The 109,907-nt window shown below is 34.0% G+C and overlaps 1 protein-coding gene across 1 annotated transcript; it reads right to left on the bottom strand.

Annotated features, from left to right (window-relative positions):
• Positions 1-42,807: 42,807 nt before the first annotated feature.
• LOC129225811 (aldehyde dehydrogenase family 16 member A1-like) lies at positions 42,808-93,175 on the bottom strand. The gene is made up of 13 exons (XM_054860327.1): positions 93,045-93,175; positions 89,050-89,294; positions 86,995-87,164; positions 76,179-76,338; positions 71,063-71,312; positions 60,183-60,377; positions 60,007-60,105; positions 57,567-57,809; positions 55,901-56,028; positions 53,714-53,824; positions 51,914-52,127; positions 48,723-48,902; positions 42,808-43,200 (listed from the first exon to the last, which is right to left on the bottom strand). The coding sequence occupies exons 1-13, from the start codon at positions 93,147-93,149 to the stop codon at positions 42,913-42,915; spliced, it is 2,388 nt and encodes a 795-aa protein (XP_054716302.1). The 5' UTR covers positions 93,150-93,175; the 3' UTR covers positions 42,808-42,912.
• Positions 93,176-109,907: the final 16,732 nt, after the last annotated feature.

Here is a 109,907-nt window from a genome sequence, read left to right as displayed (position 1 = left end):
TCACTGAAATTAATAGAATAAGCAAAAAAAAAAAAAAAATTATAAATAACATGGAGTGAGGAAAACCATTAATTTTCCCAACGCTTAGTTTTTAATTAATTTTTTAAAATGTCCGAGTTTGAAAATAAGGCGTGGTCTTTATGACGTCACAAATGATGTACTTTGGCGCATCTGTCTACCGCGTTTCCCCGTTATGATAAAGCGAATTAAATATTGCTCCCTGCGCTTGCTATCAACCCTGTCGTTGCCAGTACATGTGAGTGAAGAAGAGAATCAAATACTGGTTCTCTGTAAATAGCAACAGTGAATTCGCATTTCATCATTTGTGATGTCATCGACAGAAGCGTTAACAGTGAAAGCGCGCCGATTAAAATAATTTTTTTTAGTATTAAACTTAGTCAAATTACTTACAAAATGGTCAGATCCTTTGTTTTTAAGCAGCTCTTTCAGAAAGAAATTCTTTTAAAATTTTGGAAACGAACCCGTTATAAATCTTAAAAATGATTAAGAAAAAAAAAATGTATAAATACTAACATTGATCACTGAATAATTATTTCTTTTGAACAAAGTCTTAAAAAACGGAATAAAAAGCTTCTGCTGAAAAAAAAGCGTTTCGTTGAGGCAGTTCATTCTAATGCTATGAATGAATAGTTACTAATGATGAACATAAAACAAGGAATAATAAATGACACAAGCAGATAAAATTAGACATTTTGCTTCTTACATAGTTTTTTACAAGTTATTTTACTAAGAAGAAACACTTTGAATGAGGAATAAAAAATTGAGCAATAATAACATATAGTTCTCATTGGCTAGGATTTGTTTAGAAAGTTTTTTTTTAACCTTGTTGTAAAAATGCTCACAAGTTATTCCGATATTAATGAAAGAAATCAATGTTACAAATGACAAAGTAGTTATCCTAAATAATCCTCCACGGTTAATCATTTTTGACATTTTTGGTGATCTGTAATTAAATGTCATCTGTAACAAATGTCAAAAATCTTGAATCGGGACGTGAAATGAACCGGCAGCGGCCGGAACACCGGGATTTTATCTGAATACCGGGATTTTCCCGGTCCGGTCAAACCGAGACGTCTGCAAGACCGTCGGGTTTCACATTTCCATTAGGACATCGGAATTTCAGGTGAAGGATATGGTCTTACTAGTGGTGCCCGGGGGGGGGGGGGGCACGGCTCTGCTGGTGGTAGAAAATTTAAAAGTCCACCTGTATATTACAGTTAACTTCTATTATGCGTAAAGTAATTTCTTTTTTCGAGGTCCTTACATATTTTTCGTATATTTTAAAATTTATCAATACAACAACCAGTTGATTAGCTTCTATAAAATCAGCAACTGTATTTTTTGGGTGGGGGGATGTAAAATAAAACAAAAATATGGCAGCATGTGCTCATGCACGCTAGTCACTGAATTTGGCACATCATTTTTGGCTTCAAAGTTTCCAGATATCTCGAAGTTGTCGTCAAATGCTTGCCCCGCATAGCGTCACTTCCGTCCCATTACTTACGGGATTTTACTTAATACTAAAAAAAAACCTACTCATACTCTGGCCAAAAGTAAAACTGTAACTTAAAGATTTGTGAACTACAAAAACGTTTGTTTTGTTTAATAAACTAAAATTTGTTAGAACAGTTCAGTTAAATAAAAAAAAGTAACATTTCATTCAATTACATACAATCTCTTTTTTTGTAATCTCTAAAAGAAAGAAATAGTAAATATTTCTTCCTGAAATTAGCTAAATGTAAAAATCTTATATCTTTAAACGAGCAATTCTTGTGGGTATGTGTGCATATATATTTATGTTTCATATCTCGAAAACGGCTCTAACGATTTGGATGAAATTTTGGATTGAATTATAGTTTTGCATTCTAAGTTCATCTACATCAGTGTTTTTTCTGTAAAAACGCGATTTTTTACAAAAAACATTTTTTTAATATAAAGTCTAATTAAGTTAAACCTTGAAAAAAAAAAAAAAACTGTGAATTGACACATAAGGCAGAGGATTTGCAACCATAACAATGAAAATTTGTCTCTTCTCATTTTAAAATTTTTAGGGTTGCCAGCCTAGGCTGATATTAGTCACTTTGTCTAATTTCAATCACACTTGGCTAAAAACAAATTCAAAAACATTATGTCAAGTAAGGTTTTTTTTTTTTTTTTTTTTAAAGCGAAACTGTTGCTTGATCGTCCTATTTTATCTAGTTATTATTATTTATTTTTTTTACATTTCAAATAGTTTCATGTGTTTTTTAAATCACGCATCTAAATTTCATTTCGAAAAAACATATGTCTTGAGAATTTATATTTTGTATAAACAGTTGTTGCTATAATTTACTGGAGTAGTTTGTGGATCATCAGTTTTTATGCATAGCATACGGTATGTAGCATTTCCTGGCGTAAAGTGACCAACGACACTAAAATTACTTATTCCAAATGAAAATCTCGATTGGGATAAAATCGTGAATTGCAATATAGTATGGAAGGAAGTATTGGGTTAAACACCGATTTCACCATAGTAAAATTGGCTCCAAGTTCAAAATCATTTCATTGATGACAGGAAAATTGTATAGTGGAAACAAAAATGTAACAGATACTATCTAACCACGGATTGCATGGAAAGGCAAACATCCGGTTTACACGCGGAAATGGAAGCATCTATTAGTTTTCAGGGATGTCAGCTTTTGCAGATGTATGTTAGCCTCTAAATTAAGCAGAATCTCATTCAAATGAGCGGAATACGTGGATAAAATTTTTATTTCCCCCCTTATTTAGATGGAGTCGCCTTAACTGGATGTTTGCCAATTCCATACAATCCGTGGTCAAACAGTAGTCCCTGAAAACTAATGGAAGCATCTATTAGTTTTCAGGGATGTCAGCTTTTGCAGATGTATGTTAGCCTCTAAATTAAGCAGAATCTCATTCAAATGAGCGGAATACGTGGATAAAATTTTTATTTCCCCCCTTATTTAGATGGAGTCGCCTTAACTGGATGTTTGCCAATTCCATACAATCCGTGGTCAAACAGTAGTCCCTGAAAACTAATGGAAGCATCTATTAGTTTTCAGGGATGTCAGCTTTTGCAGATGTATGTTAGCCTCTAAATTAAGCAGAATCTCATTCAAATGAGCGGAATACGTGGATAAAATTTTTATTTCCCCCCTTATTTAGATGGAGTCGCTTTAACTGGATGTTTGCCAATTCCATACAATCCGTGGTCAAACAGTAGTCCCTGAAAACTAATGGAAGCATCTATTAGTTTTCAGGGATGTCAGCTTTTGCAGATGTATGTTAGCCTCTAAATTAAGCAGAATCTCATTCAAATGAGCGGAATACGTGGATAAAATTTTTATTTCCCCCCTTATTTAGATGGAGTCGCTTTAACTGGATGTTTGCCAATTCCATACAATCCGTGGTCAAACAGTAGTCCCTGAAAACTAATGGAAGCATCTATTAGTTTTCAGGGATGTCAGCTTTTTCAGATGTATGTTAGCCTCTAAATTAAGCAGAATCTCATTCAAATGAGCGGAATACGTGGATAAAATTTTTATTTCCCCCCTTATTTAGATGGAGTCGCCTTAACTGGATGTTTGCCAATTCCATACAATCCGTGGTCAAACAGTAGTCCCTGAAAGCTAATGGAAGCATCTATTAGTTTTCAGGGATGTCAGCTTTTGCAGATGTATGTTAGCCTCTAAATTAAGCAGAATCTCATTCAAATGAGCGGAATACGTGGATAAAATTTTTATTTCCCCCCTTATTTAGATGGAGTCGCCTTAACTGGATGTTTGCCAATTCCATACAATCCGTGGTCAAACAGTAGTCCCTGAAAACTAATGGAAGCATCTATTAGTTTTCAGGGATGTCAGCTTTTGCAGATGTATGTTAGCCTCTAAATTAAGCAGAATCTCATTCAAATGAGCGGAATACGTGGATAAAATTTTTATTTCCCCCCTTATTTAGATGGAGTCGCCTTAACTGGATGTTTGCCAATTCCATACAATCCGTGGTCAAACAGTAGTCCCTGAAAACTAATGGAAGCATCTATTAGTTTTCAGGGATGTCAGCTTTTGCAGATGTATGTTAGCCTCTAAATTAAGCAGAATCTCATTCAAATGAGCGGAATACGTGGATAAAATTTTTATTTCCCCCCTTATTTAGATGGAGTCGCCTTAACTGGATGTTTGCCAATTCCATACAATCCGTGGTCAAACAGTAGTCCCTGAAAGCTAATGGAAGCATCTATTAGTTTTCAGGGATGTCAGCTTTTGCAGATGTATGTTAGCCTCTAAATTAAGCAGAATCTCATTCAAATGAGCGGAATACGTGGATAAAATTTTTATTTCCCCCCTTATTTAGATGGAGTCGCCTTAACTGGATGTTTGCCAATTCCATACAATCCGTGGTCAAACAGTAGTCCCTGAAAACTCATGGAAGCATCTATTAGTTTTCAGGGATGTCAGCTTTTGCAGATGTATGTTAGCCTCTAAATTAAGCAGAATCTCATTCAAATGAGCGGAATACGTGGATAAAATTTTTATTTCCCCCCTTATTTAGATGGAGTCGCCTTAACTGGATGTTTGCCAATTCCATACAATCCGTGGTCAAACAGTAGTCCCTGAAAACTAATGGAAGCATCTATTAGTTTTCAGGGATGTCAGCTTTTGCAGATGTATGTTAGCCTCTAAATTAAGCAGAATCTCATTCAAATGAGCGGAATACGTGGATAAAATTTTTATTTCCCCCCTTATTTAGATGGAGTTGCCTTAACTGGATGTTTGCCAATTCCATACAATCCGTGGTCAAACAGTAGTTTAAAGTAAAATGTTGATTTAGTTGCATTCAGAATCTTCTTTGTTTGGTACTTTAGAGTTATAAGAAGGTTGCGGCGCATTTTCAATCCTAGCAATTTTTTCATATTTATTGTAGCCATGTTTGGTCCTAGAAACAACTTTTCTGGAAATACCTAGCATTAAATATTTATACGCAACCAGATCTACCCAAGGTGGGGAAGAGGAGGCCTATATTCAGTAGTAGGCTTCTGATAGCTGAAATGATTATAATGCTGATGAAGTGTTTACATCTAGATTTTCGTTTCTCGAAATCATTCCAACGAATGGCAAGAGCCTTAATATTTGGTTAACGTGATGCTTTTCAAGTACATTTGAAAAAGTATCGAACCTTAGAAAAACACGAGTTGACAAAAAAAAATAATTCTTTTAAAGCCGAGCGAGGCTCGGTCGTCCAGGTACTGCTTTATTATCTGAGAACAAATGATAACATTTTAAATCATAATCATAATCAGAAGTAATTAATCGATATCGTAGCAATTAAATATTTCCGAAAATAAGCATTTATGAAAAAAAGTTGAAATAGCGTCTATTACAAGATAATTTAATTATTTACTGAATATAATTCCGTAAAAACTGAGAAAATAAAAGCAGTCGACTTTTTTTAAACAGTAAAAAAATTTCAATTTAATGTATTTTAATAACCTGAATCATTTAGATTTGTTTTGGTTGGTTAAGGTAAGCCTTGAATTCTGGTTTTCTAAAAGCAATTCCTACAACTATGTTAATGCAAGTAGAAACTTCCTACGAATTTCATCCTATGCAGAAAATTCTAAGCTTTTGAAAGATCTAAAATTTAAAAATGCGCGAGAAATATTTCTCCCTTAATTATCAAAATTATCAAAAATCTTTTCAGTTCATTTGCTTTTTTGTTTATTATTATTATTATTATTATTATTATTAATAATCACGGACGCGGGTCGTTCGCACCCCACTCCGCTTTGCATTTACTATTGTCATGAAGGCATTTGATATTAATAAAAGCAAAAGACAAAACGTACATTTTGTGCTATCATTTTAAGCGATGTCTTGCTCTTTTACTATGACACTATAATTATGATTTATCGCTAAGATAAACAATGTAAGTGGAAAACAACCCGCTTTCTACCTAGCGTTTTTGAACAATTCTAAACTGTAAAAAATATGCTTAGATGCTACTCTGTCTTAAAATTCAAGGTGGTTTACCAAGTACCTTGTCATGTTTCAATGACATTTTATAGAATAAATGTTTTTGAATGCAAAGTGCAAATAGGGAGAAAAAACGTTTGTAACCAGAAAGTGACATTTGAAAGGGTTAAAGTGAAAGATGGTTTCATCCAGAACAACTATGAGTATGAGATGTCTCTATTTTCAGACAATAAGCAGAAAAACAGTTAGAAAGTACAATGGTTTTAAACTGAAACTGCGAGAGAAAAATATAAATTTTGTACAAAAACACTTAAATTTATCTCAAAGTTACATTACATCTAAGAAACTATTAATTAAGCAAACACATCTAAGTAAAAGTTATTCCTCTTTTAAGCATTGTTGTAGCTGCGCAAGATTTTCAGTTTCATAATTTATTACTTAATTTGTAGAAACAAAACTTCTTTTTTTTTTTCAATTTTAGTGAAAGCTTTACATGTGTTTTAGTTTATTTGTAACGGATTCGGTGAGACTTCCAACTTTCTTGAAAGGATGACACAGTTCTTGATAAAAACACTTGAAATTTATTTACACTATGTACAGGAAATATCGTCAACAACTGCTAAATTATTCATCAGCAATTAAGCAATTATCACACAACACCGTAAACTCAACGTTTACACACGTATTTACTTCCAAATACGAAAACAGCACAGCGAAATGCCTCGCAATAAACAGAGCTAATCCACTCACAGCACAAATTCTCAATCGAAACTAAACTGTTTATCCATCGCTAACGGCTTATATACACCGAAAAGAAATCTCTCAAATATTCCAGAAAATGCTACAACGTTCTACAACTACACTTTCATTGATAAAATCAGTGAATGAAATAAGAAAAAAAAGAATAGGGGGTTGTATACTTTAGCCATATGTTAAGGGGTTGTATATTCATTACGGGAAACTATTTACAGGTTACGTTACTACAATAATTACTATTTACAGAATTTGTAACATTGCCCCCTTCCCAAGGACTGCACGTCCCGGGCAGTACAATCCCCAGAAAGGGTGCCAAACTTCTATCACAAGTTCACAAATACACACATTAAATAATAACCAATAGTGCATAGGAAACACAATAATAACAAGAAATATTACTAAACATTAAAAGCAAAAAAATTATCTACAACTTTTATGTTATCAACCATGGTTTTTTACGTAATACTCATGAACTATGGCCATAGTATGGGGCTAACCGATCATAATGTACAACCCTAGGTTTTGCATTAGGTGATTTTTGGATCCTCACTACGACGTCATTTAGTCGGTTAAGGACTTTGTAGGGTCCATCCCAATGCGACTGCAATTTGGGTGACAGACCTTTCCGTCGGATGGGATTCCATAACCAAACCTTGTCGCCTTCGTTGAATTCATGTCCAGTAGAGTCTCTGCTACGGTGGTAGCTTCTTGATCTGGAATGGGATACGCTTCGGGCCATTTCGTGAAATAGTCGATGGAAACAAGAACGTATTTGTTCCCATCAGCAGTTCTTGGTAGAGGACCCAGGATGTCGATCCCAATTCGTTCGAAAGGAGCTCCGACGTTGTACAGATGTAGCTTCCCTCTGCTTCTCTTCTTCGGTCCTTTACGAGCAGCAAAGGCGTCACAAGAATGGCACCACTTCTCCACGTCATCCTTCGCCTTGCTCCAGAAGAAGCGCTCTCGAACTTTATTAAGGGTTTTCAAGACACCAAAATGTCCTCCAGTCGCACTACTATGTATTTCTTTCAGAACATCTGAAATCCTTGATCGGGGAAGTAGTAACTGCCACCTAGATGTTTTGCCGTCATCAGATTCCCATTTTCGGTACAGCACGCCGTTCCGTAAATGGAGCGAGTTCCATAAAGCCCAGTATCTTTTTGTTGCAGGACTAAAGATGGAAACGTCCTGCCAGCTAGGTCGCCGACTGTCACTTTCCATGAACTCCAAAATTGGTTTTATGTCGGGGTCTTCAAGTTGATCTTTTCGAACTTGGTCGTCACTCCATGGATCAGGTTCTGATGATATTGGAGTCACTGTCACCTGATAGGCGGTAGGGCTAGTCGTTCCATACTGTTTCTCAATTCGGGAACAATAGTGGCAGTTCTCAGGACATGGTCTCCTTGATAAAGCGTCAGCATTACCGTGAGATAACCCTTTTCGATGCTTGATCTCCATGTCATATTCCTAGAGCCGCTGTATCCATCTGGTTATCTGACCTTCCGGATTTTTGAAGTTCAAAAGCCAAGTTAATGAGGCATGATCTGTCCGAAGCAGAAATTTTTGGCCGTAGAGGTAATGATGGAAGTGTTCTACAGCTTTCACTATGGCCAGTAACTCCTTTCTGGTGACGCAGTAATTTCGCTCCGACTTTGATAAGCATTTGCTCCAGTAAGCGATGACATGTTCATTTCCGTCAATTTCTTGGGATAAAACAGCTCCGATGCCCTCGTTGCTCGCATCAGTGTCCAGGATGAAGGATTTTTCAGGCTGAGGATAGGCGAGGATAGGCGTTGATGTTAAAGCCTCCTTCAGTCGTAGAAATGCATCTTCGCATTCTTTGGACCATTCAAACTTTTGCTTGCTCTCCGTCAGCTTATGCAAAGGTCGTGCAATGTTGGAAAAACCCTTCACAAACTTCCTGTAGTACGTGCAGAGCCCCAGGAAACTTCGCAGCTGATGAATGTTTTCGGGACGACTCCAACTCTTAACCGCAGATACCTTTTCTGGATCGGTTTGTACATCTTCAGAAGAGATGATGTGACCAAGGTAGTTCACTTCCCGGCGGAACAAATTACATTTGGACGGGCTTAACTTCAGATTGGCTTCCTTAAGCTTTTGCAGCACCTTCCTAAGATTTGCCAGATGTTCTTCGAAACTGCGTCCCACGATGATGATATCGTCTAAGTAGACCAGACAGGATTCGTAGGAAAGTCCTCTTAACACTGTCTCCATTAGACGCTCGAACGTAGCTGGTGCATTGCAGAGGCCGAAGGGCATCACTTTAAACTGCCATAAGCCTTGTCCAGTTGTAAACGCTGTCTTCTCTCGGTCATCAGGGTGTATCTCAACCTGCCAGTAGCCGCTCTTCAAGTCCAGGGTCGAAAACCACTTGTGTCCGGAAAGAGTGTCCAAGGTGTCGTCTATCCGTGGAAGAGGGTAACTGTCTTTCTTGGTGATTTCATTCAGCCGCCGGTAATCGACACAAAATCTGGTGGAGCCATCTTTCTTTCGAACCAAGACGATGGGAGAGGCCCAAGGATTGGACGAGGGTTCGATGACATCATTCTCCTGCATCTCTTTCAGGAGGGTCTCAACCTCTTCCTTCTTGGCGAACGGTAGTCGTCTTGGATGCTGTTTAATAGGGGGGTGTTCTCCAGTGTAGATCCTATGCTGCGTTAAATTCGTACGGCCAACATCCTCCGATGTAGATGAAAACAGATGCTTGAAGTCCTCCACCAATTGCTCCGCAGCAGTTCTTTGATCTTTCGATAATGGCGCACTCCCAATTAACTTCGATGTCAAGGACTCAGAAGACACAGTCTCGGGGGAATTGATTCTTCTAATGATGCAGTTTACTGGAGTACAAATTGCTAACACTTCACCTTTCCGGATATTCCTTGGCCTTTCACTCACGTTGGCGACTCTCACAGGAATTACATCCTTAGAAAGGTCCACAAGCGTAGATGCTACCAGCATTCCTTTTGGGCTATTGCTTAAGTTGGGGTATTCAATGAGTCCAAATCGAAAACTATTGCTTTCTTCAATGGAGCCAGGTATTAATGATTCTGACCTTGAGGGAATCGATAAATCTGTTTGGGCTATTATTTGATGAGCGGATTTTACATCACTTTCTGCGGGGAAAACGGCTATGTCTTCTCTCATCGAGGGCAGCTCATTAGTCTTGAAGTCGAGGTTGAAGTCATACTTCTTTAAAAAGTCCAATCCGAGAATGAAGGGGTCTGTGATAGCAGCAACGAATGGCCGTATGATGGTAAGTGGCATTTCCAAACACAATTTCTAAGTTCACTTTACCTTCAATCTCAATCTTGTCACCTGTCACAGTTTGGAGGGTAACGCAGGGCGGCGTCCATAGAATGTTGAGTCCAAATTGACGAGCCACATCTGTTCTAATAATTGTAACATTGGCTCCAGTGTCAATAATCAGTTCGCAGGGAAACCCGTTTACATATGCGTAAACAAACAGTCCATTACTGCCGCCACTCGTCGATGAAATCTGGAAAACTTTAAGATGGGGCTCATTCCAATTTGGCGACCTCCGCCCCGCGAGATTGCCATGGCTTAGTTTTCCTGGACCTGAGAGGGAGAGGTGCTCCTCCCTCTGGTTTCTTGGCGAGCTTCACAGTTTCTTCGTAAGTGACCCTCGCCGCCGCATTTCCAGCACTTAAGTGGTTGTCGATTTTGGTCCTTGGGAGCCGAAATCCTTTTGAGGGTTCCTGCAATTTCTTTCATTTGCTTTTCAAGTTCATCAAAACGTGACGAAACCGGATCAAGCTCATCAGTTTTCACGCCGCGGATTGAATGGCGATCCTTGCGGGTTGCTTGCTGGGCGACCTCCAACTTCATCGCATACACAACAGCAGAATTCAGGTCTTTGACATCCGCCATCCGTAGCGCTTTCTGGATTTCCGGATCTCGAACACCGTCGATGTAGTAGTTGAGTGCCAGGTTGTCTCGAACATCCGCAGGACAGTCGCAAAAGGCAAGATGAGACAGTCTCTCGACGTCCGCCGCTAGCTCTTGCAGGGTTTCCCCGGTTTTCTGGAAACGGGACTTCAACTGGAGTCGGCTGAAATCTTTCTGGCACTTCTCACCGAAGCGAAGCTCCAACGCGGATGTGAGGGCGGCGAAATCCAGGCGCTGGCTGTCCGGAAGGGTCTGGAGAATGTCCGCTGCGTCAGCTCTCAGGGATGCTGCAAGATGACAGGCCTTGGTAGCAGAGTCCCATCTGTTCGCTTCCGCCACTATCATGAATTGAGTTTTGTAAACCTGCCACGAAGTTTTCCCATCAAATGTGGCAAGTTTAATGGACGGTAGAGCAACCGATGTGGGAGCGCCAAACTGTACAGAGCTGCTTTCCGCGGTCGCCAATCTCCTTTCCACGTCCTTAAAGATTTCTTCTTTAAGTAGATGAAATCTTCTATCTTCTTCTTCAAATTTATTTTCTACAGCATTGAATCGGCTTTCAACGGTATCAAATTTTTCTTCAATAGCATCAACTCGATGCTCTATGTCATTAAATTTATTTTCCATCACAGTCTTTACCGAAATAAGGTCGTTTTAAATTTCTTCTTGGTTAGATGTTAAGTCCTTTTTCAGCACCGTTAAATCGCTTTTTAACTGGTCTTGATTTGCCAACATACTTGCAGTCAGATCACTTTTTAATTGTTCTTGATTTGCCGCCATATCATTTTTTAATTGTTCTTGATTAGCCGCCATACTTTCGGTCAAGTCACTTTTCACAGCATTAATTGCTGCCAGAAGTTGTTTTAATTGGTCATCCATTGCGCGAGTAACCACCATAAAAACAAAGTCTATAAATTCAAACAGTCTTTATGAAAAAAATGTCCACAGTCACACTTACTCCAAGAAAGTCCAGAAGAAGCCCCATGTTGGGCGCCAATTGTAACGGATTCGGTGAGACTTCCAACTTTCTTGAAAGGATGACACAGTTCTTGATAAAAACACGGGAAATTTATTTACACTATGTACAGGAAATATCGTCAACAACTGCTAAATTATTCATCAGCAATTAAGCAATTATCACACAACACCGTAAACTCAACGTTTACACACGTATTTACTTCCATATACGAAAACAGCACAGCGAAATGCCTCGCAATAAACAGAGCTAATCCACACACAGCACAAATTCTCAATCGAAACTAAACTGTTTATCCATCGCTAACGGCTTATATACACCGAAAAGAAATCTCTCAAATATTCCAGAAAATGCTACAACGTTCTACAACTACACTTTCATTGATAAAATCAGTGAATGAAATAAGAAAAAAAAGAATAGGGGGTTGTATACTTTAGCCATATATTAAGGGGTTGTATATTCATTACGGGAAACTATTTACAGGTTACGTTACTACAATAATTACTACTTACAGAATTTGTAACATTATTGAATAAAAATTAAACCGTGTGAGTTTTAAAGTTTTAAATTCATTTTAAAATTATTACTGACAGTACCTAAGTTAGATTTTTGGATTCAAAGCAAAAACTAATATAAAAAACTACTTTTTTAATTAAATACTTTTACGACAATTAATTTTAATATTTTAATGATTTTAACCTAAAGTTGGGGCAAGTCCAACCCAGAAGCACCACAATACTGTGATTAGGATCTGCGTAGCCTTCGCAATACTGCCAGGTTAGGTTGACCCCGACCATTGTTAATCTAATCAAACACAAGCACACAGATAGTTTGACTAGTTTATACGTTTTAAATTCCCTTAAAGCTACATTTGGTTTTTGCAGTTTCATTTAACGCTAATTTAGAATCAGATGAAGATATTTTGCTTTTACAGGAATGATTTTGAAATAGTTCACTAATTTTATAACAAATTTAGCTATTTACTAATCTAGGGTATTGTTCTAGTTTTGAAATTCAAGAGTATTTTAAATCTACGTAGGGAATTATTAGTGACGACGTCAAATTCAAGCAAACTGGTCTGAGGAAGGATAAGAAATCCATCAAATTGAGCTACGAGTGATCCCTCATTGTTTTGCTCATTTAAATTAGCTGATACACAGTAGGAAAAATCATACATGTATATACTGAATCGTAATGAAACATGCATTGTTTACAAGCTGTCATCTGTCAGTCGTCGCCAAGTGCAATTAAAATGATGCCAAAGCATGTCATTCGGATGAATTCAAGCAATGGAAGGCCAGCCAAGCAATTCGAAATGAAAAGAATGGATGAAATTTGCACTTGGATTCTGTAGGTCAGTGAAGGAAGTGGCGACGGAAATGTGAAATAAGTGTTCGAAATGAACATGTGTAGAAAGGAGAACAATAGAAATGGAATGATTTGGTCTGATTCGGAGAGAAATAAATAAGGCGTAAACGATACACATTACACATAGGGCTGCTTAAACTTTCCAAAAAACATATTTAGAACACGGATTGCTTTTCCGGAGAACACAATTGCCTGGCGTGGGGTTACTTTTTGTACATCAGCGGTGCCGAGGCTTTTTTCACCCACTATATTAAGATGAATCTCACAGGCCAGAATGAAACAAAAATTATTACATTGTTTAATTTTTTTCTCGACAACACGAGGAAACAAGGAGAAGGAAAGACAATTACAAAACAAAAATTCCTGTCATCATCTATATGCTTATTTAATTGGTACGAACTTTGCATCTGTTTTTGTAGAAACTAACTTATGGCTACTTGGCTTCAAACTTGCAACAATCATTCACAACACCGAATTAAGATGGGGCCTCCGTGGCTCTATGGTAGAAGCTTCATTCATCCGGCAGAAGGTCATCTGCCGGAGGTTGCGCGTTCGATTCCCGCCGGTGCCCTGGGTGTTATTTCCTCTGTACGTGCTGCAAATCTTCCCTGTGTTGTCTTATCTGTTTATAAAGAAGTGCAACCTTTCGAGGCAATGGCACTAATCTTTCCGTAGTAACACCGAATCAGTAATTTTGAAAGGTTTCAGACAATAATTTTCGTTTCGAAACCTTTAACACCAGGACGGGCCACACAGATCAGCTTTGCGGATGACATATGGCCCATAGGCCGTAGGTTGAGACAACGCTGTCATAAATCATGCACATAAGATTATCAGATTTCGAATTTTTCAATTTCGTTTCTATAATTTCATTATCGTTTCGATTTCAGTTATATGCTTCGATCTAGTATTAGTTAAGCTTGTTTAACTTTCAGTATTATGCTGAAGAACAATTTGTAACACAGTTTCTGTAACAGTTCAATTTTTTAGCTGTGTTAGAATATAATGCTGATTCAAAACCGTAGTTAGTTTTCTTCAAGCGCGTTAGGTTTTTCTCTACGCCGAAGTGAATGTGACCAATTTCTGGGGAAGAAAGCATGTCGTAAGAAGCCTCAATGCTCCCCTCTTCACTGACATTAACTTTTTGAAACACAAACCAAGTTTTTATTTCCCAATTTATTGTATTTATTATTTGCAACGATTTAAAGCCACTTTACCGTCACCGCAAAAACTTAAAGAATCAATAAGGAATGTATGTAGTCCGTGCTCCTCAGTAACACAAAGTTTTTTTTTTTTTCTTCTTTTTTCTTTTGGTAGTATTGCGTATACAAAATTCACTAATTTTTGCTTACAAAAAAGACTTTTTTTTTCCTCTCTTTTTTCAAAAATATCGAACATCATGATCCCTTCGCTACTTAAAAATTTGATGTGATAGACTAAAACTAAGATCATTTTCGAACTCAGAGGCCATTAGTTAGTTAAAAACAATTCACAGATCGAATTCGACCAAATCGTTTTTTTGAGCAATCACGATTGCTTATTGCTTTCATTTGACTGCTTTTGATGTCCTATCATTTTTCCCACCGCCACCCTCTGCACCATCACCGTGGACAGGCGGGCTCCTCACGATGCTGCTCCTATAGCGAAAGCCGTCTCCAGGTTGCATCCATGTCCTACACACACGCGCATACATACAGAACTACACACACACATACACACAAACACACACACACACATACACCTACACACATACACCTACACACATACACCTACACACACAAACACATACACACACAAACACATACACACACAAACACACACGCATACATACACACACATACACACAACTACTCACACATTCATGCCTGCACACAGACACAAACACATATGCTGACATACACATACGCATACATACTCACAGATACACACAATAACCCATACATTCCTGCCTGCACACAGACACAAACACATATGCCTACACACACATGCACATTAGGGTGGGCCGAAATAAGCCGAAAATTTTTTTTTTTCGAAATCAAATTTTGGATAGCGCGCAAAAGTTGCGTAGTGAGCTAGTTAGCACTCACAAAAAATTTCTTGGTTATTAAAAAATATCTAGCCGGCGCTATTTGACACTGAAAAACCGAAAAAAAAGAGAAAAATGAATTTTTGTCGAAATTTTTTTTTAAACTAAATTCCAAATATTTTGCTGGAATGCACCGAAAATGTTATATAATGAGCCAGTTCGAGCCCATAAAATGTTTCATTGATTTTAATGTGCATTTAATCGCTTCCTTCCGACATCAAAAATTGAAGAAAAATGAAAAAATATTGAATTTCTTTAAAAACGAATGTGAAAATTATTTTTCAAAATTAAATCATAGACTAATTAATTAAATAGCACTATTAATCATAGTAATTATAATCACGCAATAGTATCATAAATTTTCTAGAATTACATATAGAGATCATAAAATTTTGAAAAAGAAATCTTCAAATTTGATTTAATAATACCTCATGCATAATGAATATTATTTTTTGGAATAATATTGTCCCTTGTTATCAAATGCTGGAAGTTCTTTCCTAGCTTGAAGTTTGGCACGAATGTATCCATCTCGTGCAGTTTCACCACGAACTTTTATTGCAGCTTCGGTTATTAGTTTCACACAACGTTGCACAGCTTGCGTGTGACAGGGAAAAAGTGAACTGTGTAGGCTGTTCTTTGCACATTTCTTTCAATTGTTGGTCTTTTAGATGCATTGTAAGAGGTGGTTCTGTTACAACACAGTTTGCCCAATCAACTAAATCAACATAATCAACGGCTTCAAAATTGAGTTTAGGACGCTTAAAAAGACGTACACCATCCGAGCTCTTCGTCTTCTTATTTCTAGAGTTCAGAATGCACCTAACAGCTAACTCCCGAATGTATTTTCTTGATTCAAACAACATTGTCAACAGTAGCTGTTCAAGATGAGTGAAATATGCATTATTTGAGAGTACTTTGAAAATTATCTCCTTAACGTTATCTGGAAACTGCCTTGCAAGAGAAATCATTTTCCAAAAATGTTGGGCACCATACTGGCAGTTCAGTTTCATTTTTATTTCAAACCACGTTTGGAGCATAAACTAACAATACATACTTTACAAGCATTGTAAGATTTTCTGATGGAGTTGGAGTGCCTATATACAAGCATAACAAACGGTTTGCAGTTGTCAGCCATCGCGCATGACTAAGTTTGCCTGAGCTACTGTCAGCCACGCTAGAAGGACAACTACCATCTTTTACTGAAAGACAGATTCTATACAAATATTGTTGCTCAGTACTTTAATTTTTATATCTTCCATGTCCAAAACCAGAAGTTGCAGTCAATTTTATCAAATTTGACCACCGAATTTTTTTTTACGATCTCTAAGAAGTTGTGCGATAGCTCCTGAATATGAATGTGGCCCCTTTGTGCAACCGTCCTATTCCGTAATAAGATGTCTCAGTGGCAACTCATTAGTATGCAGCAGACATATGTTCCAATGTAAAGGTTTTTTGAGATATGTCTCAAGTAAACGAATTACTCCACCTTTCCATCCCGTATTTACATTTGTTCCGTCGCATCCAATAACCGATAGTTAAGCCTTGCGAAATTTCTTTTGCACTTTCACCAACTGTTAGTAATAAATGACCGATGTACTTGCTACCTGGTTCTTCTATCACTGCTACATGTGCTTCAGATGCTAATTTTTGGTGGCCAGATGTCTTTTGAAAGGTGTCATCTTTGAGGCAGTCAAAATACAAACTCTTTATAGCTGCCCCTTTAACTGCTCTTAAATCCCTTTCTCTTAGCTCGCTCCTTTTTTTTATCAACTTCCCTCCTTACTTTGTTTTTATCGACTAATTTATTTATCGACTTTTTTTTTTTTTTTGTTTAGGAGAAACTAAGTCGAAATCAATGAGAACTGCTGTAGCATTTTTAGCCACTGTTCTATTTGAAGCGGCAGTTAGATCTGCTGCTAAAGCTGTATGAGGCATAAAAAGTCTCATTTGACTTGTCGTTGTTGATGGCGCATCAGTTCGCTTGCGTTTTCTTGAAAGCGGATAATTCAATTTAAAATCGTCATCTGTATTTTCTGTGCTTTCTCCTGATTCAAGCTCTGTTTCAGGTTCATTCAATGTAATATGACTTTCCTTAACCCTCAATCCACTTGTGCTGGGTAATGATATGTCTTTCTCATCCAAAGCAACACTTGTTTCACTTTTCTGGCATCTTTTTTCTCTTTTCGTAAAATAGTTATAAAATAATCTTAGGAGTAATAGAAGCAGTTGAGCTCTGTTTATTTTCCAGGAGAAACAATTGGAACCGAAGATTTAAAAATTAGCATTTTATGTAACTATTTTTTATTTGAGTGTGTGAATTTTTCAAAATTGGCGTACAAATGTCGCATAAAATTGATTGAATTTTCACTGTTTTTTCTAAGTAACGTACTGCGTAACATTTCAGTATTTACTTATTTCGAAACTACTTTTTTTTTTTTTTTCATTTTTCCCATGTTTCAGTCTTAAAGGAGCGTTGCTAAATATTCTACGAAATGTATAAAAGTCTTTGAGGATTTTAACTAATACACTGACAGATATTTCTGTTTGCTGAAACTAGCTTCAAACTTTTATTTTTGCCCCCCCCCCCCCCCCTTCCCCATCTTTTTTTATTTTTTTTTTTGAAAAAAGTGCATTTTTGCCCTTTTTTTCAGTTTTTCAAGGTCAAATAGCGCCGGCTAAATATTAAACAACTTTAGCGAAATTTTTTATGGGTAATAACGGGCCCATATAGCAACTTTTCCGCACTATCCAAAAACAGATTTCCAAAAAAAGTTTTTTCGGCCCACCCTAATGCACATACCCCCCCACACACACACACATATACCCCCCACACTTATGCCAGCACACAGACACAAACACACATACCCCGTACACACAAACTCCCCCCCCCCCACACACAAATACACATGCCTACATACACACACTCGTGATTGCGAAAAACAATTTGAATTCAAGATGTCAAAATTCAAATTAATTTTTTTTTCTTCAGTTTAATAAAAACATAGTTTTATTCAATTTAACCCATTAGGGTAATAGCACCAGTAACCGACGGGGGTCCAGTTTCAGACAGTCATAAGTTTAGATTTTCAGTGCTGGTAAAAAAAATTGCATCACCCTCGCATTTTCACAACAATGGGATTATGTGAGAAGCTTTGGTCAACCGATTAACGATGAATGTATGTAAAATTCTGCAAAACTTATGAAATAAACATTAAACAGCAGGAAACCGATAATTGTTTACGTAGATCGGGGCTGTTTCCGGGCCAAGGCAAACTGTTGACCCCATGCTCATTTTTCCATTTCTGAACCTGCGTTTGAGTTTAGAGGGGAAAAAAATTACTTAACCCCATGTCAATTTAAGTCTAATGGTAGGACAAAGGTTCTTAAATTGTTACTTACCAGTTTTGCCCTATTGCACGGAGCAGAATCATTCTGGAAAAGGACGTTTCGAAGTGAAGTAAAGTGATCCCGAATAGTAAGAAGCAATTTCTCCTCCGAAATGCCAATATATACCAAAGCGTTTACTGTTCCTTGCACAAAGTGAAGCCCACAAACTCCTTGATCAGAAATACATCCTCAAATCATCTGGGATACGGGATGCTTGACTGCGTGTTGAATGCAGTCGGGATGATATTCCTCTCCTTTGCGGGGCGGGTGATGCAATTTTTTTTTTTTTTTTAACCAACACTGTAAATAATAAGAATTTTAGGCGGGTAAAACGGATGTTACTGCGACCCTCGAATACGGTGCAACTATCTAATGCTATCAAAATGAATTCGATGTCTGTTACTGGGGGCTGGAACTTTTTCCGAAATTGAGCAAATAAAAATAGAATTAACTATATTCAGTAAATTACCGCCCATTAGTCAGGGCTAAAAGCAGAAGTACGTGAAATACACCGCCAGCTGAGTCATTTCCAGCCGAGGACTGCAGTTTTGTGCTTACTGCAGTCGAAGTTTCGTGCTTACTGCAGTCCTCGGCTGGAAATTACTGAGCTGGCGGTGTATTTCACGTAGAATTAACTAGTTCAGAGGATCCAGAAGAAGCCAAACGTTAGATGAGGTGTAGTTGCATGAGAGAAAATGGTTCGAAAATTCTAAATACAGTAAAAGGCTCAGAAAATTGAGTTAACCTGAGAGAATTGTCTACAGCATGTTTGTTACTAGTGCCGCTACCCTATATCTCAATGCAAGGATCTAGCACATGTTTACATTACAATTTAACAATAAATTTTCCAGCTAAGCAAACGGCAACATGAACAAAACTACTCTATTTTCCATAGACTAATAATAAGAGTAGACCGAGCTATGGCAACCCTTTTGCTGCTCATAAACCAAACCATGTGACTGGTGGATATCCTAGCAACAGCGGGCGTTGAGCGTAGCAGACGATCAACGCGAGCGAAAAATAAAATAAATAGAATTGATGAAACACGGAAGAAAAGTAAATTTGTTATTCTAAGTTGTAAATATTTTGTGAATATAGTGAGTTTTTCGTTTAGATAGTATTGTGTATTTTCTTTATTCAATTTTAATAACTCTCTAAGCAATTAAAGATGCAAGCGCCCAAAAAGAATAGGCAAACGGTAAGATTTTTACCTACAATTTCAATTTAAGATACCGATTAGTACATTTTTGTGTTAACGCAAAACGTTTACGCCATCACGTTTACGCCAACGCTGATGTGGTAGTTCCGAATGAAATTAAAGTTACTGAAAACTGCGATCAAAAACTAATTACTAATGTCAAAATAATGCATAACTAAAAGAAAAACAGTTCAATCATCTCTGCACCTGGGAAAAAAAATTATAATAAAAACACATTACGTCTTAAAATACATGCCGAGTGCCAAACTATAGATAATCCTGCCAGCTGGCAACCATGCCGCCAAAGTTTTCGCCGAGCCTTCCACCAGTCACATGATGTATCCATGAACTAATTTTTTCATCAGCAAGTCTGGGGAAGCTCGGTTTACTCTTATTATTAGTCTATGCTATTTTCCCAATAGGTACCAAAAAAGCTACATCAAATGTTGCTTCATAACCACCCCATCGGTGTGCCACAGCCGCAGTTATACTAATTGAACATATTTAATGCATTTTTTAAACTGTACATGACAGGCTTTTTAAAAAACATGAAAGCTTACATTCCCTTTAACGTTATTCGTGATTCAATACATACAACATATAGCCTGGAGCAAAGGAGAGTCAGAGGGGACATGATTCAGTTATTTAAATTTATCAAAATGAAAGATGTAAATGGATTAAATTTTTGCGGGGAAAGCAGGACAAGGGGTCATTGTTTTAAGCTATTTAAATCTCAGGCTAACTTGGAAATCAGGAAAAACTACTACTTTAGCAGGGTCGTGGGCACTTGGAATAGCTTACCAGAAGAGGTGGTAATGAGCAAGGGAGTGGATAGCTTTAAGAGGGCCATTGATCTTCATTGGGGACTAATTAATTGACTAGGACCAGTCTAGCTGGGCCCAGTGCCTGTTGCTGGTCGTCACATTTGTATTTGTATTTGTATTTGTAATAACATGTCCAGTGCTCACTGTTGCTTAACTGGAAATTCAACCACATCATTTATGAATGATGCTACAGTAAAACAAGTATTAGAAATACATTTTTTTTTTTTTTTTTTTTTTTGCGAACACTTCCAATAAAAGTCCACGATGATTAAATTCCACGCCCTTGAAAATCACGATGTGTAATAGATAGTAGACTAAAAACCTCAAAGTGGGAGAAAATTTCAAAATTATTTTATTTCTAACTTATACTGGTAGAAACGGAGAAATAACCTTTGAGAGGAGGGAGAGATAGATTAATCAGAGAGGTAAACGGCACTGTACAAAGTATAACGTAAATGTACCATTACCACTCATTGTTCAAAGATTTTTTTTTTTTTTTCAAATAAACACATAGACGAATGCTCCACACTGACCGTGTTTAATTATGTCTTTTAAGTATTGGGAAGCAAGTTAACGGCTAATGGCTCAGTGTCCAAAGCCTGGCATTTCATACTCTGAATATTCTACACAAAAACAATTTTCTTCAAAACAACTTTGAGAATTTATTTCAACAAATCTGTGACAAATTAATTATTATATTAATGCCGATATTTGGCAAAATTGTGTTTTTTTTTTTTTTTTTTTTTTTTTTTATAGCAATTCATGTTTTTACCGACAAGAATGTAATAATAATATTTAAAAAAATTATGCAACGATTTTTCCGACCCTTTTTTTAAAAAATCTTGTCTTTGTATAGTTTTTACTGTAATTCAACTTCACACCCTTTACGAATCATTAATTTATGTAAAGCAACTCTGGAAATCTTTTAAGAGCGGTATAATAATTCGGAAATGGTCTTTACTTCACGTTGGACCATTTTATTTCTCCACATGGACATTTTTTTTGAACAATAAACTCCAAAACCTACAGCTCTATCCGTCGAATAAAATAAGCATAATCAGGTCAAAGCGAAAATAAAATTGCATATTCGTGCCTTATTACAATGGATTTACGAACAGTGAAGATTGTTTACGTAGTTGCTAAAATAAAATAAAAAGAAGACATTCTTTACGCATTTTAATGCAGAAAACTACGGAAAATTTGACGTTGCGGTCTTATTTTCGGCCATCATAAACTTTTATGATCTTTTCCAGAATGAACTTTTTTCTTTTTCATAACTTCGGGTTATTCTCACTAAAATTAAATCATTCAAATTTTTGTAATGAATGAAATTACAGTAGAACCTCCATTAAGGGACATCTCCGAGTAAGGGACATTTTTTCTGGTCCCAGTCCCTTTGAATAGGGACTTCCATGTATTTACCTCTAATTAAGGGACACTCTGTTTAAGGGACAGTCGCAAAACAAAACAAAAAAAAAGAAAATGCAAGAAGTAATGTATAAGCGCATAAGAAATAGTGAATTTACTGGAATTCAAGTTTCACTTTTCCTCTAAAAATTAATTGAGGTAAGTTTGACTTAAACCTATGTGAAGGAAACAAGTAATGTATTGTAAAAAAAAAAAAAAAAAAAAAACTTGCTGAAATTCACATGCATAATTTGCCCTCTCAACCATTTATTCAAGTATGTTCATGGCCGACGAAGAGTGCACAGCAACTAATTAGCTTTGCTTATAAAACTTTAAAAGTTTGAACATAAATTGTAATTCACATAATATTAAATTGTAAATTACATAAAATAAAGCAAATACATGTAATGAATTACTTCAAAATTATTTCTGTATGATACAAAACTTTGCCACTGCAATTTTTTTTATTAAATTATAATTAATAAAATAATATAAACTTAGAAATTTGAATAATTATGAATTTTATTTAACATAATGAGACACTTTCAATATTTAATCTTCAGTGTTAATAATTAATGTTTATTGTGATATTATTCTACTAAGTACACAGTATGCATCAATTCATCCACCTCCGAATAAGGGACACCTCTATTTAAGGGACAAAATATCTGGTCCCCTTAGTGTCCCGTATTGAGAGGTCCTACTGTATTTTATTGACATAAAATCTCTTGTGTCATAATGAATCTTCAAATTTTTTTCTGCTTTATTTATCCCGCAGAAAATAAACAAATTCCATTTTTAAACTCTTTTTGCGATTTGACACGTTTCCATTTTTGTTCAAAAATGATCTTTTTTGCGCAATACGGAAACAAAGAATTCCACTGCATAGCTTGCTAATGTTAACGTTGGTCATCATTTCTCAATGAGTACTGAGATGAGAAAAAATAGGAAACTTTTCGGAAAGTCTTTCAGAAAACGGAGTAATTTCGGGGATTGCAAACTTGGATATAAATTTACTTTATGCGTATGCTCTGTTTTTTTTTTCTTACATAATGGGGTTGTTTCCTTCGGTTAAAAGTACTACTTTTTGTCACTACTGAAATTGATAGATTAAGCAAAAAAAAAAAAACATGGACCCAGAAAATACTTTTATTTTCCCAGCAGTTATTTTTCAATTAATCCTTTAAAATGTCCGATTTTTGAAACAAGGCGTGGTCTTGATGACGTCTCAAACGACGCACTTTGCCGCATCTTTCTACCGCGATTCCACGTTATGATAATCAAGAAGCGAATTAAAATTGCGCTCTAAGCTTGCTATCAACCATATCGTTGCCAATACACGTGAGTAAAGATGCGAATTAAATATTTTGCTCTGTGAATGGCAACACAGAATGGCATTTCTTTATTTGTGATGTCATTGGACAGAAGCATAAACATTGAAAGCGCGCTGATTTAAGTAATTTTTTCAAAATATTAAACTTAAACAAATTATTTAAAAAATGGTCAGATCCTATGTTTTTAAGCATGCTCTTTTCAGAAAAAAATACTTTTAAAGTTTTTGAAACGACCCCATTCTTATTACAAAAAAAAAACTGTTTAAAAAATCAACACGGCGTCATGTACAAATCTATAGAATATAATTTTACTACTCGTAAATACAGTTTAAGTAACTTTAAATTTCTTCAAATATCATAAATGCAGGCAAAAAAAAAAGAAAAAACTGTAAATGTTACCAGACTTATGTTTAAAAAGAATAGCCTCCACAAAAAAAAAAAAAAAAAAAAAAAACTAAATAAGTTGATATATTTTTGCCGTTTGTACCAGGGGAAATTAAAAGGTTTTTATTACTATCTTAACTTTACAAAATAAACGAAACGGAATAGTTTATTGGGGCAAAACTTCATGACTACGCATCAAAAATACAAATATGCTCACAGAAAAAAAAACCATTCATAGAAAATTCTATATTAACTGTCATTTTTATTTACAGAAAGTTCTGTCATGAAAGGAATAATAAAATTATTTTCATGTTTCTATACAAGTAAAAATTACATTCGACTTTGACAGAAGGTTACGTACCTGTTTCGAGGTGAGGGAAATATACGTTTTGTCGGTTTTGCGTGTCTGCCCCCTCCCCTCCTCCTCCTCTCCCAAGTAACTTTTGAAAGCGATCAATGGAATGGTTGAAGCCTTATTTTAACACCATTAAATTTGAACCTTTGTAGCGCTGTAAAATATTATCGAGCTAATAAAGGAAGACAATGAGTGATTTGCGGGTTTGGGAGAGGAGCCTAATGTTGAAAAAAAAGGAAGAAGAGCAATAATGCGACATATGTCTTACAATTTATTGTTTTTTTTTCTTTGTGCATCATATATTTTAACGTAGTATGTAACTTAACTTCAAAAAAATTGAGTTTTAAGTAATTCATGTGCATCGGTTACGACTGCTTGAGTCCAGACTGTTTAGAGAAATACAATGTATCTGAGAAAATCTTTATTGGTCTAAAAATTAATAACAAAAATTCTAACTGGTAAGATGAAATGCAGTTTTCTGTGAAAAAAAAAATTGAAGAAATTAAAGAGGGTTTCCTTTCTATTACAGTGTATATATATTTTTTATAGATCTATGAAAGTTCTATTAGTAGCACACAAAGAATGTCGAGTCTGCACTCGATTTCCCTCCAAGCAGTGGCGGATTTACTGGTTTAGAGGCCCGTCGCATTGCATTTTTTAGGGCCCCTTTGTCCATCTCTTTTTTTTTATAAAGAGTTTGAGAAACGGGTATTATGATCCCACTGTGGGTGCCCCTCGCAACTGCGAGACTATCAATTCGCCGCTATTTTTCAACTTTTACAGTGTAGCAGTGAAAATTGCTTAATTATATCCTTTCCTTTAAAACGAATATATCAGGAAAGAAAACCCTTAGATTTCTTCGTTTTTTGAGCAATCACGATTGCTTATTGTTCTCATTTGACCGATTTTGGTGTCCGTGCCTTTTTCAACTTGGAACAGAAGCCTATGCAGCACCACCGCCCACCGTCCTCTGCTGGCGGCGCGGCGCGGCTGCTCCGGTTTTGAGCTATCCACTTCTCCTGGTCGGAGGCGTCCATGTCCTACACACACGCACGTTCACACACATACACACACACGACTTCACACACATACCCTCACACACGCCTACGTGCATACACACAAATCTACGCACACACACAACTATGCACACGTAACCGCCCAGGAGGAGAGGCAGACTTGGGGGGGGGAGCCGTTTCTAGAAACAATAACTCCAATAAGTAGGGTCCTGTCTCAGTTCGTGATTGCAAAAAACATAATTTGAATTCAAAATTTCAGAATTCAAATCAAATTTTTTTTTCTTTTTCTTTCTTTTTTTTTTTTTTTTTTGAAACCACCAGCATTTTCTTTCACTTGGTAGTATTTTCGTAATTAATGTTTAAAATGATGAAGTCTGGGACATGCTAAAAATATGAGCACACTGTTAATGCCACCATAGCCAGACTAAAATGATGGAACTGGTGAGCGAACGCAGTGATTCGACGGCAACTGAATCGCAGTTTGTTAAAAGGATACCAGTCACTTTTCTTTTTTCTTTTTTTTTTCATTTTAATTTTTTTCTAGACTTTTGATGACAAGGATTAGACTTTCCTCAAAGACAAAAACTAGAGATTCCACCGGTGATTCCCGGAAATATTCGGTCTTTCGCCGATGTATTTGGTATGTGAATTTTGATATTCCTCGGCTAATGCCGACATTAACCAGATTCGGAATTTCACAGAAACATCTATTAAGCATACTGATGGATACGAAAAAGAAATTGCAGTTTTTTAAAGAGCAGGAATCGCTGACTAATGCAAAAACAACATACGGTATAGAACTAATTAAATAATAGAAACTGTTTTTTTTTTTTTTTTTTTTTTTTTTTTTTTTTTTGAGTTAATTGTCTGAAAAACATTTTGAAAAATGTCTAATGGATCAAATTCCGTCTTTTACAACAGACGATTTCCGTTTCATAAACGATCTCCTATATCTGATGTCATTAAAAATATGCCGATAAATTAATTTTAGTGTCAGCAAATACATTTGTCTAGGCAGACCAACCAGTGAATGAATTTACCCTAAACAGTTAAAAATGTGTTTCGATATTTTTTTTTTTATTTCCTTGCATGAAATAACAACAGCATCTTTCTTCAATACAATTTCATAAAGGAAACGGCTGTGTGTGTGTGTGTGTCTGTGTGTGTTTCATTTATAAACCTAAGCCTCCAAAAACTTCTGAAGGTAAGCCATAAAAGTTCTACCAGTGTTTTCTTAATAATTACACATATCGATAAAAATGCTTTTAACGTTATTTACCAAATGCTACATTTTTTAGGATGTAATGAATTTCTGAGAATGAAATGATCTTTGAGTGTTCAAATTGAAATGGTCAGACTAACCTATATATAGTACATATTAGACAAATGAAAGGTTACATTCAAGCTTTTTCTACAATCCATTGTTTGAGTAACAATAGCTTTTTCATTAAAAAAAATAAGAAAGAACCTGTATTTTTTTCTGAAAGTTGCGCAAACACACATGGTAAAATATTAATAAAGAGAAGAATAGTTTAAGATTCAGTCGACCTCAATTACAGCGACAGCGGAGGGCCGGCAGTATTTAAGATGTGAAAACCAAGGTGAAAAGTTATAAACGAAGTTTATAATAGAAATTGCAAATCAAACTGCCTACTATAGCCCAGCAAAAATACCGTATCTGACGACGAACCCAACAAGATTTTCTCGCATAAACTTCATGAAACATGATTTATAATAGTAGGGAGGAAAATATTTTCTCTTTTTTTTTTCTTGTAAAGTTGAGTACACTAATAAATTAATAGTTACAGTGGACACCGATTAACTGAATCAGTGGTTAATTGAATCAACCGCTTTCATGAATCAAATCGCCAAAAACAGAACCAAATCCAGCTTTATTGAATTAGCCGCTTTGTTGAATAAGCCACTTTATGGAATTAAAACTGTTTAGAACAAACGTGATTTATGAGCGGATGACACTGCGTAAGAAATTTTCCCCAAAATCTATTTTTTTTTTTTTTTAAGAATTTCGCTTGAATGAGATTAATTTTTATTAAAGTGTTAAACGCTTCCGCCCCAGGGCAGACTGGGTTCCAATATAGGGTACCAACCTTGTTTTTCTGTAGGGCGTACTTGAGGGATTTAGGGCTATGCTCCCGCCCCCTCCCCTTCTCCCACCCAAAATAGTAATAAAGGGTAGGGGGATCATCTCCGAAAATTTTCCAAAATTGAAGTTAAAAAAAAAAATACATTTATGTGGTTCTAAGACAAGAGGGTCAAGGCGACGGGGGAATTAACCTTGACAAATGATCAAAATTGACGTCTTAAATCAGACAACTTTCAGGTAGATCATGGGGAAAAAGAGGGAGGTTCCCTCTCGATTTTTTTTTTTTTTTTTCAAAATTCCAATTAATTTTTGGCTGTATTTGGTAACATTACTAGATCGGGAACGCCTAACGAAAATTTTCGAAAATTGAAGTTTTAAAATCACTTTTAAGCAATCTTTGGTGACATTGAAGGAATGGGGAAAGTTCTACGGCTCTCTACGGAAATTGAACTCTGAAAAATTTAATCGTATGCTATGTGTGAAGTTTATAAGGAGGAAAGGGGATTTGGTACTCTACTTTGGAAAATTTTCAAAATTAAAGTCCTTAAGATGAAATGTTTTACTATCTTTGGTGATGTCAGGGAATCCGGCAGTTTTCCTCCGGAAATGTTTTAGCTATTTTAAGCTTTGTTTAGTACCGATTGAGGAAACGGGATGAGGTTCCCTCCCGAAATTTCTTTCAACACTGAAGTCAATTCTAGTCCATCTTTGGGAAGGAAAAATTTGTGGGCTCTCTCCATTTAATTTTTAAAAACGAACTTTTAAACTTTTATTGCTGACGTTAGAGGAATGGGGAAGGTTCGGGGACTATCTCTAGAAATCTTTCTGAAATGCACAGTTGTAGGCTACCTTTGGTCAGTTCGTGCTCTACGAAAATTTTTTGCAATTGACGTTCTAAAATCGTGGAATTAGGCAGTTTTGTACCAATAAGAGGAAGAGAGCAGAGGGTTGGGTATTCTTTCTCAAATATGTTTTTGAAACTGAAATCGGTTTTAAGCCACCTTTGGGATAGAATGGTTCGTAGGCTCTACCGCGGAAATTTCTAAAAACAAAACTAAATTATGTTGATGTTTTTTCCCCCTTAATCGTACTTGGTGAGTTTCTAGTTTGATTCAAATAAAACCTCCTTAGTAAAATTTTTAAGAAGTTTAAAAAAAGGAGTACAACTATCAAACGTATCTTTCAAGTGTTTTTTTTTCTTCCAGACGTTAACTACCCGTAATCCTCTTTTGTAGTGCAAAGTAATTTGTTTTAAATGCTCTACAAAAATTTTAAAGAATGATTTAACTTTAATAAAAAAACTATCTTCTGTCTCATCTACATCCTGCCAATGAATTAGTATTGTATTCCTGTTTGCACGTATAATATATCAAAACTAAAATAAAACGCACAATTCTTATAATTCGAAAAGAAAAGTTCCAGAAGACAGGAATAAAAGATTTTCGCTTTGTGATAAACTCATAAATTTTATGACGCAGAACACATCTAACTTCTCTGGTCGACAAAATGCTTATGAACCCGAAGCTATTATTACAGCTCAACGCCTGAAAACGAAATAGTAACTAAAAAATGGGTCAGTTTTTATGAATAAACGCATGAGGTATTTTAAAAGGGAAGATCTAGCAAATGTTACTACTCTTCTCCCAAAATAAGATAAATTATATATAACTACTTTAAAACGGTTTACGAAATGCCAGTTTTCGCGGAATTAAATCAATTTATAAACATGCATTCAATTTTTAATGTAGTTATTTAATAAGATGCAAGCATTGAGGCGGATTAACGCATAGGGACTAGGTAAGACTGAGGGGCAAAGTGAAATAGTTAGGATAACTTATATTTTTCAAAAGGGAAAAATCGGGCAATAATGGCTCAAAAAACAGTGTAAAAAGAAGTAGCAATATATTTTTAAATAATAATACTTGCATTGGAATGTCATTTTTCCTTTTTCTCTGTTAATTTATACTTTCAAATTAAAGTGGAAAACAATCGTTTTGCCTTATATATGGGGCAAACAATGTATTAATTAAAATATTTTACAAGTGAAATTTTCTAATTGATATTTAAAAGTAGTTTTAATGAATAATGATAAATGAATTGATACAAATGATTAAATGAATAAATAAACAACAAACTATTTCACTTCCCCTTCATGCACTTGATAAATTGTACTTAACTATTAAAAGCAAAACATTCCTAACATGAAATAGAATGTAAAAACTGTTTTTTAATTCTAAAGACTATTTCCATAAGCTTGGTTCGCTTTAAAAAGTATGAAATAATATAGGTTAATCATTACAACGCTCAAAATGTTCAGTTGATCTTACTGTCGTAATAAATTAAACCTAAACACTAGAAATCTTTTTTGAGATAAACTCAAATGTGATTGTCCCAACGTAAGTTATTTGGGGGTAAATCTTCAAAATAACTTACGTTGGGATAATCACATTGAATTTATCTCAAAGAAGATTTCTCGTAATTTAGGTTTAATTAATTTTGTGTCTAATTTCCTTCCTGCTGATATTTTGTTTATTTTATACTTTTCATTGATATATTCAGTTCCTTAATTATAGTGTTCTTGCTTGGGGTCAAACAACTAAAAATAAGTTAAATAGAATAAATATTTTATTAAAAGGAGAAGAAATTTCTAAGAATCTTTTTATTTAATAGAGATAATATAGTTGGCAACAGCAACAGAAGCTTTTTAAAGACCGTTGAACGAATTTATAAATATAATGTTGGTATTTTTATGCATGATTTAGTAACAAATGGTTTGAATTTGGAAATAGTAACAATCCGAGAAGTGTTACACATACACACACGCCGACACATACACACTCGTGATTGCGAAAAACATAATTTGAATTCAAAATGTCAAAATTCAAATATTTTTTTTTCTTTTTACTATTACATTAAAGTAGTTTCTTGCTCTTGCAAAAAAAAAAAAAAAAAAACAATCACTAGCCGTTCATGCGTTTGCTATATTTTTTACATTGAGTAATGTATATTCCTGCTTTATCAAGACACTAGTGGCACCCACACGGCTTTGCCCGTAGTAGAAAATGAAAAGGTCTTTTGGTCGCCTGTATATTTACAAATAATGTATGATGGATTTCTCGCCAATTGGCTTGCCCATGTTACAGTTCCATGTTATGATAACTTGGTAATTACTCGTCCATCTTATGATAATTTTGGTCGAGAAAATGTTCTTAAAATTGAAATAGAAAAAGAACAAAATCGAATTTTCAAAAAATCGCTTCGAGGTGCACACCCCATGCTACAAACTAATTCTGTGCCAAATTTCATGAAAATCGGTCGAACGGTCTAACGCTATGCGCGTCACAGAGATCCTGACAGACAGAAAGCGATCCGGACAGAGAGACTTTCAGCTTTATTATTAGTTAAGATTCTAATTCTGCCAATTCTAATTATTGCTCTCTTTTTTTTTATAAGTTCATGAAACAAACACTTTAGACTTTGTCATGTGCAAATGATGGCGACTGAAACGTCACTTTTTAACACACGAAAACAAATCACGAATTTCTATAACTGTGCATTCATTATGTTTGCTATTTAAATTCTGCGGACGACAGGGAATTCCGGTACATCAGTTTAGGATGGCATGGTGGCCTTCAAGATACAAGGAATAAACAGTGCGGAAATGTCATGTTCTCGTATAACACTTAACTGCTCGTTTTGTCTCTTTCTCCCCAAGCGTCGTGTGAAGTTCTTTTGTGCTGGCTTCGAAAAGGTATCCAAGAGAAGAGTCACGCCCTTTGCTTTCCAATGAAAATGGTAAAACTGAAATTAGCATTTGAGAAGTACTGTGCCGTACTTCTCAAATGCAAGGACAATGGGAAAAGTTCAGCTAACCTCTGCCCCCCTATTTTCTCTCTCTCTCTCTCTTTTTTTAATCGACAGAACTTTGTAAATGCATGATGCATGCCATCAACACAAACCTTACCGTATTTTGACATTATTTTAGTTGCAAAATGTTCTGAATTTTATGACAGCTAACGAAAGCAAAAGAGTCATATGAGGCAGTGAGAAGCAAAGGGATGTAAGTGGACATTTTCAAGTTTTGAAAAAAACACATTTTAAGATAACATCCTAGGTAGGCTTTCATTGATTTTTTTTTCTAAATCATGCTGTATAGCAACAACTACCAGGGCTACTAGTACCATTTCTTGCCACAAGACAGAAGAGAGGTTCACCTACCATATGTACTGGTTATCTCCAAATTTTTTATTTTGCCACTTACATATTTTTGTTTCTCAGTGCCTCATATATGAAGTGGTTTGTGGGAAAAACAGTGAAGATAAGATTTACTGCCACTTATTTTTCATGTGTAATTTAGATGGTTCTATTTACCCCATAAATGCGCTACTCTTAGGTCAAACGGAAACAGCTAAGTTTCATTCTTCCTGTCTTAAGAGTTTTTTAAATTCTGATGTATCGCCCAAAGAAAAAGTTAAGGATTTCAAGTTGAAACATTGAAATTATGCTTTCCACCACAACTGACTCATCTTATGTGTTCACTTGTCCTAAAAGTGAAAAATAGAAAATAAAGAAAGGGGGAAAAAAACAAGAAAAGACGTTTCTGATTGGAGCCTGTACTGAATGGAATCATCAAAATATCGGCCAAAATCTTGTAATTCTTTTAATCTGTTTAAGAAGTAGAATAAGTGCGTCCTCTGTAATCAATAGTTTCACAAAAAAATGTTTACACAGAAAGTGCAAATAAAAGAGAAATTTCACCTTCACTCACAGTACGTTCAGAAATGCAGCTAACAATATTCTTTGCAAAATAAGCAAGGAAGCTCTGTCTTCCTACTACTTTAACTTCGTTTCCAGAAAGACCACACAGCTCTAGACTTATAACTAGTGAAGCTTTACTTTTATACCAAAATCCACATTTCAAAAATCGTCATTTTGAAAATAATGTCTTCCTACACACTAGACTGAAATTGAAACCAATTTTGTGTTCTTACCGGGGTGTTTGTAGGGGTTAACTAATTTAAATTAGCATGGGTGTTCTTACCCATTTGGAGTGCAAGTCCTTGCCTATTTATCAGTAAAGTCAAGAGCAATACATGAAATAGCGCATTGTCAGTTATGTAGAAATTACAATAAATTTTTTCCTGCTTTGGAAATGCTTTAAAAACAACAAAATCAAGCGAAACTCATTAGCTGCTAAATCAGTCATCGACGACTGCCACTGAACATTCTGTTTAAATACGCTGCTTACATTGGTGATTTACACTATAAAATGCGATATGAAACTAAAACATTAATTGCTATCGATTTCGGGATCGTATTACTAATGTATGTAAATATTAATTAACAAAACAATTAATGAGTTTTATTGTAATGGTTAGCAAAAATATTGTTCCTCAATACCTTCGCCCTGCATGCGTGGTCTCACTGGGATTTGCTCATAAATGAGCGTGGTAGCAAATGTGTTTATAACTTTAAATACCACCCTTTAACAGCTGTTACTGTAAGTAGTCACTTGCATTGCATGGTTCAATTTTAAAAGAACTAATTATAGAATTTTCTACTGCATTTTTTTATGCAATAAAACTGGTCAGTCCTACATTTAATGACATGTTCATATTAGCACCGACTTTTCTGCAATTTTCTAACCACTTCAGGAAAGAATTTGCTCCATCTTGAAGCTTACAAGTTAATATAACAACTATTTTGAGCACCAACTACTGCATCATGTAATAATTTCTGGCTTTATCGTTGAAAACCATAGTCTGAATTTAAAACAGATGTTTCCCTTCAAAAATTGTTTCTAAGCTTGTATTTTTCTTCTTAGTATTTTCCCCCTAGTTCCAATCTTTATTCGCATGGAAACAGACAGGTGTTCTGCTCAGGCCCAGATCAATAAATTTTGGGCTCCCTACAACAAAATCTGTAGGGCTTCTTCCCAGAGGCCAGCAGTGTATATTTGCAACGTTAATAAGTCTTGGTGCTAGTTTTTTTTTTTTTTTTTTCAATTTCTTCGGCCGTTGGGCCCCTTAGGGACGTGACCCATCCCCCTCCCCCGCACTGTAAATACACACATTTGGGCTTGGCTCGGTTCCTGCCCTTCCTTTCAATTTTACATGAATACTAGAGGACCCGACAGACGTTGTTCTGTTCAAACTTTGTAAATTGAAAAGTTAAAAAATTTCAATATACTATCAAGTGTTTGAACCGTTTTGTTGAAGAAAATAAGTAAAAAGAAAAAGTTTTCTTAAGCTGCTAGATGTCAGAATACGTATATTTATTACAACTTGATTTATCTAATGCCCACTAAGCAGTTGTTTAACAAACTATTTTTTCTCCCGTACTTAATGGTTTGTTCCTTCAGCCATACTCAAAGGATAAAAAGCGTCCTCAGATATTAAGTGCAAAAGAACTAACTACCCATCTAGAACAAACGGAAAATCCCGCTGCAACATCCCCCATATGGAAAAGAATAAAACATCGAAAGGATATCGTTTTAAAAAACGATAAAGGTAAAAACAGTTCTCTGAATAAGCGAAAATCACTCATCCCTCCCCCTCCCGATGTAAAATAAACATTCTTCAACTAAAATGACTAAAGAATCCTTAAAAATGAAAAACAATTCTAGATTTACAACAAAAAAATGAGTTGCCCATTATGTAGACCCATTAGCGGATAGAATACAAAGTTGGATTTCTAGAGTTTGAAATAAGTTTTCTAAAACGAAAAAGTAATATGCTTAATCAAATCAATTTTTCCTGAACAATTGACAAAATGAGTTAAGCTGCACATATCCAGTTGGGTTGAGCGGAACTTTAAGAACTACAACAAACGAATTGTTGGCATTTGACTTTTCAGGTTTTGAAAACATATAAAAGCTAGGCTTTCTTTTTTATAAATACACTGATCTACCCTCTTTCTGAACATTAATTCAATTGATGAAACTCTTAATTTTATTATTGCAAGACAAGAAGCAAATAAGAGGGTTTTCGTGCTTGTCATCCTATATATATATATATATATATATATATATATATATTTTAATTATTATTTGTTGTAATTTTAACTTCATTACGCTACTTTTTAAAAAATGTTAGTTTTATTTATAAAATATAGTATTGTTCACAACTGTATTGGATAATAAGTAACTGATCAAAAGCATCATAATTTCATGAAAGTTGTGTACATTTTTTTTACAAATGTCTAGTGAAATTTGAAACTATATTATTTTGAGTTCACATTATTATAATCTAATAAAGAAAATCGGAAATGGCGTGTTTTTTTTTTTTTAAGAGAAACATTATTTAGAAAACTAAAATCAATAAATGAATTGCCGATCTAATCAAAAGTCTATATATTTTCTCAGTGGAATCAAGTAACCCTATGAAGGGATCATGTATCCTTTGATGTGGGGATACTTGATCCATTTATGAAATTTTTGAAAAAAAATTATTTTACCAAAATTATCTGTTTAATTTCAACTAAAAAAATAACGTCACATAGAGGAAAAAATTACCTTTGTTCACGCACTTAAATTAAAAAAAAAAAAAAAACTGATAATTTGCAGCAGAGAAAAAATTGAAAACTAAAGTGGGGTTCAAGTATTCCTGATATCCCCTACTCGAATATCGACGCAGCCTAGTTAAATTTGCGCCATCTACTGTACAGCTAACTGTAGCGAAACAAATATTTAATTAAATGTTTCACTTGGGACCCCTTCTTGAGTTTCTTTACTGAACTTAGAAAATACACAGCGTGTTGTAAAAGTTTCATGTTCAGGATGTCATCTGGAGAAATACAATTTCTCCTAGAGCAAATAATTTTACACTTCAGACTAAATACAACTGAAGTCATATTTTAAAACTAGCCTATTCTCTGGAGACTTGAAGTCATAAAAATATTATAAATACAGTGACCGCCGCTTATTTGATCAGGTTTGTCTTAAACACTTTTGATTCAACAAAGCAGTTGATTCAATTAATCAAAAAATGTTTAAATATTTTTAAGCATTTAATTCTACATACAATTTAAGAGAACCTGATTTAATTTTTAGTCAAACAAGATAATGTATCATTAAAAGCATGCTGTTCACTCAAAATATTCATTCTTTGATTATTTAAAGAATTTTACTGTATAACAGTGTAATAAAGCAATTATAAAACTCAAATTTCAACTTACCTGCTTCAAAGAATGTATCTGCACTGGATTACAAGCAATAAGTAGTTCTTTTTTTAAACATTTTTTCTCCAATGTCGTATAACTACCTATAGTCCTCAGAATTCGAAACTGGTTGCCCCAATGTTAACCCTCCAAAGCCGAGAGCACAAGATTTATGCCAAAACCATGTCCCTCTCCGTCTCACTGATTTTGTTTAACTTTTCACGAGAAAACTACCCCTATAAGTATCAGGGTTGGCAAAAACCCGGGGGGGTTTTTTTTTTTGAAAAAGCCCGTGAACCCAGGTTTTTTTAAATAAAACCCAAAAAAAAAACCAACTAAAGCTGGTTTTTTTTTAAAGAAATGTGGTTTTTTTTTCTTTTTTTTAGGGAAAATGTGGGGTACTTGTAACATATTGTAGCGTAAGTATATGGACAAAGCCCAAAAATTGTCTTGGGGTAAAGAAAGCTGGAAAACTAGTTAAAACTCAGCGTTTTCTGAAGAAAAGTATAAAAGATGACAAAACCCAAGAATGGTGAAGTTTCAGATTTTTTAGTTTCCATGACTACCAACAGTTAAGACAAAGTTACTTCTCGAGTGATAAAATCTATTGTTCGTTTTTTATTACTACATTTTTTTTTTGCATGTTACTTTATTGTATTTCATTTGGTTATGCAAAACTACTGTGGAACCTCAGGTAGTTAAAAAATCTCTTTTTACTGAATTTCAGCTTAATCAAGACATTTCTTTGAACTTTATGTTGCCTGTTTTTCTATTTCTGTGTACAGAGTAAGAAATATTAATCTTTTTCGTATGATAATGAAAATACTGTACATCTTATTTTGTTTTCTGTCTGACCGTTTGAGAAACCTGTTAATTTCTAAAAAATATACCTTGTTTATTCGAGATTTGTGACGTGTTGGTTTGCAGAAAATAATTCACATGAAAGCCTTTTAGCTAGAGTAGTTTCCTCTGTACAATCAACAAATATTGAGTAAATCAGACGTTACAGGACTTAGTCAAGATAGTTTGAGTTATTTATTGACCAGTTAAAGAAAAAAGTTAAATATATTTATTTAAAATCTTTGAAGTATTTTTTTAATGCCGTCAAGAGTTAAGAAATACTATTTAAGTTCAAAATTCATTTCTTATATCCATTGTCTGTGGTAAAGAACAAATAAAAAATAAGTTTAAACTGTGAAAGTATTTAAATTAATCAATTTTTTCTAAAAACTTCTCAAAAAATTTAAAAAACCCAAAAGTGGGCTAAATAATGGGTTTTTTTAAATGGGTTTTTTAGGTTTTTTCAAAAAAACCCATTGGGTCCAACCCAATTGGGTCCAATCCGGCCAACCCTGATAAGTATCCTCCCCCTATTTTCACTATTTAAAAAAAAAAAACTCTTTTTACTGAAAGAAGTCAAAAAAAAAAAAAAAAAAGACTGCACTGGTGCACCAAGTGTTAATGGGACAGGTTAGTCACATGCGATAAATTCATTAAAGTGACATGTTTGATTCAAATATGCGGCAGTTTTTCAATGTTAAAGGTAGATTTCGTTCTACTTTTTAGGATTTGATTCATTAAAGAGGCTGATTCAATTAACCACTGATTCAATTACCTGACGCTCACTGTACCGCTTTTATAAATTGTACACACATAGTGACATCAAACACACATAAAATATTTATTGGTATAGATATTTCTGGGGGCAAAAACATTATGAATAAGACCCTCCATCGCTTATGCTTACACACACACATGATGACATCATATATAAGATTTAAAAATATATATGGTATTGATACTTTAGTTTAAAGTCAAGGATCACAGTCACAGTTCCTCGTAAGTTAATATATCGTTTCTAGGTCTCAAAAAATATAAAATTTAATTCTTTTAAATAAATGAATTCTAATTTTTTATTTAAATGTGAAAAATTACGTTTTTTATGATGATAAACCTACTTTTTGATCATACTGACATACAAGAGCTTTAAAAAATGAGATAAAACAATCTCTTTACTCATTGATCCACTTGATTATGTCCTCTAATGGTATCTTCAGAAAACTATATCTTTCAGTTTACTAGAAATGAGATCAAAAGCTCCCCTCCCCTCTCTCTCACCCCCTCCCCCAAACTAAACAAACATCTTCTGTTTATTGAGGCAAGTACCAAATTAACACACACATACAAAAGTATTTTTATTTAAGCATTACAGGGTGGCAACAGATCAGGGAGATCAGGGAAAAGTCAGGGAACTTTATTAATCAGGGAAATATCAGGGAATTTTGGAAAAATAACAAAAATTCAGGGAAAATTGATCAAATGAAGAAAAAAATTATTTTTCTTTTTTTGCTTTGCAAAATTAAGTACTCTAATTTCCTATGCGTTTTCCGCCGATTATCTGTAGAGAAAAAAGTAAAATATTAATGAGGTGCGATTATACGCTGCTGCATATTTGTGCATCTTTTTCTCTCAAAGTCCAAGTACTGAATCATAACTTATTAAACACAGGATGAACTTCCTATGATTGCATCTGTGTCTGTAAAGTTGTTTATTTTATGTAGCTCAAATTTGCCTTTCACAAGGTCCATGCTACGTAAAATAAACAACCCTAAAGGCAAAGAGGAAGCCGTCATTAACACCTTAGATCCTTTGCCTTTACTCATTGTCTTTAAGTAATTAGCGTACTGTAATCACGATTTCAACAAAAATGTTTGTTTTTTTTTTTAAATCAATACAGATAAAAAAAATTAAATTATTACTTCTTCGCATTTAATTAATTGCTAAAATTGAACATTGAATAAAAATCACCTTTTTTTTTGCCATCGTATTATTCGCTATCGCCACAGGTTACACGAAGGGGTTTTCTTTTTTGGACTTTAAAATTCTTTTTTTTTTAAACCAAGTTACATACATATATATTCTGAAATTAATTGATTGGGTTTTTTTTTTTTTTTTTTTTTGCATTTCAATGTTGTTTGTTACAAAAATAAACTTACGATTTTTGTCTCCGACAAATAAGGAAATCATTTAAAATTGAGTTACCTTTTGTACATAAATAATTTTTTTCTTTTTTGTTATTGTTGCAGCAATAATTATACTGCTTGAAAAGTTAGTTCAAAATTATTTCTATATAAACTTTTTAGTATTATCATGATTAGATATTTCTTTAAGAGTGTTTGTAATAATTTCTTAAAATTCTTATGTTAACTGGTGACTGGAAGTAAAATATTTGTTTTAGATTTCCTATAATATTTTCTTGTTGATCAGCGTTTCTTAAATTGTGTTCTGTGGAACCCAAGGGTTTTTTGGAGATGAATCAAGAGTTCCATGAAACTATCGTTCTTTATTTTGCTAACTTTATTTTTAGAAAACTTTAAAAATGTATTAAAATAATGAATTTTCATAACTTAAAGTAATGAAATGTAAAACTTTAAAATTTTGTTTGTCTAAAACTTTATTTTTCAAGTTGTTTTTAGATTTCATTTATTTATTTTTTGTTAGTGTTTGAAATTATGTTTTGACATGAAAAAATTGTATTTGAAATATTTTTCACCCTTACTGTAAGTAAAACATTTCAAGATGTTGCTTTAAACAATACTACTTATGAAAACAACATGGGTTCCACGAAGAAAGTGGTTATTTTAAAGGGTTCCACTCATTAAAAAAATTAAGAAACGCTGATGTAAATAATTCAATGTACTATTTTTACTAAAATAAAGAGCATCTTTTCAAATTATATTTTTATTAACAGCTTAAAACGTTTTAAATGCTGCATTTTATTTAATATGCAATGGTTTTAAAGTAGGGCAAAGCAAGGAAACCATTATCATTGGTAACATAAATCAGGGAAATTTGGTGAACTTAATCAGGGAAAAGTCAGGGAACTTTTTTTAAAAGTTTCTGTCGCCACCCTGCAATAGCACTTAGTCACACATCATACATCAATAGGCTGTTACATACCATCAAAACCGAACAAAAGAAAAAGGATGGCAAGTAGAAATTTCTTGGCAAATCACTGGTCACAGTGCTTGGTTCGGTTGAGCCCCCTTTCTTTCATTTCATTTCATGACTTTAATTACTGAAGAAATAATTAAAAACCTCCAAAATTAGCATTGATTCAGGATTTCAGTAAACATGCTGTGCACAGTTAAAATATTAGTGTCAAAGGAAAGAGCGAATTTTTCTGTGTTTGATGGAATCCGTTTGGAACTTCCAAGTAGTATAGAGCAAGAATCACATTACCTTTTTTAGCATATTTCGAATACAATCCAAGCGTTTACTCACGCTATTGGTAAAGATGTCATTGTTGGCCGGCAAGGAAATAAAATTTGATGATTTAAATTTCATCTGTTGCCAGTTCCTGTTTGTTAATACAGTCAACGCTCATTATAACGACCACACATTATAAAGACCGTCCCATTATAACGACCAGTGGTGAAAGTCCAAACTTTGTTCCTATGAACTCTATGTTAATTTGCTTTCATTATAACGACCTTTTTGTATCGTCTAATCCAATACAGCGACCGAATTCAGCGGACGTTATTTCTGGTGTTCTTTCCAATAAACAAATTTGTAGCTTGAAATGACTTTGATTATTGTTTACGGACATCTGCCTGAAGTTTTCAATGTCAAATGGAACTTTGAGAGGGGTGGAGGGGTTACCATTCACCACTGCTAGCACAGAAAAAATAATGGGAGGAAAAATCGAGAAATTTCCAGATTCCTAAGAAAAGGGAGTTGACAGATGTGTTGGTAGTTTGGTGTTTGAATCTAGTGGTTTTTAAAATTTGGGGTTCTCGAAGGACTTTTAAATGCTTCTTTGAAAAGCAAGAAAAACACAATTTATCACCTATATCTGAAACAGAAAATAATGTTTCGCAAAAATCACTTCTGTCAAAGAGGCAAACATTTGTCTGGTTTTATCTTTAGAAAATGTTGTGGTAGTAGTAGTAGTAGCAGATTTGCAAGTGTGTAACATTTTCCTCCCTATATTTTCTACTTTAAAATTTGTTTGATATTCCGTCATAATATTTTGCACACGATTTTTCTAAAAAAAATCCTATGATAAAAATAATTTGGGCATTTAACTGGAATGTTTGAAAAAGTACCATTTTTTTCGGAACAGCGGGGCATGCATGATGACCGTGTATATTTTTTTAAATTATATCTCTTATAACGACCACTCGTTATAAAGACCTTTTTCTCTGGGACGGAGATGGTCGTTATATCGAGCGTCGACTGTAACAGAATTTTTTAAAACATACTAAGTACTTTTCATAATGCACTCAAAAGGACAAAATAACTTTTCTGGGTCAGAAAGAACAATTTCAGAATTCCCATAATTTTTAAAATTCCAAGAAAATGACACCACAAACGAAAAAAAGTACGACTCAAGTCATGAAGAGAATTTCCCTTATCATTATCTAGCTTTCAATCATAACTTTGAGTGTTGAAACATGCATATTTTGATTATTGGGAAAGTTTGGTTTGAAATGACTAGAACCGCACTTTTCTTCGTTTGTGGTGTCATTTTCTTGGAATTTTCGAAAACTACAGGAACTCTTAAATTGTCCTTTCTGGACTCAGAACCGTTATTTTGTCTTTTTGAGTGCATTATGAAAAGTGCTTGGTATTTTTCAAAAAATCCTGTTATTTCATTCTTTTTAGTGTAAATGTATTTCAGAAATAGAATAGTTTTACCATCACGAAACTTCACCTTATTTTTTCATATAAATGCTCGGTACTAAAAGGGGGAAAAAAAAACTATGTACGTCTCTAAAACTTTAAGCAGTTGGTACTAAAATTTAATCCTTGTTCCTCCCTAGGATTTATGCTTACTAATTTCATGCTTGATTCAGAGAAGCCTTGATACAAAATTTTCATTATGATTACTATTAACAGTGCTGTTGCAAGGACAAAATTTGTAACAATGGGTTTTATATTTAAACATTTAATAGAAAAATTACATGAAATTCACTGTTTTCCTTCCTAACTGAAATAATAATTTTATTTTAGAATTTTAATTTTTCAGTGCTAAGTTGTATCTTAACATTAAGAAAATCATTTAGTGAAATTCCGAAGTCTCTAAGTGGTCTAGTTGTAGAGATATAAGCAAAACCACGCCTTGGATTTCTCTGTGACAATCAGACCAAGCATAATAAACGTGCTTAAAAAATAAAATAATTGTAATTCACATTTATGCACAAGGCAAGGTGTTTCAATTTTCTCTCCTTATTCAGCTTTTGCAATTAGCAAACTTTTCTTGTTGTGATTATCTCATCATTTCAAACAAAAATTAAACAGCGAGTTTAAACTGTTTGTAATTCTGCTCCTTTTTAAAATTGTGAAAACATGTTTTGAAAATATTTCATACAAAGAAATGTTGAACTATTTTCAAAAATGAGGTATATTTGGATACAGAAATAGGTGAAAGATCAAAAGTTCAAAAGGACTTTCTAAAATTAAGTCTTCAAAGATAGTAGTAAGTAGTCTTAAAAAATTTTAGGAGGTTAACCCTAAATACAAAGTAAGGGGGGAAACCAGTTTAGACAGGTCAACGTTAGATATTCTGAAATTTTCTGTGAATATTCTTTATTTAACTACTCTATATGAAACTAATTCTGGGATTATATTATTATTGAAAATATTTTACAATGTGAAAAAGGTGAACAAAAATGGTTGAAAAACGTGAATTTTGTGATCAAACCCCACAAAAGCATGAAATGTTTTATTTTTTAACCAGAATTTGGTTCATGTTCTGAGGAAATATGTTGTTAACAATGAAAAAAAAATTATAATGATTACAGATAAAAATTGTGACTTCAGGAATGCACACCAGCAACAAGCTCTGACTGCAACCATCCATGAACATCAACTCCTAACTCTTCTATTTCTGGTAGAAATGACTTTAAAAAATTCAGACATGTGATTTTTCAGTATTTTTACTGAATTCAGTATTTTTTGAGAAAGTAAAATACTGTATGCAGAAAAAAAGAAAGGGGATTGGAAGCTAAATTCAACCAGTTCCAGTTAATTTCATGCATCTAATGAAAATAGTCTGCTATATAGACACAAAAATACATGGGAGAGCTTTCATGTGTAGAACAATATACTAACAGTGTTGTGTTAGTTCACACAGCCATGCAATTTCAGTATTTTTTATCCTGTTTGGATCACATGTCTGAAAATTACAAAGTGTACTTCAAAATATGAATAAAATATAGTTCAAGTTTGAACAAATTCTGATTATTCTTTTATTACAAAATATTCTTTTATTTAGGTGACCCTCTACTTTTATGCAATAATGAAGAGGCTTGTTGGAGTAGTCTCAAAACAGCTGCTTTCTGTTTTTTTTAACTCCCCCCCCCCTCCCATAGCTTTCATTTGTACTTTTATTTAAATTGTCACGTTTTACTATTTAAACACCAGTGTACACCAGATGAGTTTTATTCAGAAATACAAAGATATTATTAAAAATAAATGTAAAATAAAAATCTTACAAAACAGCCAACTTTCAATAGAAGGCACATTTTTATTCTTATAAACACATTTCTCTTCATAACAAAGAATTCATTTCAGTTATATGTTTCAAAAGGTGTATAATAAAATGTTTAAAAAAATATGGCAGTGTTTAAAATACATCAATTAGCAAAAATGTCACCAAAAGGTAAATAAAGTGTCTTGTTATAAGTACATGCCATTGCAAACTTCAACGCTTGAATTTTTTCAGAACTTTCAAACCAATCAATGTCGATGTAAAAAACTTTCTTCGGGTATGATTTCAGAGAGTTATAGATGAAACCAAACCCATTCACAGAAAACCAAATAGCACCAACTTCTAGATTTAAGGACAAATGACGAGTCAAATATGATCTATCTCCACTGATGACATTGAAAACACCAGGCGGAACACCACAAGCTTTAAACACCTAAAAATAGTTTAATGCTTAGAATATTTCAAAACAAAAACAACCATTCATAAATACAGAAAAAAAAAACTTTGAAAAAAATAGAACTTAAATTTGAAACAAGAAAATATGGCATTCATTTTGTGCATTGGAGATCCCTTTTGGACTAATTATCAGATGCACCCAGAAATCTTAAGACCCAATGTAGTTTCATACACAAAGTCTGGGATATTAGAGAAGATTCTGACTTAATTGATCAAATATAAGGAGTACTTCCACCAACAGGTATACACAGTTGGGTCACATTGTGATGATTTTGTGCCTACAGGATTGAGCATATACAGTCAGATCCCGCTACAACGCGATCCGATTTACGCGAAATTGCTATAACGCGAGTTTTTCATGAGAAATGAATTTTTTTATTGCGAAAACAAATTGCTCGCCTGCAACATGAAATTTTTAAAGGAGCGGTCCGAGCGTTAGAACAGGCTTCGTTGACACTAAAGCAGAGGCGTAGCTAGACCAGACTTTCGGAGGGGGGGGGGGGAGGGGGGTTACTTCTTTATATATATATATATATATATATATATATATATATATATATATATATATATATATATATATATATATTAGTATTAAAAAAAATAAGAGGGAGGTGAATCTTACATACTTTGGAATGGGGTGCCCCAATTCCGATACTTGGTGTCCAACAAAACAAAAGCAAAGATTTCTTTTTTTTTTCGTTTTTTTATTAATGTTCTGGAAAATTCAACTTTTTTTTCTTTTCCCTCTATTTAATTTAAAGTGATTTTTTCTAGCAGCGTCTTGTCAAAACTAGTCTATCCAAATCAATGTTAAATCACATATTTGATGAGCGTGTGCCGTTCATTTCAGTATGACTGCTTAAGTTAGAGGCTAACACACATCTACAAAAGCTGGCATCCCTGAAAGCTAATAGATACTTTCATTTCCGTCTGTAAACTGGATGTTTGACTTTCAATCTCATTGGTGGTTAGACTATAAAGACTATTTTTATCCAACTTGGTTTGCACTAAAAGTATGAAATAAAATTAAAAAAAAAAGACTTCTTGAATTATAACCAGCAAAAATTGAAATTGCTTTTCATATCGTTTTATTTATATGTTGCTTTTTATGTATTTACATTTATGATAATTCTAAAGCAGTTAGTAAAATTTGAATAAAAAAAGTTAGGGAAGAAATATAGGCGGTACAAAGTTATTCGCTCAAATGCATATCATATGTTCTCCATTCAAGTCTTTATTTTTAATTTCTTTAGCTGCTTTAGAATTTACATAAATATCTATTTAAGAGAGCAACAGCAATTTTCGAGTATTATAAACAGAAGTCTTTTTTATTTTCTACTTTTTAATGCGAACCAAGCTAACAGAAATAATCTGTTACTTATAAATAATCTCCATTATTTCTGTTACTGGTCTCCTTTAGTAGCCTAAGCGGGGATAGTACAATAGACCTGTGGTCTCGGTGCTCGCGCTGGTTTCAAGCCCCCCCCCCCCCCTTTTCACTTCATACTTCATACTTCAACAGAAATAATCTAGATTCATTTCGTTTTTAAACATTTTATTCATGTAATGCTACGCAGTTTTTCTTTTGAATTAAAATAAAATTACCTTCAGAAGGGTCCGATGGGTCTAATGCTGCTTTGCAGACTGTACTTTTCAGACGAACGTTTTCTTCAGACGACGTTAACTTTCTTTTTAGAGTAATCCTTTTTATCATTTTAATTTTTTTGTTTGGGTTTAAAAAAGCTCGTTATCGGTTTTGCTCGCTTCATTATGCAACAACTTTCACTTAGAATGTACCATTTTAAACAGACTGTACGTTTCCAAAGGAATACGTAGTAAATACTGGCTGAAAAATCAATGTGATTGCAATGGATACTCTGGTTAGCAAAGGTCGTTTTGACTATGATCTATGACACACACGAGACCAGACCAACAAAAACCTCTATCGTCTCGAATTCCGGTTATGCTATCATTTTCGGATTCAAAGCCCAATGATCTTTAAAGAAGCAAACAAAAACAATTTCTTCAACTCAGAAACAGAGGAATTGTCTTCAAGAGCTGAGGAGGCAGTGGGAAAAAAGGGAGAAATGCGTTCCACGAATAAGCTTTCCAGGAAGATTAACCAAAGGACAGTCGTTTCGTGCACTTTCTTGGAAGAAGAGTAAATGGGTGATATTCACAGGTTTGACATGTAAGATGAACATTTCAAGTTCATGGTTAAAGGTCATTCAAGTTAAAAGCCATTTCGCTCTGTTATCTGGATTAGTACTGTTCTTTGGTTGCTCTCTTTCTTAAAATTGTGATTCCTTAGAAAACCGAAACGATAGGAGTGAAAAAAAAATATAAGTTTTTTTCAAGTGATGAAAAAAGGAAAACCGTAGAATACTGGCCAAGTTAGATTTGCAACAATTGCTAACCTCAAGAGGATAAATAATGAATCAAAAAAAAAAAAAAATCAGGGACCAAAAAGCAATAAAAGACTTTTTTTTTGAAAAGATATGCTTAAAGTTTCTTTTACTGTCAAAATGATTCCTTAAACTCGCAATAAAGCACCTAATAATGTAATAATAGAATAAATACCTAACAAAACTAATAAAGAGGAATTTTAATCCAGAGCCCATATTGTCTTTAGTATCGATTTGAAAATTTCACCACCATATTTCAAACTTCTATAAAAAGTTTCTTAAAGCCACCGTATCTCAAAATCTCTTTATCTCGATTTTTTTTCTTTAATGTGAAATTCGATATATATATTCGACTGTATGCAATATTCCCACTGCGCGGCTCATAAAATTAAACATATTTAACAATATGCAGAATCTATGACAAAGAAAGGCTGCATATATGTGGATTTAATAAATCAATCTCATTTCTAAAGCAAAGTGTCAAATTTCACTCAATTATCAAAAATTGTCGCAGCAGAGGGAGGCTTCTTTATGCTTGAGGGTCACATATGGAGCAGATTTTCAATGGCATTGGGGGGGGGGGGAGCGAAGTGAATTTTTGACCTTTGTTACTCAGAAAAAAGTCGTTTTGATTTTTTTTCTTTTTCTTCTTTTTTTTCTTTCTTTTCTCTCTTCTTTTTCCCTTTTTTTTTGAGACTAACGTTTCGGGGGGGGGGGGGGGGTTGTCCCGAAACCCCCCCCTTAGCTACGCCCCTGCACTAAATATTGGTTTTGTGAATGGAATTTCACCCCTTTAGTATCTCTGGAAGTTCACACAATGTATTAGCTAAACAACTCTTTGCTTTAGTTTATACAAATAACTGCTCCGATTCTTAACGTTTTATTTTTATTTTACATATGAACGTTGATAAAATAAAATGGCTCCCAAACGCACTTTTTCGTCCAAGTTCGGGAAAGTGGAAAGAAAAAGAGAAAGTTTCTGACCATTAAAGAAAAGGTCAAGATTCTTGATATGCTTGAACAATTAAAAAGTTCTTTGAAGGTAGCACGACAATTAGGTATGTGTGAATCTTCGATACGTACAAGTCAAGAAAAGGAAATCCGTAAAAGTTCAGAACTTAGTTTTAATGCTGAAGCTCGCAGAGTGGTGTCAGAACAAAACACAAACATCATGAAATTGGAAGCTGCTTTCATTGTGGCTTAAAAAGGCCAGAAAGACGGGTGTTCCCACACTGCATAAACCATCATCTTTATCATTTTAAAAATTATAATTAAGTTTACGATATCTGTCGTTCAGTGCTATTATAATGCAATAATGTACTTAATGTAAGTACCGTACCGTTTTAATTCATGTCTCTCATTGATCATTGATTTTGAGCTTCATAAGAGTAATTTAGGTTAAATAGTAGAACGCTTTTTCTAAAATACAGTAAAAAGTCAGTTCTTTGTAAAAGATACGGAAATATATAGTTAAGAAATGGTTTTAAACAATTTGAGGTGTCTTAACACACGTCTGAAATAATTGGGTATGCTTATAAAATATGTCTAAACATGCGTTGTTCCACAACGCAAAATTTCGACTTGCGCCAGGGGTCTTGGAATGCATCCCTCGCCTAAGTCGGGATCCGACTGTACAGCCTGATTATAAGGAATTGGCAAACGTCCAATTAAGATGAGGCTATCTCAATTAGGGAAAAAAGTAAAAAATTGATGTGTGTGTTCCGCTTATTTGAATGTGACTCTGCTTAATTAAGAAACTAACACACATTTGCAAAAGCTGGCATCCCTGAAAACTAATAGATGTTTGTTGCCCTTCCATTTAATCAGTGGTCAGACTGTACTCTTCTCCTTTTATGTAAATAGGAGAAAAAACTGTGTGCTTTTGAGGGAATGGTGGAGGCCCTCAGAATTGCAATGCAGCAACTACTGCTTTGACACTATGAATTGAAAAATACTGTCCTGCTATCAGACTTCAGAGAAGCAATTAAAGCCATTGGCTCTCTAGAATAACCTATAACAATAATAGTCCAGTGCTGAGAACTGGTTTGAAACCTACTAAAGATTTAAAAAGAGAAAATTAGATTACAGTGGGGTCCCTAGACATAGCGCCATACATGGAAACAAGCAGGCAAAATTTATCGCACAAAAAAGTGCAACACTGCTCCAAACAGCCAACACAGGATTGTCATGCCAGCAGGGCCCGACTAACTAAATATGAGGCCCAAGGCCCACAATGCTTTGGAGGCCCCTCCTCTCTATTCTATCACCTTAAGTCAATGCAAAATAATGTTTAACAATATTTTAGAGGTATGTTTTCAAATAATAAATCATTAACTTTCATTATTTTCACAAAAATGCATGATTTTTTAATGATAATGCATAAATTTTTAAAAAATCGGGACCCTGAGGAAGATGGGGCCCCAGGCCCAGGCCTAGTTGGCCTGTGCGGTAATCAGGCCCTGCATGCCAGTCAATAACACTTTACATAAATCAGTCTATGAGAAAAAAAATCATGTTAAAAAATTGATAAAGGAATTAAAACAAAAAAGTGAACAGTTGAAGATCTTGCCTTTTCAAAATGCAATGGCTCCATTTTGAATACAAACAAGCAATGACTGCCTTTGCAAACATCTCCACAGAATTGTCTACTCTGCACTCTAAAAGATCTGATGAACAGAGCCCATCTTGTCACTGTTGCACACTCCTCAGCATTACATTTATCTCAAATACATTTGATTAAATGCCCTACATAATGATCACTTGCATTTTGGGTCAACTTTAGCAAATAAAAAGATCATAAGAAGATGAAGTATAGAAGTTAAAACAAAGAAATGCAACATGTTATTACAAGTAACTTCAAAGCAGCTTGTCTGTATTACTTTTTTGTTTGATCTTTATTCTTGTTGATGTTGCTTTGTCTCAGCATTAAATATTAGAATGAGATTTTATGACACATAATTGAATTTAGCACATGACTTTTAACACTTGTTAGATGCTCCAGATGAGTTCGCAGCAAACATTTTTTTTTTGGAACAAAAATCTTTAAAAAACATTTAAAACTTTAGCTAAAAATATGCAATTGATTCAAACATACCTCACATATCTTCAGGGCAATCATTGGATATTGTTGACTGGGTATGACTACAACAGCATTACCAAAAACAACAGCTGGTAAAGCCAGAGATAGAAATGATAATAAAGGATTATCATCAGGACACTGTATACCAATCACTCCTAAAGGTGAACGATGTTGCAAGACTTGCAAAGAAGATTCCTAAAAATATCAGAAGATTTTTTTTAAACAAAAATAAATAACCAAAATGTAAGACATGCTTAAACTGAACAATAAAATAACAATTGAAAACAGAAAAGCAATGACTGCTTTAAAAATGTATGAGAAATAGAAATAAACGTTTTTGTCTAACGGGTACAAAATGCATATAGTGCATCATTTTAGAATTAAAGATATTTTTTTACACAAAACTGCTTTGGAACAATTTTGTGAATAAATCAAAAGTCTATACTTTTTTTATAATATAACTTATATTTATTACAATTACTATTTTAACTTGTACATAAAGTGCACTTGAATCTGTTTGAACTGAAAAGAAAAATAAATAAACACTAAATGATGAATATTGGGCTTTAAATCAATTTGTAAAAAAGAAATCCTTATTCTTTTCTCGGGGAAATATTGATAGTAATCATTAAATGCCATGTTTATTGATGGCAAACATCAATTAAAGATCCCTTTAAATTGTGAAATTTATGTATAAGTGAAATTCAATAACTGACTTACAAATTTTGTATACTCAAAAACCTATCTTTAACTACACAATATATATAAACTGACACAGGTCTTGTTCATTCAAAATAAGTTTGAATATTTAAAAAAAAAAAAAGCAAAATTACTAGTTCTTAATTTGAGTTTTGTTTTCTACAGTAAGAAGAAGTGCAACTGCATAAACAAAAATCATGACACCAAGATAAAGCATCAATCTGTTTATAACAGTGGTGCCCACACTCTTTTTACCCTAATATTAAGATGACTCTCATGGGCTAGAATGCATATAAAATTAAAGCATATTCGATGTTTTTTCAGAGATAACATGGGAAAGCATTGAAAAGTAAACTACAAAGAAAATAGTTGTCATCATTACTATACTAGAAAATCGTCTGTCAAGGTATGATGGGTGAAAATTGCTTCTACATTTGAGCGAAACAATTGCCTGTTTAGTATATTTTGATAGTTGAAATTTTAACCCTAACTCCAGTGGACTAACCCTAAACTCCAGTAGATAGCATCCATTGTTGACCATTTTTTCGTTTCTTCATTCCCCTGAAATGACAGTCATTACAGTTAAGTTACTCGGCCCAGTTCAGCCTTGCCAAAATAAAGCATTTCTCTGCATGTCAAGCATTGCCGAAAAATATTATCAACTTATCGTGCTATGAAGTATGAAGTGAAAAGGTGGGCGTTTGAAACGAGCGCAAGCACTGAGACCGCAGGTCTATTGCACTGTCCCCGCCTAGAGTACTAAAGGAGCCCAGTAAAAGAAATAAATTTCATCAGTTGCCTAGCCGAAATTTTAGGCAGTTCCCAGGGATCTACATAGTGGTATCCCAAGTGCTCAAATCTCTACGCAGAGTAGAAATCACATTCACATAGCACATGAACCCTCATTAGCCATATGGCATCCTCTACACATAGGATTGTCGGTAACATCCATCAGATTAAGATGCCTATTAAGAGAGCAGTGTTCACCCAACAGAGTTTTTGATCTCATTCCTACTCAAATTTAGCAGTTCATTGGATTTAAGCCAGGGAGGCTGCTGGTTCAGAGTCTTGGCCTGTCTTTGAGAGTTGGACTGAAGCACAGGCCATATGATTCATCCATAAGAAGGTTCTGTGCAGTAGTCCTTACTGCATTGTAGAGCAGGCAGAGGGCAGGCTCGGGTCCCATAAATGGTGCATTGGAGTCCTGCTTAGCTAACTAATCTGCCAATTCGTTGCTCACAATGTCACGATGACCAGGAACCCAGTGAAGGGAAACCCTATTACTGCCAGCTAGTTTTACCACTGCATTATGGCACTCCCAAACGGTTTTGGTAGAGAAGCAGTCTCGATTGAGAGCTTTCAACACAGCTTGGCAATCAGAGAATATTCTGATAACTTTCCCGCTTATGCCTCATTCTAGGCAGTTACTTACACAAGCCAATATGGCTAAAGTTTCTGCCTGTTAGACAGTAGTAAGCTTCCCTAACGAGAAGCACAGATTTGTGTTATTGCTGCTGCAGTATGCACCAGAACCAGTTCCAGATGCCAGTCTTGGAACCATCTGTAAACCAGATTTGGTGTACTTTGCCAATGATTTCCTGTACATCCTTCTATTGCTCTCTGAACAGAAACACAATGTTATAATTGGCATTAAAGCTGAATGGTTTTAATATCCAGTCTGAAGGCATCATAAAGTAAGGATGCTTACTAGTCTTCGCACTGTTTATCATACAGAGACAGGTGATGGGGAGACTTCCAGAGACCCATGAGCTTGACGCGGTACGCACACAGAATCGCCTCCATTTCCACTTGTTTATGTAGCAGAAGTAGGCCAAGAAGGAGAGTATCATGCTAAGGCGCGAGTTTCATTGTTTGTGATGTCGGGAACATTGCTTGATCAGTGAATTTGCTATTATATAGAGGGGTACCCACTCCTTTAGGGCAAGGGCACCCCATCCCCCCAAATAGCAAGATAAGCCCCTAAAAGAAAGAGCCTATCCCTCAAAAAAAGTGAAAAATACCTCTCAAAACACCTCTCCCCCCCCCAGGTGGGCACCCCTGTTATATAAATGAGGATGCTTATTTTATCAATATCAAGTTTCCATCTGTCTTTTAGAAACCCATTTCTGACCAGCTCTGAATTTGCAGTAATCATTCTTAATACTGAAAGATGATGATTAGTTGTTATTGAAGTTTCCAGAATATAATTTTCGATTTGAAATATTAAACAGATTAAGGAGCCACATCCATGTAACATGGATCAGCTTCCTGGGTCTCATGTGGCCAGCAGGCAACTCTGATTTATACCATCACTAATGGTCAGCCTACAGATTATCAAAGTTTAGCAGTGTTTCACTGCATTAGTTCCTATTCTTTTGTTTTTCTTTTTTCTTTTTTTTTTAACTTAATTAAAACTATTTTTATGGATGATTTTAGTATTATGAGACATTTTTCTTCCAACAAGTTTCTAATAAATAAATCATTACTCAAATTGAAGATGTTCTTACCTTGCACATATCATTCTTCTGAAGGCAATCAATGTCAAACGATGCATAATAAAGGATTTTCTTTACTGATTCCTCTATTTCCTTATTACATTGTTCAGAAGAATTCCCAGTGAGCTCATGAAGCTCTGTTGCAAAGTCTTCTTTTTTCTTTTTGAGTGTCTCGGCAATAGATATGAGAATCTGTGTGCATTTTCCTTTAGATATACTTTTCCATCTGTGGACGAGATACTTTAATCAAATCACCTTTTCAAGCATTTTCTTAACAAAAAAAAAAAAAAAAAGAGCACTAGCATTATTTTAAACTGGAATATTACTTTTATTTTATTATTTTTTCAGTGGCCATAATACTTCTTCTTACAAAGTGCAGTACATTCATTTCATTTACAGATTAACAAAAACCAAGCTATTCATAAAAGAAATTGCACATAAATACAAATTTGGAGAATCATTTATTGAAGCAAGCACGTATCTATGAAAAACAACATATTCCTGATTAAATTCCAAAAATATTCAGAAATTTAGCATGGAATAAAATGCAAATAGGGAATAGTTAAAGGAATAAATAAGTAAACTGTTTAATCTCAAAAACAATAAATCAAATAAAACTGATATATGCAGATAATAAATGTTCATTTGCATATTTTTCAAGAAAACAATAAATGCGGTAGAACGGTAAAGAAAGTAAAACTTCAAAGCTAAAAAATTAAATAAAAATTTAAACCAAAGAAACTATATCATAGTTTTTCATTTATTCTTCACAAGAAAAAGAAAAAAAAAAGACCATTAATAAACATTGCTGGTTCCTGAATGGTTTTACCTAGATGTAATGCATTTTTTATATTAGAGTGATTATTTGGTTAACTAAAATATTGTGAATGAAATTAACAGAATTACTTTTTTCATTGATGCATTGTATATGCACAAGAGTAGGATACAAAAAAGAAAAACAAAACTTTTATGTATTTCAAATACATGAATTCACAAAAAAAAAGTAATAAGTACCTTTGGACAACAAATTGAGAAATAGTCAACAGCATTGAAAAAAGCAAATCCAGTAAAGTCTTGGCTTCAGAGAGGAGTGCGTTCCAACTCATGAAAAACATTATAGCTATTTCGTGTAAGTTGAACTGCACTGTAGATCAAGTATACTGTATGCAAAAAGTTTTAGACATTCTGGATAAGGAGAAACTTTTTTTTAGTGCAAAAAAATTAGAGTTGATGAGTGTAAAGGCACACAACAAACACAGATGCTTTCCCTAACCTCATTCCAAACTTACATCTTTTGTTTATTGAAAAAGCGGTTCCTTGCAGCCATATGTGTAAGCGATTTTCTCCCAAATGAGAATTCACAGAGTTTGGTTTGAAAACATTACACTAATAAAAGTTTAAGTAAAACTCAATTGAATATCGATTGAAATTTTAAGAGTGCTGAAAACTCCCAGAAATCATTTTAAATAGAAAAACAATGCTCAGTTTTAAAAAAAGGTACAATAAAAAAACTCTTGGAAAAATATTAGCTATTGTATCATTTTAAGATGATTTAAGAGAGGTTACGCATTGCTTCTGGCTTACTCCAAAAAAGTAGCCTCTGGTGACAGCCCCACTTAATATGCCACTACTAAAATTTGACTAAAACTAGCAAGTCTATGAATTTTTAAAGCAAAAAGAATGAAATCATATTATGTTTTGGAAGTGACATTCATAATTATAGCTGAAGAACATTCTTTATAAAACTTTCAACTGTTTTACCAAAATTCTACTTTAACAATACAATGAAATAAAAAAAAAACCTGAACTTACTTTTGTTGTGCAGCAATTGCACAAGACACTGCATTTTGAACATCAGAGCAGGACCCATCCGACACAGGTTTAAATTCTCCATTGATAAATATACCATGAATTTTTTCAGAGCTTTAAAAATGAAAATAAATGATTCAAAAAATAGAATTGGATATACAGTCGACGCTCGATATAACGACCATCTCGGTTCCAGAGAAAAAGGTCTTTATAACGAGTGGTCGTTATAAGAGGTATAATTTAAAAATATATACACAGTCATCATTCACGCCCTGCTGTTCCAAAAAAAAAAAAAAAAATCGGTACTTTTTCAAACATTCCAGTTAAATGCTCAAATTATTTTTATCATAGGAATTTTTAGAAAAATCGTGTGCAAAATACTATGAAAGAACATTAAAGAAATTTTCGGGTAGAAGATATAGGGAGGAAAATGTTACACACTTACAAATCTGCTACTACTACTGCTACCACTACAGCACTACATTTTCTGAAGATAAAACTAGAAACAGATGTTTGCCTTTTTAGCAGACGTGATTTTTGCAAAACATTATTTTCTGTTTCAGATATAGGTGATAAATTGTGTTTTTCTTGCTTTTCAAAGAAACATTTAAAAGTCCCTCGAGAACCCCCAAATCTTAAAAACCACTAGATTCAAATACCAAACTAGCAACACATCTGTAAACTCAATTTTCTTAGGAACCTGGAAATTTCTCGATTTTTCCTCCCATTTTTTTTTTTTTTTTTTTTTTTTTTTTGTGCTAGCTGCGGTGAATGGTAATCCCCCCTGCACCCCCTCTCAAAGTTGGATTTGACATTGAAAACTTCAGGCAGATGTCCGTAAACAATAATCAAGGCCATTTCAAGCTACAAATTTGTTTTATTGGGAAGAACACTAGAAATAACGTCCGCTGAATTCGGTCGCTGTATTGGATTAGACGATACAGAACGGTTGTCATAACGAAGGCAAATTAACGTAGAGTTGATAGGAACAAAGTTAGGACTTTTACCACTGGTCGTTATAATGGGACGGTCTTTATAATGTGTGGTCGTTATAATGAGCGTCGACTGTAATGTGTAAGTTTCATTGCATGACATTTCTAACAGTGCCAGCTCAAAGATTCAAGAAATAGCATTTAGAAAGATCCATATTATTTTTTTTAATTCCTGCAGTATTTTTTACTTTTTGCTGTACATACTACAGAACTTTTACATTATCACAGAACTTAACTAATCATGGTTTTCTATTTTTTTTTTTTTTAATTTCTGTCATACAATATTATTTCATAAAATCAAAACATGACTATCCTTCAGAGTTTGGGGAGAGCAATAATTTCCATCATTCCTTTTTAATTAAATTCAAAAATACAGTAGACTCTCGTTTTATGCGGGTTTATTTTACGTGGTTTAAGATTTGACACCTTTATTTTATTTTACATAGATGGGTTTTGGTTTTAAGCAGATGCGGCAATGCAAAGAGATAAAATTTTCCCCTCTTTCAAAATCCAAACTCCTAAAGATTGCAGAATACACGTAATCAACTGCATTTTGTGGTGCTAATAATCGAGCTTGGGCCACTGGAGACATTTTAAGCAATTGGTTCCAAAGCTCTTTTCAGAAGTAAAGTTATTAAACTCACAGTTCAGAACTCACTGGAAGAAGAGCTTTTAGGAGTGACAAAGGCGGCCAAAACCAACGAAGATACCGATATCGGTGACACACAACCAAAAACGTTCACATTGAAAATTTTAATCCATTCCTGGAGAATAGAAATGATCTTTCTGATTTGTTACTGAATGAAGATTCTACCATGGAAATGATGCAGGTGATCATGGATGCGTTAATGCTCTGCAAAGAATTACAGAGAAAAATTCTTAATCACTGCCAAAAGAATATCATTGCCAGTTCCTTTTTATAAACAGAACACGAAATAAATTTGTTTTCTTTATGCATGTTATGCATAAAAATCGATATAAGTGCACAATAAACTTATTATACAATTAGTCATCACTAGAATGAAGTTTTTTTTTTTTAATCTACGGAACCAAACCCCTATTTTAACAATGCTATTAGGTCTCAATTTACGCAGTTTTGATTTATGCGGTATTTCTCAGGAACTTAACCCCCGCAAAAAACGAGGGTCTACTGTAATAATTATGAATTCTTCAAATAAAATTTTCCAAAATGGCTCACCTCTTATTACTTTTATTAGAAATTTTGTCAGCATATGTTTTTTCAATGCCATATGACTCTATATCATTAGTATCAACTTGACTCAAAGTTATTTCAGACTTATTAATATTGATGCAAGAAATCATCCCCTAAAAACAGAGAGAAAAATGGAGCTATTATTCAAAGTTTTTAATAATAAATTAAATTTGTTTGTAAAAGTAATGCATATATGTATGCACTTAAAGCTGAAATATACCCAATTAAATTCAGAAATTTAGAAAGAAAAACTTAAATTGCAGACAAACTTCTGAGAAATGGGCAAGCTTTGAGAAGAGGAAAAGTTTTGAATGTAGGGAAAGAGGATTTACAGCATTAATGATTAAACTGCTGTATTGTCCGGGTTTTCTTGGCCTTGTATGCGTTGTAAATGACAATTGGATTTGAAATGCCGACTATGACCAGGATATGAAATTAATGTTTGGTTAACGTTTTGAGCACAAAAAGATTTGATGCAAGTTTCAGTCAGAAGTACAAAATGACATTCTGATGCTGAGCAATGATTTTAACAAAAAAAAAACTTTGTTGAAAAAAATCTTCTAGCAGACATTTAGGAGCACGGTGAAAAATTCGCTTTGTGAAATAAGTCTACACTAAGCAATATTTTGACACACTTTCACATCTTCTTTTTGCTTGAATTCGGCACTTTTTCTAGCAATGACCTGATGCACTTTTAATCTTCATTATTGTTGATTTTCTTACTTATAACTTCTTACAGTTCATTTTGATTAATTCAATATGTTTTCAAGTATTTACTAAGTTATGTTCATTTGAGTTATGGGTGGAAAAAATGTGTTCAAAAATTTTGCACGAAATATAAAAAACAATAATTAAGTAAATGATAAAATTCGGTACAACAATGCTTCAACAAAGTAATAAGAGAATTAGCACATTATAATTTCCTTGAATAATGACTTTAAGATAAATTCAAAATGTTTCAAACCAAGGAGTCTCACATGTTGTGTAATGATGAAAAAGGCTCCAATGGGTAGCAATTGAAAGAGCATATTGAGACAATTTTTAATGCACAAATTATTTACCCTCATGCCCTCATTATTCAGATATAAGGTCTTACAGTCTGCTGCAATTTTATGAAATGTGCCAAATTTAAAGACTCGGTAAGAAGTATAAGGTTTGACAATTTCACCATCTGCATGGGGCAGGACAATCATCTGAAAAGTGTGTACAAAATGTTGTCCATTATTCACTAAAACTCGATAAATTTAGAGTTTTTTTAAAAAACTCAGCAGACTTTAAAACCTTATATTTCAATAGAAGGTCTTAAAGTGCTAAATATGAGATGTGAGGTTGTTTGACATAAGGTCTCAAAGTCTGTTAAATCAATAATTTGCCCTCTTGTCTCCAGGATACTAAGGCAAATCATTTATGTGTCCAGAAACATGTTTCACTGTGCTCTTTCAATTGCTAATTATTTACGTTTTTTCATTTGTACACTATCATATAAGGTTTTCTAGTAAGATTACAACTACTATCAAAACAGTGCTAAATACAAAGATGAAAGTATAAAACTACTATGTAAAAAAAAAATCAATTAATATTTTTAAAAAAATTCTTTAATGTTTATGAAAAATAGGATGTTGCAAAAAAAAAAAAAAAAAAAAAAACTTACAGCATCACCACCTTGATCTATGTTTCCACTCAAATGTACTGAGCTGTGTACTGCTTGGGGACTAAAAATGTTCTGAGAATTAACCCAAACTACAGTGCTCTCGAGTTTACTAGCAACTTCTAGAGCAACTGATATTTTTTCTACCCAAAGACTGACAGCAGAGGCTTGTTTCTGGTGGTTGAATATGTTGATGGATTCTTTGATCGTACGAAAATTGTTACCAAAAATGATGGGTCCTTTTAACTAGAAAAGAAAATAATATACTGTGTAACTTAATATTTTCAATACATCAAACGAATGGAGTGTAGAAGAAGGGCATATGTTACACTTAATCTTCACTAATATTTAGTCCTTCCTGTCCTAGAAAAAGGACATATGATTAAATCAAATTAAAAATAAAATACTTAATTTGTAACATATGCCCTTCTTCTAGGGACTCATTCATTGATTTAAATAAAGTTACTTGAAGTATTTTTTGAATCAAATAAAGCTGTATGAAACCACATATAAAAATAAGAAGTATCTTAGATTAGCAAAAAAAAAAAAAAATCTGCAAAATACTAATATTTTGAAAGTTTTTTAAAACATATTTTTAAAAAAAAATTGGTTTTTATATGTCTGTTTTTCATGACTTATAGATGAATGGAGAAAAAAACAGCAATAATAATGATGCTAGATATTATTTGAGGTAGTGAGAAGAAAAGGGATGCAAGTGGACTATTTTAGGTTTCGAGCAAAACGTGTTTAAAGATCAGATCCTAGGTAGGCTTTCACTGATTTTTTTTTCTAAATCATGCTGTACAGCAGCACCTACCAGGGCTAATAGTACAATCTCTTGCTCCAAGACAGATTAGAGGTTCACCTACCATTTATACTGGTTATCTCCAAATTTTTAATTTTGCCACGTGCTTCCCTTTGCTCCTCATTTGTAGAAGCTTTAAGAACATGATATTCAAGAAATGACTATGTGGTGTGGAATCAGGCCAAATGATCGTAAGTGGTACCGCGTGCTGAATTGCAAAAATCAACCCCAGATTCGAATCCAGCTCCACCCTCCACAGTTAACGCGAAAAAAGCTAACCACTCTTGAGTTAGAACCGTTGGAGCTCCTATATTTGTCATAATACATTGAAGGAGATGTATCACTAACCGTGCACCCATGTGGACATCAACTACTTCGGAAACTATGTATAGCATTTTTTTTTGTCATCAAATCTCAGAAATATTTTTCATCATTTTGGCTCGCAAACAAGTACTCTTCGGTATCTTGAAATGTAAAAATGGAGTTAAAATACTACCAAAAAACACAAAAATTCGAATCATACCAAGAGGTTTAATACATACGTAAAATACATTACATCATATTAACATTCTGCCCTTGCGCATTCAATACAGATACACATATGTGGTGCATTCATGAGAAAACATATCACATGACATTACCATCACGTTATTTTATGCCCAAAATAATTGACAATACCAGTGTGATACAAAAGCATTAGTATATACCTGTAATTACTAATCAATTACTAATAGTACAAAGGATATCATATCTTTACAACAATGTGTTACGTATATGGCGTCTCGCTATTTTCCTAACCTTCCGCATTGCTGGCCACCCAACAATTAGGGGGTGCTCTCCCATCGGCTTTCAATCGGCAAGTGGGGCACTAATGACTAAAAATTCGTTGCAAGAAAAAAAAAGCTTTTGCAATCCATCCAATCATTTAAGGGTCAATCATTTTCCTCTTTGCAAATCCCCTGTTCTAATTCAAAAAAACATGCATGGAACTCCCAATTGCATTACCGCTACACTGCCGTGCTAAGCGCAAAAGTCGTATCTGCAGCTGAGGTCAAACCGAAAAACTACTATTTAAAGTTTTACGCCTCCATGTATTTGATCCAGATTTCACTTTTTTAGATTTTTTTAAAAAATAGTTCCAGTTCACAAATGACAATAAAACATTGCATAGGGGTAAAACATGTTATAAAGAACCACCTCATGACAATAACTCAATTTTGACAAAAAGTGTAGATACCACTTTTGTGCTTAGCACGGCAGTACAGTTAACTCATCCCTCAAAACAGAGGCAATGCTGCAAACGGTTAATGATAACCGAAAGATTAATGCGCTACGATTTGAGGTTTCACCAAAACGAGTAGGAGAGGGGGGACAAATTGCCAGAGTGTGTGAGGCGACAGTTGCACATAGCGTCAACTTGAAAAAAATGCAAACATCTCATTCCGTTGACAAGCGGCATATGAGGGATATAATGCAGGTGAAATGTATACAACTAAAATATGGTAATCTGTATAACACAGACTAATTTGCAGCCTTAAAACTACTAATGGATTCATATTTATGCATTAAAATAATTTGTTCTTACATCAGTTCATTGTCTTTATTTCAACAATAAAAACCAAAAAAAAAAAGACTTACATTATCACATTTCTTCTTAAATAACGTCCGTGCATTACACAACAAAACTGGCCTGTAATATGAATAGTTAGGGTTATCAATGCATGGTCCAAAAGTTATCTGTAAATGAAATTATATCAATTACACTACAGCTTAAAATGAAATTACAACATCATACTCAAAAATTATGTTTTTACCTCCGTATTCAATTTTTTTTCTTCGGCTATAAACAAATCTAAGTCATGTTTCTGCTGTTCCATAACAATGCAAGACAAATCAGAATTTGTTAAATTTCCACCAGTGAAGATTTTCTCAATTTTTCCTTTCAGCAATTTCAGGAATTCTTCTTCAATAGAATCTTGATATAAAACATTGCATCCAGAACTCTGAGCCTATAAAAATGAATTCTTAAGAATAAACTTCATGCAGCAAATGAGAATAGAAATACAGCAGACAACAGAAATACAGTAGATTTTACAAACCTCTAATTTTACACCCAAAACAAAGTAGCTCAGTTTCTGAAAAATATACATTTACATCTAGGTTGTCCTACGAGAACATTAAGTTTTAACCCATGCAACATTTTTGAAGTTTGTGTACCTGTATTTTGGTAATAATAGACTAATGTACTAATATACAACAGATCAAAACTACTTTTCAAAATGACACAATCCTCTCTTTTGTTTTAAATTTTTGGTCCATTAGTTATAAAATAACTCCTATCAAAGTAAATTTTGTAATTCATGCCCCTTCAGCATGCTACTTTTTTTAAGTTATAAAATTCATTGACCATGAGAATCATGGTAGTCACTCTGCTTGCATGAGAACAATGGCAGCCTAGAGCTAATACAAAATCAAGAACAAGAACACCAAATTAAAAAAGTAAATCTACCACCACCTTTGCTCAGAGCCTGAGATTCCATAGCCAATGAAGTTTATTTATAACTAGCTGCCTGCGGCGACCAGCTGGTTCGCCTTCTTACGCCATTCGTCTTTCTGTGCAAGCAGCCACCGACAGAGGCTGTTTGGCTAACTTGTCATTTACCTTTTTACTTCAAGTTTGCCGCCTTCGGCGGCTGTTTAAATAAATTTGGCAGCAGTATTAATCAATCCATCTCATTTTTTTTTTTTTTTTGTGCCATTTACATTTTTACACCAAGATTGCCGCCTTCGGTGGCTATCTACCTTTACGATCTATCTCTAAATTTTCTTATCCTTCTCTATTTATTTTAACCTCCCGCCCATTTCCTAATAAAAAAACAAAGATCACTCAAAAAACCGCTTTTTTATTTAAGTAGAGCAAAAAAAAAAAAAAAAACTCAAATTCCCCTTAGTGTGCAAAAAGTAGCGTTTGACAAAGATAAAAAAATCTCACTGTTTTTATTGAACTAAATTCTGCTAAATTCGCACAACTATGAAATGTAACCTAATATAGATACAGCAAAAGGTCCAGCTTGGGGAAGGGGGGATGGAAAAAGAAATAAATGCAATCCCTAAATAAAACAAAAAAAGGAAAGAAAAGAAGCAAGTGCTGCCGGAGAAACACAACACGTGGTCATCACGTCATGAAATGAACGCTTTTTTCGACCGATGCATGAAAAGACAAATGTGTTCAGCATTAAAAAAATTGTAAAAAAATAACTATTGCGTATTTTTAAGAACTTTTTTTTCTGAAGAGGGCGAAATGTTTTTACTATTACCAACTTAAATTTTAGAAATGAGGCTTTGATTCTTCTCGCAGGATGATATTAGAAAAAAATAAAACCCAGGAATAAATGCAAATTAAAGGTTTTTTCAAAAATTCATAAAAAATACAAAGATTGATCAATCTTCAAAAATTTTTCATTCATCATATTTAAAATTAAATTTTCTACACTATACATGGGTGCAAGTTTGGTGATTGTTCAAGACGGAAAATATTTTCAGCTCCCCCCCCCCCCCCGGCCCGCATGTGGACTTAAGGAAAAATTTGTATGTATAAATGTTGCAGATTTTAACAATGCAAGTTTTGGAATCTATTTGATTTCAATTTTAAGCCTTAAAATTGTAATATTTAAGTGTTTTGACATCATAATTCCAAAAAATCTAAAATCTGGCAATAAGGGGGGGGGGGGGTCTGGGGGCTCTCCCCCAGAAATTTTTTCAAATTGAAGTCCAAAAAACGCTGTGGTAGGCCATTTTGGTAAAGTTCAGGGAAAGGAGGGGTTCAGGGACTCTTACATCAATTATTTCAAACTGATAGTCCCAAAATCACAATATTGGGCAACCTTCAAAAAATATTAAAGAAAGAGGGGGGGGGGCGCTATGGGCTTTCCCGAAATCGAAGATTTAAAAAGGAAATTGTAATTTAAATTTCATAACGTTTATACGCTTTTTGAATGCACTATTGAAGGGATGGATTTCAGGAACCCTCCTTCGGCAATATTTCGAAATTGAAGTTTCAAAAACGCAAATTTTAGACGATGTTGGATAATGTAAGGGGTAAAAGCGTTTGCAGCACCCCATCATTAGTTTTTTGCCGATCCTAAATATTTTTGTTGTAGCAATAAAATCGCTTAGGACATAAGATTTTCACTTTTGCAACATAAATCAGTTCTGATTCGAAAGTCTACCCAAGGTAGCGCCAACAAACTAGAAAAGAAGGAAAGGTGGGGGAAGGGTAAGGCCGACTAATGATAATGAACTGTCACCATTCCCCCACAGTCTTCATTTGAAAAAGAATTCTTTTATAAGATAGCAGGTGGTGAAATTAGCAATAAAAAATCGCTTCAGTGAAGTAGATATATTTTTTAAATAAGGTACCCTTTCCAACATTCATTAATTAAAAAAGAAATAGGGGAACTGAATCCTAACTCCAGGCAGGGTTCCCGAATCGCATCCCTCTTAAGGCACTCAAATATAGCCTAAAGTGGCGCTTTAAATATTTCAGCATCAAAGAATTTTCGGAAGAGAACTCCCGAACCCCTTCCTCTGAGTTCACCACAAATGTCCTAAATTTCAATTTTTAAGGCTTCACTTTCTAAATTGTTTTGTAGGAGTAGCACCCCTCTTACCTATAAGCATTACTTATGACCGCCTAAAAATTTTAATACTTTAATTTTGGAAACTTTTTTAAAAAATCTTCCTACACCCTTCCCCCTTAAGTCATCCAAAGATAGCCCAAAACAAAGCTCTTAAAATTTTAGAAACTAAAATGTTTCGGGCTGGGGGTGCGGAATACCCCCCCCCCTCTCATTGTGTTTACTAAACGCAGTGTAAGTTTTTGTTTAAGATTTATTTTTCTATTGAGAGAGCAACTCCCTTCCAAACATCGCCAAAGACAACCCAAAGTTTTAAGACTTCAATTTCGAAAATGTTTCGAGAAAGACCCCTGAATTCCCTAACTCTTAACTCACTCAACAATAGCCAAAATAGCATTTCAATACTTCGGAGAGAGAGACCCCCCCCCCCCCCCCCGAACTCTTTCCTCTAAGTTCATTAAACTTTACTAAAATTTGCGGTTTCCCCTTTTCATCACCGAAGATTTAAGAATTTAAATTCTGAAACGTATTGAGAGAAAGCCTTCGAATTCCCTCTTCTTAAGTCTTCCAAAGATTACCTAAAGCTGAGTTCTGAATATTTCAGCTTTGAATATTTTTTGGGAAAGGAGAACCCCGAACCCCGAACGCCAAGACGGTCCAAAGTTGCGCTTTTAACACTCCAGTTTCGGAATTTCGCCTAAAGAGAGCCCCCTCCCTCCCTCCCTCTTGACATTGCCAAAGACAGCCTAAAAGATTTAAGACTTCAATTACAAACAGTTTTCGGGAGAGAGTCGCAAATGCCCTTTAACTTAAGTCATTTAGGTATAGCCTCAAACAGTTTTTAATACATCAGCTACAAAACATTTTCATGTTAGAACACCAAAACCATCTCTCATAAATTCACCAAAGATTGCCTAAATTAGTGTTTTTAAGACTCCAGTCTTCAATTCTTTTTAAAACCCACTTTTATATCATTAGAGACAGCCTAAAACTTTTTGACTTTTAAATTTTTAAGAGTTTGCCCTGGAGAAATATCGAACCACTCCTAGCTTCAAAAATATTTTCAATTCAGTTTTTCGATATTTTATACTGTAACCCTTGAGTACCCCCCCCCCCCCCCCCCCCTAGATTGTCCAAGATATCAACGTTTTAAGACCTCAGTATCGTGGGTTAATTTGCGGACAGATTACCCTCTTTGCAAGAGCAGCGTTTTTTCGCAAACTCGTGCTGCCGTTATTTTTCTCCTTTCCTTTCTCTCCCTCCCCCCACCCATATTTCCATTCTATAGCGAGTGTTCGAATCAATGACATTAGAATTTAGTGATTCCTTAAGTCATTGTCAAAAATGCAGGAACGGTTTGCCCATCGGTGTTTCCAACCAGCTTGAATCCCCCCCCCCCCCGATTATTTCCAAAATTCCCATTTTCATTAAAATCTTCAGAATCCTTGATAGTTTCTGTTTTACCTGGTATGTGGACGCCCTTTGCTGTGGCGAAAATATTTCATCTTGTCAGCAATCACTCTCAATCGGTGATGCAGATTCAACTCTTAAGACATTTTAAGAGCGTACATAATTTTCATTTATGCGTGTAAAGTTTGCAAAAAAAAAAAAAACCACAAATGAAAAAAACGAAAGGATGATCGAAAATAGCATGAGAAAAGGCTAAATTTTCAATTAGAGCCGATTGCTTCGAAAAATCAGGGAGAATAGCGAGCAACTCCTCGGTCTGCAATGCAGCGAGTTGGAAATAAAGCTATACTTAAAAAAAGTCAAACGGCGCGAGCCGAAAAGCCACTCCTCCAAAAGCACGTTGCAAACAAAACAAGCACATGGCGGAAAAACGAGAGAATGTCGATGTAAATTCGTGGTTATGGAACGGTCTAGTAATATTAAAGCATATTTTTCAAACACTCAATTTTTCTCTTTTCATTCAAAATTAAAAGAAAGTCATTGAATTTCTTTCCGTCCCGACCTCCGTCTCGGAAATTTTGTCAAGACGGAAATCCGTCCTGAGACGGAAGGTCTTGCACCCATGACACTATAGTACAAAAAATACTTGTGTGGTGCCATTGGTTCGGGGTCTGTGAGGTAATAAGTACTAAAAAGTGCAAAAAAACACATAAAACATTAAATAACTTTTTTTCTAATTAAAATATCAAAAATCGAAGCCCGAGGTGCACATCTTCGGCAAAAACTGTACCTGTATAGTACCAAGTTTCATCTTTCTAGGCATTACCATTTTCTTGGGAAGCGCGCCACACACACACACACACAAACATCTTATTTTATTATATGTATAGATATGCTGCCAAAACATGGAATTTCAATGCACAATAATCATCAAACAAGTTTTAGATTTTTTTTTTTTTTTTTTGAGCAATCATGATTGCTTATTGCTTTCATTTGACTGTTTTTTGACGTGCTATCATTTTTCCCACCAGCGCGGCGCCTGTTACGTGTTATTAGTTATGCCTGAGTGGCAACATTCCTGTATCCCAGAGATGTAAATAAATTCACAGATTTAGTTGGTTTTGTACTATAGGAGTTTAAGTATCTCTTTACTAAATATTTTAAGACTATATAACATGAAACATGGTGGCAGCGGGAAAAATAAGTAAATTATTATTCTCTTAAATAACTTTGAAGAAGTTACTTAGATCGAAATTCTAATTAGCCGCAATGAGCAAGGACGCTGCTAAGCCTATTATCAAAGCTCCTGAACCGTTGTTGTTCGATAGTGATCTATGCACAAGATGGAAGTTGTTCAAGCAAAAATGGATGAATTATGCGATTCTTACCAATTTAGAAAAGCAGACTATGAAATATCAAGTAGCGCTATTATTACATACACTGGGTGACGCTGCATTACAAAGATACAATGGTTTTTCGTTTTCGACAGATGATGAAGCAAGAACAACTGAAGAAATAATTGACAAGTTCGATGAATATGTAGTCGGTGAAATTAATGAAACATATGAAAGATTTATGTTCAATAATAGAAAACAAGGAGATGGTGAAACATTTGATGAATTTTTATCTGCCATAAGAGTGTTAATCAAAACTTGCAATTATTGTGAAGACTGTATTGATTCTTTACTTCGAGATAGAATTATTTTAGGTTTAAAGGACTCCCAGTTACAAGAACTACTTTTGAGAGAAAGAACATTAACCTTAGAGAAATGCATCGATACTTGCAGAGCTGCAGAATATGCACAAAGTAAACGAAAAGAATTTCATCCAGAAATAGTGAACAAAATTCAGCAAAATAAAAAATTTGAAGCTAAAAAGTTTTTTGAAAGCGAGAAACAAGAAAAATCATGTAAGTTTTGTGGTAAAAAGCATAAATTTGTGAAAGAACTTTGTCCAGCTTGGGGAAAAACATGTTCGAAATGTAAAAAGAAGAACCATTTTGCAAAAAAATGTGTATCATCATTCAAAATGAAGAAAGAAAGTATTCATCATTTAGATTCAGATCACGAGAGTGAAGAATGGGTGAATAAAGTTGAAGACAAAGGTAAAGACATAAAATGTCTGATGTTAATTAATGGAAAAGAAGTAACTTTTCAGGTAGACACTGGAGCTACAGTAAATATTTTGCCCAAACATTATGCTACTGGCATAGATCCATGTCATAAAGTTCTAAAGATGTGGAACGGTAGTACTTTAGAACCAGTTGGAGTTCATCGTGAACATGTAATCAATCCGAAGAACAACAAAAGGTATAATATTGAGTTTACTATTGTTGACAAGGAACATATACAACCACTTCTAGGGTTGAAGGCTATTCAAGCTATGAAATTGATTACGATCCAAGAGAAAGAATTCCAGTCTGTAAACATAGTAAACATAACTGATTATAATAATATATTTTCTGAAGGAATTGGAGACTTGCCTGGTATTGTTCATCTACAGACTGACCCTAATATCTCACCTTCTACTATGCCTGTACACAGAGTGCCTATTGCTTTGCGAGATAAACTTAAAAAGGAACTGGACCAACTTGAAGAAAAAGGAATTATCCGGAAAATAACTGAACCAACTTCTTGGACTAGTAACATTGTCTGTGTAGAAAAACCAAACGGTAAGTTGAGAACTTGTTTAAATCCGCTTGAATTGTATAAAGCTCTTAAAAGACCAAGATATATTATGCCTAGTTTAGAAGAAGTGCTACATGAATTAAATGGTGCTACAGTTTTTAGCAAATTTGATTTGCAGAATGGCTACTGGCACATTTCTCTTGATGAAGCATCAAGTATACTAACAACATTCCAAACTATTTTTGGACGATATTGTTTTCTGCGCTTGCCTTTTGGCTTGAATGTAGCTTCGGAAATTTTCCAGATTAAGATGAAACAGTCATTTGAAGGTCTTCCTGGACTCATCAATATTGCTGATGATGTAGTAATTTTTGGAAAAGACAGAAAAGAACATGATGAAAATGTACAACTTTTTCTACAGAGATGCAAAGATCTGAATGTGAAGCTCAATAAGGAAAAAATGGAACTGCAATGTGATGAAATTATTTTTATGGGTCACAAAATCTCCAAAGAAGGCGTGAAACCTGATGTAAAGAAAATTCAAGCAATTATTGATCTTAAAAAGCCTAATAATAAAGAAGAATTGAAACGATTCTTGGGAATGTGTAATTATCAGATGAAGTTTCTAAAAGATTATGCTACTATTAGTGAACCATTGTATACTCTTTTAAAGAATGATATTCCATGGAATTGGACAGAGAAACAAGATGCAGCCCTAATGAAGCTGAAGAGTCTACTCACAGAAGCACCAACTTTGAAAATTTTTGATTTTACAAAACCTGTTCAAGTAGAATGTGATGCAAGCCAATTTGGGCTTGGTGCAGTATTAATGCAAGACTCGGGTACAATTGCCTATGCAAGTAGAACACTAAATGCTGCGGAGCGTAACTATGCTCAAATTGAAAAAGAAATGTTAGCTGTTATATGGAGTTTAGAAAAATTTCACCATTATGTATATGGAAGAAAAATAACTGTATACAATGACCACAAACCTTTAGAAGCTATTAGAAAGAAACCCTTACACAAGGCACCGAAGCGCTTGCAGAGTATGTTACTTAGAGCTCAACGTTACAATTTTGATTTAGTCTACAAGCCCGGAACACAAAGCCTTGTGTCAGATACTTTGTCTAGGGCGCCACTGAATACAACAGAACAGGACAATAAGAAAATTGATATAGTTTGCAGTGTTCACACTCTGCCAATTAAAGGAACCTGTTTAGAGAAAATACAAGATGAATCAAATAAAGATGAAGAAATTCTCGCTTTAAAAGAAATGATTACAAAAGGATGGCCAGAGGACAAAATTGATGTTCCTCCAAATATAAGAAATTATTTTGACTATAGAGATGAAATTGGAATTCAAGAAGGTGTTGTAGTAAGAGGAGAAAGAATAGTAATTCCAAAAGCGATGAGAAGAGAAATGAAAGACAAAATTCATCTAGGACACCAAGGTATTAATTCATGCTTAAGAAGAGCAAGAGAGCTTATTTTTTGGCCTGGTATGTCATCTGAAATTAGACAATTCATAAGTGGATGCCATACATGCTTATCATATAGTGATCGTAGACCTCAAGAAGCAATAAAGTGGCATGAAGTAGCAGAAAGACCTTTTCAGAAAGTTGGAATTGATTTATTTGTTTTACGAGATAGAAATTACTTAGTTACTGTGGACTATTTTAGTCAATTTATAGAAGTGGATTATCTACCAGACACGACATCAACAACTGTTATAGGAAAAGTCAAACATCATTTTGCAAGATATGGTATACCAGAAATAGTTGTAACTGGAAATGATTCACAGCTGAAATCTTCTGAATTTGACAAATTTTGTGAAGCTTGGGATATTAAACACAAGCAGACCAGTCCATACAATAGTAAATCAAATGGTCAAGTTGAATCTGCCGTAAAAATTGTGAAGAGGATTATGAAAAGGAGTCTCTTTGCAAAAGAAGATCCCTACTTAGGTCTATTGAATTATAGGAATACTCCAATTGAAAACATTTCAAAAAGCCCAGCACAGTTACTTCTTGGAAAAAGGACAAGGACTCTAGTACCCACTACAAATAATTTATTTAAGCCATCTTTCAATTCCTATCCTGAAATTACTCATCGTAAAGAAGATCTAAGACAGAGGAAGTCTGAAGCTGATTACAAGAAATCTGTTCTGCCTGAATTTCAGTATGGAGATATAGTGTACATGCAGCCTCAAAAGAAAAATGATACCTGGAAGAAAGCTGTGGTTACAAAGACTTTAACACCTAGAAGATTAGAGGTCACCACGGATAATGGACAAAAATATGTCAGAAATAGAAGGTTTATTCGAGGAATACCCAAAACAACACACACGAAAAAAAAATTCGAGACACCAATACCAAATACGCCAACCAAGCAGATACCAGAAAGTGTACCAACAGAAAATATAAATACAAAAAATAAAACTTGTATACCATCTTTACTACAAAAAATGGGTACTGATTCAAAAAGAGACAATACAGAATATAAAACAAAATCAGGACGCGTTGTGAAATTGCCATCAAGATACAAAGACTAGAACTGCTACTTTTCTTTAATTTTGAAGAGAGAACTTTTGTGACGTTTTAAAAAATTTTTTGATTCTAGTATAATATTGTGTTGTGATTTTATTTTGAGGGGGAAAATAACTGTTTGAAAGTTCTGTAAAAAGGGAAGGATGTTACGTGTTATTAGTTATGCCTGAGTGGCAACATTCCTGTATCCCAGAGATGTAAATAAATTCACAGATTTAGTTGGTTTTGTACTATAGGAGTTTAAGTATCTCTTTACTAAATATTTTAAGACTATATAACATGAAACAGCGCCACCCTCTGCCAGCACCACCTGTCGCGTCGGCCGGACTCACGATGCTACTCCTCTAGCGAAAACCGTCTCCAGGTTGCTTCCATATCCTACGCACACACGCATACATACACGCACAAACACACACGCACACACAAACACATACACAAACACCACCATACACACACATACATACAAGCATGCAAAAGACACATACACACAAATACACACAACTGCCCACACATTCATGCCTGCACACAGACACAAACACATATGCTTACACACACACACACATACACATACCCCACCCCCACGCACACAAACACTCATACACACAACTACCCACACACTCATGACTACACACAGACACAAACACACATGCCTACACACATACACATACCCCCCCCCCCAACCCAGCCGTAGGTGGGGTCTGGTCTTTGGGGGACCAGGCCCTTCCCTATACCGGTCCCAAGCCCGGGTAAATGGGGAGGGTTTTACGATGGTGTAGCATCCACGTATGTAAAACGACCACTCTTTACTTGCGTGTGAGCAGATTTGTATCTGCCCAATGGCTATCAAGTGGAACAGTGAGTAGGCAATGGGCACCACCGGAGTCAGGTCTGTACCTGGGACCACGGTGTCTAGAGTCGTAAGTGGTTTAGATCTCGTTCCCTTATGGGTAAGGGGGCCCCGGCCGAAAGGTCCGTTCTCTGGAAGCCCCAGATGGCATAGCAGAGCGGGGTTCCCTATTCTATACCCCCCCCCCCCACACACACAAACAAACACACTCGTGATTGCGAAAAACATAATTTGAATTCAAGATGACAAAATTCAAATTAATTTTTCTTTTTTGCTCATGTAATACCAGAAAATATTTCATATTTGTGTAAAGTAACAAATAATTATATAGATTTTTGCATATACAGTAAAATCCCTCTAATGCGGACACTAATAGGACGCATTTTTTTGTCCGCAAAAGAGGGGTGTCCACTGGACAGGGGTTTAATAATGTCATTTGCCTTGGAATCGGGGAATTAAAAATTGTCTACATAAGAGGGGTGTCCGCATTTGAGGGGTGTCCGTTAGGAGGGGTTTTACTGTATATGTATACATATACTCGTAAACAAAATAAATAGGAAAAATTTATAACAGACAATTATTTTTAAATTAAAGTTGTCTTATATAAAGAACAATTGCATTACTTACTCTGGTATCATTAAATGCCAGAATATCCAATACACTGTTAGCAGCCGCATGTAAATCTGAACCGCTATAAACTATAACAGTAGTTCTTTGTGGGGTTGAAATATCAATTGGTATCCCAGACTTGATTGCCAAATCAATATAAATGTTGCTTCTCATTGTTGAACCAGAAAAAACTACTTTTGACACTTTGGGTAGAAAAGATTGACTCTCTTGACAGGTTGGGAGCACATTTAATACACCAGGTGGAAGACTGAAAATATATACATATGCAAAGTGTTAAAACATTTTATTAACAATATCTCTGTACCTATCCATTATAGCGTAAGCAATAAATTAATCAAGGACAAAACTCTCACATGTTTTTCACAGCAATAAAAATGTTAAAATCTATGAAAATATTAAACAACTTTATTTCTCCATAACTCTACCCTACCAAATCTTTACTGATCTGTTGATCTGAAATTCTTGTAAAACATTTGAAAAACTTACAATATCGTACCACTTTTTTTATTGCAATTTCATGGCAAAACAAAAAACAAAGTAATAAAAACAAAACTCTAATTTGAATTCCGAAACTTTGAATTCAAATTATGTTTTTCGCAATCACGAGTTGTGACAAGACTCTACTGGTTAGAGTTATTGTTTCTAGAAATGGCTCCCCCGCCCAAACATGTCCCTCCTCCTGGGTGCTTACGTGAATATAGTTGTGTGCGTAGGCTTACGTGTGTGCACGTAGGCGTGTGTATGTGTGTAAAGGCGTGCGCGCGTAGGCGACTGTGTAGGAGCATGCGTGTGTAGGACATGGATGCCACCGCCCAGCAAAAGTGGATTCCGGGGGACAGTGGTCAGGACCAGCCGCGCCGCCGCCGGTGGACGGTGGTGCTGCAGCCCTGGTCCAAGCTGAAAAAGGAACCGGAACATCAAGGACTGTCAAGTGAGAACAATAAGCAATCGTGATTGCTCAAAAAGTAATTTACTGGTGAAATTGATATATGTAGGCTCAGATGGAGTAAAGGGAAGCAGAATTCCATTGTTTCAAATTAAGATTCTTCCCTCCTTCTGGATAAATTGAGAGTGTCCAAGCTTACAGTAACTAGTTATGAAAATCTGTCTTTATGATTGTTTGCCATAACGTTTTTAACAAAGTTTGACATTCAGGCTTTATTGTGACAAGGCTGAAATGGATCCGGTCACTTAACTGTTTTACTGGTAAGACTGTCATTTAAGGCGAATGAAGTAACAAAAGAGGGGTCAGCAATGAACGCTATCTACTGGAATTTAGCATTCATCCCCTGGAGTTAGGGTTAAAATTTCAACTATCGAAATATCACCAAACAGGCAGTTGCTTCGTTCAAATGTAGAAGCAATTTTCACTAGTCATACCTTGACGAGCGATTTCCTAGTATAGTTACAAAAGCACTATAGTAGTACAGTCAAACTGAACAATGTGTTCATTTTCGATCTCACCAGGAAACATCACGAGTTCAGTAATCATGAAAAAAGTTAAAAATGGTCGCATTCGAAAGAGTATCTTAAGAAAAAAATTTGACCCAAATATTGTGTGCCCTCGTCCTTTTGTTTTTGAGATATGGGGGGTCAAAGTCTGTCGAAATCTTACGAAAATTCGCCAAATTTAAAGACTTGGCAAGAAATGGAAAATACCACGTGATTTCATCGCCTGCGTCTAGCAAGACTCTCATTTCCATTTCTGGTCATCTGCAATTTCGAATTAACCCTTTACTTGTGTGGGTAAAATTAAAAAGTAACTATGAAGCCTGTGAAATGGAAACTAGAGAGCTTTATCCAGAGGAGCTACAACTTTATAACGAAATTGAACGTAGGATTTAACTTTGTAATCGTGATAATAATGCATTTCAGAATTTAAGTGCATTTCAAGTGTGTTTTACTTAACTAATTTAAGTTTGTACTCTTGTAATGAAATGTGTTGTAAGTAATTAATAATTATGTACGAGAATTAATATGAATAAGTAAAAAAAAACATGCTTATTAAAGCTTATATATTGAAAATAAAATGGATAGTTTTTGATGTTGAAAGAACATGATCATGGATTGTAGTATCCCAGCTCTTATTTATTTTTTCAAAAGTTATTATCATTCATGAAGTTTTATTGTCTGACCACTGCTAGCGAAAATGTTTAATTTAAAATCGAAAAAAATAATAATTAAAAAAAAGAAAACAACGGATAGTAAATGTCAAAAATTTGCACAGCAAAACTAACGATGTGGGAAATTACTTCATAACAGATTCTTATCAAAAATTTTATAGTCGACGTTCATTACAACAACCCCTGTAGTTCGAAAAAGTCTGTCACTGCAACTGAAAGTCGCTATAACGTAAATGCACATCATATTGCATGTTATTTAGTCATTTTTAAAAATACTGAAGTCACTTTTACCAATTATGTTTCACGTTAAAAGGGAATTCAAATTTGAGCAAAATAAAAATTAATACAATTTTTTTTTATTTGACTTGTTAGAGGGTTTACACATAACTTGAAAACGATACACATAACGAAAAACACACTGAAAATAACTGACAAAAATCGTTTTTTTTTTTAATTTGAGAACATGGTTTGAAATCTTTAAAAATGTCTTTTTCTTCGTATTTAGATACTGTTGAAGACTTCAGATTTACGACTTTTCAAAAAAAAAAAAAAAAAAAGGACTTTAAAGTGCGTTTACCATTTCTCTACGGTTATCATATTTTTTTCAAAACAGTTTCATCATCGAAGAAACTCTTTCAGTGGAAATATTTCACCCGCAGAAGCATAAAAGTTTTAAACATCAGTTCTTTAACAGTCTTAAGAATAACAAAAAATTCCATTGTTTTTACAATAAAATAAAACAAATATTTCGGGCTGTGGCGTTTTCCCCTATACAGTTGCACGTTAATATCCCGGAACACAAGCCCCTAAAAATTTCAATGCCGCAGTCTGTGCCACGACACCCCGCGCCATGGTAGTCACCCCGAGTAAAGAATTAAAGCGATATTTCTCACCCGCTTTGGCTGGTGACCAAATATGGAAGTGAAATGTCTTGTCAGATGCAGATGTTGAATTCGCGCCGTACCTTCCATTTCTGAACAAAACTCGCTAAATTTGGCGACTTTACTAAAAATTTCGGCAATTTTTAAGACATCATATTTCGATAACGTGGTCACGAGGGCACGTAGTTTCAGTACCATAAACATGTTTTCCAATGCTCTTTCGAATGCCACCAATTTGGAATTTTTTTGAATTTCCTTGATCGTGATGTTTCCTGGTCAGAAACAATTATCATTGGATAATTGGAAAAACCGATGTAAAAATTTTTTAATTCAGAAAGTGCCGTTATCACTATATTAGACAAAATTGAATGACAGCTCAAGAATCAATATAAACTAGTAACACATTTCAGCCTTATTTTTCGTATGATGACAAAGATAATAACATAAATAAATACTAAAAATGGCATGAAGAAAAATTCTATACATTCAGTAAAAAATGGAAGCTTTAATGATAAAATTGAAGAACAAAAATGATTGATGCAAAATAATATTTTTTGGTAATTTACACTCAATTATATTGATGCAGACACATGAAGAAATTATTTATTTATATGAATTATCTTAATACATATATTTTTTTTTTGTGTGTGTGGACCACCATACGGCTTTTAAACGAGCTGGACCGATTTCGATCAAAGTTTTTGTGTGTAATTAAGTTATGTCAAGCATGGTTTCGAAGCGCGATGGATCAAATGGGAAACGTTTTTCTTAATTAATTAATTAATTTAAACATGGGATGGTAATATCTCCTAAATGATTAATATTTAATTTTAACCTATTGTTGAGCGAGAACTGAAATAAAATTTTAACCCGTTGCCAAAGGACAATAAGAAAGCCAGCTTTTGGAAATGAAATTTCCTACTGTGATATATCAATTAAGAATAGATAAAACGTAGAGAGAGAGAGAAGCCTTAATTTCTCTCTCTTGAACACAATGATTTTAGGTTCTGTGACACATAAGTTAAGTACTGGAAGAAATCAGGTTTCTTTCACTAACCAAAAGTACTGTACCTAGTGACATTTGTTTCTCGGCTCAAATCTATCCGAGTTTTGGCACCAATGGCAAGAATCCTTTAAGGATTATCAAACTAATCAGTACATTGTTAAAGGAAAAGACGGTGGAATTTAAACATGAAACAAATTTTATTTTCGTCTAGATAAATTACAACAGGGTAGTTCTGTACATGAAAGATCAGTGTAGTAGAGGATTTTTATCTTTGGCGAAAAGAACAAATTTGGCAATATATGAAGATCATTCAAGTACACAGAAAGATGGCAAGTGAGAATGCTCAGCAAGAGAGCGGGGTTTAAAAGTTTTCGTTCAAAAGATCGGATCGCTAATCAGTCGGAGTTTGCTTCGCTCACTGATCAGCTGGATTACAATAACAAGGTGTCTTGGCGACTTTAGCCATAAACAATAGAGCTGGGGGATTATATATTTGCATTTTGAAGCTACTGTTAATGTAATTTATTGTATTCTTTGTTCATTTCGCAAAATATTTTAAATTGAAAAGAATTGTTTTTTGGTTTTTAAAGAGTTTAAGTCAAGTTAGTTGAAGAATGTTTATTTTATATCCGGAGGGGGGGGGGGGGGAGTGAGTGGTTTTCGCTTCCATTGTTTTATTTTTTTTCATATAGGACGTTGCAGCGGGATTTGCTGTTTGCTTTAGATGTGTAGTTAGTTTTTACACTTAATATCTGAGGGCAATTTTTATCTTTTGAGTATGGCTGTAGGAACAAATCATAAATTTTATAAAGATCTTTCAAGTGCATGAGAAAAAATAGGTAATAAAACAGCTGCTCAGTGGGCATTAGATAAATTAAGTTGTAATAAATATACGCATTCTGACATCAAGCAGCTTAAAACATTTTCTTTTCACTTATTTTCGTCAACTAAAAAAGGTTCAAACACTTGATAGTTTATTGAAATTTTTCAACTTTTCAATTTACAAAGTTTGAACAGAACAACCTCTGTTGGGTCCTCTAGTTCCTAATATATTTTGTCACTAACAGTAAAACAAGTTGTAAGTAACGAGAAAGAATGATTACCCAGCTGTACAACAAATTTCACACAACAAGAATGCAGACAGGAAAGATTTTGCGTCAACTAAAAGAAATGCAGAATTCCCCGCAGCTAAAATGGAGCTTATTTGCCAGCTTGCAGACAGGAGTGGATTATTAAATTCTTCTGCTACAACACAAATCACTCCTGTAAAGATAAATCACATTTATAGTTGTGATATATTTCATAAAAAGCAAAACAAACATATATAAGAGAACAATAAATTCAACCAATAAGTATGGGTACTCAAAAGGAAATAGGCTATCTACTGTCTTCCCTCCCTCCCTTTGTAGGCATGTGTAGCAGAAATTTGAAAACATTTAACTTATAAACATTTAACTCAAATATAACCTAAATTTAATAATTTTTTATTGTATCTTCTTGTACTTGAGCACATGAGTTTTTTGGGGGAATGGTTATTATTAATATATGAGCACACAAATTGGAAAGAGGGTAAAAAAGCAAAACTTCCGAGCCCAAATAGGAGTTTCTCCTATAGTTTCCCCAAAATTAAGTCCCCAAACAGTTTTAGGCTGTCTTTGATCATTTTAAGAGACTGATTTAATTTTACCATTACCAACCCTGAGTCCTTGCTTGGCATACCTATTGCTTACATGGTTTTATTTCAATGACTCAACACACTACAACTTTTATCAAATGGGAAGAAATCCCATCATCATCCATACAAATAAACAATCGTGTTTTGTAGAAAATGAGAGGCCAAGTATCTATAGTTGATGCAAATCTAAACTGGCAGGGTTGTAGTGCTTCAATTAGACTCCGCGTAGCCTTCACAATGCTGCCAGGTTAGGCTCGCTCCAACTAGTTTAAAATATTGTTACGAGTCCAATGCAACTTCAAACTTTCTTTGAAATGACAATTCTAATCTTGATAAAAACACAATGAATTTATTTACAAATGTTAACAATAGAGCAGGTAAAAATTGCAAACATCCAGCAATTAATCGAATATTGTTAAACACTGTGCATTACTCAGTACACCAAGCATTTAAATCCAAAATACATGAAAAGAACAAATTCGAAACTCACAGCGCAAGCGCTAAAACATTCAGACAGCAGTGAAAAACGAGCCTAAACAGCTAGAAAGCAAACTGACTCTCCCCCCTCATTCACAAGACGCCCAGCATTTTATAAATCTAGAGAAGTTTCGACAAAATTCTACTATGTTCTACCGATTTCTCATATTTTCTTTTTATTTCTTCCTGAATCTTATCAATTAGAAATAGGGGACGGTATACTTCAGTCAAATGTTAGGGGGTTGTATCAGGGCCGTCGCCAAGTGGATTCGTTTGCGGGGGTGTTGAAACTGATTTTGCCGACTGACTCCTGACATTTGCCGACAAATACATACGCACATAAGTAATATATATATATATATATATATATATATATATATATATATATATATATATATATATATATATATACATAAGATTGCCCTTGACTGGAATTTGTTACATATTGAAGTCTCGAATACGCATTGTAGACTAGCATTAGTAATGCTAATGGGATGCAGAGGCGTAGCTAGACCCGACTTTCGGGGGGGGTTACTTCTTTTATTTTTTATATGTATATATATATATATATATATATATGTGTGTGTGTGTGTGTGTGTGTGTGTCAACTTTTACATACTTTGGAATGGGGTGCCCCAAGTTCAATACTTGTGTCAAACAAAACAAAATCAAAGAATTTTTTTTTTTTTTATTTCTTGTAATGTTTTGGAAAATGTAACTTTTTTTTCCTTTTTCTCCATTTAATTTAAAGTGAAACTTTCTAGCAACAGGTCTAGTCAAAACCAGTCTATCCAAATCAGGGGGAAAATCAAATATCTGATGAGCGTGTTCCGTTCATTTCAGTGTGACTGCTTAATTTAGAGGCTAACACACATCTACAAAAGCTGGCATCCCTGAAAGTTAATAGATGGATCCATTTCCGCCTGTGAACTGGATGTTTGACTTTCAATCTCATCGGTGGTCAGACTATTTTTACTAACTTGGTTCGCACTAAAAGTATGAAATAAAATAAAAAAAGACTTCTTGATTATAACCTGCAAAAAATGAAATGACTTTTCATATCGTTATATTTATATGTTGCTTTTTATATGTATTTACATTTATGCTAGTTCTAAAGCAGTTAATAAAATTTGAATTAAAAAAGAGGGAAGAAATATAGACGGTAGAAAGTTATTTGCACAAAGCTGCATACCATCTGTTCTCCTTTCAAGTTTTTATTTTTAATTTTATTACCTGCTTTAGAATTTATATAAATATCTATTTGAGAGAGCAACAGCAATTTTCGAGTGTTATCAACAGAAATCTTTTTATTTATTTTCTATTTTTTAATGCGAACCAAGCTAACAGAAATAGTACAGAACAGTCTAGATTCATTTCGTTTTTAAACATTTTATTCCTGTAATGCTATGCAGTTTTTCTTTTAAATTAAAATAAAATTTCCTTCAGAAGGGTTCGATGGAATTAATACTGCTTCAGCAGACTGTACTTCGTTTTCTTCAGAGGACGTTAACTTTCTCTTTTTAGAGCAACCATTTTCGTCATTTACATTTTGGGGGGGGGGGGGGGTTTAAAAAGCTTGTTATCGGTTTTGCTCTCTTCATTATACAACAACGTTCACTTAGAAAAATACTATTCTAAATAGTTCAGACTAAACGTTTTTAAAAGAATACGCAGTAAATACTGGCTGACATTTTAGACCAAATCGATGTGATTGCGGTGGATTTTCTGGTTAGCAAAGGCCGTTTTGACTATCACAGCACAACGCCAACAAAAACCTTATATCTCGAATTCCGGCTATGCTATCATTTTCGGATTCGAAGCCCAATGATCTTCAAAGCAGCAAGCAAAAGCATTTTCTTCAACTCGAAACAGAAAGGGCTGAGGGGGCAAAAAAAGGAGAAATGCGTTCCACGAATAGGTTTTTTAGGAAAATTAACGAAAGGACAGTCGTTTCGAGCACTTTCTTGGAAGAAGAGTAAAGGGGTGAAATTCACAGGTTGAGTATTAGTTGCATTATGGATGAGTATTTCAAGTTCATGGTTAAAGGTCATTCAAGTTAAAAGCCATTTTGCTCTGTTATCTGGTTTAGTACTGTTCTGTGATCGCTCTCTTTCTTAAAATTATGATTCCTTAAAGAAAACCAAGATGATAGGAGGGAAGTTTAAGATTTTTTCAAGTAAAGAAAAAAGGAAAATCCTAGAATATTGGCCAGGTTAGATTTGCAGCAATTGCTAACCTCAAGAGGATAAATAATTAATCAAAAAACAAGAAAAAGAAAAAATCAGGCACCAAAAAGCAATAAAAGACGTTTTCTTCAAAAAGATATGCTCAAAGTTTCTTTAAACTGGCAATAAAGCACATAATAATGTAATAATAGAACAAAGACCTAACAAAACTAATACAGAGGAATTTTGATCAAGAGCCCATGTTCTCTATAGTATCGATTTCAAATTTTCACCATCATATTACAAATTTCTATAAAGTTTCTTAAAGCCCCCGTATCTTAAAACCTCTTTATCTCGATTTTTTTTCCTTCCTGTGAAATTCGAAACATACCGATTCAACTGTATGTAATATTCCCACTGCGCCGCTCATAAAATTAAACATACTTAACAATTTTCAGAATCTATGACAAAAAAAGGCTACATATTCGTAGATTTAAACAAATCAATCTCATTTCTAAAGAGAAGTGTGAAATTTCACTCAATTATCAAAAAAAAATGTTGCAGCACAGTGAGGAGTGAGGCGTCTTTACGCTTGAGGGTCACTCATTGAGCTGATTTTCAATGGCACTGGAGGGGGGGGGGGGAGAGCGAAGTGAATTTTTGATCACTGTTATTCAGAAAAAAAAATATTTTTTGATTTTTTTTTCTTTTCTTTTTCTTTTCCCTTCTCCTTTTTTTCTTTCTCTTCTCTTTTTTTTCCTCTTCTCTTTTCTTTCTCTTCTCTTTTCTTTCTTTCTCTCTCTCTTCTTTTTTTTGGGACAAACATTTCGGGGGGGGTTTTGTCCCCAAAACCCCCCCCTTAGCTACGCCCCTGATGGGATGCATTAATTTCAGGTTTGAACCCGGTTTCAGGTTTGAAATAACGGGGCTCGGGAGGTTCTCCCCCTGAGAATTTAAAAAAATGTTATTCTGAAAACGAAATTTTAGACAACCTTTGACGATTTTAGGGTGAGAGCAGGCTCGGAAATTTTTTCGAAACCGAAGACTTAAGAATGCGATTTTAAGCTATCTTTGGATCCGTTAGGGAAAGGGATGGGGCCTAGGGGCGCTCCCTTTGCAATTTTGTGAAATTCAAGTTCCATAGGCAATCATAGACCACTATTAAACATATTAAAGAAAGAAGAGGTTAATATGACATCTTTTTAGTGTTGGAGGGAAACAGTGGGGTTAAAAGACTCCCCGAAAATTTCTGAGACTGAAATTCGAAAAACGTATTTTTACACGGTCTCTGATGATGTTCAGAGGCTGTCCCTCGAAAAACTTTAACATTTCTTTTCTGTCTCAAAAAATGGGGTTTTTAAAATTCTCTTGCCAATAAGAGGCCATGTCTACCTAGTTGGAAACTAGAGGTCTGACCAGGGGTCCAGCTCGAAATCAGACTAGTATAAATTTTATCAGTTTTATGGGAGGAAAGGGGCCCAGAAAGCAAACCAACAACCAACAAGGGACCCGCCTTGTGCCTTGGCTCTCGGTGGCCCTGCTTTCAAGCCTCCAATTTCGAACAATTCCCTCATCCCCTTTCATCTCAGCGAAGTTTTAACCTAAAACTTCGCTTTTGAATCTTCAAAATCAAAGATTTTCTTGGGACATCCGCCAAGACCTATATTTTCCCAAACGTCATCAAAATTAGCCTCAAACGCATTTTAGGATTTCAATTTTAAAAAAAAATTTCGTTGGGGGGTTTCCGAGCCACACGCTTTCCCAAACATCAAAGATAGCCTGAAATTGCTCAAAATTTTGCTGAGATAAATTCTGAAACACCACCTCTCACCTAATGTTTGCAAAAATTATCTAAAATTACGTTTTGAAAACTTCCGAATCCGAAACATTTCTGGAAGAAACTCTTGACCCCCTAATATCAGCAAAGATAGTCCTAAAACTGACTTCAATTTTACAAATATTCCGAGAGGTACTCCAAATCCTCTTTCCACATTACCAAATGTGGCCTAAAATTACGATTTTTATGTCAATTTCCCAAATAATCGCATTCTGCTCTTTTTACAAGCCCCCTAGCATCTATGGCAGCAACTGTAAGTACAATTTTGACATTTAACGAGTGAGTATCAATTTAAAAGAACAGTATTGATGATCAAGAGTGTCAAAATGGTCTAACTCTGATGTCAGTACACTGAAATTCAAAGTCTTATTTATAAATAACTAAAAAAAAAGAAAAACGAGAGCTATTTCAATTTTTTATGTTTAAAAATATTTTCTGAGCATGTTTAAGTGAATTATTAACATTATTGCAGGTGAAAACATTTCAGTATGTCTGTCTCCTAGTTAAGTTTCAATCATATTACTCATGCATAGATTTTGCGACTATTTATATCTTTTTAAAAATACCCATATTCACAAATACGAGTGTATTGGAATTTTAAATTATTAATTAATAATTAAAAGCTACCAATTATTAGCATAATTCGTAATGAAGCCTATTTAGCGATTCAACGAAAAAAATCCTAATATGAATAATAGCCCATGATCGAGCGTGTTTCAGCAATGAAACTCTCGCCATGATAATTTGATAATATATTTTGGTAATGTTTAACATGCAGGGAAAGGCTTTATCGTGACAAGGCTGAACTGGATCCGGTAACTTAACTGATTTACAGTCAGTTGAAATTGAATACCAAAAATCGAAGTTTCAGACGACGTATTTTGCAGTGATAGCTTAGATAACTTTTTACCCTTAAAAATCAGGAATCCTGAATGCCTGTATCCATCGATAACTTTTATTTAACTTTACTTTTTTACCGTTGGAGCGACTGGTATGACTTTTCATTACTAAATTTTAAATATTTTTCTCCATTTAAAACATAATTCTGGCGGTCTTTACTTTTCTCCATGTTACTCTGATTTTCGTGATGATATCGTGGTTTATAAAAAAAGTAGAAGTATAGATGTGAGGGTTGACCCTCAGAAACTGTCTTGTTTGTTTATTTATCCACTTTTTTAAACTGAAGCTTGTCAGGCGTTTCAATACCGCACTCACTACTTTTTTTCTACTTTATTGGTTAAAAAAAGTGTTTAAAACGTATTTCAGCTGCCTTTAGTTTGGTAATTTTAATGATGAACATTTTTAAATGTTCCTAAATAATATTTTAAGATTGTATTTTCTTAAATTTTACAGTAAAAAAAAACATTCATTTGTTTTCTTTTTCATACTTTCATTAATTTTCTTTCTTTTCTTTTTTTAAAAAAACTTTCAACACTGCGAATGTGTAACAGGGGCTAATAGACATCCATTTTTCCATCCCGGCCAGCATCCAATTCACAACTTTTATTTTTCAATATTTTAAAACTTTGAAAAATTACATTAAATAAAACTTTGAAAAATTACATTAAAATAATCATACCTCTTCTGCTGTATTTCAATAAGTTTTTTTTTCCTCAAACTAAGATCATATGCTTTCAGATTTTTCTTTCCTTGCCACAAAAAGAATATTATTGCTCGTTCACTTGCAAAGTGAAGTTCAAAATTTCAACTAAACTTTTTTTGTGCAGTGCTAAATAAATAAAGTAACTCTATGCAGGATAGTCATTCAAGTCGTCTGCTCTACTCCTTGATGCAGTCAGCATTGAAAATCAAACTCAATGCAACTTTTGTAATCAAGGCTCCACAGCGCTAATAACCATTTTCTTCTTTTGGCGGAAGGTCACACAGCAGGGCTCCGGACAAATCGTTCAAAACTAAACGCAAACAAAACACAGTTGATCTAGGATTTCCTTAATTTTCCCTCGAGCTCCTAGTTCCCCCCTGAAGGTCCGACATTTCTGTGTTTCTAGTGTCAAACGGGTCTTTCTTATGTACCCCCCACACGACTACGCCGTCTCGGCGGCGACATTTCTGAGTACTACAATTGACAGACAAATGTCATGACACTCGTGTGGTCGACAAATTACCGCAGCTAGTAAAATACTATTTCGATTTTTACTCGTTAGGCGTAGAAAAACTGGAAATAGTGCTCAATGTGCGTTCAGAAGTTTGTTTCATAAACAAACACTTATGAGTACAAATGTGACTTTGTATTGCAATATTTTCACTATCTTTCTCTCTATTTTAATATGCTTTAGTTTCGGCGTCCCATGTATTATTTCCACTTTGATATGGTTTTTATTGATGATACAATTTCATAAATGTGGCGACGGCCAGACGCTATTGTATTTTTAAACTGAGAATTTCCCTGGGTTTTTCAAGTAATGTTCTAAATAATTATTTTTAAAAAAATGTTTGAAACGTGCATCTTGATTGCTCATAGTTTGGTAATCTTAATGTGCAATACAGATTTCCGGGTAATTTCTAAATAATATATTAAGTTTCTTTTCTTTTTAGATTTTACAGAATAAACACTCGATTAGAATTTATGAATGTCGGACTTAACGTTCAAATCCAAAACGTCCATGACATTCAGAATTAACTCTAAAAATAAAAATTGTCGATTGTAGCTGAAATTGCCGACTGACCCTGTGGCCTCAGCAAAATATTCTTATTCGGCAAAACTTGTTTGATGATTTGGCAAGTTTTGGGACATTATTGTTTTTTTTTTAATTCCTGAATTTTCCTTCTCATGTGTGCATTGCATACCCATATTTTATTCTTCGGCAAATTGAGAACTTCTCTCAAATTGAGAATTTTCCAAAAATTTAAGTTCGGAACGTCAATAGATCAGTGTTGGCAAAATCAAATTCTGTTCATATGAATGTCGGTAAATTGGAAATACGGTGCAATTAGCAGTTGGTGAGTTGATTATGTCTTTCAGAAGAACAGTCGTCAGTATAATCACAGGATGCACTAGACATGCCTATACAAACTATACTAGTATATACATGTTTTTGATTTGTCTTTCATTATTAAAAGACATTACTTTGCACTCAAATATTTTGAATGCAGAATCAATTGAAAAAGCAAAAATGCCGACTCTATGGATGAACTTTCTGAGGGGATCGATGCTTTATTGTGTCGGCAAAATGAGCTGTCGCAGAGTAAGCAATCGGCATAGTGAGCAGATGAAAAAAATGTTCGTGTCTGCGATATGAATTCATCAGAATGAACATGAAGCGCAGTCAGACATGGTATACATACCCGCACAAACTCTTCATGTTTTCTTTCATCCCGTAAATGCTTATTATTAATTATAAATATATGTATATGTGTATTATACATATTTTAAAAAATCAAACACTTCGTGTCGTGAATGCTGAAACTAATGAGTCAAAAATGCCGACTCTGGTGAATTTGATGATTAGGCACTGGACAGTGCCGTATTTAAGCACTCGTATTTAAGCACTCGGTAAAAGAAGCGTCCTACAGTCGGCGAAAGAATACTGAATGATGGTGTTTGTTGTACGTAGTGTGAGCAAAATGAAAATGAATGTAAATAAAGATCCTTTTTATTATTTTCTCTTGTGCAAAGTACCCGAAAGGTTAGATTTTTGCAACTTTGAAATATGAAAATAACTTTAAAAAAAAAATTCAATCAATAAAAGCTTTGAAAATCCGAAACATTGAAAATGTCGACTTAAACTGATTTTGCCGACTGGATGAAATCTCTGGGAGGGTGAGACACCCCCCTCACCCCCCCCCTATAGCGACGGTCCTGGGTTGTATGTAAATTACAAGAAACTATTTACAGGTTACATTACTAATATAATTTTAGATGAAAAATAATAAAATAAACGATAAATTTAGCCAGATTACAACAAATTAAGCATAAAAATAATTACTGTTTAAAAAATTTGTAACAATATTTTTAAAAAACATTGCAAGTCCACTATGTATAACAGAGCTGGCAAGTAGAACATTAGCACAATTTACTTCTAAAAATTATAATATACACTCTATTGAAAATTAGAATAATACACTGAAAATAAAAACTTAATCAAACACTTCTACTTAGTTATTATTAAATCTGAAAAAAAAAAGCTCCTTTTATTCCCAAAAAATAAAAATTTAGAACATCTGTAATGAGTGCTAGTGAGTTTTCTTTAACAGCCATGTTCAACCTACAGTTTACACGATAAGTGGGGCTCACGAAGCTGATCCGTGTGGCTTGTTAGGTTAAATGTTAAACTTCAAAAACTATGAACTGAAACTGCATGAACATTCTTTTTTTCTCATTTTGTTTGTGTGTTTAAACAGTGATTGACTGTGAGTGCTCTTAGGTGGTTTTGCCTAACCTACAGTTAACGGGCCAGATGAGACCACAAATCTGATCCATGTTGGAATCAATTCAACAGACATTGTTGCTATTGCAAAATCAAAATTAGATTCTGAAATCCTCCAAAAGAACTAACCACATGGGGTCTGTCTATAAAGGGGAGCAGAGGGGGTTCAAACCCCTGTCTAGACACTAGTGCTGTCATTTCTTTTGAATAAAGTTTGAGCAAATAAACCATTCAAACCATTTCAACACAAGTGATTAAAACCTCCTTAACTTTATAAGTTTTCTAATTTTAATCTGCCTAGGTTTTGCTTTCAGAACCGTAACAATGGTAACAAATTTCTATTTGTCTTTTGAAGAAAACAAAAATATGAATTCCCTTAAAAAAAAGTTATACGTTCATCGAATTTTAAAACAGAAATTTTCACAAATCTTTCTTTTATTGCTTTGAATAGCAGATCAGAACAGAAGAAAGTTTTTTCTTCAAATCAAAAAGCCTTGAAACATATAAATTTTTGCAGCCTCCCCACTCCCCTAAAATTACACATATGCATGCCCATGACCAACCATCTTTATTCAGTAAGAAGACTGCTTCAAATTTGGAGTCAAATAGTCAGAAACTGGTTGCTAAAAAGAAAAGAGAGAGAAAATCTGTGTTGAGATAAAATAAGCGAGTAGTACTGATGACAACAATTCTCAGTTTTCAATTTTCTTTCTTTTCTGTGTTTTCCAATATTATGTAGAAAGAAATTTAATGTGTTAAAACTTTAGGAGTTCTGCCAAGCAAAATTCATTTCAACATAAGGTGCGGCCATAGAGCTGAGTTGGACAACATTGCTAACAGTTTAAGTATTTTTAAGTAGCAGCCTTCCATGAGCAATATGGATTTTGCAAACAGAACATAATGCAAAATTCAAACCTTTCGTTGACTGAAAGATTTAGGAATAAGTCTTGAGAATACTGCGTTGACTTCAACATAGTAACTTTGTACAGAAATGAACTACTGAACTAGCACAGCATAGTTGGTAGATGATTCCACGTCTAACACTTGTGCTTATTGATGACATGTGTAAGTGCTATGATTGATTTTAAGCTGTTGAAACCATCAAAAATATTATAAAACGATAGCAAAATTATAGTCTTTTACATTTGACATTTTTGTCATAAAATGTACAAAACATTCAAAATTCATACAAAATGATTAATCTGCTGTGCAATCAAGCAATCTAATGAAAAGTTGTACATTGTACGAAAAATCGTTTAAGTTGAGAGGTTGATATGAGATCATCAAGTTGATATGAGAATTTTAAGGTAAATACATTTAAAAGGGAGGGTGTGAAGGAGAAAAGTATGATTGCTTCAACATGGGAATGCAATTTACCTGTAGGCTTCCAACTTTCATCACATTTCAAAGAAATTGAACTATCATGATAAAAAGTTTGAACTAAATGTGGGACATCTTTGTTTCTAGTTTTATGCAAATGCTTTCCTGTGGTTAAACTTTCAACCACAGAAAATAGTTGTAGGTTTTCTTCTATATGTTTTCCAACACTGAAAAGAAATAAAAAATGATTAACTTGCACAGTAAGAGATTTAATACAAAGAAAAAAGAATTCAACAAAAAAGCATACAGTTGGCTCTCTGTTTAACGATGCTCTATTTAACAACTTTCTCCATTTAAAGACGATCTTTCACGGTCCCTGATGCTTTGCTGTAGATTTAAAAGCATTCTATTTAAGGACCCGTTCTACTTAAGGACGATTTTTTGTGGTCCCTTGAAAGTCGTTAAATAGAGAGTCTACTGTATTTTAAAAAAGGAATGTGTAACAGAATCAGAGCTGACAAACCACTGAATGATATTAGTAGAAATTCAAACATTATGCATTGAATATTTTGGAGTTGCATGATTGCACACGTATTTATGGGGCCAAAGTTCAGCACAATATTACAACTGGAGATGCAATTTGACACACACAGTAATTTACTGTAGCAATGCTTTCCTGCTGAAAGAGGCCTTTGAATAAATAAGAATTACTCTTTAATTGATCCTTTAGACCTTAAATGATACATTTTCTGAATTTATTTATAATCCCACCCAATTTTGATATTGTGTGCTTTATACGTCAAAGCCAGACTAACATAAGTCACACTGTCACTACTCTGCAATAGAGTATAAATGTTTGTCTGGTGCTAGCAAAAATTGGGACTAGCACTCTTATATCAATGGTAAATAATTATAAAGGAAATATTTTTATTGAATTACACTGTTTTATCAGGTATCTCAATATAGAATAAGGTTTTACATACCATTCAATAAAATCCTGAAAATTGTCATTTTTGGACTTACGTTAGTCTAATTTATTCTTTGATCAGATAAATAAACTAATTAATGCTAGCTACTAAAAAAGAAAAAAAATAGGACTTTAGATTCATTCTTTTCAAACTGCTAAATAGGAACACTGAAAACTTCTTAACAACTTTTTTTACATTAAGCATGCTTCTTTGCAATACAGTAAACTCCTGGGGCAAAATTCTGCATGCCCTTTCACTTAAAAACAAAATAATAATTTTTAAAAATATGTTCTGTGATGACAAACTGAATGCAGACAAATGCAAAAGTTTTTTTAGACACTCCTATTGATTTCTTCTTCCTAACTTCTAATGACATTAAACCTCTTTAAGGTCATCAAAACTTCACTAGTGGACACCTGACTTTTACATCGACACTACTTACTGCTCTACATCTTCACTACTTGTGATTTTAGACCTACCCTACTCTCTCTTACTGAATCTTAGATCTACACCACTTACGTGCGTAAACCCGACCAGTCTTGAAAAAATTCCTCTCCTCTCTTGTTTGCCTGCTTGGTGTAACCTAGATTGATCTGTTGCAGTTTATATGCTTGCTTGATTTACTCGCAATGTGCGCAATCCATTTGTATTTCTAGCTTTTACATACACTGTTATTGTTTTAGTTATAGTTTAAATGCATTTAAGTTAATTGGTATTTTCACGTTCTATTTGCCCTTTTTTTTACATAAATTGCAGATTATTTGTAAATTTGCTTGTCCGTGGTTATCGTGCCACCCGCGTGGATAATTGGGAGTTTATTGTAGTTGAATTTTTTTCTAACAAATTTGAGGACCCCTTTTAGAGTGGTGGGAGGGGGCACAGACACCAAATACAACCCTCCATAAATTAGCTCCTAGGACCAGCCTCACTGGGCCCCGAGCCTGGTCATCACTTCTGTATTTGAATAGTTTACCGGTTTTTAAAAAGCAAAATTAACAACCAAAACTTCGGACATTTGTCAAATTCCTAGGAAAAGATAAGAATATCTGAAAAATATTACTCTCAATAACCATGCATTATAAAAGCATTAAAATTAATAAATTATAATGATACTTTGCTCAATGAAGTAAAAACTATACTGTACCTATAAATATATTTCGCTCTTTCAACAGCAGTGAAGGAAGACCATTTTTGAAATCCATCAAAAGAATTTTTAGCAGCTAACTGGAAAGTCTCTTGTGATGGAATATGTATTTGTGCCAATTCTTTGCCAGAAAAAAAGTCTGAAATTTTGCAAATAGAAGCTGACTCCTTGGAAATATCTTCTGATGCAAGCCACGTTCCATTCACAAAACCTGCAAATGACTGTCCATGTTTCTGCAGCCAATCCTAAAATAATTTTTAAATAATGGTTCAAAAACTTATAAAAACTTTTTGTTTACAAAAATCTATATTATATCTGGATTTCACAACTAAAGGAAGTGAAACATACATAACATTATGACTTTATGAAAAAAATAAAGTCATAATGTTATGTTAAATTTGTGTTCCAAGTCTTTTTCAGAAAAAAGCTTGTGCAAACCTGAAATTGAATTTTCATCAGTAGTTACCAGGGTTCGCAGATGTATATCAGTCGATATATATATAATGATATAGATCACGATATATATCCGATATTTCTTTTGAAAATATCATGATATTTTGATATTATCGATTTTAATTTTTTCAACTACTGTATTTTCAATACAAAAATTATATTAATCATAATAAAATTGTTTATTTGTTGTTGAAAATAACAAAAAAGTTATGCATTATGTTTTTATGACGTATTGATACATCATTAATGTAACAAAGTAATATAATGTTCCTTTTTCATTTTATATTCATAAAAAAAGTAATGTAACAATTTCGACTCATATTAAATGTGCTAAATTAAATATTAAAACGTTGGTCAGAAAATTTCTTATGACTGTGCGCCGACTAATGCATATTTTTTATTTCTGAATCACGTAACTGTGTAAAACTAGCTAGAAGAAGAATGATTAAACCAGCTAATGCTAAATTAACTCCATTAAAATTAATAAAAATATTAAATAACAAATAATGAAAGAAACCTTAACTTTGAGGCTACATATTGTAATAACAATATAAGAAAATAAAGAATGATTTAAGGATGCATTTACTATTTTGAAGACTTTAGTTTGTGCTGACTGAAAATATTGGATATATATCAAAATATCCAATATACAGTAGTCTCGAAAATCCGAGGTAATTGGGGATCGCGCCACCTCCGATTATCTGAAAAATTCTTTGAACTACATCAGGACATGCCCTGTTTATTTCCTTATGCTCTGAAAAGGAAATACAGTAGAAGACCATTATAACACACATCTTGAGACCAGAGCTTTTGTGCTATACAGGTTTTTGTGTTACATAGATCATTTCACAAATTTTGAACCTAATATTCAGAATACATCCATGTATTAGCACTTCAGAATGAGTTTCATCTGCAATGAGGTTTAAAGCTCACTAGTATTACATTTAGTCACTCACAAATAAATATGTTTCACAATCAAAAGAAAGCGAAATATCCTGCACTTCTGCTAGCTTCATGGTTTGCATAACAGCTGTATTTTCAAGAGTCATCTTGCGTTTTCTGTTTTCTGAGTACTAATTTTCATTTGAAAGCTTCGTATTAAGATGAAAAGATGAAAAACTGTATCAAATTAAATTTGCCTAACTATTTTTATGTTTGCAAAGGAAAACTGTGGGATTTTTTAAAGTTTGAAACCTATTGTTTACTTCTGAAAAGTTGTGCGGTCCATGGAGAATTGTGTTACATAGGTTGGCGTTTAAAGGTATTTTGCTGTATTGTCTCCTCAAAAAATTGATCGCTCAAATATCAATGTAAATGTATGTTTTAATTAACCCAAAACAAGTTTTGATTAGTTTTTTGCTTGAAGTCCGTATGTCATGTGCTTGTGTGTAAACTTGCAGGCGACCGAAAAATGCCCTTTGATGGTCCTTGAATAAGTTTTGACGAGTTTAATTGTGACATTTGTGTCTATGTGTGAGCGTACGTATGTACCTCACATAATACAAAAACATTAGCGATAGAAGGATAAAGTTTCATACATTCCCTTTTACAGCATCAAGTTTTGTACTTACTTCTTTATTTGCAATTGGATATTCCAAAAGAACAGTTTGCTCGTTCTTTGAGGCAAAACAATGTTTTAATTTCAAGTTATTTTTTGTGCCAACATACTTCCTACTTTCTCCAAAACATCTTTTAATCCATCTCTAACAGTCAATGAATATTTCATGCCACTTGGCAAGTGTTATTGACATAAACCTTTCAATATCTTTTTGTTAGCTTATTGTATGTTGTTAGGGAAGTTTTTTTTACATAGCAAAATATTTTAATTTTCAGATTAAAATTTTTTTTCTTCTATAAAGAGTTTATCTTAAAAATATTAACAAAGAACCTCAAATTAAGCGGAACCTCGGACATTTGAGACTCGAATTTTCGGGACTCTACTGTGCATCAAAACATTGGATATTTTCGAAAATATGATATTTTTGAACCCTGGTAGTTACTCCATTTGACTACAGTCAAATCCTGCTTCAACGAAGTGTAAGGCTAGACTTGAAAATATTCATTTGCCACTCACCACGTCCCATATACAGAAAAGAAAAAAAAAAAAACACTGTCAAATGAAAATAAAAATAACCTGCAACTTTTTTCCAGTGTTTTTTTTTTTAAATTTTATTATACCATTTCATTTATTTAGCAATTTTTCTTTCATGTTATAAATTTTCTTTTCATTCATATTTTTTATTAAATTGTTTTTTAGTTACTTCATATGTAATGTTTATTAACAACCACAAAAATGAAATTTGGTAAGATTTATATTTAAAAAAAGAATTATTTCATTAAATTAAGGAATCATATTTATAAAACAAAATAGATAGGTTTCTATAATAGCATTGTTTTTTCTCCAGAGATCCTTCAATAAAAAATTAGAATAAGTTCATCGAAATATGAAAGATGTCAATTCCTGTAAGTTTTTTTTTTTCTATTTTTTCCTATTAATTTAAGTTAGATCCGCTCGTCCTGGTCAAGGAAAAAGAATATAATTTTAGGATTGATATTCCTACTTCTGCGCAAGAGCAGGTGGATACAGGATAACTAAATAGAAACAAGGTAATAAAGTGACATTCGAAATAGAGGATTTTTAAAGACAAGACTTTGAACCTTTTCAGCATTAATACACCTTTCACCAAAACTTTGTGTTCACATTAGAGGGTTAAAAAAAAAATGATATTACAGATGCAAGTATATGAGTTAATGAAACTAAAGAGAAATAAAAGTGAGGAAAATTTTGACATAAAAAAGGGGCATGAACCTGCTATCCACTGGTTTCTTAGTTAAACAATCTTATATGTACAACAATCAGGGATGCCCCACACTAGTTCCGAAATTTGCAAAATTTTCGGAAAACATTTGTCAAATTAGAAATATTTTGGGAATGTCACTCCTTCTGTAAGCAATGTTGAACCAAAAATTTGCTAAGATCATGGTAATGTCACTGAAAAAGTTGTAAGTTTGTTAGTCAATAAGATTTACAATATTTTAGTTTTCAAACTTTGTTAAGAAAAATATGTTAAAGCCAGGAGCACCATGGGTTGCTGCAAAAAGTCAGCGTTGCTCCAAAGTGTCCATGGTAACAATAACGTGTATTACAATAAAAATAAACTAGGGTGCTATGAGAAAATTCTAACTTTCAAAGGGTGCAGTGAATAAGAAAAGTTTGGAAATCCCTGATCTAAGCAGTTGAGAGATTTGAGCTCGAAAAAAATTACTGAATAAAAAAAACAAAAGCATAGTCCCCCCCCCCCCCTCCCTTCAATGTTGAAAAGGATAGGTAGTTATGTGCATGAAAGACTTTTGTACATTCCCTAAAAAAGAATAATTATGCGGGAAAACCAAAAGAGAAAATATTTCACTCAGGTTATTATTATAAGAATCGCTTTTAACAGCAAGGGTCAAAATAAGCTAGGAAAAATAGATAAAATATATAAATGCATTTTTCTCATAAAATTGAAAAGTGTGCAAATAAAAAAGAAACAGTAACTTACAAATCCTATACTATCTGGATGATTCTCATTAGAACGATTCATTGTTTGGAACAAATGACAAATTTGCTTTTGTCGTCCTTCGGGCACTTTTAAAGAATAACTCATTACTATGACAACGGAGATTCAAAAAGTTCAATTCAATGGTTGATTTTTTCCCTTTTCTATAATCTGCAAAGAAAAATCAAAAGAAGAATCAGAATTTGTTGAAAAGTTTTCTATGCGCAAGATCTTAAAAACTTATATCTGATTAAATGATAAGATTTGGCGTTATCTCTTTTATGAATGTATAAACTTTATTCTTAGAAATAATTCATACTTCACATTTGGTACAAAATTGAAAAAGTCGAAAGTTTGGATTGGAGTAAAGAAATATTTGACTTAAATTTTCAATAAAAACTCAGATATTTTCCTAAAAACAGTCGCCGACACAATAAAAATAGCAGACGATCGTTGGAGTTGTTGAAGCCGAGTAGCATTACGTTATATTACATTAGACACAATTTGAAAAACTTGAGCACAGAGTTTTGAAAGAAATGTCTCTTCTTTTCATTAAAAATTGAAATGCATTGCGAAAATGGCTGGCAGATGGCGCTGCGTCCAGGGAGCACGCTACGTTTCTCAATCAGACTCGTTTTAAAGGGGCGATTACAAGCTAATTTCGCAGCTTAAAAGCCCCGTTTTTCGGACCGAACTTATTTCAAAGTAAAAGATAGATTCTCGAACAAGTTCTATATGTCGCAAGGGTGTGTAAATTTATTTTTCGAAAACAAACGTTACATGACAAACATTACATGACTCCTCTTCAATGAATATAGTACACTATACGCTTTTAAAGCAATTTTTTTAAAAATAATTTATTGAAACTTTAACATTCTCACTACTTTGTTAGCAATAATGGTTTCGTACAAGTGCGTATAAAAGGAAGGGACTGAGGGGGCCCGGGCCCCCTCCAAAATCTGGAGGGGGGATTTAAATACAGGTTTTTTTTTTTTTTTTTTTTTTTTTTTTTTGTTTGCTCACAAATAATTTCCAATCATTCAGCTACGAAGAAAAAAAAAAGAATAAATGAATATGATAGCGATTATAATAATTATAATGCGTTAGATCAGAGATTTCCGAACTTACTATAGGATGCCGTGAAAAAATTCTAATTCTTCAAAGGGTGCACTTTAGTTAAAGAATGTGTTCATTTTGCATTAGGAGGGGGGGGGGGGGGTGAGTGATTTTTGCTTATTCAGGGAACTGTATTTACCTTTATTATTTTTTTAAACGATATCCTTTTGATTATTTTATTATTTTTCATATGGGGGACGTTGCAGGTTGCAGCGGGATTTCCCATTTTTATTCTAGATGGGTATTTAGTTTTTTACTTAATATTTGAGGAAGATTTTTATCCTTTGAGTATGGCTGAAGGAACAAACCATTCAATTTATGATCTTCAAAGTACGCGAGAAAAAAATATAAACTAATATTATACAGAGAGAGGGCGGATTTTTGTGTGTTTATATGTTCAAGGTAATTTCCGGAACCACTGCCCCTATTTGAAAAATCCCTTCACTATATGAAAGGTGCTTACTTACTGAGTGACTGAGGCAAGAATTCGAAAAAAATCCGATAAATAGTTCTTTTTGTATTTCAATTTAGGGACAAAGTTCACATAAAGTTGAGTAATTTGCGTTTTTAGCTCGAAATTTTTTAGGCTTAGCTTATTTTTAGGCACCACTTTTTTCATTAAATATATCAATAAAAAGTGAAGGAATTGTCCCAGAGTTTCCTTTTTGACACCATTGGAAAAAGCGACATATTTTACTCCAGATCTCTCTCGACCTGTGGTCGAAAAACTTAGCTTCTATCTTCAAAGGAAAAAAAGTTACAAGCGTTTTTAAATCAAATTCGGAAAATGTCATTTTGATGTCGCTTTGATTTTTACCTTTTTTATATTACTTTTCTTTTTGGAGACTTCGTTCTTGGTTAGAAGGGTGCTTGTGGGCTGTATTACTCAAAAGTATTATTCAAAAGGGTTCGCTGTTTCAAAGAAAAACTGGTTACCAGGGTGTCGAACTGCACAACGTACGCTACGATGCGTGGAAAAAAAATCGATATGCTCTGAGGTGACGCCTTGCGCCCGACAATGTCCTCACCCACGTAGGAAACTCTGTCTCGAAACCTTGTATTTAACAGTATTTGAGCCAAAAAAAAATCGAAATTGCCAACTTTACTGGTTTGTCAGTCCAAAGTATCAAAACAGGTAAATAAACATGGCAGTATGTGAAAGCGTTCTTTTATCGTTGAAACTAACCATACGAAATTATCAGCAGCCGGAACCTAACACTTTTATGATTCAGTTGTCCTTTTTTGGTTGGGACATTCAAGTTTTTCTACAAACTTTAATTGATATATTTTTCACGTTAAAAGTGATATTGGTGAACATTTATTATGGAAGATCTCGAGCAAGGTTTGTACTCTATTTTTCATCAATTTATATGTATATATTTTTATTACTTCTTTTAATGCCTTTCTTCACGCCTCACAGAAACACACCCCCTCTTTTTTTTTCCTTGTATAAGAGAATATTTTTAAATATTCTGTTCTCATTTGTACTACTTCCACTGTCTATTTTGACAATCTGCAGCAAAAGTTTGCACAAGAGTTTGCACAACAAAATAATGAAGCTATAAATGGAGCAGACTATTAATTTCAAAAATTTTCCTTTTTACTTCCTTTTACAAAAAAGGAAGTATTGTATTCGCGAAAAAAATTTCACTCAAAAATCGGCCTTAATTTTCATTTTGCTTACCCCCGAATGAATGTTGAGTTTTTTTTTTAACCCGACCACACATGGATATATGCCTAGGAACGTACAGACACCCGAAATATCCATTTTGACGATCCCCGAGTTAATTACAACGAGTTTTCTCGTGACGTCTGTATGTACGTACGTATGTGCGTATGTGTGTATGTATGTCGCATAACTCAAGAACGGAATGTCCTAGAAAGTTGAAATTTCGTACTTAGACTCCTAGTGGGGTCTAGTTGTGCACCTCAGTTTTTGGTTGCATTCGGATGCTCCAAGGGGGTCTTTTGCCCATTTTTGGGAGGAAATCATTATTAATTTCGATGTAAGCTCAAGTGGTGTTATAATTTGGCGGACACTTGGCAATATAGCGCCAGTCTTTTGGTCGCCAGGTTTTTCGCCAATTTGGTGACAAATTTGGCGATTAATTTATTTATTCATTTATTTATTTATTTTACATCTGATTTCAATTTAGCCACAGTTGCAGATATTTAGAAAGTAAACTATTGAATCACATTAAAACTGCCAATAATGAGAAAATGACATAAAATTGGAGTAAAAGGAAGTCATGTGATGCACATCAGCTCGTTTCGGTTATTTTTGTGTTTACAAGTTTCAGTAAGGTGCATAAATTGAAAACAACTACAAGATATTATAAATTGGACGATAGAATGACAATTCGATGCTACCGACTGACTTCAAAGTCAGACCCAGAAATAAACTAGTATGTTGTGGCCATCACGAAACTTTCGTCTATATTTTTCTTTTTTTTTTTTTTTTCTGATCCCTCCCCATGCTTGACGAGGAAGCAATATTCCCAACAAAAACAAAATTACACATGCAAAAACTTGACGACTATCCCAATGTCTGAATTATTGCAAAAGCAAAGCAAAGAGCGAAAATTGAGAGTTATTTTAAAAGCCTTGCTTGAATTAATTACAAATATTTTATTTGTTAACAAACATAAGATGGCAACAGTTAAAAATTTTAAATCATTGAGATGATATTTCGGTGAGGTCCCAACTGGCCCAAACTGTCAAACACATCAAGATAAGCTTGTCACGTGGAGGACACCTCCCTCCTAATAAAGAGATCTGAAAGTCTGAGCCACTCCATCGCCATCTTTGCCCACTGCCTAAAATAAACTGTTTTGGCGATCTCTAAACATCGATAAATGCCAATACATGGTAGAAGGATTGCTTCCCATGGAGGTAGGAATGCAGGGGGGAACATGCCGTGTTATCTACTCCTATTGTCGAGTTAGAAGTACACTGTGAGTGAGTGGAGGTCATGTTGGGTGGTGAGAAAGCGGGAAAAGACTCGTATTACTATGACGAAATTTTCGCGGGTTTTACTTTTCTCGCTCAAATTGACAATGAAAGTATTTATTGCCTACATAGGAAATAAAAAAATAATGCACAACACAATTAAATTTTAAGCTTTAAATTTTCAAATAATAAACTAATTGCATAATTAATGTCTTAAGTAAATTAAAATTATTTTAGTAACAAATGAATGATCAACTGATTATAAATGTTTTTTTTTTCAATAAAACACAATGATTTTCCTATAGAGAAGGTTACACAATTATCGAAATTATCAAAACTTTGCTGTCTATGTCCAAACTATTAAAATTAGATTACAGCACAATGAAAAAAAAGCAGCTAGAAATCAACAAGGATAAATAAAGGAAAAACATAAATGAAAAACTTTTTTGATAAAGTTACCAGAATAAGGATAAAAATAAAATAAAACTAACAAACTTTAGATTAGTTTTTAAAAAAGCAATCCATGTAAATAAATGTTAAATAGCATAAAATTCTAAACAACGTCTTGAAAACCTATCCACCCAGTTCTTTGAATTTTGATGATTCATTCTTTCTTTCTTTATTATTATTATTATTTTTTTAGAGATACACGGAATACTTGGTATTCGGTATACTGTATATCGGCAGACAAACCGATTATTTGTTTTGGCAGAGTAGGGGAATGTGGGGCAAAGTGAAATGGTTAAGCTGACAGAGCTTTTTCAAAATAAACATATTGGAAATTTGTTTTGAAAATTACAGTACATGAAAGAACATTGTATTTTATAATAAAACGTGAATTGAAATGATATTTTTCATTTTCGGCGGTGAATTTTCGCTTTCAAAAAAAAAAAAAAGAAGGTGGAAAAATTTTGCTTTATTTTTTATGGGGCAAAGTGAAAAATGAAATATGTTTGAAATAAAATATTTTCTATTCGATTATAAAAAATATTTTTGATCAAAGGAATCAGTAAATAAAAACTTGAATGAATAAATGAAAAGATGCTGAAAGAAATAAACAAATAATTAAATAAATAAATTAATTAATGTATGGGGACAAATAAACGAGTGAGTAAAACAGTGAATGAATAAAAAAATAGTGTATGAATGAATAAATAATTGAATTACTAAATTAAGTATGTTAATAAAGTAATAAATAAAATGCGTAAAAGATTTAATAAATGATTGAACAATTAAACGAAATTAATTTTTCACTTTTCCCGCATGTACTTGTCTGACTGTGCAAAATAATTAAAAAATTAATAGGCTTAATATTAACTAAATAAATATTGCATCGAATATTAGGTCTGAATTAATATTTCAAATGTTAATTACAAGAAATTTATCATTTAATAATACCTAGAATAATTTTGGACTTACAATAAAATATTACAATATGAAAATCATTTTTCGAAAATTGCTTGTGTTATCACATTCTATGATTTTCAGAGTTATTTTTTTCTTAGCTAGAATAGGCTACATTTTTTACTACATAGTTAAAATATTAGATAGGTGGCGCTAACAGCAGAGTAAATGTTTCACCATTTCACTTTGCCCCGCTTATTCACTTTGTCCCACATTCCCCTACTTCGACATTCGACAATTGCATAGTGAACAAATTTAAAACTTCGAAAATTCCCAACGAAACATTTTTTATGCAATGAATGAAAGAATCAGTATACCATGTCACAATATTAATTAAAATTTTTACTTATTATTTTTTTCTCATTTAAATTAATTTAAATGTTTAAAAAAATGCTTAGACCTTAAATTTAAATCTTGTTGCTTTTCAATGTTTATTAAATCTTCTGACACATTACATTAGTTTTATTATTATAAGCAAATATGACACTATAGAAAAAAATCCATAATGTTAATTAGTAATAAATGTAAAACATTAATTTATTGCTTGTTTTCATTATCTGCTGCTTTTTTTACATAAATCATGGATGTAATGTAAAATGTCCAGCTATTTTTTTTTTTTTTTTTTAACGAAAAGTACTTGCATTTTAAATTTTGCAGCATTTTAATTTCTAATTTTTACACCTTATGAAATATTAAATATTGATTAAAAACACAACTTATTAAGAATTAGTCTTTGTAATCAAAGTTTAATTTGAACTTGATAACAATAAATGAGAGCATCTGATAATGTTTCAAACTTCATTTCACAATTTTATCGATAGAATTGTTTATAAGTTACCGATGAGTAGCAGCAAATCACCTCAATAAATTCTAATTTGTAATGATATTTTAAGCAACTGGGGTTTGTATTTGCGAGTAAGATAAATGCAGGATTTTTTATGACACAATCCACGTAGAACTTTTCAAAAGGACCCCCCCCCCCCCCTCCCGAATCCCGAATGGTGATATCCCAGCTACTCTCTTCTATACCACGTTGAACTTTGCAATGCCAACCCACGCCCTGAACCCCGAATGGTGCTAAAAATTTCGCCAAGCTAAGGCGCCAGATTGTTAAGCTTAGAAATTTACTCTTGAAAACAGCCTTGAATGTCCGAGCACCAAGCCCCTCCCTTCAAACCCTACGTAGGGTTGGAAGACACATGATTGGTCAATCGTGTTTCTGGTTAGTTGGGCGGAAGCCCCCCATGGAGATATTTTTGAACCAAATGGGAAAACACCGATATTTCCCCGATCATTTCCATACAATTAAAATCACGAGAAATACGCAGACGACAATCTATTACGATTTATCTTTCTTATTGTTGCATTAATAAAAATATTTTTATTCGCAAAAAAAAAAAAAAAAAAAAAAAAAAAAAAAAAAAAAAAAAACACCTCTTGGAACGATCGGCGTCAAAATTGAACCAAAGCCTGTTTACATATGGATTCACATATATTCCAAATTTCAACCAGAACGTAGCATTACTTCTTGAGATAGGGCACTCAAAATGGAAAAAAAGAACGGGTGATTGCGCTACCCCCTTTTTAGCTGTTGACACAAAAATAAAATCAGTTCTTATACCCACTAAGGGCTACTTGCCGATAAATTTTTCTTTCATTCCGTTCATTATTTCTTGAGATACAGCAGTCATAATTGACGACAAAAAACGTTCTATAGCTCAACCCCCGTTTGAGTTATTGACACCAAAATTGAATCAGCACCTGTTCCTGTTAATGGCAACATATGGATAAAATTTTGTTTGATTCCGCCAATTACTTCCTGAGGAATAGCAAGCACGCGTAACTCGAAAAACGTCCCATTGCTCCACCCCCCTTGGAGGAATTCGCGTCAAAAACCAATGGGCACAAGTTCACATACTGGCACATATGTGTACCAAATTTCGTTCGATTTCATGCGGTAGTTTTTGCTGTAGAGCGGCCACAAAAAACTGGTCACACACAGACGTGACACACACACACACATACATACACACACACATACATACACACACACATACATACACACAGACAGACAGACATTTTCCAAAAATGGTCGAAATGGACTCAGCACACCTTAAAACGTTCGAATCCGTCAAAATTCGAAATTCGAAAATTTGCACGAATCCAATACTTTCTTCTATATATTAGATATAGAAGAAAGTAAAAAGGGTGATATTTTTCAATTTCGATCTCATAACCTGGAAACGTGGTAGACAGAAAGCGTAAATATTAGGTGCACCAGTGGAGTAGCACCAAAGTTCATCTCTCGTGACGTCATAAAGACCACGCCATATTTGAAAAATCGGACATTTAAAAAAAAATAGTTAAAAATTAAACATTTTGAAAATAAAAGACTTCCTTGCTTCATCTTTTATTTATTTGTTTATTTATTTATTTTTCTTTTTGCTCATTCTTCAACTTCAGCGACTAAAAGTAGTACTTTTGACTGATGGAAACAACCCCATTCTTGGAGAATATTTTTCTTACTAGTGTTGTCATAAATTTTGCATCAATTGGAAATTAATATTCAAAGGAAAAATATTATATGAAATTTAACAGAGTTTGCAACATAGAGTGAGTTTTTTAAACCAAGCAAACCAAAAAATCAACTTTTGAATCATCAAGCCTGTTTTCATTTCGTTCTTCATTCTTTAACAGGACATTTTTAACAGGATTTTCAAAACAGTCTAAAATGTTTGGTTTTCTTCTTACTTCCTCGCCAAAACAAAGAAGAGTTCGTTCGAAAGGCATACTACAGTCAAAATCAATGTTGGCAGTCATTAAAATTGGAATAACTTCAGTATGCAACAAGTATTTACTTTTATAAGAAAACTAAATGTGGGAACTTCAAGAACTTTGCATACACATGTTTTGGGATCACAACGAGCCGTATTTTCAATTTGAAAGACCTTAATTTTCGCATGCAAATAGCTCTCACATGTAATTTCGAATTTTGAAAATTCTTGATATGAAAAAAATTGGTTCTCCATAGTGGGGTTGTTTCCGTCAGTCAAAAGTATGCTCTTAGTCCCTGAAGATAGTAGAAGGAGCCAAAAAAAAAAAAAAAAAAAAAAAAAAAAAAAAAAAAAAAAAGGGGGGGGGGGGAAACATGGAGCGAGAAAAATCTTTTTTTTTTTTCAAAACTTTTAATTGTTAATTAATTTTTTTAAATGTCCGATTTTTCAAACAAGGCGTGATCTTCATGACGTCACAAGTGAGGTACTTTGGCGCGTTGAATGTTTACGCTAGCTGTCTACCGCGTTCTAGGTTACGATAGTACAGAAGCGAATTAGGCATTGCGCTTAACGCTCGCTATCGACCATATCGTTGCCACTGCATATGAGTAAAGATGCGAATTGAATATTGCGCTCTGCGCGAATGGCATCAGTGAATGGCATTTCATCATGTGTGATGTCATGTGCAGAAGCGTAAAAAATAAAATTGAATCTGATCACCGATTAAAATAATTTTTTAAAAATATTAAACTTTGTCATATTATTTTAAAAACGGTTAGATCCTTTGTTTTTAAGCATGCCCATTCATAAAAAAATACTTTTAAAATTTCGGAAACGACACCATTCCGAAACACGTATCCACAATATTTATTTGCAATTTGATCAACATAAGACATTTTCCCCTGCCGTTCAAGGGCGCTCATATGCAAAATTTAAAGGAGGGGGGGGGGGGACTCAAAAAATTTAACCTTGGTTTAGCAGAATATTTATTTTCTCCATTTAAACCAATTTCAGTACATATTAGAGATATTAAAATTAGATATTTTTAATAACTTATTCATTAAGTTACATTTGCAGTAGCTTTCAAATGTAAAAGAACTCCATAATTCACCGCCAAATTCGCCAAGTGACTTTCTAACTATAAAGAAAATCAATTAACATACGCACAATGAATTTAAAATAAAGTAATAACGGTAAAATATTCATAAGCAACAAAGGCAACTTCCTCCAAAGTGTTTAAAAAGAAAGTAATTGAAAAATTGTTTGGAAAGTGGACCTAGTGTTATAGCAATTTCTCGAAAGAGAATTCTTGGAAATTGGCTCAATTAGAATCGCTTATATCTTCTTTTCTAATTAATTGAGAAAAATGGAACAAACATCATCTTGTTTGGGAAGGAAAACCCTTTCCAACGATATATAATATTTGGGGGTGGGGGATTTTTTACCCCCTAATTAGCCGACATTTAGCTTAAATAGTTAATTAGAAAAAAACTAATTCGAAATTCAGAATTTCGGCTTCGAGGTGCACGGGCCCGGGATACGTTCGAATTTTTGTGTCAAGTTTCAGGGCTTTAGGTTCTATGGGGTCTTCTGGCCATCGGGTACAAAGAAACAAAGAAACACCGTCACCTTTATATATATATATATATATATATATATATATATATATATATATATATATATATATATATATATATATATATATATATATATATATATATATATATATATGGCTGGAAAAGAAATTTTTACACATTTTTACAACGAAAAAAGCACTAAAAGCAAGGAAGTTCGAAATTTTCTAAGGAGGGGGGGGGGGCTTGAGCCCCGACTTGCCCCCCTATATGGCAGCTCTTGCTGTCGTTTGCACTCTGTACGTCGAAGAGCCTTCTGTTGCTCCGTCGATGATGTGACGTGACTTTACCACACTCAACTTACACCACAGAAGTGCTTACCTACAAAATGATCTAAGCTTCTTGTAAGGTATTAAGCAGTAAGTTACCATTTTGAAACGTTATTTTCGAAAAATTCTGCAAATGGTTCTGAGTTCATGAAAAACAGCAGATGCAAATAATGTTCCCAAGTTTTTCAAGCTTAATCAAAAGCATTTAGCGATCACGCAGTATCCCACTAATGATAAAATTATTCACATCGAGTCTTAGTTTTGGAATGCTTGCGCTGGCATGCTAGACTCCAATTGCCCGAACTTTGGAACGTCGAAACGCCAATATAGAATGCATTTGTTATGAGAAAAAAAAATTGAAAACAAAACAATCACCTATCGCCTCGAGAAGGGAAGAACGATGGGTAAACATCATGTATGACGTTAAAAAACGAGTTTCTCAAACGCTTATGCAAAGTGGTTCATTTGGTTAATGGATGGTTTGTTTTCTGCTCATTCGTTTATTTAAATCTATCGATTGTTCTGAATGCTCCGCAAAAAGGTAAACATTCATTGAAAAGTATTGAATTATGGTTGAAACACCGTTTTATGAAGTAAACTAACGGAGGATGCTCAATAAAATTTGTTGTAGAAATATTCATTTGTAATGCAGAGTTATGATGAAGTGTGATCGAAAACATATTTTGTTTCTTCGTCGTGTAGTATCAAGCGCGTATCCATGCCCTCCCCCCTGCCCCCTTAAGCTACAAAATATAACATATAACTGCCTTTTGGGGACTTTTTTTTTTTTTTTTTTGAACAAACCCTGTGCTCAAATATTGCACTTAAAATACTTTCTGATAATAATTATGTATGCTAGCGCAGAAAATCCAGATTCTCTGAGATAAGTGAACAAAACTGCATTAAAAACCTCAAAAAAGGAATTATTTCGAAAATATTTAAACGTGAGTCCCGAATTGAGTAAGTTCTACATAGTTCTGCTTTTTTGATAATAATTTATACATTCAATTCCCCCTTCGAATTCTTCTCAGCCTCCCCCGGGGGGGGGGGGGCGTGCCTCCTTGGTTGAGAAACGCTGCTTTATGGAACTCTTCCTTTTCTTAAGTAAAATTATTGAATTCTTCAAATTCAGAGCTCACTGAAGGAGAGCTTTTGGAAATGAAAAGAAGGACGAAACCAACGAGGATCTCGACATCGATGATACACAACCAAAAACTTTCACATTAAAAGTTTTGAGCCGTTCTTCAACAATAGCAAGTGAACTTCCTCTTTTTTATTAGTGAAGGATAAATCACGGATGCGTCAATGCCATACGAAGAACTGATGAAAGACAACAAAGAACAAAGAAAAATGATTAATGATTGCCAATAAACTATCATAACCAGTTATTTTTTATGAACAGTAGGTTTAATTATTTTTTCTTGATACACGTCGGGCACATGTATCGAAATAAATTCATAATAAATTTAATGTGTAATTACCTATCACTACAGTTGGGGCAAACTTAACCTGGCAGCATTGTGAAGGGTGCGCAGATCTTAATCACAGCATTACGACGCTGCCTGGTAGGTATGCCCCAACTATAGATGGTAGTTTTAGTTATTTATTTATTTTATTTTATTTATTAATTAATTAATTTTATTTTTATTTATTTATTTTTTGTTTATGGAACCCCTTCTGTATATGTTTTTCTATTGTTGAAAATTATTTTTCAGTTTATTCATTGACTTTTTAATTCACATTTTGACACTTTGCTGTGTTTAATGTATTTTATACTGCAAGTTATTTTATGTTTTTGTTACAATGTATTTTTCATTCCCACCTTCCATCTATGGTTTGGAGCAGTATGCTGCTGTGCTAAGCGCAAACGTGGTATTTACAGCTTAGCTAAAAACGAGAAATTGCTTTTATTTTTTTAAACGTTTTATGCTTCCATGTATAAGTTATTCAGATGCCACTTTTTCAGATTTAAAAAAAAAAAAATACTTCTCATTCACAAATGACTGTAAAACATTGTATTTAAGTAAAATATGTCACAAAGAATCACCTGGTGATAGATTTTACCTAAGTAATAAATACGAAATAGTAACTCAATAGTAATACGAAATAGTAACTCAATAGTAATAGGAAATAGTAACTCAATTTCGATTTAACGAATGCAGATACGACCTTTGTGCTTATTACCTAGTATAGCCTATTAAGGCTGTTGCACCATAAAAATCAATAGTATAACTATAAAACCACCCAACATTAAACAAAGAAGCTTTGAGATTCATTACTTGACTATTCGTGCTTAACTAATTTCTTCTCTAGTTTGGTACATTGTAATTCCTCATCCAGTCTTCCAAAGAATTAATAAACAAATGAAAGGCATCTTCTGAAGCTGGAAAGGAATGCCTCTTCTGCTGGCCGTGTGGTGCTTTTAAGAGTATTAGTTTCGTAGGGCTTCTGTGTAAGCCATTAGAGTGTCAAGAGCGTCCTTTTATAGGGCCATATACCATTCAACCGATAAGGTGAATTGTAAGACGATGCCGGGGAAACAGAAGCCAGAAATATGACGGCCTCCTTTCAGAGATTGCGGGAGGCACATCTACTGGGTCGTAGTGCAAGGAGTAATTTATCTCCTGGAATTATATTGCGCGCATATTGGGTTTATTCATCGTATTTTGAAAAAAATGTTTCTCAAGTTTGTTTAAGCTTTATTCCGGTAAAAGTGCATTTTTTAGCAAACATTTAAAACTTAATTCATGAATACTCTTAAAAAAACATAAATAATAATAATTGATTTAAATTAAAAAAAAAAGCAAACCGACTTTTGTCAAATGTTTTCAAATCCATAAGTTCATTTTTTGGCAATGAGAAAGAAAATCCTTCTTTAAATGCTCGATGCACGAGTTTGCAGTTACTTGAAAATGTGTGCTCTCATAAAGTTGTTATTTCAGAAAATTTTCGTTTGTATTGCAATTTTTTTTTCGCTTTTAGAAACAAAAACATGCGCTACGGGGCGCATTAATTATAGGTCACTGTGACAGCCCATAAAATTTCCTTATTCAGCAAATTTTATCTGGCGATTCGACAAAATTGTCATCATTCGAAAAAATTTGGAGTTCTATTCGGCAAAAGTATCATGAGTATGCGAAATTTGGACTTCCATTTGGCAAATTGAGAATTTCCGCCCTACCAAACATTTTAGTTCGGAGCGCCCCTGCATGCTGTGCTCTACTTTAAAATAAAACATTTATGATCCCTCTCAAACTCAAAAACTCTCTAGTTGTGCTTGGTCTCTTTATACCAAATAAATGTAATGATGTAAGTGAAGCCTTTTTTAAACTAAATATCTTCTATTCCTCCTTTTGAGAAACTAATTTTCGTACACCACTCTTATTTTAGAATAAAATTAATGATTTTCAGCAATTGAACTTTTTGCTGGTAGTTTATTGGTCAACAAAACAACTTCTGACTTCAAAAATGAAACGTCGCTGTCCTCCACTTAGGAAAAAAAAACCTTAACAGTTCCGTTTTAAAAATTAATTTCGTTTCTCATTTTATAAACCGTTACTATCATCTCATTTTAAAAACTCAGTCTCGCCGTCCTTGAGATTTAGAAGTATAGATCGCGCATTATTTTAGTCGGAAGCCATATACAAATACAATACAAATACAAATGTGACGACCAGCAACAGGCTCTGGGCCCAGCTAGGCTGGTCCTAGTCAATTAATTAGTCCCCAATGAAGATCAATGGCCCTCTTAAAGCTATCCCACTCCCTTGCTCTTTACCACCTCATCCGGTAAGCTATTCCAAGTGCTCACGACCCTGCTAAAGTAGTAGTTTTTCCTGATTTCCAAGTTATCCTGAGATTTAAATAGCTTAAAACAATGACCCCTTGTCCTGCTTTCCCCGCAAAAATTTAATCCATTTACATCTTTCATTTTGATAAATTTAAATAACTGAATCATGTCCCCTCTGACTCTCCTTTGCTCCAGGCTATACATGTTAAGCCTATTAAGTCTGGTATCATAATCTAAATCTGAGAGTCCCCTTACTAATTTAGTTACCCTTCTTTGAACCCTTTCCAATACAAAAATATCTTTCTTCAGATAAGGCGACCAAAACTGAACAGCATACTCCAAATGAGGTCTTACTAAACTCCTATATAAAGGCAGAAGCACTATCTTAGATTTGTTTGAAATAGATCTATTGATAAACCCAAGCATTTTGTTGGCTTTGTTACTAGCAATACTGCACTGTTGACTAAACTTGAAGTCCTGATTAATAAAGATACCCAGATCCATAACATTTTCTGCCTGATTTATGACTGAACCCTGTAAACGATATCTCATACGCTTATTTCCATGACCTAAGTGTAGCACTTGACATTTCCCTACATTAACTGCCATACCCCATTTATCTGCCCACTTAGTAATATGATCTAGATCCTCTTGCAGCTGTTTTACCTGTTCTTCATTTTCGACAATCCCCATAACTTTTACATCGTCAGCAAAACAATTCATGCTTCCAGAGATATTTTCATTGATGTCATTCATAAATATAATAAACAAAAGAGGCCCTAACACTGATCCCTGAGGAACCCCACTTAAAACATCACTCCAATTAGAATGATTTCCTCTCACAACTACTCTTTGCTTCCTACCAGTAAGCCAATTTCTAACCCAAAGTAAAGTTTTTCCTCCAATTCCTATGTCAGCTAACTTGCTGAGAAGAGCAACATGCGGTACCTGGTCAAAAGCTTTTTGAAAATCAATATAAACAACATCCACACATTTTTTGTTATCTAAAGCTGAGGTAACCTTGTCGTAGAAATGCAATAAATTAGTAGTACAGGATTTACCTTTCCTGAAACCATACTGCAAACTAGTCAACAGACTATTAGTCTCTAAGAACTTCATGATCTTAATTTTGATCAAAGTTTCGAAAATCTTACAAATCCCTGAAGTCAAACTTACAGGTCTATAATTCCCAGCAATACCTTTAGACCCCTTCTTGAAGAGTGGCGTTATGTTAGCCAGCTTCCAGTCCTCTGGCACCATCCCCGAGTTATAAGAAGCATTGAAAATATTCAAAAATAACATCCACTAATTCCTCTGCACATTCAACTAAAATTTTTGGATAAATATTATCTGGTCCCGGAGCTTTAGTTGCTTTAATCTTTTTCAAATGAAATAAAACCTCCTCCCTGGAAAATACGAAATCCTCAAGCTGTATAATAGCTTGTGTCTTGTTAGTGTCAACTGTTGAGATACAGTTATCGTTAAACACACTGGAAAAAAAGTTATTTAGAACATTTGCAATATCCCTATCGTTTTGGATTAAATTTCCATACTCATCAACCAAAGGCCCAATTTGACTGTTTCGAGCTTTCCCAGAATTAGCGTAAGCAAAAAACCTCTTAGGGTTCCCATCAATGTCATCTGGTAGCCTTTGCTCCAATTCCCTTTTCTGAATCCGTACCAAATACTTAAAATTTCGCCTTGCCTTACCATACTGGAGCCTCTCCGCACTCTGACCAGTTTCTTTAAACTGACGAAAAGTGGCTTGCTTATAATTAAGAGCTTCTTTAGTCTCCCTGGAGAACCACATGGGCCAAATTTTGGTACTAACACCTTTTCTCCTAAATGGAACATAGTCCCCAACCGTTTTAGCAAGTTTATCCTTAAATTCCGTCCACTGCTGATCTACGTCGCTATTCTCCAATCCTGAGGAAAAAACCTCTTTCAAGCGCTGCCTAAGTGCAACAAAATCAGTGTTTCTGAAATTGGGCACAAACCTAAAATTATCATCTTTGCACACTTCAAATTTAACCCGGAACCTAATGCTGTTATGATCACTATCTCCAATATGCTCCCCTACAAAAATACCTATGTCACAAAAAACTAGATCCAAAATCGCCTCCTCTCGAGTTCCCTGAGTTACAACTTGATCTAAGAAACAATCATCAATTACTTTTAAAAATTCCTCTTCTTTGCCATTACCAGGATAAAAATTATTCCAATCAATACCCGGAAAATTGAAATCCCCCATTATGATAACGGATCCCTTACTGGACATGTCACTAATAATACGGTACATCTGTTCATCTTGTCCCTGGTTTGAATTAGGTGGCCTATAAATGTTTCCAAAGCGTAGCTTTTTGCCCTTACTACTCATCAACTCCAGCCAAACCATATCAATATCAGTAGGCTTATCATTTATGACCAATTCATTGCAAATAAAATTGTCTCTAACATAAAATAAAACCCCACCACCTCTTTTACCTACTCTATCCTGTCTGAACAAATTGTACCCAGCAATATGTAATACCTCTGCATCAGATTCGGTAGCCCATGTCTCTGTAATTCCAATAACATCCAACTTCTCATCCATAACTATGCTTTTTAGTTCATCCATCTTGTTCCTAATACTGCGAGCATTGGTATAGAAAACTTTAAGCATGCCTAAGTTGCTTTTATTTAACACCCTGAAATTTCCTAAATTGCAATTGTTAACATTACTACTCTTGTTCGTCACTTTATTTCCATTTCTAGCAATACCCAAAAAAATTTCATTCTCTTGATACCTGATGCTTGAACCATGCCCCCCATTCCAACTTAGTTTTTTGACTCCGAAGCCCCTAAAATTAATCCACTAACCATTTTGACCCCTGTAGAGCTCAGATGCAGGCCATCCCTAGCAATCCAATCCCGTTTACAATGACTCCATA

The sequence above is a fragment of the Uloborus diversus genome, chromosome 1 (genome assembly GCF_026930045.1).
Source record: "Uloborus diversus isolate 005 chromosome 1, Udiv.v.3.1, whole genome shotgun sequence".
Classification (NCBI taxonomy): domain Eukaryota; kingdom Metazoa; phylum Arthropoda; class Arachnida; order Araneae; family Uloboridae; genus Uloborus; species Uloborus diversus.
This window is presented reverse-complemented; position numbering and strand designations above follow the sequence as displayed.

Coding starts and splice junctions, on each gene's coding strand:
- LOC129225811 (XM_054860327.1), bottom strand. CDS start 93,149: ATGAGTTATTCTTTAAAAGTGCCCGAAGGACGACAAAAGCAAATTTGT. Junction 60,378..71,062: donor TGGCATTTAATGATACCAGA/GTAAGTAATGCA, acceptor TCATTTTTATAG/GCTCAGAGTTCTGGATGCAA. Junction 57,810..60,006: donor TTAAGAAGAAATGTGATAAT/GTAAGTCTTTTT, acceptor TTTCTTTTCTAG/TTAAAAGGACCCATCATTTT.